The sequence below is a fragment of the Doryrhamphus excisus genome, chromosome 20, assembly GCF_030265055.1.
Source record: "Doryrhamphus excisus isolate RoL2022-K1 chromosome 20, RoL_Dexc_1.0, whole genome shotgun sequence".
NCBI classification, from domain to species: domain Eukaryota; kingdom Metazoa; phylum Chordata; class Actinopteri; order Syngnathiformes; family Syngnathidae; genus Doryrhamphus; species Doryrhamphus excisus.
In genome coordinates this window covers 185,970-330,148 of record NC_080485.1, presented here as the reverse complement: position 1 = coordinate 330,148, position 144,179 = coordinate 185,970, and the positions used below count along the sequence as shown (strand labels likewise).

Sequence of the window (144,179 nt, the reverse complement as noted above, 5' to 3'; positions counted from 1 at the left end):
ACAAACACAACAGGCGACGCTTTTCATCCCTGCCAAAGCTCCTTCCACGATTCTACTCAAAGATCATCTATACGAGAGGAGTGCTGTGTTGGTTTAAAGCGCCACAGTCAGCAGTCGATGAGCAAGTAGTATAGCAAGTAGTATAGCAAGTAGTATAGCGAGTAGTATACGTATACACGGCATATTTCATATGGACGTGACCTTCCTACTCAAGACCGCACGATGCTTTTCATGTCGGGAGGAAGTAGTTCCCCTCCACAGCCTCTTTGTTTCATGCTTTTATTTTGGCGCTCTCCTCAGCAAGTGCTGAAGATCAGAGTAGACAGGATGAAAAAACTCCTATGAAAGAAATGTCCTTCAGGTGAGCCTTACACTTGGAAAGTACGTGAATAAATACACCGTCTTCTCTTGGACGCTTTAACCTTGCACCGCGTGGAACACGCCGTTACTGCACCACACACGTGCACATGGACGACATGCATGCGTTTACTGCATAACACACATGCACATGGACGACATGCATACGTGTACTGCACCACAGATGTGCACATGGACGACATGTATGCGTTTACTGCATGACACACATGCACATGGACGACATGCATGCATTTACTGCACCGCACATGTGCACACTTAACGACATGCATGTGTTTACTGCACCGCACACGTGCACATGGATGACATGCATGCATTTACTGCACAACATACATGCACATGGATGACATGCATGCATTTACTGCACGACATACATGCACATGGATGACATGCATGCGTTTACTGCCCCACACATGTGTACACTTAACGACATGCATGCATTTACTGCACCACACATGTGCACACTTAACGACATGCAGGTGTTTACTGCATAACACACATGCACATGGATGACATGCATGCATTTACTGCACCGCGCACGTGCACATGGATGACATGCATGCATTTACTGCATAACACACATGCACATGGATGACATGCATGCATTTACTGCACCGCGCACGTGCACATGTATAACATGCATGCATTTACTGCACCGCACATGTGCACACTTAACGACATGCAGGTGTTTACTGCACCGCACACGTGCACATGGATGACATGCATGCATTTACTGCACGACATACATGCACATGGACGACATGCATGCATCTACTGCACCGCACACGTGCACATGGACGACATGCATGCATTTACTGCATGACACACATGCACATGGACGACATGCATGCATTTACTGCACCGCACATGTGCACACTTAACGACATGCATGTGTTTACTGCACCGCACACGTGCACATGGATGACATGCATGCATTTACTGCACAACATACATGCACATGGATGACATGCATGCATTTACTGCACGACATACATGCACATGGATGACATGCATGCGTTTACTGCCCCACACATGTGTACACTTAACGACATGCATGCATTTACTGCACCACACATGTGCACACTTAACGACATGCAGGTGTTTACTGCATAACACACATGCACATGGATGACATGCATGCATTTACTGCACCGCGCACGTGCACATGGATGACATGCATGCATTTACTGCATAACACACATGCACATGGATGACATGCATGCATTTACTGCACCGCGCACGTGCACATGTATAACATGCATGCATTTACTGCACCGCACATGTGCACACTTAACGACATGCAGGTGTTTACTGCACCGCACACGTGCACATGGATGACATGCATGCATTTACTGCACGACATACATGCACATGGACGACATGCATGCATCTACTGCACCGCACACGTGCACATGGACGACATGCATGCATTTACTGCACGACATACATGCACATGGACGACATGCATGCATCTACTGCACGACATACATGCACATGGATGACATGCATGCATCTACTGCAGGGCACACATGCACATGAATGACATGCATGCATTTACTGCACCACACACGTGCACATGGACGACATGCATACGTGTACTGCACCACAGATGTGCACATGGACGGCATGCACGCATTTACTGCACATGTCCGACATGCATGACATGCGTGTCCTGCACTAGGCCTCTCTGTATTTGTCCACGCTATGAAGATGGTTAGTCGCCAGCCTCTTCCCTCATTTTATGAAAAGCTTTCCATTTCCTTTGGGATCAATAAATCTATTGATCCATGGAGGACCACCAGGTGGTTCCAGGAATGAAATGTTCCCGATGAGTCAAGCTTCTCTTCTCCTTCCCCTGATGACTTTGGTCCCATGGCTGTGTCGCAGGTTCCAGCCTGCCGAGGAAGACTCTTGTCAGACAGCCAATAAGATCTTCTCATATTTGAAGTTGAGATTTCCTTGGAATTTTAACGATCAGTCCACTCGGTTGGACACAAGAATGAGGAAGTTCACGCGTCTTCCTTTCTCTGAGGGCCTCGGCCAGGCGCCTTTGGGCTGTGGCGTTTTTGTATATTTGTACTTGTGGGTTCCTACCAAGCTGGTTGGGCTTCACTGACCGCATCGTGTCCTCCATCCGCAGATGGTGGCGTCAGACGGCGTCCAGCAGAGTGGCCCCGTCACCGTCAACATCTTGGTCATGGACGCCAACGACAACACGCCCACCTTTGCTCAGGTGTCCTACAACGTGGACTTATTCACCGACATGCGACCCGGGGAGACCGTGCTGCAGGTGACGGATGCTCGGACGACTTCTTCACAGCACACGGAAGATTCCCGACACGGCGCCGCCTTCATCCTGCCCGTCATTCCCAGTCCCGACACGTACCGGCGTGCTCGCTCCACATTTTAGCCGTCAAGCCTGAGCTTTGCATTCATGGTTCATCACGTTGCACCAGGGACACGGATTGAAGAGGCAGACCGGGGTGGGGGGCAAATCCTAAGGAATATAAGCCATCATTCCGGGTAGTCCATTAAAGGTGCTGCGTGGAGAACGCTTGGAGGTTGCAGGCTGGTCATGGTCATCTTTATTCTTCTTCTCTGGTAGTCGCTACTCCGCCCATGCCGGGTGTACGCTAGTCTGCATGGAACCTTTACATCCGAAATGCTGAAGGCCTGGGATTGGAACCATGGAATAATGGGATACATAAATCATACTTTCAAATAATTGGATGGTACCATCGGTACCATGGGTACCATCGGGTAAAGACAGACTCTCCTAATGACTGATTAGTAACTGATTATTGATTATTGGTAGTTCTTCAACGCCAAGTACAAATATCTGTTAAATATCTGAAACACGGAAAAAAACTGAGACCCTCGGGCACATTTTTTTGTCCCGTGTGGTGGCGAGGGCTTCCATCCTCGTTCTTCCCTTCCTGCTTCTGCTCGGCTTCTGTCCTCCCAGCGCTGCCTGGGCAAAGGAAAAAATGGAAAGGTCAAGTTTAATCTGTCTTAAAAACCTCCGTTTGGCCTCCACGAAATGAGGTCAGAGGTCATTGAGTGTTAAATTGATTTTTCCTAAGCGCTTTATAAAAGCCCCCCTTGGCCGGCTGCTTGTTTTGTTCACCCGCGTCTACACCAGCATCACACGGGTGCTGCGTCGCTGCTCTGGTCCACACCAAAATGGAGAATACACCCACACCTGGCGTACCCTCACACTGATATTTGTTGGTCATGTGACTAAACTGCCACACAGGAAGGACTACGATAAAGGGTCGGTGAAATACGTCAGAGGAAACCTCTCTGTGTGGGCCTGTGCTCTTCACAAGTATATTTTACAAGCTTTTGGGAAAGTTAAACTTGTACAAGTAGAAGAATATAAAAATAACCTCCGTGGCGTCACACCGGCTGCTCGGAGCGTGTGCCCGAATACAGCACACCTTGCTGGGCCACAGCAGGTGGCTCCTCCCCCTCTATACTCTGGTTGTCCTGGTAGTATTTTTGTACTCGTAGTAATGTCGTTGTATTCCTGGTAGTACTATGATAGTAATGTCACAATATTCCTGGTAGTACTCTTGTACTAGTAGTAATGTTGTTGTACTCCTGGTAGTACTATGATAGTAATGTCACGATATTCCTGGTAGTACTCTTGCACTAGTAGTAATGTGGTTGTATTCCTGGTAGTACTATGATAGTAATGTCACGATATTCTTGGTAGTACTCTTGCACTAGTAGTAATGTGGTTGTATTCCTGGTAGTACTATGATAGTAATGTCACGATATTCCTGGTAGTACTCTTGTACTAGTAGTAATGTTGTTGTATTCCTGGTAGTACTATAATAGTAGTGTCATGGTATTCCTGGTAGTACTTTGATAGTAACGTCAAGTATCCGAAGTACCAACATATTTCCACTGCAGTATATATTTGGGTCAGGGTACCCCCAAGTCCTTACGTTTGACGGCTGCTGATCTTCTTCTGCGTCTTTGCTTGAAGGTCACGGCGGAGGACGCTGACGAGGGGCTAAACGGGGTGGTGACCTACGAGATCCTGGCTGGAGCTCAGGGACACTTTGTCATCAATAACCGCACGGGGCGCATCACGGTGGCGGCAGGCGTCACGCTCGCTGTCGGAAGATCGTTTGCGCTGACCGTCAAGGCGTCTGACAACGCGCCAGAGTCGCTGAGAAGGTACGCTGGTCCGCTTCCGCCTTGAGGGCCCAGACGCTTGGCTAAATGGCTGCTGGAGTCGTAGCCTCACCTCGCAGTCAACAGCCTGACGTTTTGCTTCCCGCTCGCCAGGAGCTCCATCACCACCGTCTATATCGAAGTGTTGCCGCCCAACAATCAGAGCCCCCCGCGCTTCCCCCTGCTCACCTACAGTCTGGAGGTCAGCGAGGCCACGAGGATCGGCGCTATCCTCCTCAATCTGCAGGTGAGCCTTCAAGCCGACGGGACGTCCTGCTGGGGCCCCCCAACACGTCCACCCAAGATGGCGGATCAGTAGATGGCAGCTAGCTTGTTGCTTAGCCGCCCACCTCCATGGTACTTACCACCTTTCTCTCCCTGCAGGCCACGGACAGAGAAAACGACCCCATCACATACGAGATCCTCAGCGGGGATTCCCACAACGTCTTCAACCTCTCGGAGACGTAAGCATCAATATGCCTTCCGTCCAGGAAGGGGCGTGGCCGTACGCCATCATCGCATTTCCAAGCTTTGCTTTTGTGGAAACATCTTCCATGGAAAAAGGCAACCTGTTGACGGATCCTCTTTTGGAAGGAAAGGAGCCGATGGAATGCTAGGGAGATTTTTAGGAAATGAAGCGCAGCATGACTAGCTCCACCCCCCACCCTACACCCTCCACCCCCCAACAAACACACGAATCCTCAGCTTATTCAAAAACACACGCGTGAATAAATCAGCTTTTGTGGAGGAATATGAGTTAGTCAGTTAGTCCAAAAATAAGAATATCCAAGTACATGTGCTGTATTTTTGCTAATATAAAGTAAAATACTTTCCAAATGCAGTTTTTAACATTATTAGAGCCTGTAGACATGAAATAGCACCCCTACAGTCACCTTTACATTCGTGTTATTCACATTGCTGCAGGGACTCAAGATGGCCGCTAGCTAGCTAAATAAACTCGAGTCCAGTCAAGTAAATAAGCCTTGTCTATGCCGCTGGTAGTGTAGTGGTTCATGTAGCTGGTTCTACGTTGCCTTGGTGACCTGGCAAGGCACCTTTCATGGTGGTCGCGGCGGGAGCGTGCTCAGGAAGGTCTGGAGGTGGAAGCTGAGGATGCATCAACAACCGAGCCGCATTCACAAACGTAGGAGATTCCGACTCTCCTTTATTATCTCCAGGGACGACTAGGAGACAAATAGAAGTTCCCCACCCGCCTTGTTCCCGCGCTCTAAATCAATATTGGCATATTAACATCTCAGACGGCGCCACCGAGGAAACGCCATGAAATATTAACGTGCGTTCTTACCTCCTACAAACCAGGACGTCACTTTGGAGGGTCACCATGCAAGGAGACTCTCAATGCACACGCCCCCCCCCCTCCCCATCCCCCCCATGAATCCTTGCTGTCTCCCCCCCCCGTATTAAACACTCACATGCTGATGGGGCACACGGACGATTAAGGATGATTAGCCCTTCTTTGGTCGACCGGCCAATCAGCTCTCATTCTTCACCCCTCCGCTATACATATACATATACATATACATATACATATACATATACATATACATATACATATACATATATATACAGTAATAAAATGTATACATATAATACAGTATATATACATATATACACTAATAAGATGTATAAATATATACAGTATATATACATATATATACAGTAATAAGATGTACACATATATACAGTATATATACATATATACAGTAATAAGATGTATACATATATACAGTATATATACATATATACACTAATAAGATGTATACATATATACAGTATATATACATATACATATATACATTAATAAGATGTACACATATATACATTATATATACATATATACAGTAATAAGATGTATACATATGTAGAGTATATATACATATACATATATATACAGTAATAAGATGTAATATAAATATATAGAGTATATATACATATACATATATATACAGTAATAAGATGTAATATAAATATATAGAGTATATATACATATACATATATATGCAGTAATAAGATGTAATATAAATATATAGAGTATATATACATATACATATATATACAGTAATAAGATGTAATATAAATATATAGAGTATATATACATATACTTATATATATGCAGTAATAAGATGTAATATAAATATATAGAGTACATATCCAGTTCTCCAATCCGACTTCCTTCTCCTCCACAGGATTGGCCTTCTTATTCTGGAAAAACCTCTGGATAGAGAAAGCACGGACCGCTACCGTCTGGTGGTAACGGCCTCGGATGGCAACCCTGGGGGGGTAAGACATCACGCTCTTTATGATTGTTCATCCTACCTTGATGATTGTTTGCCTGCAGGGAATATGTATTTATATATGTATTTATATGTATTTATATTCATGGCAGCGCATCATTTTGCTGCCTTGCAGGTGGTCATGAAATGGCTACGTGTGTTGTGTAGCAGCGTTAGCATGATGCTAATCCTGTCCTGATGGTGATTGAAGGAACCACAGAAGGTTCCCATTTTATACAACATCCTGCTAAATGGGCCTTCTTATTAGTAATTAGTTATTAGTAAGAAGTTATTAGTAATTAGTTATTAGTAAGAAGTTATTAGTAATTAGTTATTAGTAAGAAGTTATTAGTAATTAGTTATTAGTAAGAAGTTATTAGTAATTAGTTATTAGTAAGAAGTTATTAGTAATTAGTTATTAGTAAGAAGTTATTAGTAATAGCAGTACCATATTCATACCAAAGCATAGTACGTATTCTACTTCTACAGTACATATTCTACTTTATTCACGCCTGGTGATCATTTCATTCACTTGGTTGTTTTTTCCACCAGTGTAGTATTATTATACTATACTACTATTACTGTACTATATTCATGGCTGATATTTGGGGGGCTCATGGGGGCTCAAGCGTTCCAAGCGTCAACAGGCCCCTTTGGAGCCCCCCATTCATACAGAGGGGTGTTATTTGTGGGGGGGGTCAGGTGATCCATCCGATTCCAACATTTGGATTCCCAAGGCTGACCTCTGGAATCCCAACGGCCTTCCAGCCTCACTCGCCAGCCGGAGCTCATTTCCTGCCCCCCCCGGACGGAGGACGTGAGGCCCAACAGACTGATCTTGTCACATAAAAGGCGAAGCGGGGCGGTCGGCCCCCTCCGCTTCCTCTCAGATGTCAGACATGACGGCCCGCCCCGCCGTGGCGTGTCAATAACGATCCCGCCCGCCTCGCCAGGCTTTGATTGACTTGATTTGACTGCACGCTGTCCTGGGGTGGAAGTGCAGCGACTGAACGTTTGCCGCAACAAAGCAAACAACGATGGTGAATTCCCGCTGGACGCCGGATGAAAGGAACAGGAAGTGGATGCTTTCCTCTGGGACGCGCGCCGCCACGCGCCAGGCCAAACTTCAAACGCACGTCTGATGGGAAGTTCCACGTGTCCCCCACCCGTTGTCCCGCCAAGGCAGACGTTTATTCCCAGCTTAGCTCTCAGCTTTCCTTCCGGCCGGGAAGTATTGCGGCCAGACAATCACGGGCACGTTTGTGGGAATGTAGTACTGTTGAGCCATGGTACTTGACCGTGGTACTAACGACTCACGTTGTTGTTTCCTGTCATCAGACGTCCACCACGACAGTCGACGTGGTCGTGACAGACGTCAACGATAACGACCCTGAATTTGACCGCACGGCGCCCATCAACTTGACTGTCCAGGAAGAGGAGGCCAACCTGTTTGTGGGACGAGTCGAGGTAAGCCGGAAATAACGATGTGGGACACGTGGGACCAGTCCACGTGTGTTTTGTGGGCTTGGAGAAGGGATGTGGGCGTGTGCCTCAAAGAATCCAATGAGGAGTCACCCGCTCACTCTGGTCCACGGGTGTCCTCACAAAGCCCCCGATCTCTTTACTCGTGTCCTCGCCTCTCAGCGTACCTTTGCTAGCAGGAGGTTGGCTTCCATGACGCTAAAGTACTTTCCAGCTGTACGCGGCTTTTATGCTGGCTCCTCATCAGGCCACTATTCCACTGATTATCTAGTCCAGGTACCATATATGAAAAAGGCTTTAGAGGTGCCCACATCAGGACACGGTCCATAAGACCACATACCATAAAAGTACTCTTCAAATAAAATGCTGATGTAAAAACCTCAAGGAGAAGCAAGAACATTAAACCAGAACCCTAAAACTTTACAATGCGTCAAGGTGGTCTTTAACTGCTGGGCTTCGTCTTCTAAGGGTTTCTTTATACGACTCACGGCTTTGGACATGAGACCCTAAAACTGGAAGACCAGGACCACGTATTCTTTACCAATGTACACCAATGTACACCAATGTACACCAATGTACACCAATGTACACCAATGTACACCAATGTACACCAATGTACACCAATGTACACACATTATAGATGCATCCTATCCTTTTTAGTACCCATACTGAGGCTGATATCATTCTCATAACTTTTTTCATATCTGCTTTTTTTATTGATCTGCAACCTGGAAGATATGAGGATCTGATAAATACCATGACAGTACTACTACAACATGGGTACTATGGGGAATACCATGTTAGTTCTACTAGTACTTGAGTACTATGGGGGATGTCATCACAGTACTACTAGTACATGAGTACTACCAGTAATATCATGAGAATACTAGCAGTACATGAGTACTACCAGTAATATCATGAGAATACTAGCAGTACATCAGTACTACCAGTAATATCATGAGAGTACTAGCAGTACATGAGTACTAGAAGTACATGAGTACTCCCTATACTCATTATGGCAGCCTTTGTTGCCATTGCTGGGTAATAATGGATAATGCAATCAATCATTCAATCAATCATTCAATCAATCATTCAATCAATCATTCAATCAATCATTCAATCAATCATTCAATCAATCATTCAATCAATCAGTCAGTGAGTCTTAGCAGTAAGAGTGGAATCATATTCTGTATGCAGGAAGTTATCTGTGGAAGGTGGACATCATGGCAGGAATAGAATAGAATGGAATGGAATGGAATAGAATAGAATAGAATAGAATAGAATAGAATAGAATAGAATGGAATGGAATGGGATGGGATGGGATGGGATGGGATGGGATAGAATAGAATTTCAGGTGTGCTGGCGTCATGCAGTCCTTACCTTTGGAGTGAATAGTTGATGCAGACTAAATGAGAAGGTTCAAGGTCATGTGACGTGTGAATGGCTTCCGTCCTTGTGGGAGGGGCTTTATGTTTTGGCGATGATGAGACGACCCCGGGTGAGAATATCCGTGCGTCTCCGAGGGACGTTTGCCTTCCTGTTGGTATTCCCTTAGGTTGCGTCCTCCATCCCTTCGTGATGAAAAGCGGAGTTGGCTCCAGCTAAGGATGCTAACCTTTTCAACCTGAGCCTGACTATTCACGAGCGTGAGCCTCAAATGAAACAAGCGCTTGTCGGAGCTCGGCAGGATTGAGCCTGAAGTGTAAATATGCAAGTGTTGGAATAAGAAGCCGGGCTCTAATGGATCTTGTTCTGGATCACATCAAACACAAAACAGCTGCTGTCAGCCTGGAGGCTAAGACCTTCCGTTTGCTAACGCGCCGCTCCGTCATTCCATGGGGAATATTTATCGGCTGTTGTTCCGTTATTGTTCCGTGGAAATGGCGCTACGCGGCTCCACGCTCTTTGCCGGGAAAATGAGCTTTATTCATGACCTGTTCCCGTCGGTACGCTCCTTGCCCTTCCGGCTCTTCCTTGGCGTCACTGGCAAACTCTGGCTCCGGTCTATTTATTTGGGGGGGGGGCAGGTGTGTGTTTACTGGCCCTCAACACATTCCAAAATATGGATTGAAAGACTCAAACAGACCAGGAAGAGTTCCTGCTGGTCTCTCTCAGCGCCACCGTCCGGGAATGACGTTGCATCACTCACTGGAATTATGCAACGGCTCCGGATCGTACTTCCCGTTCTTGGCAGCATTTATCCCGGCTGTTGAGAATCAAGGCTGCACGTCTCAGATAGCAGATCTTTACCCGGGAGGTCAAGGGTCATGATCACCTTCCATCAAAGCCCCTCCTCTTCCATCTCCGCAGGCCACGGATCCAGACGCAGGGGCCAACGGTCAGGTTCGATACCGCGTGGTGAACCATCCTGACCTGTTCGTCATGGCCGCCAACGGCAGCATCTACACCCGAGTCCCGCTGGACCGCGAGCTCAGGAGCAGCTACGACCTGCTGGTGGAGGCCTCGGACGGGGCGGTGGACCCCCGGCGGACCACCTTGACCCTGACTGTGGAGGTGACGGATATCGACGACAACAGCCCCGTGTTCTCTCAGCCGACCTACGTGGTGAACGTGCCCGAGAACAGCCCCCTGGGAACGCGCATCCTGACGCTCAGCGTAAGTGTGCCCACGCCATCCTGATCCATGCGATTCTCAAATCGTCTGTTCCAGGGTCAAACCTTTGAGCCTTTAAGACTTCTTGCTCTTATTTTGGTTGCACCAGATGCTCTGCCGTGGGGGGTGGGGGTGGGTGAGGGGGAACCATGGAGCACATAAAAAACCTTTTCAGCTACCTGAAAGTGCAAACACTTTGTCAGAAACCTGCATGGTGTCGCACCGGCTGCTCGGAGCATGTACCCGACTACAGTGCACCTCGAGGGCCAAAGCCTTCCTTCGGTCCTTCTTAACTTTAAGATGATACCAGCCTGTAGAACACAGTATAGTTATCAGTCTGGAACATGGATTTGGTCACCTTTGGCCATATTGTACTGAGCAGCCACGACAGACAGCTTCACTACTCCAGTACGATAAGTGGGTAGAAGGTCGTGTAGAAGCAGGTAGAAGGTCGTGTAGAAGCAGGTAGAAGGTCGTGTAGAAGCAGGTAGAAGGTCGTGTAGAAGTGGGTAAAAGGTCGTGTAGAAGCGAGTAGAAGGTCATGTAGAAGCAGGTAGAAGGTCGTGAAGAAGTGGGTAAAAGGTCGTGTGGAAGCGAGTAGAAGGTCATGTAGAAGCAGGTAGAAGGTCGTGTAGAAGCAGGTAGAAGGTCGTGTAGAAGCAGGTAGAAGGTCGTGTAGAAGTGGGTAAAAGGTCGTGTAGAAGCGAGTAGAAGGTCATGTAGAAGCAGGTAGAAGGTCGTGAAGAAGTGGGTAAAAGGTCGTGTGGAAGCGAGTAGAAGGTCATGTAGAAGCAGGTAGAAGGTCGTGTAGAAGCAGGTAGAAGGTTGTGTAGAAGCAGGTAGAAGGTCGTGTAGAAGCGAGTAGAAGGTCGTGTAGAAGCGAGTAGAAGGTCATGTAGAAGCAGGTAGAAGGTCGTGAAGAAGTGGGTAAAAGGTCGTGTGGAAGCGAGTAGAAGGTCATGTAGAAGCAGGTAGAAGGTCGTGTAGAAGCAGGTAGAAGGTTGTGTAGAAGCAGGTAGAAGGTCGTGTAGAAGCGAGTAGAAGGTCGTGTAGAAGCGAGTAGAAGGTCGTGTAGAAGCAGGTAGAAGGTCGTGTAGAAGCGAGTAGAAGGTTGTGTAGAAGCGAGTAGAAGGTCGTGTAGAAGGTCATGTAGAAGGTGGTGTGGAGGCTCAGGGTAGATTAGTGGACGGCAAGCTAGAATGAAGTTTACAGGAAGACGTTGGAAGCTGTTATTGCAAATAATGTATGCCTTCTAAAGTTGGGATTTGGTCCCATGAGCCAATATGCTTTAATATGAGATATGAGCTGTAAGATGGTCTGAGTGTATTAATAATTGAGTAGCACAGCCCCCCCCCCCCCAAGCATCCGTATTCATTTGTAGGGTGTCTGTAATGGAACGCTATGGCTCATATGCATGCAGCTCTTCCTTACACTTCCTGCCCCACAAGGTCCCCCCCCCCCCCCCCCCCTCCCCTGAATGAAGGACAGCTGCTGGCTGGTAGACGTGGTCTCCTAGTCCAAACATGTTGGAATACAAGCGATGTGATCTGGTCGCTAGGTGGCTTGACGGACGCCATCCAGGTCGCTCGTGGGTTCCTCCCGTGCTACATTGTGACGGTCTCCGAGTCCGGCATGTCGTGTCAGGCCACATGCATCCATCTTGTCCGACTGCTGGCAGGCATTTCTGAGTGGGAAGAGAAGCCCGGATCCAATCCCTGGGGGGGGTAGATGTGTCGTTCCGACCGTGACTCAACACTTCCTCTGCAGGAACAAAGTGGACTAGCGAGACGGGACAATCTGGCGCCGCATGACGGCTGCTCTCTCCTCAGGCTGTGGATGCAGACCTCTTCTCCAACGTCACCTACCGGATCAAGTCGGAATCCGCCCGCCAGCTGTTTTCCTTGAACGCCATCACGGGAGACCTGACGGTGCTGCAGACTCTGGACTTCGAGGACCTGGCGGCGATGGGAGTCGGGGGGGCCTCTTACACCTTCCAGGTGGAAGCTGTGGACCAGGGAGGCGTCACGCCGCCGGGACAAGCTACCGTCACGGTCCGCATCACGGTGAGAACTTCCTGACATGCCGGGGGGGGGGGGGGGGGGGGGGTCGATCTGTTTCTGTTTCCTGGGTAACGGTGGCTATGCAGTGACGTATCCAAGTACGCTTGGTGAACATCTCCAGATCATGAAGTAAGAACACCTCCCGGTTTGTCCTGTCCAGCTGCTGAGAAGCTCCATCAGGCCAACCCTGCAGCCCATTGCTAGCATCTTCTCCTCCATCTGGCCTGCCCTCAACCATGTGATGCGATGGCGCCTACGTTTACTTCCTGTCTCCTTATTTGTAGGACATGAACGACTACTCTCCGGTGTTCAGCCAAGTCCTGTACAGAGGCATGGTGGCCCCCAATGCAGAGAAGGGAACGTTCATCACTACTGTGTTTGCAGAGGACCAGGACCCCCCAGTGAGTAACTCCATCTGATGTAACGTCCTTCTATGGATGCTGAATGTGTTACAGTACGTACACGTTACATTACAAACATTAGAGGATGCCAGGTGGGATACGTTCTGCTTGTTTATCTTCCAGACTGTGAGTCGCCTGGCGTGTGTCAGTCAAAACATACATACCATAATTAGGACAGAAATATTGACGTCACACTGGACTATGGAGACAGGTCTCTCTTATGTGGTCTCTGATGATCTCAAAACAGCCAAGAAGATCCTGACCATATTCAGCCTATTTTGCTGCATATGAAGCACATTGTTATTATTATTATTATTCATATCAACTTCAGATTCGTGTCTTCATTGTTACTATTGGTAAGCTGGACTGATATCGTCTCCATGGTGACCCTTAGCTCATGCAGGTGTGGTTCCACCCAAGAACTACCTTACTGGCGTAGTGACACCTCGCCACACCGCGGCGGCTAGCGACTAGCCGGCTAGCGACGAGGCTAGGTGTAGCCTTCCTTTCTATGTTGCTATGTGACATCAATGCACCCAGGAAGGAAGTTCTACTAAAATACTCAAGTATGACATGTTAGCATCAATGTAGCTGTTGCTACATGCTAACAGCAGGGATAGAAAACCTTGCTGGACGTTTTGGAGCTCTTTGAATAGCCGCCTTTCTGGGCCCAATGGGGGCGTGCATTCAGGATGTGCATTCATTGGCTGCCTCTTTTTACCTCTTTTTATATCTTTACAACACACGGAACACATTGGTGATGGTTCCAACAGCCAAACAGGACCTCGTCTGGCCAAAGTAGGGATATTTCCAAATGACCATGGATGTCCCAGCAAGGGCCGATGTCAGCAGTATGGATGTTCACTGTCGACCCCCACACCGCGGATAGAGACCCTGGAGCTTGTTTGCTTTTAGAGGCTGGGCTGGTAATCGAACCATGGATGTTTGCGTGAGTGAAATCCTGAGTCAAAGATTCGGCACGTGTGGGATGTCTTTCCAAGCCCGGGAAAGCAGGCTGTGATTCTACGTCTGCTTTTTAATGAAGGCGGGTTTGAAGGCAAACATCCAGATCACACGGTGACATCTCCTTCCTCGCTCCACGTCCCTCTCTCAACATCAGACGCTTTCATTTGTTCTTGCACGGCATGCTCTCCTAAGTTCTCCAAGCTCCAAGCTTTCATTTGTGTGTGCTCTGCGTGCGCTTTCATTCCACCTCAGCGCCTCTGATTGCAGCGTGTGACTTGTGTGAGTCACCAGCCTTTGGCCTCGTCATCTTCGTCATCCTCGTCATCCTCGTCATCCTCGTCATGCTCATCATCCTCGTCATCCTCGTCATCCTCGTCATGCTCCACCATATTTCACATCAACGTACTTTTATCTCCACTCTGCTGTCCCAGGAGGATCTCGCGGGAGGAGAAGTAATGACTTGCTCTATTTTTCCACTCATTCAAGCAGCAAAGTTAGCAGACGAGAAAATGTCATGTGACGTCAACTCTTCAATGTCCCGCCTTGTTTTCTTCCAATGGCGTTCCTTGTAACTCCCGTCTTTTCACCGCAATATTCTTACCTTCAATATTCTGTACGCCGCACACCTTGGTCTCCCTGCTTGGGGTGGGCATGTTCCTCACCATGGGGGTGGGTGTGTTCCTCACCATGGGGGTGGGTGTGTTCCTCACCATGGGGGTGGGCGTGTTCCTCACCATGGGGGTGGGCGTGTTCCTCGCCGACAGCGAGCGATGGAGGCGGGCTGTCATGGCCTTTGGTTGGCCTGCTGGGCCTTCCCACCAGGTTGGCTTTGCACGTTTGCATCCCGCTCATTCCTCATTTCTCATTCATATGCAAGTGGATCTCTTTCCTACATCCATCCACCTTCCTACGCTTATCCGAGGTCGGGTCACGGGGGCAGCAGGGAAGCCCAGACTTCCTTCTTCCCAGCTTCCTCATCTAGCTCCTCCCAGCAGGCGCTCCGCCATCTTTTAATTGGACAGGAACGGCAACAACGTCTTGAACGCTGTTGAGGGAAACTTCTGGACAGTTCCTTTCAACTTTCATCCAAAATGACAGAACAAGGAACAAGGAACGTCTCCCCACACGCAACACGCAAGGGATGGGGCGCATTAGCATGCCTGGAAGCTAGCCAAGCATCTTCTACACAGCTGCTGCCATCATTCCCGTTGTGGTGTTGAGAACTTCCCCAGATCGTTCCAGACAAAGACAAGCTTCCTCAGCGGAGGTAAACATCGAGCGTCTGGGAGGGCGAGCTTTGACTGACGTCGCTCATCGATTTCCAAACAGGAGTGGACTAACCCGGTCTCTTATTGACCCGAGGCTCGAAGCCTTTTATCGACAGGCGTGTCCGTCAGAGGCGAATGTATCACACCACGTGCTCCACATCTCCATCCCAGCATCTTCTAGTCCTCTCACGCCGCGGAGGAAGAAGAGAATTCCCGCTCAGGACGATGGGGAGATTTCCAAAAGCTCTGCTGTGATTTTGTTGAGTGCTTCATCACGCTGGATGAGGTTACCATGGAGACCAACACTCGCTACTCTCACTGCTCTATTTACGCTCTTTCTTCAGGATGATGTCTTTCTTTACTGCAGTATAACATGCACCCTTGCTATTTGTACTACTACTACTAGTAGTACTACTGCTACATATACTGTGCATCTCTGAAGTATTGTACTGCAAAGCAGAGCCAGGCTATAAAAATCCAAGTGAGGGAAAGTACGGCGGATGAAACGGGAGAGAATAAAAGAACTTAATACAACTTGAAATATTTATGGAAATATGCCATTCATGAAATCAAATTGGAATGAACTTCATAAATGTCTTATTAAATGGGGGCCACAGGGTGTGCTAGTTGGCCCCCCAGTCGGGAAACCTGGCTCTGATCTCAGTGTGAAGTTTGCATGTTCTCCCCATCCGTGTGTAGCTCTTATAGTTATATAGATTATTATTTTATTTATATTTTATTTATTTATTTATTTATATACTTATATAGATAGTCCAATAGTTACCAATATAGCAATAATAATAATAATAAGAAGAAGAAGAATATTTATGACGGCAAACTGATAACATAAAAATAGCTATGATAACCCATCATTTAAAAAACTCTGTGGCTGTGTGGGTGATCGAATCAAACGCTCCTTTTCCTCCCGCCTGTCATAACTTCCCCTGAGCTGGCGTGGAAACAATATTACACAATAATATTTTATACACGTTGTTTTTTGTTCCCATCATCTCTCAATGTTGCCGCCAACATCCATCCGTCGGTCCTGACCTGGACCGTACGGTTCCACCGAGCCAGGCACCCGTCCGCACCCACAGTTTGGCCACACCCCCCAACTGCCCGTGTAGTCAATGATTTGACTCCACGTATTTCATCTGGTATTTTCTGTGTATTTGTCCTGCACGTCCCCTTCGAGAACGACACTGAAGGCGTGAAGACCGATCACGTCCTCAGGCTTCAGTTTTAGCTCCTGGGTGTCCAGCGGTCCCCTTGGCAACACACGCAGCTCACAAGCCGAGCTGACAAAAAAGCAAATGAAAGAGAAATATGAAAATCCCAGGAAGCCAAGGCTGTTTGGGAAGGAGGCGCTGGAAGAGGAGCGATAAAGATGATGGAGGAGGTGGGATTCATCTTAATGAAAGTTCAAGTCCGGCTCCTGCTAAAGTGCTTTATTGTGGAGCCGGGAGGGTCCAATTTCATAAGGGTCTACCCACCCCCCCCCCCCCCCCCCAATAGAAAGCAATAACATAACAACATAAAATGCAACATCATTTGTCAGTTCCAGGGTCAAACCACCACCGTGAAACCACACGCCAACGTTTAAGCAACATCTCGTCATACGTGAGTCAAGGCGAGAAACTGTAGAGATGCATGATATCGTTTGTTCGAACCGATACTATCATATACTACCGATACTTCTCCGGGCCGATATCACACCGATAACCGATATCTATTTTTAAACGTGAAGATGGAAGTGTGGTTTTGCTTTCTTTACCATGTGTCCTTGTGGTGCTTGTTCTCCAGGGCACCCCAGCCAGTTCAGTGGCCTACAGGGTGGACCAGGTCAGATCCCCGTACAGCGGCAGCATATTTGACGTGGAGGAGCAAACAGGAAGAGTCATCACCAAAGTCAACCTGAACGAGGAGCCCAGTCTTACCTTTAAGGTGAGGGAGGTCGTCCTTGTTCTGGCTTATAGTGTGTCACATGTTCCCTTTCTCCCCCCCCCCCCCCCCCCCCCTGCAGTTGTTTGTCATTGCCTTCGACGCGGGCGAGCCCGTGAAGACCAACAGCACCGTGGTGGAGATCACTGTCCTGCAGCCCTCCCGCATCCCCATCTTCACCCAGGAGGAGTACAGGTGACGATTGACTGATGTCTAATTCCGTCTCACTCAGCCTCTCTGGAATCATGAATCGGAGTGCATGAGAAAGTATACTCCGCAACACAGCAGCAAAAGAAGCGATGTTGTCATGAGGTCAAGATCATGCAGACCTTCACCCCAACAGAGTTTGGAAGCGCGTGTAGATCTAACTGACAGAGATAACCGACATCTCGTGGTCGCCAGCACTCGTTTGTGGGCGTGTCGCCCCACCTCGCCAGATCAAGACGTGGCGAGGTGGGCCCGAGTCCTGGGATGATGACCAATTCCTGAATCAGGAGGAACGAAAAGGATGATTTTTACAGCCTCCAGATCTCGCCAGGAGGAGGGATCACTCTGTGCATTGATCCCAGCCCCTTTGGCAGGGTGGGTGGAGGCGGGGCTGTAGCATAGTACACACAGAGTGTGGAGGAGTGTAACGTAGTGGAAATGAAGCAAATATTGCAGATATTCTTCCATTGGTTCTTGTAGAGCCAATCTTGTGTGTCGTCTGGTGACATCCCTTTATCGTCCTGTATCGTCCGGGATTGTCCAGCATCGCCCTGTATCATCTTGTATCGTCCCGTATCAACATTAAGGGCCTCCTGACTGTAAATGGGCTCAACGGCGCCCCCTGCTGCTGCGTCCCGGCTTCCTCGAGGGAACAGAATAGGTCAGCCTGTGGAACTGCAAGGCTGAGATGAGTCATCATCAAGTCAAGTCATTCCCTGCCGGAATGGTTTGTACTTGAAGGGTATTTTGGGGGAACGGTTCCTTTGTGTCCGAGTGCGACGTGTGTTCGTGAAGCAGGATGTGTTTGTCTGATGGATGCTAGGTAGCGCTAGCTATTTGCCAAGCTCCTTTAACGAGATGGTGTTGATTCAAGAAAGCGTCAGAGAGAGGAAGCAATGTCTATATTTCTCAAAGACGCTGACGGCGGCCATGACGGCGGCCATGACGGCGGCCATGACGGCGGCCACAATGGCGGCGTGTGTCCAAGGCAGGGCTGGTTGCAGCGAGTGATGTCTAATGAACACACATGGATTATTAACACTCCAGCTGAGGCGCCTTTGAAGAACTCTCGTTATGAGCCAGTGCTGCTCTAGCTGGGACGCCACCTGAGGCGTCATTCCCATCAGCCCCCGGAGGACTTGATGGCGAAGTTGGCCCGCCCACCAGCACCGAGGTCTCCGGGACGTGACGCTGGTCTAAAGTGGAATGATGATGCTCGCTGTCATCACGGCTCTGCTGGGCTTCGGCTGACTTGATGATTTCTGGCCGGGCTTCCGATGGAATTTGACATTGGATTGGGACCTTTTGGCACAAAGCAGCATGTTGTTTATGTAAACAGCTCCAGGTCTAAACAGGTCCAGCATCTCCTTAGCGCAGTAATTATCAATCATAATCATCACAATAATAGCAGCCTAATCAGCGATGGGCGAGGACGCCGCTGGATCCGCCCACCCATCTCCACCATTATTATCCATAGCTGGACTTGGGATGGGCGGGGCATAAACCACACGTGGGCGTGGTCTAACCAGTAATCAGTCTAGGAAGTGTGAAATGGATTTATGTTTATTGTTTATTATCCTGTGAGGAAGTCATTTTGCTCTCCTTACCTCCGCTCCGCCTTAAGCCATCCGCATGGCGTTCCTTTTGTCTGCCGCTTCCTTTTATTTCCCCGTGCTGTCCAATTGGAGCCCCTCATTTCCTCCCCACCGCTGGAGATCAGGTTCCTTCCTGCACGTACAAGCGTGTCTGCAGGTTCTCGTCTGTGGTTTGGGTGGAAGGGGATCTTATTTGCCCCCACGGTTCACGTTGCACCACGTCCCTGCGTGTCCGTGTCCGTGTCCGTGTCCGTGTTCTTGTCCGTGTCCGTAGTATTCCGCCAGATCCACGTCTCATCACTGATGATGAAAAGAAGGAATAAAACGAGCCTAATGAGGCCTTTTTGGTCTGTTAATCGTCTTCAGTGGAAGTGTTTGAAAGGACCGTCGGCCACGGGTTCCTTGACGAAGCATCCATGTTGGTCCCAGCCTGGGATGGGCCTGGGATGGAATGTTATGACACAAAACCCCAAGTTGCACTTTAGCACTTTAACCAGCAACAGGCAGCATGTATTCATAATGCATTTTACCATGCTAATGCTAATGACATGCTAATTTAACGCTCAATAAACCTGACACAGATACACTCCATGCTGGTAGTACTTATAACACGCCGCTAGGTGGCAGTATTGCGCTACGAAGAATGTCGGGCCAGTACACGCTTGTATGACAGCAGCCATGTTGCTATGCTAACATGCATGTTAGCCAAACATCGCAGTACAGCTACTCCATTTCTCCACACTCCTGGAGTCCTGTTGCTATGGCAACTGTCTGGAAGGAGGTGGTTTACAATAAGGCCAAATACTCCATGTGGCCGTTAGTACCCGCCCACAGCATGGAGGGAAAACCTTGGCGGGGCTTTAGCAGGAGGCTTTAGAGGCAAATTAGCTTTGTCCCATTGTTTGCATCGTTAGCTCCCTCATGCTAACGGCTTTTCTTTGGCACAAAAAGGAGAAAGATGTGTTGATGGGTAGAAATGGAAGGAAAGAAATACAACATGACGCCATGTTGATGATCATCAACTGCTGAGAAACATTCTTGGATATCAATATCTGATATCAATATCTGATATCAATATCTGATATAAATATCTGATATAAATATCTGATATAAATATCTGATATCAATATCTGATATCAATATCTGATATCAATATCTGATATAAATATCCGATATAAATATCTGATATCAATATCTGATGTAAATATCTGCTGTAAATATCTGATATAAATATCTGATATAAATATCAGATATAAATATCTGATATACATATCTGATATAAATATCTGATATAAATATCTGATATAAATATCTGGTGTAAATATCTGATATAAATATCTGATATAAATATCTGATATAAATATCTGATAAAAATATCTGCTATAAATATCTGATATAAATATCTGATATAAATATCTGATATAAATATCTGATATAAATATCTGATAAAAATATCTGCTATAAATATCTGATATAAATATCTGATATAAATATCTGATATAAATATCTGATATAAATATCTGATAAAAATATCTGCTATAAATATCTGATATAAATATCTGATATAAATATCTGATATAAATATCTGATATAAATATCTGATATAAATATCTGGTGTAAATATCTGCTATAAATATCTGCTATAAATATCTGCTATAAATATCTGCTATAAATATCTGGTGTAAATATCTGCTATAAATATCCGATACAAATATCTGCTATAAATATCTGGTGTAAATATCTGCTATAAATATCCGATACAAATATCTGCTATAAATATCTGGTGTAAATATCTGCTATAAATATCTATAAATGCATGTGTGTGATCTGTGTGCTGGTGACGCCTGCTGCAGGACCAGCTCGTTAGACGGGAGAGTAACGTCCCCCCGTGGGCCCGCCCTCCAGGTGTTGGTGGCGAGATGATTTAGTCCGCAGTGAGAGACGCCGGCTGCTCCATTTGTTTAGTGTGATGTCACGCTGGCGGCTCCGTCTCCGCCATGAGCTGGCCGCGTGGCCTCTGCTCGGCGCACGGTAATGATGATGTGATGTCATGTGGGCGCTAACACGCCGCCAGGCTGCACGGTGAATGTGTTCTTCTCTGCTGCCTTGCTCCACCTTGGGGGGTTCTATTCCAGATGCAGTCCTCTTTTCACGCACCTTTGAAAATGTCTTCAGTGATATGGGAATGCCTTTTTCCCCGGACATCGCGACATATAGCACGTATAGCTAGCGCTACCACGCCACACAACGTGACGTGACGTGGGTCACCAGCTTGGTTTGGAATTATCTTTGACAATGTTCCATTGTCCGCACGTGACGTCATCGGGGTCATATCGGGTAAACATGGCGGTGGACGAGACACATAACATATATATATATAAATATATATATACTAGTACATATAAGGTAACATATATCACATAACGTGTATATATAAATATATATATACTAGTACATATAAGGTAACATATATCACATAACGTGTATATATAAATATATATATACTAGTACATATAAGGTAACATATATCACATAACGTGTATATATAAATATATATGTAGTAGTACATATAAGGTAACATATATCACGTAACGTGTATATATAAATATATATGTAGTAGTACATATAAGGTAACATATATCACATAACGTGTATATATAAATATATATATACTAGTACATATAAGGTAACATATATCACGTAACGTGTATATATAAATATATATGTAGTAGTACATATAAGGTAACATATCACGTAACGTGTATATATAAATATATATGTAGTAGTACATATAAGGTAACATATATGACGTAACGTGTATATATAAATATATATATGTATGTAGTAGTACATATAAGGTAACATATATGACGTAACGTGTATATATAAATATATACGTATGTAGTAGTACATATAAGGTAACATATATCACGTAACGTGTGTATATATAAATATATATGTAGTAGTACATATAAGGTAACAAATATCACATAACATATATATATATAAATATATATATATGTAGTAGTACATATAAGGTAACATATATGACGTAACGTGTATATATAAATATATATATGTAGTAGTACATATAAGGTAACATATATGACGTAACGTGTATATATAAATATATATATGTAGTAGTACATATAAGGTAACATATATGACGTAACGTGTATATATAAATATATATGTATGTAGTAGTACATATAAGGTAACAAATATCACATAACATATATATATATATAAATATATATATGTAGTAGTACATATAAGGTAACAAATATCACATAACATATATATATATATATGTAGTAGTACATATAAGGTAACATATATCCCATAGCAAACATGAATATTCCAATGAATAAATAAGATGTTTAAGCTAAGTAGATGAATCCTATCAGGGACCCCAAAGCCACCAAAGACAGTAAAACCTCTGAAGTCAAGCCCAGTTTTATCCTGGTCTTCCATTTGTTTGGATTTGGAGCACCCAAAGCGGCCTGGTCTTTGTTGGTTTGTGTGTCGGTGAAGCCGTTTAACTTCGTTCTCTGACGGCGTTGATGGCGTTCATCTCTTCCAGGCGGGAGCAAACTAAGCTAATAGCGACTAGACGCTGCCTGCTAGCATCGCCATCCTGCCTGCTAATGACTTGAAGGTGCTAGCTAGCATATGTCTGCCGGTTCACCCCACACTTCACAGCCAGCCTCGTTCAACGCCAGGCGCCCAAGCAAAGAGGGGTTGACACGGCAACGCCCCCCCCTCGGCGCACGGCGAGCTTTATACGCCTCCGCCTCGTCTCGTAAGTGTCACACCGCCGTCGGGCCCGAGGCGGCACGCTGACGTGCGTGCCGTTCCTTCTCATGTTGACACCAGGACTCTCCGCTGTAGACGTCCCCCCCCAACCCCCCCACCCCCCACCCCACCCCGCAGCTTTTTATTTGACTCATCTGAATATGAAAGAAATGAAAAGTGACTTTGTGACTGTTGCTGTTAAATCTTATTCACCTTCTCCTGTGGCTCCGCCCACCTGGCGACACGTGGGAGGGCTTCTGATGTGTCACTTTACTGACGTGTCTTGGTTAGCATCATCCTCTTGTTTCTAACCAAAACACTACGTTATTGCATCATCAATTTATTTCTACTCATTACTTTTATTTGGGATTTTCATTTTTGTATTTCTGTTTTGGTACCTACCTACTTATTAACCTACCTACCTACCTACCTACCTACCTACCTATCAACCTACCTACCTACCTACCTACTTATTAACCTACCTACCTACCTACCTACCTACTTATTAATCTACCTACCTACCTACTTATTAACCTACCTACCTAACTACCTACCTACCTACCTACTTATTAACCTACCTACCTACCTACCTACCTACTTATTAACCTACCTACCTACCTACCTACCTACCTACCTACCTACCTACCTACCTACCTACTTATTAACTTACCTACCTACCTATCAACCTACCAACCTACCTACCTAACTACCTACCTACCTACTTATTAACCTACCTACCTAACTACCTACCTACCTACTTATTAACCTACCTACCTACCTACCTACTTATTAACCTACCTACCTACCTACCTACCTACCTACTTATTAACCTACCTACCTACCTACCTACCTACCTACTTATTAACCTACCTACCAACCTACCTACCTACCTACCTACTTATTAACCTACCTACCTACCTACCTACCTACCTACCTACCTACCTACCTACCTACCTACCTACCTACCTACTTATTAACCTACCTACCAACCTACCTACCTACCTACCTACCTACCTACCTACTTATTAACCTACCTACCTACCTACCTACCTACTTATTAACCTACCTACCAACCTACCTACCTACCTACCTACTTATTAACCTACCTACCTACCTACCTACCTACCTACTTATTAACCTACCTACCTACCTACCTACTTATTAACCTACCTACCAACCTACCTACCTACCTACCTACTTATTAACCTACCTACCTACCTACCTATCAACCTACCTACCTACCTACCTACCTACCAACCTACCTATCAACCTACCTATTCATCCTTCCATCCATCCATCCTTCCATCCATCCATCCATCCATCCATCCTTCCTTATCCTGCCAACCAGCTGCTAACCATCCAAACATGTCATTTCCTGTCGTGAAGGCCACATTACTACAAAGCGTTCCCATCACCAAGGTGGCGTAGCCATGACTTCCTGGCCCTGGACGCCATGATGGCGGCAATTATTCAGTCGTGCACGGAGCGGGAAATTGAAGCGAAGTGATTTGTGTTATCCAAACATTATTCACATGCCAATGTCCGACCGCCTCGTCATCCAAATGCTGGGCTTTATCGTCCGCCAACCACTCATCTTTTACACAATTCCTCACGGCCGCGTCCTTGTGGAGTGCTTGGCTCCGGGAAGGATGGATGCTGGAGAACTTTGCTCACCCTTTTCTTCTCAAACTTGGTGAACACGCCTGCCAACCTGAGGGTCAGTCAGTCGTCTAATCGCAGCCAACCAAAACAGTGGCCAACGCGGTACGTTCCCGACTTAAAGCCAAACGTTCGCCAACGAGGTCCAGCGTCATCGGCAGAAGGACCTCATGGCCAATGTAGAATACCACGTTCACGATTAGATGTTTCTTCTGGCTTGAGTGTCCCAAGCGAAGGCGAAAGGCCTCAAAGATAACGCTGCTTGTTGCACTCAGTGGGAGTCAAACCTGCGTGAACTTCCTGCCAAGCCTGGAAAACACCAATCAACCCTGAAGGCAAACTCCAGAAGACGTTCTCTGTTAGCATTCATTCCGTGTCTGCTCAGCTAAGTACGGAAACGCTCGCCTGACGCCACTTACCTCCAGCACGTTGAGAACTCACCTGGGATGGTTGGCCTTTTCAGAAGGAAGTGGCGGAACACAAAAGCGGTTGCAGATCATCACGGCGGCACAAGAAGATGTCAAAGCCAGACGACGTGATGGCGTGAAATCAGCACTCAAGGCGCCGCAGCGAGACGCCGCGGCCCCCCTATTGATGGCAGCTGTAATTTGGGTTGCGAGCGACCACGACCACGCCAGCTGACTTTGATTACACACGCCAGCAGCTGCCTCGCCATTAGCGCCATCGAGGAGGGAAACCGGCTTTTAGCGCTGAAATCCTCCTATTGATTTGGAAGAGGAATGCGGTGATGTTGGTGTTTAGCACAAGTGTTGTCGACAATAAAATGGTAGTTTGAGTACTTCCCCACCCTTGGAAGGAAAAGGCCAACCACCAGGTGGGACATTTGGAGCAAACTCATCATGAAAATCCCAATACTAGCGTAATACGTGATGCCATTGGTACTTCTTCCTCCTACACAGAAAATATCCAGTTACTGACATGCGTTCATGTAAAAGTAATATGCGTTGCACCCCCCCCCCCCCCTCCCTCAATGTTTGAATGTGCTGAGCATCTCAATGTGGTTTCTGTCTCCTCACCAACCCTCCAGGTTTCCTCCCGTCAGTGAGCTGGCGCCGGTGGGCACGCCCCTGGGGAGCATTCTAGCTGCCGCCATCAACCAGACCATCTACTACTCCATCGTGGCAGGAAACGATTTAGGTGACTTTTGATTGATGTGGTGGCTAATACTTCATTCTTTGCTCCCAGGCCCTCCCCGACAAACGCACCTTCACATTATAAACATTACATATTTTATACATTACCTTTTTGTTCTAAATACCCAAGTACCAGCGTCCAACAGCAAACTAGTCATGGCACATTGGTATTATTATTCCTATCAACATTGTTCCACCCAAGAACTACCTTACTGGCGTAGTGACACCTCACACACCACAGCGGCTAGCGACTAGCCAATGGGTGCGTCCCGGGACGTGCATTCATTGGCTGCCTTTTTTTCACCTCATGTCTCACACTAATTGCAAACGACTTCTTTTAAAATGCATTTTCATCCAAGAGAAAAAGTGTACGTGTACCTGTCCAGTGCCCCCGCCCCTCATGCAGAGCCACCACCACCATGCTGAGTACCAGATGGCCCCAACTTAGTGTCAGCACTCAAACGCACCACCAAGCTGAAGTATTCTCCGTCCTTTGCATCTTTGCAAACACAGACGGCTTGGCAAGGTAATTAGTCCCTGAGAGCCCGGCTCCGCCCCCCAGGTGGGACTTTACCTAAACAGGAAGGAGACGTTCAAAGGAATATGACCGTGAAGGCAGCGTTCCACTGTCTTCTCAAAGCAAAACTGGGGCCTCCTTCCGGATCATCAAATACTACATATGGTACAGTACTACACCGTGGAAGTTGGTCTGTACGGCAAACGTGGTTGCTAGCTGTCTTCATGAAGAAGGTGGCCGAGGTGGGCCTTCCTGTGTTGCTGGGAGCTAATGTCAGCACCAGATGTATTCCTTTCCTATCCCTTTCCACTTTTCTTCTTTTTCCAGCCTGTTTTCCGTGCTGTTTTTACCGCCTGCTTTGGTGTTGGTCGCTTTCCATCCACATCACGCTCCGCGCTTCTTTCCTTCCAGGTCATTTTGGTGTGAACAACAGAACAGGCGTCATCTCCACCGCCAAGGCGCTGGACTTTGAAAACGTGACCAGCTACGTCCTGAGGGTCCAGGCCGACTCGCTGCTGCTCGTCATGTCCAACCTGCGTGCGCCTTCCAAAAGTAAGGAACACGCCTGGCTCGCTTCTGTCCAGTGTGGAAGTCCGTCTGATATCAAATCCGGGGATTATGCCCGCTAGCTGCTGGCTGACGTTGGCGTTCCTGGCGATGGAAAATGGCGCTCAGCGTTATCAATACCTTTTCTTATTGATACTCTTGATGGGCTGTTATTTCATTTCAAACATGAAATGCCGATGAAATCTAATCACGATAAAAGTAGTTCTGATGACCAATCATTTAAAGCAACGCTCCAATGAGGCCATATTACCCGTGCCGTGCAGGTCAGCAAATCAAGTGCTCCTTTTTTGCCCTGCCTGCGTCCTTAACAGCCAAAACAATACAATACATCAAAAACATCCAACACACCAAAAACCTTAACAGCCTCCTGAAACTCCAAAAAGTACACAACCTTTACCAGAGACCTCCATGGTGTCACCCTGGCTCCTGGGAGCATGTGCCCCAATACAGGGCACCTTGCTGGGCCACTGCAGGTGACGACCTCCCCTCTATCTTCTGCTTCTCCTGGTAGTACTCATGTTCTAGTAGTAATGTCATGGTATTCCTGGTAGTACTCACGTACTAGTAGTAATATCATGGTATTCCTGGTAGTACTCATGTACTAGTAGTAATGGCATGGTATTCCTGGTAGTACTCACATACTAGTAGTAATGTCATGGTATTCCTGGTAGTACTCATGTACTAGTATTAATGTCATGGTATTCCTGGTAGTACTCATGTACTAGTATTAATGTCATGGTATTCCTGGTAGTACTCATGTACCAGTAGTAATGTCATGGTATTCCTGGTAGTACTCATGTACTAGTAGTAATGTCATAGTCTTCCTGGTAGTACTCATGTACTAGTAGTAATGTCATGGTATTCCAGGTAGTACTCATGTACTAGTAGTAATGGCCTGCTATTCCTGATAGTACTCAAGTACTAGTAGCAATATCCTGCTATTCCTGATAGTACTTGTGTACCAGTAGTAATGTCATGGTATTCCTGGTAGTACTCACGTACTAGTAGTAATGTCATGGTATTCCAGGTAGTACTCATGTACTCGTAGTAATGGCCTGCTATTCCTGATAGTACTCATGTACTAGTAGCAATGTCCTGCTATTCCTGATAGTACTCATGTACTAGTAGCAATGTCCTGCTATTCCTGATAGTACTTGTGTACCAGTAGTAATGTCATGGTATTTCATGAGTACTAATCCACAGGTACACTTGGTCATGAAGTGTGGTTGAACAATCAATGGCGGAGCACGATACGGGAGCAAGATACGATCCAAAGTACAATGGGGATGTTTTTGCTGACTTTGTGTTCTCTGTCAAAAAGTACTTGTACTGGTTTAGCTAGTATTGCAAGGATACCAATCCTGTTGTGGTCGTTCTTTTACAAAACACTTCCTCCCTTTCTTTATGGAAACTAGTGAAACATTTCCACATGCAGGACTTGGTCTCTTTCCCAGAGGAGCCTGAGGGGGCGCTGATCCGGGTGTTCTACAACTAGCCCGGTCAAAGCGGTCCCGTGGGTTTCTGATGGTGGGTTGGGAACATCCCGTACACCCGGCTATATCAACGTAGCGCAAAGTGGCCTTCGCCGGACCCGACGCCCAGAGACCGGACTAACAATGCTGGCCTTTTTTGGGCCTTCAGTTGGACCTCCAAAACCATTCCCCAAATGATGGCCACACCCACTGAGTATTGCGCAACGTGTCTTTGCTCCACTTTGGCATGTGCAATGAACCGTGCCAACATGACAACTAGGTCAACCCTCCAAGTACACACAGTACACACGGTACTGCATATATTTCTACCTCAAACCTTCCACTGACTGTCAGGAAACACGTTGGCGGGTCTGACTAACATTGAAAGCCACTCACGCCCCCCCTGACAGTTCACCGTGCATCCCCCAGGGGGGCCTGCCCCGCTATTTGGGAAGCTGGCTTTGGCTAACATTAGCATCTGTGTGTACTTTCTTCCCATGAAAGTAATATTGCAATATGAAATATTCCAAAGATAAGCAAGCAGTGGTTTCCGCCCCCTTGTGGTTTTACAGTAACACCCGAGTTCAGCCAGTACCAGACATAGTACCTTGCCGTACTTTCTAGTACTTGCTTCTGTCAGGGGAAATGTGTCCGGAGCAGGTAGAGGAGGTACCATGCAGTGATGGAGGAGGACCATCTCATTGGATGGGATTGGATGGAAGTAGATGGAAGTAGATGAGGTCTCCTTCCCCTCCGTCTCCCAGCCTTTCCTAGCTGGAATCGGACGTGCAGTCATGATCCTCCTTTTCCGCATCCAAGGAAATCTCCTGTGCCGGGAATGAAGTGTTGGATGAGTGGTTGTGATGACGTTGGAGACGTTGGATCTAGCATGTCAGACAACTGGCTGGTAGATCTCAAGGTTGACACCCCGCCACCCATGACCCCCCCCCATGTCGTGTGGATGAAATGATGATGATATTTGGTAAATATAATATTTGGTAAAGTACGTGTTGGTGCCGCTTGCTTCTTGCAGCAAACACAGCCAAGGTGTTCCTGGAGGTCAACGACGAGAACGATCATCCTCCCGTCTTCTCCAGGCAGCTCTACATCGGGGGCGTGACCGAGGACACCAAGATCTTCAGCTCCGTGCTAAAGATAGTGGTGAGTAAACATCACGTGTGGACCATAGCTGCTTCTTCTAAACCCTAACTTTTGGCTTCTCCACACCCCAATGGTACCATAACTTTTACTTACTTTAGTTTTACTGAAGACTGGAGGGAGGAAGGACTGGAGAAATTATGGTTAGTCCTCATGGAATACCATGGAATTACTACTAGTACATGAGTACTATGGGAAATACCATGAAATTATTACTAGTACATGAGTACTAGCAGGAATCCCATGGCATTACTACGAGTACACGGGTACTATCAACAATACCATGGCATTACTACTAGTAATTGAGTACTATCAGGAATACCATGACATTACTACTAGTACATGAGTACTATGGGGAAAACCATGACATTACTACTAGTACATGAGTACTATGGAGAATACCATGACATTACTACTAGTACATAAGTACTATGGGGAATACCATGACAATACTACTAGTACATGAGTACTACCAGGAATATCATGGCATTACTACCAGTAAAGAGTACTACTACCACATGAGTACTACCAGGAATACCATGACATTACTACTACCACATGAGTACTACCAGGAGAACCAGAGTATAGAGGGGGAGGATCCACCCACTGTGGCCCAGCAGGGTGCACTGTATTCGGGCACACGCTCCCAGCAGCCGGTGGAAGCCATGGAGCCATGGATGAGCCACTCTCAGCAGGTCCTCTCCAGGAATGCTGCTGGTTCACAAACTTTCTTCATAACTTTTTATCTCTTCCATGAGCGCCTCCCTCGCTTCCCCCCTTCCATCACTACGGAGCCGGGGGGGGGGGTTGCTGCTATTTATCAATGTCACTTGCGACACGGCTGAAAATTGATGCCTGCGTTTGGGCGCAGTCGCCAGTCTGAAGGATTTTCTTGGCTTTCACTTTCCATCCCATTCAGCAGACGGAGCGGCGTAATGGAGTGTAGGCGGGCTAGGAATTCTAAGCTACTTCTCCAGGTGAAGCATTCCTAATCCTGGCTTCACCTTTGTTTGAATGCTCTCATACGCTGCTTAAGTGACGGTTGGCAAGTGCAGGAGGTAAACGTATTCCTGAGGGAAACCAGGTGGAAATACACCCCGCCCCCATCATGTGTGGCGGCTGCGTGGAGGTGGGGGGGGGGTAATTAGCATGATCTCCTCCATCACTCGGAGGCCATGTTGTTTGGCTTTGAAACGGCCTGTGGCGTCGTTGCATGTATTCTCCTAGATGATGATGATGATGTGATGAAGACACGGTGGACAAGTTCTAGCGCCGGCCTGATGGCTTCATAGGTGCTCCTTCAATGAGACCAGCACACATGCAGTCAGGCTTGCTTCCGTTGGATGCTCCTGTTCCCCATAAGAGGGCAAACTTTTTCCCGCCTTGATACATTATTTCAAATGCTGTCTGTGGTGGGAATATTCTCTTTTATTCAAGGAAACGTGTACTTTTTGGAATGTTGGCCACAATCCCGATGAGACATGAACACACGAGGACCACTGCTAGCACGAGGCAGCTAACGATGCATGTCATGGGTTCACCTCCTCGTCCTATAAAGCCTTCTACGAAAACACCCCCAACGTTTGATGACTGGCGATGCGAGTCATCGTACGAGTCACGAGTCATCCCTCGTGTACGCTGGTTCAGGGCCCGACTGCGATAAGGGAATTTCTGCTACGATGCTTTTCCCTTCCCTGACCTGTAAATGTGGTGTTGGATTCGGAATGTTGGATTCGGCTGATGATCCATGCCAAGGTTTCAGATCACGAGGTTCGTGTATTTGGAAGTGAGCCCTGAAAGAAGTTTGGGATGGCTCAAAACGCTCGCTTTGAAAAGGCGTGGTAAAACTGCCCCTTTGTGACATCACAGCTGGCTGTGTGGCCTGCAGTAACCACTCCCCACCGTGCAGCCCTCATTTATTACCTATTCCCAAATCATGGATACGACTATACAAATACCCTTTTTTGTTTGTTTGTTTGGTTGGTTGTGTTTTTTGTGTTTTGGCGGGCAAAAAAATCCAAAATAAATAAAATGGCCGGATGGAGGGATTTTGTAGAGAAACGGTCTTTTTCTCAGCCGACTGGTTGGCAGCCGTAGCCCCCATGACTGCTAATGTGGCATACATAGTCCATGGTGAGCCCCCACCTTAAAGGATCAAATATGATTCCTCGCCTTTAAGGATATTACACCTGTAGCCCAACCCACCAATCCAGGTACTTCCTGTGTATAATTTCCTGTTGCGTACGGAAAGACTGCATGTGAAGTAAAGGGGGTGTTTGTTTGATTTCAGGCTAGTGATGAGGACACCGGCAACTTCAGCGCCATGGCGTACCGCCTCATCATCCCCCCCACAGCAGAGGGCCAGGACAGCTTCGTCATCGAGACCTACACAGGCGTCCTCAAGTCAGCCATCATGTTTCGAAACATGCGCAGGTCCTACTTCAAGTTTGAGGTGATCGCCACCGACGACTACGGGGAGGGTCTGAGCAGCGGCGCTGAAGTGGTGGTGAGTGTCCAACAGGCACGCCGTCCTCCAGGACCATTTGGCTGCAGACGCGGTAGAACCCCCCCCCCCACAATTCCATTGCTGGCCATTCCGGGATGCTGGCTGATGATTGAAATTGAAATGAAACCATGGAATGGATTCAGTATCCATTCCATGGTTCAATCATCACCATCATGAAAGCCCTCAACACCGTTCAAGTGCAAATGGAAAAATACTTCACTAAAGTACTCATGTACGAGTAGTAATGTCATGGTATACTTCACTTTTGGTTTACAGGTGTCGGTGGTGAACGCGTTGGACATGCAAGTTATCGTGTCCACCGTCCCGCCCACCTTGGTTGAGGAGAACAGGGACCAACTGATCAGGTAAGGCAGCATTGATGATGGCGTCGTCCGTGGAGAACAGCAACCTTCCGTGGATTAAAATGTGCGTGGCGGCGTGGCGTTTATGTGATATTACAGCAGGTTAGTGTTTAATAAGGACAGGAAATGGATTTGCCACATCCAACCTTCATCCAATCAGGTTGTTTTCTGGAACATTACGTTGCTCAGCATGTGACTTAGCTTGTTTTCTCCCAAAATGAATCGCACCTCCTCCCACTGCTTTTGCCCACGAGCAGGTGGGAATGTGTTTGGGGGAGGGCAGTTTTCAACTGGGTAAGAAGCTACGAGCGGCATACCCCAGGGGTCAATCCTGGGACCAAAACGGTTTACCCTGGATATAAATAATATTTGTAATGCTACAAAAGACCTGACGTGAGTATTACTGCATTTTGTTCTGGAGAAAACACGATGAGAGCTGATGAATAAAGTCCCAGATTGAATGAAAAAAGATGCTTTGATAGAAACCCGTACGTAACGTAAAACTAAATGAATGGCTTCAAAAATCCATTTCTAGCTGTTAGAATAAAAGATCAAATGAGCTGGAAAAGACACATTGAGAACATAAAATAACCATCAGTCAGATAGTTGGTAGATAGATGAGCAGTTGAGGTTAGAATCCGGTGTCTTTGTTCCCGTCTGAATGACTTCATTCCTTTGCCACCTCTTGGGACACGCAGGTTCGCCTTAGAGGTCATTTGAAGGGCAAATGTTGCTTCTAATGACGTTGCTTTCATGGCAGCATCCTGGAGCGTCACATCCAGGACCAGATCCCGGGCGCCAAAGTGATCGTGGAGGCCATCGGACCACGTCGTCACGGCGACGGCTTCGAGCTGGAAGACTACAGCAAGTCGGACCTGATGGTGTACGCTATCGACCCGCTTACCAACCGGGCCATTTCACGGCAGGAGCTCTTCAAGTAAGCTTCTAACCGATGGCCGCCTCTTACTGCTTCCTGCGTACGTCCTGGCGTTTCCTGTATGTCCCCAGACCACACCTCCTGGAGCGCAGGGTGTCCTTTTCATTCCGCCGTCTCCACGTAATATGACATGCTTTAAAAAGGACCACGTTGACTTGACTTTCAGGACAGACTTTTCAAAATAAAACCCTTTAGAGCTGTAATTTTAATAGCGTGAACGTGGACTACTTTTGTCCAAGGTCATCAACCTAACGTCACAACCTCAGACGGGCCGTGGCTAATGCCTGGAGTTTGGAAAAGAGTCTAGGGAGCCTATAACAGGATCCAGACGCCGCCAGGCGGGCCAGCGTAGGGAGGCTAAAACCGCATAGTTGGTCCTTGGTTTGTAGATGGGACCAGGAAGTGACCAGGAAGTCTTTAACAGGATCCAGATGCCTCCATACGGGCCAGGTAGTGGTTTGTGGAGGCCCCGTAGATGGGACCAGGAAGTGACCAGGAAGTCTTTAAGAGGATCCAGATGCCGCCAGACGGGCCAGGTAGTGGTTTGTGGAGGCCCCGTAGATGGGACCAGGAAGTGACCAGGAAGTCTTTAACAGGATCCAGATGCCGCCAGACGGGCCAGGTAGTGGTTTGTGGAGGCCCCGTAGATGGGACCAGGAAGTGACCAGGAAGTCTTTAACAGGATCCAGATGCCGCCAGACGGGCCAGGTAGTGGTTTGTGGAGGCCCCGTAGATGGGACCAGGAAGCTCTGGGATGTTGAAGGTGAGATGGGGTCGCAGGATGGAGGTGAGCTGAGTGCTTTGTGAGGAAACACAAACACAACCAAGTGGTACTCCACTGGTACTCACACCTCCACGTCCAAATATTGCGTTCGCCGGGTCTGTCTGCCAGAGCGAGATTACGCTTTATTTCGACCACGCTGGCGTTCGCACAGAGCGACACGGGGAAAATGTTTACAAGCCATTTTTCTTGCTATCAGGAGAAAACAGGTCGCTGGTTGGCAGCTGAGGACGGTCTTGAATTGCACTTTTTTACATGTCGGTGCCCCCCCCCCCCCTTGTCAGAATAATCAAGCACAGGTCCTTTAGAATCCTCTTCCATCTGAGCCGCCAGCCACAAGGCAACGTCGCCATAACGCCATGTAAATATGGCCACCCTTTTTCCCGCCCCACCCCCCGCAAACGCCCGCCCCCGCTCTTCGTTTCCTTTCTATCAGAAGTATGGCAGCAAACGCGTCCAAGAGGTGATTCTCCTCTCCTGTTTCATTTGAGATTTCTGGATGGGAACGTTCTGGAAATCAACAAGGAGTTCCAGCCCTACCTGGGCGAAGGTGGCCGGATCCTGGAGATCCGCTCGCCGGACGTGGTGGCGAGCGTGAAGAAGGCCGCCCAGGCTGTGGGCTACACGGAGGGAGCCCTCCTGGCTCTGGCCATCATCATCATCCTCTGCTGCATCCCTGCCATCCTCATCGTCATGGTTACCTACAAGCAGTGAGTACCACGCCGTGTCATCGGCTTTCACGTAAGGCCCTGATTCCCGGGGTTTCATCTGTGGCGCTCTCATTAGACGGGCCGACTGTCAACTGCGCCCCCCCCCCCCCCCCGTCTCACGCTAGCACATGCTGAGGGAAAGCTAATTAATTAACGCTCATTTGTAACAAATACCTACAGTCACTTGTGGTCGCCACGCCGCTTTTTTACGCTGCTTAATCGTGTTTGGCTGCCATGATGGAGAACATCAACACGCTTGTTGGGATCAATAATGATCTGGTGTGTCTGATGATCATTAATACCTGTGGCCGTGTTCCTGCACCGCAATCACTGAATTAGCTAAGGCTAATGTTATTTATGGAGGTATTATGTACATGTATGCAAGTACAGTACAACAATACTTCCCCGCTTAGCACTGGACTCCCAAAAGGGACAACTTGGCGTTCAACCTCAACTTTTGACTTCTGCTGTAAAGTCGATCAATGTCAGTTGATCAATTAGTTGATCAATCTAGAAATATTTTGTATGCTGGGTCGAAACCATTCATAAGTGTTGACACCATTTTCTGTTTGTGCCCCCCCCCCCCCCCCCCTCCTTGGCCTCCTCCTCATCATCGCCACCAGGTTCAAAGAGTAAGTAACGATGCTTATTTATCACACACGAGCAGCACTCATCTTAATTATTCATGAGCAGCTTGAACAGGAAGTAGTGCATGGACTGTGTACAGCACATCTGGGGGGGTGGGGGGGGGGGGGGTAATAGCACACCCAGCCATTCATCGGACGGCTTAGCAGATGAATGTTTCATTATGCCAAAAGAGCTTTTTTATTATGGAGGAAAGCTCATTAGATTTCAGGCAAATTTAAGCAATATCAACTTGGCCTCCAGATTAGCATTAATACGCTCTTGCTAACTTATGGATATTCATATCTAATGTTAGCTTTGATACCAATAACCTTTACTGTGGGAAATGATCATCCTTTTCCACAGACGCCAAGCGGAGTGCGCCAAAACGGCCCGGATTCAGATGGCGCTACCTCCGGGAGGCAAGGCGCCGGGCGGCGGCGCCGCGGGGGCCAACCTGTACGAAGAGCTGGGGGACGGCAGCATGTGAGTCACCCGCCCCCCTTTCACGGCCGTTTTACATCTCCTCTTGCACGTTCTTGGGGGTTTCCTTCAGCCGCCGACTCAACCGAAAGGCCCCACCACAATGAAGTAGTCCAAAGTCCGCCACACTAGGACTCGGCTCAACATCCATTCATTCATTTGCTACCGCTTATCCTCACGAGGGTCACGGGGCGTGCTGGAGCCTATCCCAGGAGCCTCTGTTTGTTTGTTAGCTAGTTGACCTAAGAGCTCTTCCTGCTGGGTTCCTCCTGTAGTAGTTGTCTGGGGGTCCGTGATAGGACACGGTCTGGCCTTGTTGGACCACACAATCTAGAAAACGCTGCTTGGGTCAGCTCCTTAGGAGCTGGCACCTCACGCTGTCACGGCGATGGTGAGCGGAGGGGAGTGATCTTGGCGTGTCACCGCTGACCGCCCCCGTGGGCCTTAGGGCCACATCACCTTTGAGTCACCCCATGCGGAGACCGCCACAGCCAATTCCCGCTCATTGTTCGGAATGACATTCCCACCATCTCCCCCCGGTCGTCTTACCATCTGTCTCGTTTTCTGTCCTTGCCGCCATTTCTTGTCCTCCTCGTCTTTGTGGATTCAGGCTGCAGTAAGTAACCACAAAATGCAACGTACTCCCACTCCCTTAACACTTGGCGGCCTTCGTCCCGCAGCCTGTAGGCATCCTAGGTGACCTTTGCCCTCATCATTCCAGCTGTCCTTGTCCTTGTCCTTTCCTCATAGTTGTCATGTAGGTGACCCTTTGCTTGCTTTTAGCGCTATGCTACAATGAAACCACTAAGCAGATTTTGATGATAAGACTTTGGAGTTGAACTTGGTTTGGACATTCCTTTGGCATTCCTTCAAGGTTGGTACCGTAAAGGAAGAAAACTCTTAAATAGGCTTGGGCATCGTTTGAATTGGAATCATTCTGTTTTTTTAAAGTTTGCATGGTCAGAATGCTAACTAGGGTGCTAACCAGAGTTGTTTTTGGATGAAATAACCCAACTTCTCCATGAGTTGTTTCACGACAAACTTTTTATCATCTTTACTATCAATTTCTTCCAGGGATATTTTCCAGCAGTAAATAAATACTGCATCGCAGCATTCCACTTGAATATAAAACAAGTACACTTTCCCAAAAGATATTTACTTTTGACAAGTAGTATATTTACTTTGATCCTGTCCTTTGTTTACACCAAAGTCAAACATCAGCTAGCATCCTGGTGTAACAACCCTGGCGTACGTTAGCACGACACACACCTCAATTATTCTGGCATCCCCGATTGTGGCTGCTTAGACAACGTCAGACGCATCAGAGACGGTGATTTCAATCATCAACCATGTTGGCGGAGCGTCCTCCTTCGCACGATGTCATCGTGTTGCAAAGGTTTGGCCGAGGCCACCGCTCTTTTTTTAATCACGTTAAGGCAAACATTCTTCTTTGCTGGTGCTCACCGGCTTCATCTTCCGGTCGGCGAAGTGGCCATCGAAACCAGGAATCAAAATAAAACCAGAATCCGAATGTTAGTCCCGGTTGGCATCCATCGGGACCCGATGCCCAAACCCACTCTTAAAGGCTTTCTACATTATTTAGCAACATAAACAACATTAGAGCTGCGTTTGCCTGCTGCTGTTTGCTGTAGTAAAATAAATAGTCCGTAGGAACCAAACCTCCCTCTTCTTTACCCCCCCCCCAGTCTTTTAGCTCCCTTAAATCATCACTTTCACTTTCACTTGATGCCAAGTGTTCTTCTTCTTCCTCACCTCCACCCCACCTGGGACAGGGCTAAAAGGTCGGTCACTGAGGATGCTGATCATCAAAGGATCCTTAGTATCTTTGCCAGTCGCCGTGCCCTCGCCGCCCACGCCAACGGAGCGTTGCATGTCAACTTGCCCAAGTCGGAGAGCAACGTGACCTTCCTCTCCGACCGCAACCCGCTAACCACCCACAACCCGGTCTACAGCGACAACAGTCTTCTCGGCAGCCCCGATGACTACGGCGGCGGGAAAAGCCCTTCTGAAAAACACTTCCACTTTTCTGAGCCTCATTCCGAATGGCCAGGATGCGCCTGGACCATGCCGGCTCGCTTTCCAGCGGGGGGTTACGAGGCACCGAGGAGACGAGCACTCATGGGCCTTGCCGATTGGGAGATGCAGATCCTCCGAGCGACCATGGGAGAATCCAAAAGTTCCGATGTTCTCCCTCTGAGTGGCAGCACCGAGACCAAACTGTCAGTCCGGGAGCAAGCCAGGCACTTTGAGCAGCAGGCCCTTCTGGAGAAGGCCCTCATGCAGAACAACCAAGGCTCGCTTTCTCCCATCCTGGTCAGGAATCAGGACGGCACGGACGTTCTGGAAGTCAGCTCGGACACACTCCTGTCCATCATGGACTACCCTTCGTCTTTTGGCAGGGACGTACCCCCAAACATCATCATCACCCAGGGAGAGGAGTCGTGGCCCGTGTCCAGCCAGAGGTCCACTCCACCTGTCGTCAGGAAGTTCAGCTCCAGCATCTCCAGCTACATGACAGTGCAGCCATGCCAGATCCACGTGGAGATCATACCGGACCCACCAGAGAACCCGCCGCCCCCTCTCCCGGAGCAGCCACCCTCATCGCCATCGCCATCGCCATCGTCCTCCCTGAGCCCTGATCCACCTTCATTTCCACCCTCACCCCCTGACATCCCCAAACTTAACCATCAAACCTCTCCTCCTCCTTCTCCTCCTCCTCCTCCTTCTCCTTCTCCTCCTCCTTCTCCTCCCAATAAACCAGCCTTCCCCCCACCTCCTCCGCCTCTACCCCCCTCACCCTCACCCTCTATCGACCAAATCCGCCCGGTCGTCCAGTTTGTCCCGACCTCTTTGCCACCCGTGTCCTCGCTTCGCCCCATTTCCGAACGCAAGCTCCAGTCTCCTCCCGCCCCTTCCCAACCCAACACCGGGAAGAAGGAACTGAAAGGAATCCTCAAAAACCTCCAGAATCTTGCCGACATCGAGAGGTCTGTCGCCAACCTGTACAGCCAAGTGGACAAGAACTGCAAGGTGCCCAAGTTCAACAAGAAGCCACCAGTGACTGAGGAATCGGACGGCGCTAAGACACCGCGCGACTCTGATGTCAGCATTGAGCAGAGCACGCCAAAGCCCGACACTTCCAGCTCTGCGGTCCAAGTGGTCTCGAGCGTGACGTGTGCTGAACGCTTAGACAGCGAAGGGAACGCGGCGGCCCGGGTCCCCGACTCAAACGCTGCTGAGCTCAGCCAGCCGCCCTCGTCTCAAACCACAATCTTCTGACTTCCGCTCCGTCTACGCTTTCTCTGTTTGCATTTTTCATCTCAATTCTTTGTTTTCCTTCTTTGTGTTTTTGCACCGTTGGTAGTTTTGCAACAACGTGCTTTGGTTTCGATCGTCTAGCAGGATTTGGTTTTTTTACTTTGTTGTGTTGAAAGCCGCCATCTGCCAAAACGTGTACTCAGCTTCGCCACATTGATTGTATGATGTACTTTTAGGCCTGCTTGCAGTATAAAAGTTTGTCATTTCAAAGTGGGGGGGCACTTTTAGCTGTCTTTGCGTTGTTTCAAATGTCTTACGGTGCCGGGGAACATCAGGTCTCAGGTTCCCTACTGCAACTGAAATATGTAGCAGCTTCTAGAACCTGACCTGGCTGAAGCAGACTTGCTGGACTGGAGAGCCAAGCAGAATACCGCCTGTCCAGCTGGAGCTCCTACAGTATCTGCTGTCTGCAAGTGGTGACAGGTGGATACGGGTGGATACGAGTAGATACGGGTGGATACGGGTGGATGCGGGTGGATACGGGTGGATACGGGTGGATACGGGTGGATACGGGTGGATACAGGTGTAGGCATCTGGGGAATCAATAAACTGGTTGAAATGTTGCACCTTCAAACCAAAAGGCTGTTACTAAACAAAGCGTGTCTTCTGTAGCATTCCCCAAAGGTCTGCACGTTCTTGGCTCCTTTTGGAGTATTGAGGAGATACTGATGGTCTCGTCTATTTGGAGTCTAGTTCTCATAGTTTTTGTGGTCGCCGGCATTGCAGTTGACATAACACGTACACTACTTACGGATATTAGAGATGGAGCTTTTCCAAGTCAACTTGTCTCCGTGTCTGCGTTCCAACCTGTTGGTGACACGCTAAGCTCAGGAGCCACTTCCCTCTGACAACATCCTGTTTGAAGGCTTTCCACGCAAGGTACTGCTGATCACACTGAGAGCCATTTGAGTAATCTAAATGTGTATCCAAATACACATACATATATACATATATATAATATACATATATACATATACGTATATATATTCTTCAGAGAAACGGCAAGCTGTCGTTTTCAGATTTTCCTTCTCTAGAAGCTTTTTTTAAGAAATCAGGGCACCCAGAACGCCCTTTCTATGTGGATGAAACCATGGAATACTTCCACTTTTGACCTGAACACATTTCCTCGTGCAGGGCCCCTGGGCGTGCAGGGCCCCTGGGCGTGCAGGGTCCCTGGGCGTGCAGGGAGGGGTGAGAAGCCTCCACAAACGTTCACTCTTTGTGTGAGTAGAAGGCCAATCCAGTGTGATGGTGTCCTATTATTGAGTTTGATTCCATGCTATCTTATCCTCTACCAAGACGGGCGCCGATACAATGGTGGGCCGGGTTCCCCGCGTGGGGCGACCTCTGGAGGCTCTGTCAATTGGCATGTACTGCAGACATCCTGCCGGCGTGATAAAGTAGTCCCTCTGATGTTTGCTGCACACTTGAAAAGGCTCATTACAGAACCAATCAATCCCTGAAACGGGAGTGGGCGCCACTGCCTGTGGGACTGTCAAGTACAGTTACCCCCCCCCCCCCCCCTTTTCCCTCCCACTCTATGGGTCCCATTCATCTGCTTCCCTCTCTCATCTCCTTCCCACACAGACCCCTCCGATCCGTGGCCCCTTCTTGTTCATCTCATCATGATCTCTTCACGCTTCCACTTGCAGGTCCACCTCAGGGTTTCACTCCCAGCGGCCTCGTGCAGAAGTCCAAGTCCACAGGCCGGGTTTTGTTTGCCGCACTGTTGACACTTTTATCTTTCATCTTTACCCCGGACGGTCTCATGCAGTGGTTGGGTACCCGTACCAGACACCATGTGGAGGTGTACTTTGTTTCCACGGGGTCACCGTGTACCCTCATCCAATTTTCAATACTTAATGACATCAATTATATTTTTGACTAAAACTAAAATTAGACTCAAACATTTTTAGTTTTAAGTAAAACGTTATATTTAATTATAATAATTATAAAAAATATTTAAAAAAAGACCAACAAACCAACAGTGGTTGGCCAGGCCATGGTGGTCTACAGCAGCGTGAAGGTCATGTAAGGTCAAGGTAACATTACTGACACCTAGTGACCAGAATATCACGCCCCCCCCCAGCCTGCAGGCGGAGCATCGATGAAGCTCTACAGGGATTTCCATCCTTTAGCTTCCATCAGAGCCAGCAGGTCATCCATCAGAGCCCACTTCCATCTTCCTCTCCACCTGGGGGGGCGTGTCCAGACGAGGCTCAGGGGTTGCGTGGTCATATGTTTACTGACGGGCCGGCGTACCCCGGCGGCCCCGCAGGCCCGGCGGCTCCAGTTCTGATTGCCGTCTGATTGACTCGAGCGAAGGCACTGCAGTGCGGACGTCTTGTCGCTGGCGGGAGCCTCCTGATGGCGGGAAGATTTACAGCCTCCATTTTAGTGGGCGCATGGCCGTGCAAGGATGCAGCACGGCGTGTAGGCCTGATATCCAAGGACACGTTTATGAACTCGGACGTAGAATTCATCCCGCCATCACAACACTTTCAGTATCTGCTAGGAGATCATCTCGGAAGGACTTTTTCCCAAATCTGCGTGCTTTTATTGTTGCATCGGTAAGCTCCCGTTTGGACGAGATAAAGGAGCCCACAACAAATGCGATAGCATAGCACCGCCGGGACGCGGGCGTCCAATTCCCAAATATGGCAAGGTGCTGAAACTGCATCGTCAGTGAAGCTGCAGATTCCTCAGCGGTCAGCAGAACAGAGATGGCGAGCAAACATCTCATTTGTGGCAGATGTTCATGTCGCTCTTTACTCATTCCTTTCTTTTTTCTACTTCCTGCGGCACGCAGCAGGCGAGGCTACGGCAGGCCGGTGAGTATGATTGGATCACGCCGCTCTCAAGGCCGTTTGAATCCCGCTCTTATCTGCACCCTTGGAGGCAAATGTTGGACAAGCACAAGATCCTTGCATGGAATTGGGGAACGCTGTCGGGATTCATCTTCCTTGTCTTTGTTCCTCCTTTCCACGCCATCCGGGTAGCTGCTAACATCCCGAGTCACAACAAACACTTTTAATCATACAAGTGGAAAAAGAAGCGAAATTAGAACTGCTACCGTGAGCATAGAACATCTGCAACCACACACCCGCTTCTAAACAAGCTCCTACGTAGTACACACCTAGTACACTCTAGTCCTAGCTACTACTTCAATGGTAGGACAGCCAGCAGTAAAAACTATGATGCAGTCTGAAGATTCCACTCATCTTCATCCTCAGCTGCTCCACATGACTAGATAGGACAGCCACTAGATAGGACAGCGACTAGATAGGACAGCGACTAGATGGGACAGCGACTAGATAGGACAGCGACTAGATGGGACAGCGACTAGATAGGACAGCGACTAGATGGGACAGCGACTAGATGGGACAGCGACTAGATGGGACAGCGACTAGATGGGACAGCGACTAGATAGGACAGCGACTAGATGGGACAGCGACTAGATAGGACAGCGACTAGATAGGACAGCGACTAGATAGGACAGCTCTTTATGGGAGGCATGGACACACACGGCTTCCTCTTGTACTAGTAGTACTGTCCTGATATTCCTGGTACTACCCATACACTAGTAGTACTGATCTGATATTCCTGTTACTGCTCTTATACTAGTAGTACTGATCTGATATTCCTGTTACTGCTCTTATACTAGTAGTACTGATCTGATATTCCTGGTACTATTCTCATACTAGTAGTACTGATCTGATATTCCTGGTACTACTCCTGTACTAGTAGTACTGTCCTGATATTCCTGGTCCTACTCTTATACTAGCAGTACTGTCCTGATATTCCTGGTAGTACTCTTGTACTAGTAGTACTGATCTGATATTCCTGGTAGTACTCTTGTACTAGTAGTACTGTCCTGATATTCCTGGTAGTACTCTTGTACTAGTAGTACTGATCTGATATTCCTGGTAGTACTCTTGTACTAGTAGTACTGTCCTGATATTCCTGGTAGTACTCTTGTACTAGTAGTAGTACTGATCTGATATTCCTGGTAGTACTCTTGTACTAGTAGTACTGATCTGATATTCCTGGTAGTACTCGTGTACTAGTAGTACTGATCTGATATTCCTGGTAGTACTCGTGTACTAGTAGTAAGGAAGGACCACAGAAGAGAGAGACGTTCCTGTCACATCAGGATTACGGATGATGGGAAACGTTCCTTTCATGGCCATCCCGTTTTTACCAGACATGCCAGCTTAAACCAAGTTGGTGGGTTGGCATTCCTGGAACAGCAACAACACGGCTGGGAGATGCTTTCCCAGTACAGGAAAGACTATTCCGTGCTTTCCCAGTACAGGGAAGACTATTCCGTGCTTTCCCAGTACAGGAAAGACTATTCCGTGCTTTCCCAGTACAGGAAAGACTATTCCGTGCTTTCTCTCTTTGACTTGCTCTTGTGACTTTTCCAACATTTGACCTTGTCATTCCATGCCTGCCGACATCAAGCCATGCTTTCCCGACACATGAGTGACTTTTGCCTCCACTGCAGGAACCATATGTGGTTCCATATGTGCAGGAACCATATGTGGTTCCATATGTGCAGGAACCATATGTGGTTCCATATGTGCAGGAACCATATGTGGTTCCATATGTGCAGGAACCATATGTGGTTCCTGGTCTTCTTGTCTGTGGTGTTTTTATATCAAAGAGTCTTTTCCACGTTTTAACTCCGCTTTGTGTCCTATCTCCTGGTGATCTCTTCCTTCCTTCCTCCCGTCATCATATTCTTCCCCAATCCCCGGCAGCATCAGCAACTGCTGAGACCATCTCTGCTGAGACCTGAGGTAGAAGTGTTGCCCCCCCCCCCCCCCCCCCCCCTTAACGTGCATGGATTCTTGCTTAGTCGGCATCTTGATTGCTGCTACTTTTCCTCCTCCTGAGGAGCAGAGCTCAGGGATCTCTTTGTCTCTCTCTCACTGCAGGAACTCTCCATGGAGTCCGGCATCGAACCCGGACAGGACTACTACACGCAGGACTATTACAACTACGACCAAGGGTGAGCTAGCAAACAACACTTTCTCTGTTACACCATGTCATCTCCACTGGGAATCACCAACGTATAAAGTCTATGAACTTGGTCTATGAAGATCATCCATCAGGGTGCTGCATGACTGACAAGATGCTCCTTGCACAAGGTCACCTTCAAGCACTTGTTGCTGATGCTGAGTCGGCATTTCACGCCGTCTGTGGTGGCTAGCCTTTAGCTCGGCACCAGTGATGCTACATTTGGCCCTCATCCCTGCCATCCCTGCCATTCCTGCCATCCCTGCCATCCCTGCCATCCCTGCCATCCCTGCCATTCCTGCCATCCCTGCCATTCCTGCCATCCCTGCCATCCCTGCCATCCCTGCCATCCCTGTCATTCCTGCCATCCCTGCCATTCCTGCCATCCCTGCCATCCCTGCCATCCCTGCCATCCCTGCCATTCCTGCCATTCCTGCCATTCCATCCCTGCCTTTCAAATCAGATGACTTGTGCTTCCTGGAGTTGAGCTTCCTGAGTATGAGGGTGTTCTTGGAGGCCTTTGGGTTTGGGTTGCTAATTCCAGCTCCCCTGCGGTGGAAGAACACGCAGCCAACAGGAGGAGCAGCTGATGGAGCCCCCAATCATGGCAGCAGAAATCCCTTCAATTTGCACTGGTTAATGGGCGTGGCATCGCCGTGACCGGATTGGCTTTTCTTTACTATTTCATTACTATTAGTATTTCATTACTATTAGTATTTCATTAGTATTAGTATTCCATTAGTATTAGTATTTCATTACTATTAGTATTTCATTACTATTAGTATTTCATTACTATTAGTATTTCATTACTATTAGTATTTCATTACTATTAGTATTTCATTAGTATTAGTATTCCATTAGTATTAGTATTCCATTAGTATTTATTTACACAGCGGGGCCTCAGGCTTTTAATGGTAAAGAAGGCAGGCAGGAGATAAAAGGATCTGTTCTTGGATTTATATGCCAGTATGACATCATATCCCCCTCAGGCGGCCTGCTGATGATAATACGCCCTAATATACACGAGATGTCATTTGTCCAGCACAGATGGGGTCAAAGGTCGTGCTGTGTTTCACATCCAAGTGTGGAATGGACTCTAAGCTGCTGCATGGCATTTATTCCAAACCTGAGCCGTGGAAGAATTATTTATTATTATTATTATTATTATTATTAACTTATTTACCTGAAATGTCTCCTTTTAAAAATGTTGTTGTTTTGTTATTCTTTTTATTCTTTCTTCTTCCCTCCAAAACTAGGCAGAGTAAACATCTCGGTTACCATGAGTGTGTACTCAAGTACACATAGCTAAGATGTACAGCGTACTGTAGCGGTGTGTCATTACTGCCACCTGGTGACCTTAGTGCTACATATCATATCATTTATTCATTCAGTTGTTATGTTGTTATGAAAAACATAATGTAGCTTGTATACATCATGTACTTTTGGGTATTTTCTTGTAAAGATTGTCCTACTTTGTTTGAAGGTATGACATCCCTCAGTACGGCAGCCGGCGGAGGTTGATAGCTCCCGTGTACGACGAATATGGAGAAGTGATTATGGAGGATGACGGTTATTACTACAGTCCACATGGCCCAGAGGTACTACCTTTCTTGAAATGTGTATTTCATACTCTGAAAGGGAAAGTACACTCTTTGGAAGTCATGCACAATCCATCTGGGAGACATCAACACGCGTCCTTCTCTCGTCTGGGCCTTCTAAAGATATACAAAGAGATAAAAGCTAAGAATGCACGTGATGGGACGCACCTATTCCACCTCCTTCATATGAAGCACATTGTTATTATTATTCTTATCAACATTGTTCCACCCAAGAACTACCTTACTGGCGTAGTGACACCTCGCCACACCACAGCGGCTAGCGACTAGCCACTAGCCGGCTAGCGACTAGGCTAGGTGTAGCCTTCCTTTCTATGTTGCTATGTGACATCAATGCACCCAGGAAGGAAGTTCTACTAAAATACTACAGTATGACATGTTAGCATCAATGTAGCCGTTGCTACATGCTAACAGCAGGGATAGAAAACCTTGCTGGATGTTTTGGAGCTCTTTGAATAGCCGCCTTTCTGGGCCCAATGGGGGCGTCCCAGGACGTGCATTCATTGGCTGCCTCTTTTTACCTCTTTTTATATCTTTACAACACACACAACCTCAGAGGAAGACGTGTTGGTGTCTCATGGAAGATGGTGGATGACGGGTGGTCAACAGAAGATGTACTTTTCCTTTCAAGATAATGAAAGTATTACTGCAATACCGCGTGTCTAATTACTGCTAGAGCGAGCAGATGTGACGCTGTGTGGTCTGCAACATTCTAATCTCCATGGTAACCCTCCCAAACAGGATGTTGTCACATTGCATGTATAACTGTCTTAGGGGCGGGGCAGAGGCAGGGGCCGCGGCGCTATGAGGGGCCGGGGTCCACCAAAGAGGGTTGCATTTAGGGACCGAGAGGAAATGGAGCCGGCTGAACCAGAAGGAGACTCAGAACCTTCCAAGGCTGCCAAGAAGCTGAAGTCCGTCATCAAGCTCAGCAAACTCCTGGCGGCCGGGAAGAGAGGAGAGCAGGCGTCCGATGCCGCTGGTCCATCTCCATGGAAGAAGGCCAAAATGTTCAAGATGTTTGGTGTCAGGAAGAAGGATAAGGACTACGCCAAGCTGATGTCCGCCCGCCGCATCGACAGCCAGGAGAGTCTGAGTGATGGGCCGTCACCTGCAGGACCCATCGACAGGAAGTCGGCCTCCCGGAGCCAGCTGGGCAAAGTTTTGAAAAAAATCAAGCTGGGCAGGAAGTTGCAAGCCCGGAGAAAGTCCCAGAGTAGCGTGAGCGCCACGGGCAGCGAGCGAGATGAAGAGGCCTCGCAAGTCACCAGCGAGGATGAAAGGAAATCCAAAGTGTCAATCAGCGTGATGGAAAGTGAGCCGGAAGCGGGTGCAAGTGGGAGCGCCGAGGAGAAAGGCTCAGATGATGAGTCGTCAGAGAAAAGCAGCGTGGATAGAGACTATCTCAAAGTGGACTTAGACCGGGACGATGCCAACGAAAGCACGGTGGACTCAGAAGAAGAGCCAGATGAATCCCCTGGGGGGTCGGATGAGGAGAGCAAGTCCAAGTCGGAAGAGGAAGAAAGTGAGAAGGGATCAGTCAGTGAGAAAGAATCCGATTCAGAGAAGCCGTCGGGGACAGAAAAAGAATCAGAAACTGAGAAGGAATCTGAATCAGAACAAGAGTCAGACCCAGACTCGGAGAAGGAGTCTGGGTCTGTCAGAGCGTCTGATACGGAATCAGGAACAGTCCAGGCAACAGACAAGGACACCAGCACAGAAAAGGCTTCAGGAACAGAGGCGGAATCGGATGAAGAGTCTGAGGAAGACGAGGCGTCAGGAAGCGCTAAAGACAGCGGATCTTCTGCCCGATCATCCATGAGGTCATCAGCTACTGAGGCTAGCGAGGCGAGCGGAGGCCGTGGAAGTCGACGGGACAGCGGGAGTGGAAGCGTTAGCAGGAGCGAGAGCGCTAGTGCTAGCATAAGCGAAAGTGGTAGCGCCGGACGATCAGCCTCGTCATCTGGCTCAAGTGTGAGGTCTTCACAGAGAACTAGAACTTCAAGAAGTGCATTAACATCCGAGAAGTCCAGTGAGGAACTCAGTGAGGCCGAATCAGGAACAGGAACAGTCAGCGAAGCTGGATCAGGGTCAGGAACAGTCAGCGAGGCCGAATCAGGGTCAGGAACAGTTAGCGATGTCGAATCAGGGTCAGGAACAGTTAGCGAGGCCAGATCACGGTCTGGAACAGTTAGCGAGGCCGAGTCAAGGTCAGGAACAGTTAGCGAGGCCAGATCACGGTCTGGAACAGTTAGCGAGGCCGAGTCAAGGTCAGGAACAGTTAGCGAGGCCGAATCAGGATCAAGGTCATCCAGGAGCAGCCAGATGACCGAAGAGAGTTCCTTGAGCAGCAAAGGAAGATCAGCAATCAGCGTCTCCTCCAGCGGCAGCTTGCGTTCCCGGAAGTCCATCCTGACTCAGAGGTCTGAGGACACAATAACGGAGGAAAGCGAAGAAGAAGAATCAGAGGCTGCTGATGAAAGCAAGGAGTCAGCCAGCGACATCAGCGATGACGGCGCATCCAGAAGGTCCAGTGTGGCGTCTGGAGGCCCGGGCCCCTCCCCCCCGTACGTTGGTGTCCCGTATTCATCTGAGATCATGGCTGGAAGCTCCGAGGAGACATACGGGGGGCTGTCCCCGATTACCGAGGTGGACGAAGATGCTGTCTCCTCGGAGAACTCCTCAGCCAGCGGCTCAGTTTCGGAGGCCAGCGGAGCGTCCAAAGAAACCGGAGAATCTGAGATGACGTCAGATTCCGAGGCGGAGGGAACCCTGACAGCCTTCTAGGAAACATTGGGACTGTGACGTAAGAGACCGTCTCTGAACTCTGCATGAGCGTGAACATCCTGAGTGTCTCTGACCTCCACTGAAGCTCCTTCCTCCTGAACGCTCAAACCCTCGCTTTCCTCTTCTCTGTCTACTTGGAGATCTTGTGTCTAACTGATCATTGTGTCAATGCTGCGGGCCAAGATTGCTGCTAGCTGCTAGCGGCTGGCTGCTAGCGGCTAGCGTTGTAACGCCGTCAAAGAACGATGGGTCAATGCTGGTCACGCTGGCCACACCCCAGTGGTGGCGTTCCTCGGCATCTCTCAGCATTCACGCTAGCTTCATGGGGAAATATCTTTTCTACTTTCTGTATGCTCTGCTTCCAAGTGGATGTCCCCCCCCACCCCCCACCCCCCACCCCCCCATGAAACTCATCCATGTTCTTCTCCGTAGCTGGTGAGGAAGGTGCGACTGAAGCTGGGAGTCGATGGGGAAAACGAGACCACCTCCACCGGAGAGGAGAGCGCAGCCGACACCCAGAGGGGCCAACCCCCCGGCGGCCACGGCAACACCAACGGGAACATCTACCTGGCCCACAATGGCACCATTGTTCGAACCAGACGGACGCCCCACCTGAACAACCTGAAGGTGGGCTCCCACTTTAAAAAGCTGGACAAGCTGGGGGTGACCCACGAAGAACCCTCCCCCGTCGGCAGCCTCGACGGCAACGAAAGCAACACGGAAAGCGGGACGGGTACTTCCCTTCCCCCCCATTTGGACATCAACCTGAACACCCGCTCCTCCAGCGGCTCCCTGGGCTCCAGCCTGAACGGCCTGAAAGCTTCTGCGTCCAAAAGCAGCCTGGCCAACACGTCTGTGGGACGACACGGCAGCGGGGAGGGGCGGGACCCTGCGGCGGACAACCACAAGGACGGCAGCGGTCCCGCCGTGTCGGAGGAGGAGGAGCTGTGGATGGGACCCTGGAACAATCTGCACATTCCGATGACCAAACTCTGACTCCCCTGCCTTTCTTCTCATCCATCAACGTGTGCCTCAAGGTCATCCTCCTCCTGCTGGATGTCATGGCAGATCTACCAGCACCACGCTGGAGCTGCATTGGACATCTCACTTGCTGAGATGGAGGGGTGTCACCAGATCTCAGGAGATGAAAACATGACGAGATTCATCATCCCCGAATCGATCAATCACACGATCAATGAGAATGAAGCACATAATCCATAGCATGAAGCACATTCCATATATAATCCATATATAATCCATATATAATCCATATATAATCCATATATTGCCGTGTGTGTGCGTGCCCTCGTCTCGCATCCAAACAGGAAGAGGTTCACTCCGTGCATGGCTTTATGCACCGTGGCTTTATGCATCATGACATCCATAGTATACATAGTATACATAGTATATATACGTAGTATACATACATAGAACAATGGTACGCACTGAGTGAAACCTCTTCTCAGTCTCTTTGTCTTGGTGGGTGGAGGCGGGGCTGCTAGCATACACACAGTAACGCGTATGAACTTAACAGATTGCATACGCCCACCATCCCAGTGGCATACAAGATGGATGGATGGATGGATGGATGGATGGATGGATGGATGGATTGATGGATGGTTGGATGGATGGATGGATGGATGGATGGATGGATGGATGGATGGATGGATGGATTGATGGATGGTTGGATGGATGGTTGGATGGTTGGATGGATGGATTGATGGAGATTTGATGGATGGAGATTTGATGGATGGAGATTGGATGGATGCCATACATTGTCATATTCATTGTGTACTTTTCTTCAAAATGTTAAGGGAATGTTGGAATGTTGTTAATCCGTCATCCACCATCTTCCATGAGACACCAACACGTCTTCCTCTGAGGTTGTGTGTGTTGTAAAGATATCAAAAGAGGTAAAAAGAGGCAGCCAATGAATGCGCGTCCTGGGACGCCCCCATTGGTCCCAGAAAGGCGGCCATTCAAAGAGCTCCAAAACGTCCAGCAAGGTTTTCTATCCCTGCTGTTAGCATGTAGCAACAGCTACATTTATGCTAACATGTCATACTTGAGTATTTTAGTAGAACTTCCTTCCTGGGTGCATTGATGTCACATAGCAACATAGAAAGGAAGGCTACACCTAGCCTAGTCGCTAGCCGCTAGCCGCTGTGGTGTGGCTAGGTGTCACTACGCCAGTAAGGTAGTTCTTGGGTGGAACAATGTGGATAAGAATAATAATAACAATGTGCTTCATATGAAGGAGGTGGAATAGGTGCGTCCCATCACGTGCATTCTTAGCTGCCTCTTTTTCCCGATGAAAAGTGTACCTGCCATCTGGTCATGTGACGTGTCTGGTGACACCCCTGCTGTTTATTCCATCCAACAGGAAGTCAAAGGATGAATCAAAGATGAAAATGTGGCCTATTTTAATCACGTTACTTTCATTCTATTTCATTGACTGAGATTTATAAAAGGATATTTCATGAAAAGATATGAAATTATTTTTGTCTATTTTCTATCTTAAGACGTCTGAAGATGTGATTGCTGTCACGGTGAGGACCATGGTTAGCACCATGACCTCCTTGACCTATCAGGGTTTCCTAAAACTCCAAAATGCTTTTCTGGCTTTGCTGATTGACACATGGTTGAATGTGATTGGATGATTGATCCCCGTGTTGTTTCCTGCTTTCCTGTGTACGATGCACGTGGATACATGATGATGACGTAGTACATTTCACTGGAAAGGCCAAGTTTGGGAAAAGGACAGCAGTCCTTGGAATGATCTTCCACCTCGTTCTCATCCTCACTCGGGAGGGACGCCTCTTGGAAGCCAGCCCTCCTTTGTGGGGATGGCGTGTGTGTGTGTGTGTGTGTGTGTGTGTGTGTGTGTGTGTGTGTGTGTGCGTGTGTGTGTGCGTGCGTGTGTGTGTGCGTGTGGAATGTTAGGGCAGTATTCTAAAAGTGACTTTTTAAATTGCACAAAAGAGCGAAAGTGTAATAAAAAGTCGTCCCTAACTTGGCAGCATTGTGATGAAACGTGTGTGTCCTTTCATACAGAACCCAGGGACGTACGACTGTTCCCGAGTGCACTTTCACACAGATGGTTTCCCGCCTGTTTCAGCTTACATCCACCCTCTAAACGATGGAAATTGCCGTGTCATTTTCCCCTCATTCCATGTGGGTGCCATGTGGACAGAACGGTGACAAATGAGGTTAAAGAAGCCAGGTTTCTGTGTGAAATGGACCGAATGGCTGTAACCTGGTGGTATTGTCATGGAAATGGTATCCATAGTGGGAGCTCTTGACATTTGAGGTGGTCTTTCCACACAGAGATCCTGAAGAATCAAACATTATTTCCTCTTTCTTTTGTACAGAAACGGGTCACATTGCAATGGGGTGCTTTCACACAGCTCGACTGGAGACTACCTTTGCACACAGGCGCTACCCCAGTGGAAGGTGGAAAGGTGGATCGATGAACGTCAAATGGAGTTCTTTGGACATACCGGGGGGGGGTGCATGGCAGATGAGGAGCACAGCATTCCAAGACAAACACTTGCTACCCACAGTAACATTTGGTGGTGGTCCCATCATGCTGGGGCCTGGGGGGGCCAGTGCAGGTACTGGAAATCTTCAAGTTGAAGGTGGCATGGATTCCAGTCAAAATCAGCAGATAGTTGCCAACAGTCTTCAAGAATCAGTGACACAGTTGCAGTTGGGTCGGGGCTGGATACCTCCACCAAGGCAATGATCCTAAACACGGCTCCTATTCCACTAAGGCATCCAGCAGAGGAACAAGCACAACGTTGTGGAATGGCCACGTCAGTCCCCAGACCTAAATATGATTGGGAATCTGTGGTGGGATTTAAAGCGGGATGTCCATGCTGGGAAGCCATCCAACCTGACTCAACTGGAGATGTTTTGGAACGAGGAACGGAATCCAGGCCCTCATTGGAAGCTATAGGAAGCATTTATTTCTGCTAAAGGAGGATCTACTAAATATTGCCGTCATTCCTCTGTCATTCCGTCAAAGGCGGAAAGAAGCCAGCTTGGTGTGCGGGCGCTAATTTGGGATGGCACCAGTAGGACGTCTGGCCCCTTTTCAGCTCCCAGTATCCCAAACAAAGAAGAATGGCACCAATCCTCCAGCGGATCCTCCCGGTTTCTCGGGTGCCGTGAGAGTGACACATCCAACACACGGAGGACGGCGTTCCCCTTCATCGATCCGTCAATCAAACCCAAAGCTCCGTCAATCAGGTTGGCAGAGACGTTTGAAGGCTGAAGTTGACAGAAAGCAGCGGAGCCGAGCGCCACGGAGCGGCGCTTGAAAAGCAGAGCGGGAAATAGGTCGGGGGGGGGACCTTTCCCACCAAGACAGCAAGTCTGCCCCCCTTAAAATAAATCTTCTGTGGGCCGGGACAATGAAGAATTTAGCAGGCCTTCACCGTGACTCGTGCATCCAAGCCAAGATAAGAAGGCATCCAGGAAGCATCCCATGATGCACTTGGCTGCCGCGCTCCTTCCAAGTACTTCCTGTGTTGGCTGCCAAACGACGGCTTGTCTTTTTCTACCGTGAGAATCCAAATTTCTCTCGTTTGTCAGACGTTTGACCACCACAGGCTAAGCCAATCGATGCCAGATTGGTGATCGCTCACAATCTGGGCGCCTTTTCTGGCATCTTTGTTGACACATTTTGCCGACTTGGGCCTCACATTGACCGCTAGCTAACGTGCTAGAGTTAGCTGCCGACCACCGTCATATCTTGAAGTCCGACAACGATGAGCTTTCGTCCCGAGCTGGTTGGCCGAGCTGCAGACGGCTCCGAGCATCGCTTCTGTTCAGTAGCATCCGCCCTCTTCTCCTCGGGACGGCACCAGGGGTGGGATGCAGGATGCTGGAGCAAAGGGTTGAATCACATCAAATGACCTTGTGACGTCATATGTGTGATTACTATTCTGAAGGTTTATGTAAGAAAGTGTTGATATGGTAACGACTGGATGACGTAGACTTGTAATCTACCAAGAAATAATAACAATAACAGACTTTATCTGGCCTGGAAGTCACGTTTTTAATACTTTTTTATTTTCTAAATATAGTTTTAAAGTGTTTTTGTCGGATTGAATGCATTTATTCAGTTTTTGACATCATATGGTGTAAATGCTGCCTGGTGAAAGCAGTAAGAGGAGACTATCGGCTGTAGTACCGTGTCTTCCCCATCATGGCCGCTAGATGGCGCCAAATACTCAGCTGTGATGATGTCACGTCAGGCGGCAGGAATGAGAGCAGTCATGCGAACAGCTTATTTATTTATAAAACGTCTCGTAAAGAAGAAATAAAAAGCCGTCTGGGCTGCGAGGGTGAAAAGAATATTTGCTTGTGGCATATTTCCTAATGCGGCTTCATGAAACCACTAAACGGGGACATGCTGTAAGCCCTGATGCCGGTAATGCTGTTGGCCGGAGAAGGACACTAAATCACGTTGACTATCCTCCTTACGCTTTTCAGGACGGCCATGTTGTGTGTGGGGAAGCCGACGGGATGCTGCTGGCGGTCATAAAACGTGTCCGTGTGACAGGATGATCCTGGCATCCTGTCTTGCTGTCCCATTTTGGGGAGGGTGCCTTAAGCAGAGGCTAGGTTGGACTCCATCATCATCTCCTCATTTCCTGCTGCTGTTTAAGAGCAGGCCTCACCAAAATAGGCACCGCCGTCCGCAGACGTCGCTATTTTAGGGCTAATTCAGGGATATTAAACATGGTCAGAGATGATGTTTTGGCTAACTGTACATTTTAGTATTTGCGGTGGTTGGGGTGCCACACGTTATTTGGATCACACCACTCTTCTTCCCCCCCGCCCGAAGCTCTTTGGCTGCTCTGGCTCGCCCAAGGAAGACCTTCCCCACTGCTGGTCCACCTGCCCATGGCGGCCTGTCTCCTTGCGGTGTGGGGACACGGTGGGGACATGATGGGTGGGGACACAATGGGGACATGATGAGGACACCGTGGGGGACACGACAGGGACATAATGGGGGCACGGTGGGGGACTGTGTTATCACAGACCAACACGACAAGCCAGCTAGCCGGCTAGTTGCTAGCGGGCTAGCGACTAGGCTAGGTGTAGCCTTCCTTTCTATGTTGCTATGTGACATCAATGCACCCAGGAAGGAAGTTCTCCTAAAATACTCAAGTATGACATGTTAGCATCAATGTAGCCGTTGCTACATGCTAACAGCAGGGATAGAAAACCTTGCTGGATGTTTTGGAGCTCTTTGAATGGCCGCCTTTCTGGGCCCAATGGGGGCGTGCAGGACGTGCATTCATTGGCTGCCTCTTTTTACCTCTTTTTATATCTTTACAACACACAGAAGCTCAGAGGAAGACATGTTGGTGTCTCATGGAAGATGGTGGATGACGGGTCAAATTGATAAAAAGTACTTTTTGTTCTGCAGCCTCCTGGCTCCTTGCTGAGTTTTACAAGGGTGCATTATGGGAGTTTTTCACAGACTTCATCCAGCGTTGACGGCGCTAACGTAGAATGTCAGCACAGCAGGCAACCTTGTTAAAAAGCAATTAAGCTTAAAGGATTCCAACTGGTGGGTTTTGGCCACAGGCGAGCTCCGAGGTGTCTTGTTGGGTCCAAATGAGAATTTCACACACAAAAAGCAGCGTTGTAGCTAGCAGGACCGCTAAGGCCGCTCTCCGCCATTCCGGACTGGACCAGGGCAAGACACACTTGGGAGGTCCTCACACAGCATAGAGGACTTGTTGGCTTGATGGACCTGAAGTAGACAAAATATAAAACATGCTTAGGGTTACAGTTAGCAGGGTTAGCACGGTTAGCAGGGTTAGCACGGTTAGCAGGGTTAGCACGGTTAGCACGGTTAGCACGGTTAGCAGGGTTAGCAGGGTTAGCATGGTTAGCAGGGTTAGCACGGTTAGCAGGGTTAGCACGGTTAGCAGGGTTAGCAGGGTTGGCACGGTTAGCAGGGTTAGCACGGTTAGCAGGGTTAGCACAGTTAGCACGGTTAGCACGGTTAGCACGGTTAGCAGGGTTAGCACGGTTAGCAGGGTTAGCACGGTTAGCGCGGTTAGCAGGGTTAGCACGGTTAGCAGGGTTACAGTTAGCAAGTTTAAGGTTGCCATGTGTGGGGGTGTGCACGTGTGTATGTGTGTGTATGGGTGTGTGTGTGCACGTGTGTATGTGTGTGTATGGGGGTGTGTGTGCACGTGTGTATGTGTGTGTATGGGGGTGTGCATGTGTGTATGTGTGTGTGGGGGTGTGCACGTGTGTATGTGTGTGTGGGGGTGTGTGCACGTGTGTATGTGTGTGTATGGGGGTGTGCACGTGCGTGTGCGTGTGAAAGTGTTGGTACCAGCCAGACTGCTTGGATGTGGTTTGGAACATCTGTGTGGTCCCCGCTCCAGAAGAAGACAGACAGGGCAGAGACAGCAGCTGGGGGGGCGGGGGGCAGGGAGGGGCAGCGCCGGAGCTGGGACCCCAGGACGGCTTTAAGAGAGACACCCTCAGTTTTTCCACGGGTGCCGTCACGGCGGTGTTGCCGAGCAGAGCCAGGGAAGAGTGAGAGTGTGAGGAGGCGCGAGCGGGAGTACACGTATTGGAATGTTGAGGAGCAGGGACGGAGGGACGGGGGGACGGGGGCTGGGGAGGGCGGCGGGAGCCGTCAGTCTGCTTGATGACTTATGAAGTCGAAGCGTCGGGTCTGGCTCTCGGCGGAGAAGAAGGGGCGTCGCGAGCGGCCCCCATCCAAACCGCAGGCCCGGCCCCCCGAGAGCATGCGTGTGGTGTTTATTTACGAGGCTGTTTAACCGCGTCGCGGTCCCTGCGGTGGACTGACACGAGATGACAGCAGCCCAAATGCCTTGCCCTTTAAATCTGCCTAATGCTCGCTTAGCGCTGCGGAGACAGGCACTGGGACCGGCGCCTCGGCCGTGGGCCCTCTGAGTAGCACATCGGCTAACCAATGGGAACGTCTTTTTCATATCCGTGTCTGTGGCGTCCGGGACGCTTTGGATTGCCACCGGATGGCTCGCACTGTTGTGTCACAGACCTGGGGGGGGCGCTACGACTGGGCTGAATCAGAGCTCTCTCTGTGGCAGCAAGACTGTTTCCATGCGGGTGGGTTCCCACTCGGGTGGGAATGGTTGCAGTAAAGATATCAACGATCTCTATCTGCTTGTCAGCAGGGATTGCGTCCTCGTTTACACGACATTCCTCCAGAACAGCCTGACTTGCCTTTTACGGGGGACCAAATCCCCCTCAAGTTGCAGCAGCTGACAATGCAGCTTTCATACAGAAGTACTGCAATATTGATGCTGTGGCACTTTTATTTGCCTGTGCCTTTCCCACAGCAGCCAGCAGCACATTTAAGTAGACTGGGTGGGACATTAAATGCCAGCCCAACAGCAACAATTATTGTAATTGTTGTTCCCTTTCACACAGGCGCTGTCCCGCCTCTGTTACGCCTCTAGCCTCTTGCACAGAAATACCACAAAATAAGAAAACGATGCGAGGTTCATTGATGGGTGTTTGTCATACAGAACCCAGCAACTCTCTGCCCTTTCACGCAGCAACACGGCCTCCTGTGGTGGATGTTTGCTGTGTGCCGGCGTCTATGGGAAGCTCGCTCCTCGTCGCTGGGGAGCAGAAAGGCTTGATGGGCGGAGCGTCTGCGGTGACTTAATGGCACATGTGACTGTTATTGGGCAAATGATATGCAATATGAGAGCAAACATACTCTGACATTTAAGACCAAATAGCAGCGTAAACAAGCACGGCTTTCTGTGTGGGCTTGCCTGCCGCCGCAATTAGACGGAGAAAAGCCTGCCCGCCTCCTCCTCGCCTCCTCCTCGCCTCCTCCTCGCCTCCTCTTTCAACTGCGCACACCTGAGCACACCTCAGGGATCTACAGGAGGAACCCCACCACCCCCCGTCCCCGCCTCGCCTCCAAAGTCACCTGTCACTGCCTCGGCCCGCTCGGCAGATTGCGACATAAAAGCAACCAACACAGCAGAACATTTTGACCGGGTCGTGTCGCCGGCACTCAGCAGCCTGTTTGGACTGCAATTTCCTCCCTGCTCTTATCCGTGTTTTGTCCACTGTCATTCCTGCGGGATTACGGGATGCTTTCATCATGCGGGACGGCGACTGGCGAGGAGGAGGGGCAGGGATGCTCCTCTCATCACACACGGTGTTATCATCACATGCCATAATGAGCGCCACTTATCCGTGCAGCTAATTATTATTTTCCAGCTTCCCTGCAGTCTTCCAGCCTCATTTGTTGTTGGTGTCACGTGACTCATGGCATCATCCTGCTGTTCAGACGTAACGCCGGCACCAGCATCCACACCCTTCCTTTTCACCCAAGCAGCCTACCAGGTACGAACATGATGAATTACTGTCATCGTTTGCAACCACAAAGGTTATTATCTTGTAATGCACAGTTGGATGCTGGAACCTATCCCAGCTAGAAAACCAAGCATGTTTGCCCTTTTAGAAATACACTCATTCAACCTTTGACATCATGAAGCTCTTTTGGTGAAGGTCCTACCAGACATTCAATGAATGCTTCAACATATGCTTTATTATTAGTAGTAGTAGTAGTAGTAGTAGTAGTAGTAGTATTTTATCATTAGGCATGTCATATCACACATTGTGTTTATGAGAGCAACATTGCTTTTAAGAAAAGTCAAATAAAAATATTCATAATATATACTGCAGTATTCATACAAATATATAACAATATCTTTAGTTTACTAAAATATTGTCTACTGCGTTACACTCATCTGCACTCACTGTGTGTATGTGAGCGGCCCCGCCTCCACCCACCAAGGAAAGGAAACCGTATGACTGAGACATGGGCTCACTCCGCTCATGCCGTTGTTCTATGGGACAGACGTGCCAAGCAATGCAGAGCGTGAGGACAGGTTGCGGGGGGAAGGCTTTGAGCGTGACACGTTCCGGAAGGTGAGGTGAAGGTTAACTTTTGCTGCTTAGTTTTCTGCATGTCAGAGTGCAGATGATCAGGTTTATGTTTATTCTATGTTTCTATATTTATATGTTTCTATATTTAGGGTTCATATTTGTGGCCGCCTGCAGCAGATGAGTTGGATTGTGGTGATTTCCTGGTTTGGTTTTCGTATGTTTGGGTTTTTGGGTAGGGGTTTTGGGAATGGGTGGATGATAAAAAGTACGTCATAACGGGAGAGAGCAGCATATGCATGGGAAGAGCATGTTGGTCCATCTGCAAGTTCTTAGGATGAGCGTCAGGAGAAGATGAGAAGATGAGAAGATGAAGGCTCAGTCTAGACATAATCTGCGGTTCGTTGTGTTTTCTCTTGCTATTATTTGAGGCTTTAGGGGAGGCCACCATTATCCTTACTCACTTCTTGGAGGCCATGCCACTTGGAGGGGGGGGGGGGGGGGGGTCGGAGTCTTTTGAAGGTGGAGCCCCCCCTCTGCCAGTGATGAGTCATTAACAATTAAAGTGAGTGGTTCCAATTAAAAGGCAGATTAAGGGAGGAGAGATGATGTGCTCTGGTTTGTTGGTGCACACCCTCTCCTAAAACGCTCCGAAGGACAAAGGCTCCTTTTTCCTTGTCTTCTTCCGCCTGGGACCTCAAGAGCAAACGACAACAGTCCAGAGGAGACGGCCAGAGCTCCGACTTGACTTCTTAAGGGCCCTGGAGACGGCGAGGATTAGGATTATGTGGGCGGTTCCCTCCAGGATGACTGGCAGTACAAAGTGAGCTCAGGCAGGCGGGCAGAGGAGTCTGTGTGGCGCACCCGCGCCTCCTCAGCCTTCAATCAGACACGTGAAAATTGGCACTCCTGTCAGAGTGGAGGTGTTGACTGAAGGGAGGACACGGCGGGAGAAGGAATGGAGCGGCACCGGTTGCTCCAAGGGAGCGTTACACAACCCGGAAACACGATTTCAGTCATCACGCTAACCCCGCCGCAGCATCGGACCCACAACCCGAGATCCCACTTTTCTACGCCTTCACCTTCCATACAAATCCCAGCATTCCAGAAAATTCTCACACTGCATCCCACATCCGACGGGCAGCAGCCTTTCACTCGACGAGGCGGGATGGCGTGACCTTTCACACCGCATCCCACAATCACATCGCTCCGAATACTTCCGTACATGTAATACCTCCATACGTGTAATACCTCCATATGCAGAATACCTCCATACGTGGAATACTTCCTATACATAGAATACCTTCCTACACAGAATACTTCCACACATGCAATACCTACATACGCGGAATACTTCCATACGTAGAATACCTTCCTACACAGAATACCTCCATGTGTGGAATACCTCCATATGTGGAATACCTCCATATGTGGAATACCTCCATACATGGAATACCTCCATATGTGGAATACCTCCATACATGGAATACCTCCATACGTGGAATACCTCCATGCGTGGAATACCTCCATATGTGGAATACCTCCATACGTGGAATACCTCCATATGTGGAATACCTCCATATGTGGAATACCTCCATACGTGGAATACCTCCATGCGTGGAATACCTCCATACGTGGAATACCTCCATGCGTGGAATACCTCCATACGTGGAATACCTCCATACGTGGAATACCTCCATACGTGGAATACCTCCATATGTGGAATACCTCCATACGTGGAATACCTCCATATTGTGCATCAGGTTACAATTGAGTGCATCTGTAACCCAGATAGAAAACAAAGTTTTATTATCATGGTTGTTGTTATATATAATTATAATTATATTATAGTAATATATAATTCATTATAATTCATAATAGAATCAATTATAGAACAATTATAGAAATATTAATTACCCGTGCGTGCAATGTCTCGGCGGTGCTACGTCACTAAGTCACGTGACGGTGTTTGTGTGCGTGTGTCACCAAGTCACGTGACGGTGCGCCACCAATCAGTGAGGTGTATAACCCGGAAGAGATTCCCCACCGGTAGCCGTGAGGGACACGCGTGGAAAGACGCTACAGGAATGTTAAAGTTGTGTCGTTTCACAATCTAAAAGTCTAAACCTAATGTATGCGTGGTCGGGGTGGGGGGGTAGTGGGGGTGTGGATGGACGCCGCATTGAAAGGAGCATTCCTTTGATGGAACTACGGAATTGGTGAGTTTGTTAGCATCTCCTTGCTAACTGCATTAGCAGCTTTGGCTAGCAGCCTGTTGTCTCTAATGTCCATGGAGTTATGAATATTTTATTCATTATGAATATATTATTATTATTATTGTGGTCCTAGGCTTTGGAAAGACATCTTTTGTGCAACAATTTTACTGATGTACTCCGTGTACTTTAATTATTGTTGGCCGCTAAACTTTGTCTGTTATTGGTTGCAAGATTAACCGACTACTTTTTATTATCATTAATAATATCATATGACAATTATTTATTCTAACTGATAGCATATATTGTACAATACTGAGGTTATGATACGACTTGTAATATATATATATTATATATATTATAGTGATTAGAATGTTTTGTGTGTGCACATTGCTGAATTTCCACTGCTCCTATTTCAGATAGGCCAGTCTAGATGGCGAACTAGGAACCATGCACTAAGGCCCCCACCTAAAGCTGGAAGCCCGGATTCCAGCATCCTGGTGATGTTTAAGCCAGTTTCCTGCTTCCATCCTGAGTCCTCCTCCAACATTGGAATATTATGAGGAACAATATAATGAGGAAATGTATAGGAGGAAAGTTGAAAAACCAAAAAAATAAAAAATGAGCTTTTTCAGCGGAAGTGAGATGCAGGTTTTTTGTACATATAGAACGGTCTTAGCATATGTACTTATGTTGCATCCTTTCAATGCGTGACATTAGCAGGGGTGAGCTTATTTTTACACTTGTATGACTTCTACAATTGTCCCATTCTTTCTTGACGTAGTAGAGAGTAAGGGTTTGACCCTGGAACAGACTATTGCTGGGGCCAGAGGGACAAGTGGAGGGTCAGCCATCATGCTTTCTCCTGCACGCTTCATGATCCGCCCCTTCCTGTGCAGGAATGGAGCGCGTACGCCAAAACCTGGTCCGGTTTCAGACCACAAGGCAACCAAAGCTGGCCTGCTAGCTGGTGGGCAAAGACCACGGCTGTCAACGTGTGAAATATGCCGGTGACATCAGCGCTTTATCATTGTCTGGCGTTCGTGTGCAACCAGAACGCCCATCAAGCCCAAATTGGAACCTGGTGTCGGCGGGGTTAGCACGGTGGTCTCGCTGTGATTGACGATGACGTTGGTCCTTGCTGCCACCGTGCGTGTCGTATCTGTGCACGTTTTAGCCATCAGTGATGCACGTCTACTTGCAAGCGTGCCGATGCCAAACTCTGATGGTCGCGTCTTATTTGCAGTCTGACTTTGGACTCATGTAGTGTTATGGCCACTAGGTGGCACCAATGACTAGTTGCAAACAGTTACAGTGTAGACTGCATGAAGTCAGCCATGGCGTGAAAACAAGTTCTCCTCCCGTTCCGTGGGGAAGTGGTATTTCAGACTGTCCTTACTTTTGTCTTTTTGGAGTTTCTTCATCCATCCATTTTCAGTAGGGTGTGCTGGAGCCTATCCCAGTTGTCGGGAAGCGCACACAGACTCCACACAGATGTTCCAACCCACCCCCTCCTGGCTGTGAGGCCAACATGCTAACCACTAGGCCGCCGTGCGGCCTTTTCTTTTGTACTTTCTACAAACTACAAAAGCTTCCAGCTGGGCGGCACATGTTTGGTACCCTCAAACCTCCAACGTGGATGTCAGGCCTCAGCCCGTCTTCGTTTTCGTCTTAGACGCCCGTGTTCCTCTCATGCTGCCATTCAAATCCCGTTGTGGTCCCTCCGGGCCGGGAAGATGGCTCCAAGCCGGCTTCAGATGATCCATCATTTCCATGAAGGCCACTGGCCATAACATTAGGTACACCTGGATGACGTCACCATCAATAGTCATTCATGTTGACCTTTGCTGCTGATGTCACAGGAAGTTGTCCGATATCAGCCCGTGACCACGCCCACCGACGGTCACTGTCACTTCCTGTGTGAGCAATGGTCACATGACTTGTCCATGTAGCGCGACGTCGCGTGGTTGGAACTGAAAAACGTGCCCCCATCTGATGCTTTGACACGTGTTGAAACAAGCTAGTGATTAGCTGTGGTGCCCCCCCCCCCCCCCAGCCATGGAGGCCACATGACATGAAGGGGTCAGAGGAGTCAGTGTGTGATCTTTTCCTGTAACCCCCACCCCCGCCCCTTCTTTGTATTTCAAAAGAGCCCCCCCACTCTCACTGACTGGGGCGGACACTTTCTTGGATCGTAAAACATCAAATAATGGAGACAACCTGCGACCTTTTTGTCTTGGCGTGCGCCCTGCGACGCCCTGCGATGCCCTGCGACGCCCTGCGATGCCCTGCGACGCCCTGCGACGCTGGCGTCCTGCATGGCGGGGAGGAAGACGGAGGCAGGATGGTGGAGGTGAAATATGATCCGGTGCCTGCCTCGCATCCGCCTTCACGGGTGCCATGGATTAGGACTGGGTTTAGGGTTGAGCTCAGGGTTAGGATTAGGGCTTGGGGTTAGGATGAGTGGTTAGGGCTCAGGTTTAGTGTTAGGATTAGGGGTTATGGGTTATGGTTAGGGGTTATGGTTTAGGGGTTATGGGTTGTGGTTTAGGGGTTAGGGTTTAGGATTAGGGGTTATGGTTTAGGGATTATGGGTTAGGATTAGTGGTTATGGTTTAGGGGTTATGGGTTAGGATTAGGGGTTATGGTTTAGGATTAGGGGTTATGGGTTAGGATTAGGGGTTGTGGTTTAGGGGTTATGGGTTAGGATTAGGGGTTATGGTTTAGGATTAGGGGTTATGGGTTAGGATTAGGGGTTGTGGTTTAGGGGTTATGGGTTAGGATTAGGGATTATGGGTTAGGATTAGGGGTTACGGGTTAGGATTAGGGGTTATGGTTTAGGGGTTATGGATTACGGGTTACGGGTTAGGATTAGGGCTGAACGAGTGTTCGGCACAGCAGGTGAATTGTGAACCAATTTTAAAGGGTAGAAGTTGTTTTCCACTTCCTGCTCCTCACTACCGTATTAGCCTAGCTGCTAGCTCATTCGCATTAGCAGTAAGTTTAGCAGACAGGAATATAAACAAACATTGATTCCACTGTTGAAAGTGTTGTTGCTGTACAGTATTTTTTATCGGAAGTAATGATGGTAATTGTTTTACTGTAATTGTAATTGCATAGCCGACGTGACAGCGGGAGGAAGGTTGTTGCTGTTTTAAGATGGCAGAAGAAGAAGAATGACGAGATGGTGCATCGTAACAAAGACAAACAGCACCTAGTCCAATTGACTGCCAAGAGCCTAGAAGGAACAAAGCCAAATCCTTTTTGTAGGACCATACGGAATTCCACTTTTTCCCTAATTTGCATCATATCGTATCGGATGGCATCGATTAGAACTAAACGATTATGGTATGGCCAGATAATTGCATGTATGGTTAAAGCACGGTATCGCTGGCGGTGCATGGTGATGTATGGAATGGTCCTCGGTGCTGAGATTGACACTCGGCCTCTCGGCTTGTCATCCTGGTCACGGTCAAGCCGGCGCTCCGTCTGTGTCATGCCGTCTCCCTCCTGCTCTGTAATTTCCTCCTTTTCCCCTCCCGGTGTCTTTCCCGGAAAGAATGCGTCTCCTGTCGCTGCAGCAACAACAGCGTCAGGGCTTAGACGGCCTCTTTTGGCGTCTGGCTCACTTATGGAGTCCCAAAGCATTCCTAGAATTCCTACCCACTTTGTTTGCCGGCACCCACACGAGTGAGTGACGCCACCTGAGGGAATGCCGCGGATACGCTTCCTGTACACGCTGAAGGGATTCAGCTGTCGTGAGATGAAAGGCCCGCGTGGGGAATAAAGACGCAACGCAGAGGATGAAGAGCAGCGCGGGACTAATGACTAGGTCTGCCCAGGACAGACCAGGCGACAGTTGGAGGGGGGTTGCGAGGGGAGCGTCTCCGATCCTTGTGGCTCCTCTTTGGCGTCTGTGATCCTCGGACCCTTCATGCAGGCTCCCTTATTACAAGGCATCCCTGCTCCACGCGGGACCCACTACAAAACTGGAGCAATTACATTTAATTAGGCTGCAGAGGCTCGGCCCCGGCCCAGGAAAAACCTCACAAGACTTCAGGTAACGCCGCGCTCGGGAGGGAACTTCAAAGCGCTGGCAAAGGACGGCGCCATTAGCCCAGGCAGAAGCCAAGCACGCAGTACTCCTCCAAAAATACTTTGTTTACTTTACTTTGCTGTACTTGTATCTCCCAGACAGACAGTACTCCTCCAAAAATACTCTTTGTTTACTTTACTTTGCTGTACTTCTATCTCCCGGACAGACAGTACTCCTCCAAAAATACTCTTTGTTTACTTTACTTTGCTGTACTTCTATCTCCCGGACAGACAGTACTCCTCCAAAAATACTCTTTGTTTACTTTACTTTGCTGTACTTCTATCTCCCAGACAGACAGTACTCCTCCAAAAATACTTTGTTTACTTTACTTTGCTGTACTTGTATCTCCCAGACAGACAGTACTCCTCCAAATACTCTTTGTCTACTTTACTTTGCTGTACTTCTATCTCCCAGACAGACAGTACTCCTCCAAAAATACTCTTTGTTTACTTTACTTTGCTGTACTTCTATCTCCCAGACAGACAGTACTCCTCCAAAAATACTCTTTGTCTACTTTACTTTGCTGTACTTCTATCTCCCAGACAGACAGTACTCCTCCAAAAATACTCTTTGTTTACTTTACTTTGCTGTACTTCTATCTCCCAGACAGACAGTACTCCTCCAAAAATACTCTTTGTTTACTTTACTTTGCTGTACTTCTATCTCCCAGACAGACAGTACTCCTCCAAATACTATTTGTCTACTTTACTTTGCTGTACTTCTATCTCCCAGACAGACAGTACTCCTCCAAAAATACTCTTTGTTTACTTTACTTTGCTGTACTTCTATCTCCCAGACAGACAGTACTCCTCCAAATACTCTTTGTCTACTTTACTTTGCTGTACTTCTATCTCCCAGACAGACAGTACTCCTCCAAAAATACTCTTTGTTTACTTTACTTTGCTGTACTTCTATCTCCCAGACAGACAGTACTTCTCCAAATACTTTGTCTACTTGACTTTGCTGTACTTGTATCTTCCAGCTTTGTGTTGACGCTGACTCACCCCAGACCAGAGTGGAAGGTTCTCCCTTTGAAGGCGTTGGGTGAGACACAATGACTCCATGCAGGTGATCATCATGGAAAACACAAGCCGGGATGGGCGGAACGCTGCATCAGTCCTTCCTAAAACCTCCAAATATACACAAGCTACTGCTGCCATGCCCGTGTCTACTAAGGTCTTCTTTCATTACTAATACATAAGTAATAGTAATAAGTAGCTGACTGATACTGATGACCAATAACTTCTTCATAGCAAGTTTTACTAAGATGGGAGTAGAGTATGTACACACCTGGAGGTAAAAGTCAAATTGATTAGTGCTAATGAATATCATAGTATTAGAAATACCGTGACATTACTACTAGTACACTAGTACTATCAGGAATACCATGACATTACTTCTAGTACATGAGTACTACCAGGAATACCATGAAATTACTACTAGTACATGAGTACTACCAGGAGAACCAGACTAGACAGGGGGAGGAGCCACCCGCTGTGGCCCAGCAAGGTGCACTGTACTGGGGCACACGCTCCCAGCAGCCAGGGTGCTGCCATGGAGGTCTGGGGCCAACAATGCGTTCCCAAGTGAGCAGAGGAAGTCGCTGCAGGCCGTTGAGGTTCCAGGCCTAAGAAGAAGGGAATGCTTGATTTGCTCACCCGCACGGTACAGGTAATGTCGCCTCACTGGAGAATTTTTTTGAGCCATTTTGAATGTTGTGATTTGTCTGTATGACATCATCGATGCCCCTCCTGTGATCATCAACACGATGACAGGAAGCTGTGATATATTCTTCTTGTGTGGAGCAGCTCCACTCACACAGTGGCTCCATCCAGCACAGCCCCCCCCCCCCCCCCCCCCCCCCCCCCAATTGGTGTCACGCTGCGTCATGGTGTACTTCTCCGTTATGGTAATCACAACCAGATCCGTGCTCACCGTCCACCGACTCCGCTGGAAACTTTGACAGACGAGCTGAGCTGATTAGCGACAGGTTGCATGGGCTGCCTTTTCCTGCGGTTAGCGCCACTTAGTGCGACATGACTTGTTCAATCAGGCCAAATGAGAGCATCAGCGTTGGCCAACATGCGGCACACTTGCCACATGATGCCAACGTTGGACTCTTCTAGAGTACATCTAAGGCAGGGATCTTCATCCAAACTTTCTCACCAAGGCTAAAATGGAAAAATCAGGAATTCTGGAGCCACTTATATAATATGCTTTAATTATACATTTCAAAAATGAATTTCATGCTAAAAGCAAAGTAGAGATATGCGAAACAATTTATTATCCTGAAAGAAAACAACATTGTGTACTGGGAACAAAGTCAATACCTCTCTGTTTTCATGGGAAATGAAAGGCGTTTGTTTTACGGAGTTGCCCTGGTTAGCATTCATCCCTTCCAGAAAGTCTGACTTAAACCAAAATACTAGTCTCTAACCAAGGCAAATGTTCCTATAGAAATTCCTTCATTCATTCACTCATTCATCCTTTCCAGAACTCCCCAAAGGGTAACACCAAATCCATTTCATAACCAAGCATGATAGTAGTACATGCAGTACATGCAGTACAGCCAAGTAGTGGCAAGCCAAGCTTTAACATCAATGTAGCTGCAGTCGGATGCTTGAAGGTCCGTACCTTCTTTAACCGGTACTGCTAACTTGTTGGGATTTTTGTGGACGTGTTCTGCACTTGTCTGCCACTGTGGAATGGTCACGTGTGACGTGGAAAACCATCACCGTTGATGTCTAAGATGATCCAGTCCAGATGGAGCCATTATTTTTATTTACGCTCAGTCTGATCCTTAATATGCTTAATATCCATAATATCCATAATATGCTTAATATCCTTAATATTTTCATTTCAGTCTGCTTGCAATTAAAGCGCTCAGTCGGCGATCAGCAGGCGCAGAATCCAACCAGCAGAAGCCACCCCCGGTTTGGACGGCCACCCCCGGTTTGGACGGCCACCCCCGGTTTGGACGCTAGCCAGCAGAAGGTGCGTTGTGGGAAAGTGTTTCATGGCTTGTAGTTCAATCCCGTTAATTGTTGGAGGAACAAGAGCTGGGCGTGGCCAGAAGAAGGCCTGTTGTCCTTCCTGCTTATTGGGGCCCGTGTCAAGCCTGGGGGGCCACATTCACACCGACATATCATTGTATTACATACAATACATTCATGTTACTTTTTGAAATATTTCTAGACATTTTTGATTGTATACAGTTAAAATACATTTATAATCATATTTTTCTAGGATTTTACGAAAAAGTAATATTGTGACAATAGGCATACATTTATTTATTATTCTTTAAAGCTATTAATATTATATAAAGTGAAAAATCAAACCAAATATATTTCAAGTCAAAAGACACTTCCTGTTAACGTCTTGTTAAATATATCAGTTTTGACAGAAAGTCAAATCCAATCTCGACTTCTTCTGTATTGTTTATAAACGATAGCGATGAGCGATGATAGCAATGAAGAGGCGATGGCGATAAGAAGTAAGTTGATGGCTGCAGGCGGTCATGTGACCCACGGCGAAAGCCACTTTGACACGCCCGACCTCCTCTGCCATTAAAATGTCCTTTGGTTGCACCTGAGCTTCAAACGCCGCGTCGACGCTCATTCATCATTTTCCATCAATCATGTTTCCCGTGAAGATGGAAGCGTGGGATCCTATTTTAGGACGCTGTTGTTTCATTTCTTGCTGTGGGAATGAAAATTGGGAAAAGGCCAAGCGGGACTATTATGGACACAAGGACTTCAAAGTGCTGTCAAATAAAAAAAATCGATAAATAAAAGGCGTGCGGGCCTCTCTCATTAGCGTACAGTAGTGGGGACTTCCTGGCTTAATAACTGGGATGGAGTTTGCGTCTCAAGCGGCAGGAGAGGAACACAAGCCTTTAATAGAGCAGCTTCAATGGCACCACATCAGGAAAACGATGTCCCCTTAGATCCCATTAACAAAAATAATACTAGTGTGTGTGTGTGTGTGTGTGTGTGTGTGTGTGTGTGTGTGTGTGTGTGTGTGTGTGTGTGTGTTTTGGCTGTTGCTGGGGTTATATTTGGTTCCAGCGCCACTCCAGACGTGCAGCCATTTGTCAAAGTGGACTTAAGAGAGCCCGGAAGAGCCCGGAAGGGCCCGGAAGAGCCCGGAAGACTGATGTCTTTCAAACAGCCCAGCGCCAACATCTGTCCAGTTGTGACCGCGGTTGATAGTCATCGGCACAACGACCGGCTTATCGAGGGCCAATGAGGAAGTTCTTAAACGCCCCGGGCCGCCCGTTCCCAGTCCTCCGCCCAAACGTCGGGGGCAAGCCTCACACGCTGGAGGAAGCCATCCGGCCAAAGTTGCTTGATATCCGGTCAGATGAGACCTCGACTCCCCTCCCAAACTCTAACATCTCCACATCCTACCCGTGTTGGTTGATCAAGATGGCCGTCATGTCACGTTCCTCCCAGCACGCTGGCATCTCCAAGGAAGTGGGCTTCGCTGCCTCAGCCATTCGGTGTGTTCAGGGACTCGGAAGATTCAACTACAAAGGTCTCACTTTTCAATCAGATACCCAAACTACAGTTCTTATTGTGTACCTGATTGATAAGGGATGCAGTACTCGTATTACATATAATCAATGCTAGTATCAATCATATTGCATATTGATTTAATACGTTGTTATTGTATTGATTAGATTGATTAGCGATGAAGCGTCCATTCGTCTTCACGGGGAGTGGATGGGCAGCACTCTCCATGTGAATGTTCTCATCTCCTGTTTCCACGCCATTCAGCCATCAGGCCAGTTGACTCCACGGCGCCTCTGCTGGTTGCAGCCAAGTAAGGCAGCCATTTTGCCTCAACTGCTTCCAGATGCCGCCGGTGATCAATTGATGGATGATTGTGGCCGTGCCTAATTTGTTGGGTGCTACAGCGGCCGCTAAAAGCAGGATATAAATAATAACGTGAAGAAGAAGCGCTTGTCTCTCCGCACTGACAGCTCCATATTTACCATACGCAGTCAATGTTCGCCTCTAAGGGAGAACCGCGGGACTTGGAGCATAAATCTCTCCAGTGGATCTTGGGTCTGGGCCGTATAAATACTAATAAACGTAAACGTAAATAGCGTGGTCCCGGCCCAGATTGACAGCACCTGTCATCTAACTGCCGCCCCCAAAACACATTCATTTGCTAATTGTGGGGGTGTCTGCGTGGGGAAGAAGGCGCCAGGGGCCAAGTTCCAAAACAAGCTGGGCGCTGACGGTAAGAACATGCGCGGCGCTCCAAGAAAGTGATGCATGCTTGTGTGATTGCACGACGGGAGCATGTTTGCTAAGTCCACCAGTGCGACCGTAAATTACACACACGGCACAACAACAAGCCCAGAGGAGACGCGGGGAAAAAGGGGCAGCGTTCCTCCCTTGTGGCAACGCTTGGACGTCTACTAGCGAAAATAATAAAAAGCAGGCTGCGTCGTCAGCCTCCACCGTCGGCAGCCAGCTGAGCCGCCGCCCGCTACACAGGCGTTAATTGCCCGTAAAGTTTGGGAAGGCTTGTTTTGTAAACAGGCAGGGATTGTAAACACCTGTGCTGGGAAACATGGGCCCACTCGGGCCCACTCGGGCCCACTCGGGCCGATGAGGCGTATCCCGATGGAGGGCTACGGCAGCAGCATACCATGCCTGCTCCTGTAGGAGGACATGCTGCTGTCATGCACGCCAGCATTTGGCGACCCATGATGGGAGGAGCCAAATCGGCGCTAACGGCATATCATGCATTGTCGTGACTTTGGTGCTCAGTCCCAAAGTGTACTATGTACCGGGAACATGTACTATATATATATACTGTGTACCGGGAACATGTACTATATATATACTGTGTACCAGGAACATGTACTATATATATACTATGTGTATATATATATATATATATATACTACTACTACTACTGACTACTGCAGGACCATCCAAGTGCTCAGTTCCACAAGTGACACTTTCACGTGTTGACCAATCGGCTGACACCAGGAAATGTCTCCGCCGCATCGATCGTGAAGGGATAGCGGCATATCGTTCCCGGTGGTGTCATCGTGCGCAGGCCTGGATTGTGAGGGACGGATCAGGGAAAAACGGCGTGCATGCTGGGAGTCAGCACGAAGGGCATACCATGCGCTGTGGTGACTATTCCAGCATCGTCCCAGGAATGAAAGCAGAAGAAAGGAAGAGAGAAAGACAAACGGCAACGTTCTTCTTCAGGCTCTGGGGATGAAGTATGAAGTATTTGGGTAAAATGCGGCATGTTTAGGAGGACCGTGGCTTTTCTGGTCATTTCTCCTTTCCACCAGCATCTGGAAAATGTCTCCAGATGCTCATGACTCTTTATCTTCGAGTGTGCCCAGTGCAAGAAAAAAGGAAAAAGAGGCTCCCTCGTGATTTGTTCCATCCCTGCTCAAGTAAACCACAGCGCTGCTCATTAGATTCACAATCCATAACATTTTACCGCCGCCTTGAATTTATTTCCATTTTATTTGCACATTTTGAATTTGTCAACATGCTCTATTTTCACGTGGCGGCTCCGCTGACTGTGCAGAAAAAGAGCGGCTGCAGTATAGAAACCCAGCGTTGCATGGGAGCGCGTTACCCACGTTGGCTCCTATCAAAATGGCTGAGATGTTTGTGGCTTCGTGATGAGGCTGCTGCAAAACCGCACGGCCCCTGGAGACCAAAGCCAACCTTTAAATCCGGCAGCCTGGGCAACAACACGGCCATATTAGCAATCATCCCAAGACAAAATGTCCATCATTTGGGGGCTTCTCGGCACGTGGAATCCCATCTTGGAGGCTCCAGTGGCTTCTAGTCGCCATCCGTGTGGAGACCCTGGATTGGCTGCAGGAATGAACGGGACCTCAGGAGACGACGTCAGCAGGAAGGAAAACGTTGGCTGTCCGTTACTTTCATTTTGGGGCAAAACTTGAAATCATATTCTGACAATCTAAAACAGCTAAAACAGCTAAAACAAACAAAAATGACAAAGGATCATGAAATTAAAGTTAGGATGGCTAACGCAAACTTGAGATTAAAGCAACAGTAAGGAAAAATTGGAGCTTTATTTTGCTGTACTTTGCTGTAGTGCTGGGTGTCCAGGCTGGTCCACCAATATCACCCACGGCCACTGTGCCATGTTTGTGAAGGGAAAATGCTTCCATATTGTTACTTTATGGCAATGATGCTGATTGTGTTTTGCTAGCAAGCGTCTGCGTGTGACCAGCCAGGTTTTGTCCCGAGGCGAAGAAGGCAAATGTTTCCATCTGGATCCACGGAGCATGGCTGCATTCTTGTGGAAATGAAAGCTTTGATCTGGGAGACATAATCAATAAATGATAAGGCCTGCACGTCCAGGAGGCGCAGCGCTGGCTGGAAGATAACTTAAGCTCAAGATTAGTGAGGCGAGCGTACGCCGGGCGCGGCGCGGCGTGATGCACGGAGCAGCGAGGTCTGCTTTGCTAATCGCCGCTTCCCATCTCCGCTTTAGATGGCTTCCTGGCGGCTTCCTGACGGCTTAGCGGGCTGCTTTTATCTGCCAGGAACGCTAATCAGCGTCACCAACATGGCGGACTCGCTCTGCTCAACTTCACCCGCATCTTTCACGAGCTCCACCGCGTCATATAGATGATCTTTGACCCGCCTTTTTGCACGACGGCCGTAAAACCGTGATCATTTTTCATGTGACAGAAAACCGCCCAATGCTACTGTCGTATAAAGGATCTTTGACTGACATTCTCAAAAACAGCACAATGGTCCTGTCATATAAAGGATCTTTGACTGACATTCTCAAAAACAGCACAATGGTCCTGTCGTATAAATGATCTTTGGCTGACATTCTCAAAAACAGCACAATGGTCCTGTCGTATAAATGATCTTTGACTGACATTCTCAAAAACAGCACAATGGTCCTGTCATATAAAGGATCTTTGACTGACAAAAAATGTAGAAAAGTGCAATTCCCTGGCATTACGCCATTGTCAGAGTCATTCAAGACCAATTTCCTGTTTTTGATTTGGCCGAGTATGAGTGGAGGATTGACGTTTCCATGACGACTGCCACCTCTACGATGGCAGGAAGAACATGGCTTCCCTTTCGAATTGGGCCGATGTTCCACGGTCATCACGAAACAGAGGCCCTTTAGTGCTGTTCAGGTCTTTTTACCACATAGAACCACGGAAGACAGACAAGAGCAACCCCCCCCCCCCAGTTTGTTGATTAGCATTAGCATTCCTTAGTGGGCCCATTTAGGCTGCTTGGATGTCGGCGTGAACAAATCAACATTTAGATAGCGTACTAATGTCCCCTCTGAAGATAAAGCACCTTTGATATGACCCCCCGCGACTCGCACCGTCCCCGGCTTAGCCCCACCGGCGGGGGCGAGACAATGCTGGCCATTTGCCCCCAAGGGAGATCAAAGATGGGGGCCACCTCCTCGTCATTCTCCTAGCAAAGACTCCACCTTTGCAAATGAGATTGGGCATGAGCCATTTTCTTTGCTGGGCTAAAGTGTTTTGGAAAGGAGGGACAACAAGTGGGACATTAAAGACTTGGGCTGGTGCAGGACACTGGGGGGGGGGGGTGATAACAATGCTTCAAGTACTTCCCCCATCCCCCGCCCCCCAGTACACATCATTTGAAGAAGCTGGGAGATATTTGCTCCTGTCTGGTAGAACGCCAGACTCGTCTGCTGTGTTGGATTCTTTAGAAAATCATCCTGGGCCTTATTTCCTGACCCCCCCATTACTGCCCCCCATTACTGCCCCCATTCCTGCCCCCCAAGCTGTCTGCTGCTAGCACACAAAATGGTGGAATCTTATGGATGGATGGATTCGAACCCGGGGCGTTTGCTCCAAAGTTCAGAATGATATGAGTGTGACGCCCCAATGGGCCCACCTTGGGGGTTACTGATGATTTGGGGTCTGATTTGGGGTCTTAGCGTGTGGAGGGCCAAAGGCCAGCCAATCATAAGTGAGCAGCGTTTGGTCACATGGTTAGCAGACGCCCGTCGTGATGACGGGTCAACTCCATCTTGGCCGAGGATGCGTCACATGATCACGGGAGGATGGAACCCACGACGCTCAGGTTGGGAGACGCCCACGCTGCCACCCCCCCCCAGGAGCAGTGAAGTGTCCCCATGGCTTGCTGTTCCTAGCGACGGTGACTTCATGAGGTCTCTGCTCCTCCTAACCACAGAAGAAGAAGGTCTGTGTGCGTTGCTGTGAAGTCGCCACTCAGTCGTGTTCAGCGTTTATTTTCTTCTTCAACTTGGTCAATAATCACTAAATTATACGTGTGAAGCTGCCTTGCTCAATGTGGTTGTGGCTTGAGGCAGACTTTACACAGCAGACGGGAGCCCAGCCAGCTCTGGCCGCGGTCCGAGCCCCCGCAGGCCGCCAGCAGCTCCCAGACCCGCCATAATGGGGGGGGGGGGGGGGGGGGGGGGGGGGGGGGGGGGGGTATGATGGCGTCCACTGTGGCTGTCGTGTTATGGTGGGCGTGAGTGGCACCTGGGGGTTGCAGGTGTCCAGAAGCCGAATAAATAACAGCCCCCCCCCCCCCCCCCACGACAGCCTCCACCTCACATTACAGTCAGGCGTGCTGGTTTGAATGCTGACAGACGAGCGGCTACTGTTGACTTTTGAACACAAAGTTCCCGCCATATGAATATGAATATGAATATGAATATGAATATGAATATGAATATGAATATGAATATGAATATGAATATGAATATTATATACAGTATAGCTATGATGGGCAGGGGCTCCACAGGACAGCCTTTTATTTTGCATTGAATTCATTGGCTGGGCACGCCAGCACTGGTGGGGGGGGGGGGGGGGGGCGGCTGGTCACCAACATTTGCGACTACGAGTCGTCCTGTGCTGATACGCCCCCCCCCCCACCCCCACGCTGTCACTGGTTGAACGAATGATTGCTGATTGGTGGTTGAATACGACCCATCTTTAGCTTCATAAACGCCATATTGAAGCCTTTGTACTTAGTACTGGCCTACACTACTACACTACTACACTACTACACTACTACGCTACTACACTACTACGCTACTACACTACTACACTACTACACTACTACGCTACTACACTACTACGCTACTACACTACTACACTACTACGCTACTACGCTACTACGCTAAAAAAATGCGGAATAAGCATTGTCATTGTGAATGGAGTACTGCAGTATTCTACATTGGCCACTAGATGTCAGTCCTGCTTTGATGAGACAGGCACTGGAGTCTCCAAGGTTCCCCGGGAACGCATCTGCTCCAGTAAGAGTTTCGATGTTCAAATGGCGTATTTGCTGTCATCTCAGGTACTGCCTTGGCTCGCTGGGGGGTACAGCCCTTTCGAAATCGAACTGTCCTGACGATTAAAGCAGCACAAGAAGGGCTGCTGTTGGTGGCTCCTCAAGGACGTGACCCACACAGCAGGGAGCCTTCTGGCTGGGCAACGCCAGGGTGATAGGGTCCCATCTTTAATGTCGGCCCCCATGGGCCCGCATGACCTCATGACCCATGGCCCAGTATTGTACCATATGACGGCCAAAACTCCCAACCTGTCCCGCTTCCGTCCTCCAAGAGGCGTGTCCCGTTTGTCAGGAAAGGAAAGGAAAGGAAAGGTTTGCCAAGCAGCGGATCAACGTGATGGGAAGTTATGGCTGATAAAGCAACACTTGAACGTGTGCTGCAGGATGGCGATGAGTCATGCCTGCGGTATGACACCTTGTCTTGGGGGGGGGGGCTGCTGTCCCCCCTGACGTCCCCCTGACGTCCCCCTGGCTAGCCTGGTAGAAAACATGTCATCACAGAGGTCGTGTTGTTGTCGACTCTCTGTGGCGCTATCTCACACGCACACACGCTGTTTTTGTTGGCGTTTGGCTCCGTGCTTGTGGTTTGGTCTGAGGTTTGTGTAACGATGACACACCCCCCCACACACGCGGATTCCAGGACCCCCCCAAACATGGACTATTGTAGTGCTGACAATGCTCCCGGTCCTCCTAATCACTCAGCACGAAGCGGCGTGTCTGCATGTCGCTCACACGCCAGCCGACTTCCTCCAGGAGGAAATACTGCACACTTGCAGTACCAGAAGGTACTTCAATGTCTTCTTCTTCAGCAGAGCGCCATCATTAACTCGTAATCCAAGCCGCTGTAATTACAGGCGACGAGGTGTTTGGGTGCAGAGCCTTCACATCAGAGCACACGTCCACTGCGAGGCGGGCAGACTGCCGGGAAGCCAAAGACGCCAAATCACGTTTTGACGCCAAATGCATGCGGAGGTGAGGGAGTCATTACCAAGTACCCGACACCAACACGATACTTTATGAGTATCTGATATGTCATCGCTCGCTGGAGTACCATCCTTCATGCGCCAGGATGGGGCGCTCCGCTGATGCCTCATTAAGCGTTGCTGGCGTGTGTGTGTGTGTGTGTGTGCGTGCATGTGTGTGTGTGTGTGTGTGTGCGTGTGTGTGCGTGTGTGTGTGTGTGCATGCATGTGTGTGTGTGTCATTTGTGGGTAATGAGTTAGTGCGGCATGCATGGCCAAAATATTCCAAGCATCCTGGAAGCGCTGATTTGGGAGAAATGGCGCGCCGTGTTAAACAACAACGCCAGTAATTGTCCAAACGGCTGCGGCTTTGCTGAAAGGAGCGCTTATTTAGCGCTGAGCAGCGCCTAATTACCAGCGCTGCAGGCCTCGTAAAAGCAGGGTGAGGAAAAAGTCAGCTTATGAGTAGAGGAGCGTTTAATAAAAGAAATATATTCACATTTTCTCCATAGAACATTTTCTTATGAAACACATTTACACGGCATGCAGCACCATGTTTTATATTCCTGGTGTCGACACAAGCCCCCCCTCCGCCCCCCCCCCCCAGTCCTATTTACAGTACAGTAATTTACTGCAATAACTCCAGTTCCATGAAAACAGAAACAAAAACATGTCTGCCATCGCCGCCGTTCCAAGACGGATCCGTGCGGCCGCTTCCTCCCATCCCGATGAGTCCATCTGCGGGGCATCGCTTTCCCCGGGAGGCGCGCTTCCTTGCGCCGGCGGGCTCGACAGCGGCACGGGCAGGACAGGAAGTCTTGGGTGTCAGTGTCTGTGACCCTTCGTGTCGCCGCCGCGAGTCGGTCAGCGTCTCTGACAGGTGTGTAGGTTCCGGGACGACGTCCTGCCGACGCCGTGGTCTCGCTCGCCTCTCTCGGGCCTGCAGGCCAGGCCGTCGCCGCAGTCGCAGCGCTGGAAGAGCTCCAAGCCGTGGGTGCCCTTCCTGCGGTGGCGCGTGCACACCTGGCCCTCCGTCAGCACCGGCTTGCAGATGCGCGACCAGAAGTGCCTGGCGCAGCACAGACCCTCGGCGCAGTCGGCCGAGCGCAGACACGTATCTCCTTCCTGACCTTTGGTGCCAACAGAGAAGACGTTAGAGCAAAGCTTCCCGATCCGAAAGGCGGCGGGGATGGAAGTCACCTTTGACAGGGTGGGTGTCCTGGGCCACCAGTGGTCTTTTGGCGTGGTGCTCCATGCTGTTGTTGTGTGTGTGCCAGCCCGCCTCGCCGTCAAGGTCGTTCGTCTGACAAACACCTGGGGTGGGGGGTTGGGGGGGGGGGGGGTTACGAGGTGGTGTCAGCACACGCAAAGCAACAAAGATAAAAAGGTTCGAGGATGCTTTTTCTCACCGTTGCTGCAGCGACTTCCCGCGCAACACATGGAATCCCGTGCGCACCGCTTCCGGTTCCTGCGGCAGGGCAGACAAATGCTCCGGACGTCGTTGCAGAATTCATCCCCTCCGCAGTCGTCATCGTCCGCGCAAACTCCCGCCTGCTAGAGACGCCAGAAGAGCCGCTCGTTGAAGCCAAGCGGTCGTTGCGCGCGGACTTTTGCGCACAGATGCAAAGGAGAAAAGGAGCGTACCTGCAAAGTGTCCACGGGCGCTTTGTGTCCCACGCTGCCGGGGGGAGACGTGCGTGGACTCGGGCTGACCGCGTCGAAGCCTTTACCTCCCGGGAGGTTCTTAATGGCGTTGGAGTTGAGCAAAATCGGCCCCGCGTAAACGTCCAACACGGATCCGAGCAGCGGGAGCCACAGAGGCAGGAAGCCGTGCGTAACACACACGAGCCGCATGATCGCTCGCAGGTCCTTCCGCCTTCTTCGCGGCCCGACACAAAAGTCCGAGTGGAATTCCAAAAGGTTCCCGGCAGAGCGCGTGGAGGCGGGAAGCTCGGGGTGTCGGAGGCGTCCTGCCGCCCCGCAGTGGCGGGATGATGGCTTTATACGCGGGACCTGTTTGTCATCCCGCCCCCTCAAACAGCACAACAAAGGAGCAAAGGAGGGCTGGCATTTCAAAGTGGAGAAAATGCTCATCGCTTCTTCGTGTTTGTGGAATGATAACAACCTGTAAAGCCTGGCTGATGGGGGGGGGGGGCATCTTTTCAAACATCTACCTCTTCTTCCCAAAGTCCAACACTGGCCTCAAAGATCATCTATTGAATATCAGAGAGGTACTGTGTAGATATACATCATGTAGATGGACATGACATAGAAACATAGAATTATCTTCCATGACGTAGAGCTACTAAGTACAATGAACGCTGAAAGATGATATGCTCATTGGTTGGTTGGTATCCATAAATAGAAATATGTACATGCATACATGTATAAATACTTACATACATGCATACATATATATTCACATACATACACACACACAGAGTATACGTATATACAGACATACACACATACATATAGACATTCATATATACATACATACATACATACATACATATATACTAACAAACATACTTACATACATGCATGCACACATAGGGTATACATACAGAAATACACACATACATATGCATTTATGCATACATACATATATACTTACATACATAGATACATGCATACATATAAACTCACATATACTTACATACATAAATAAATACATACACACATAGAGTATATATACAAACATACACACATACATATGCATACATACATACATGCATGCATACATACATACATGCATACATATAAACTCATATTTACTTACATACATGAATAAATACATACGTACATACACATACAGTATACATACAAACATACAGTATATATAAAATACATACATGCATACATATATACTCACATATATTCTTACATGCATACATATATACTCACATACATGCATACATTTATACTCATACTTACATTCATAAATAAATACATACATACACACATACAGTATATATAAAATACATACATGCATACATATATACTCATATATACTTACATACACAGATAGATACATACATATATACTCACATATATTCTTACATGCATAGATATATACTCACACGCATACACACAGAGTATATATACATGCACACATACATATGCATTTATGCATACATACATACATAGATGCATACATACAGTATATACATACATACACAAATACAGTATATATACATACATATATACAATATGTATGTATATTGTATTTACATATAAAATACATGCATACATATATACTTACATATATACATAGATAAATACAAATATATATATCCACATATATTTTACGTATATATGTATGTATATATATATATATATATATATATATATATATATATATATATATATATATATATATATATATATATATATATATATATATATATATATATATATATATATATATATATATATATATATATATATATATATATACACACACACATACATACATATATATATACATATATATATATATATATATATATACACACACATACATACATATATATATACACATACATACATATATATATATACTCACATACATACATATATATGTAAAATATATGTGGATATATATATTTGTATTTATCTATGTATATATGTAAGTATATATGTATGCATGTATTTTATATGTAAATGCAATATATTGTAAATACAATATACATACATATTGTATACATATTGTATATATGTATGTATATATACTGTTTATATATATATACATATATATACATATATATATATATATATATATATATATATATATATATATATATATATATATATATATATATATATACTCACATACATGCATGCATACATACTCACATACATACTTACATGCATACACACATAGAGTATATATACAGACAAACACACATACATATGCATTTATGCATACATACATACATACGTACATGCATGCATACATACATGCATACATATAAACTCATATACACTTACATAAATAAATACATACATACACACATACAGTATATATACATACATACATACACACATACAGTATATATACATACATACGCACATACAGTATATATAAAATACATGCATACATATATACTCATATATACTTACATACATACATAGATACATACATATATACTCACATATATTCTTACATGCATACATATATACTCACATACATACTCACATACATACATACTTACATACATACATGCATACATATACATATGCATTCATGCATACATACCTACATACATATATACATACATACTCACATACATAAATACATACATACATGCATACATATATACTCATATATACTTACATATATACATACATACATACACACATACAGTATATATACATACATACGCACATACAGTATATATAAAATACATGCATACATATATACTCATATATACATACATACATACATAGATACATACATATATACTAACATATATTCTTACATGCATACATATATACTCACATACATACTCACATACATACATACTTACATACATACATGCATACATATACATATGCATTCATGCATACATACATGCATACATACCTACATACATATATACATACATACTCACATACATACATACTCACATACATAAATACATACATACATGCATACATATATACTCATATATACTTACATATATACATACATACATACACACATACAGTATATATACATACATACGCACATACAGTATTTATAAAATACATGCATACATGCATACATATATACTCATATATACTTACATACATACATAGATACATACATATATACTCACATATATTCTTACATGCATACATATATACTCACATACATACATACTTACATACATGCATACATACTCACATACATACATATATACATACTCACATACATACATACTTACATACATACATGCATACATATACATATACATTCATGCATACATACATGCATACATACCTACATACATATATACATACATACTCACATACATACATACTCACATACATAAATACATACATACATACATGCATACATATATACTCATATATACTTACATATATACATCGATAAATACCTATATACTCACATATTCTTACATGCGTACATATATACTCACATACATACTTACAAACATGCATACATACTCACATACATACTGCATGTATGTATGCATGTATGTCTGTATGTATGTATGTATGTATATTTGTGTGTGTATATATGTATGCATGCATGTATTTATGTATGTATGCATGTGTGTTTGCGTATGTTTGTGTTTGTATGTATGTCTGTTTGTATGTATGTATGTATGTATGTATGTATGTATGTATGTATGTATGTATGTATGTATGTATGTATGTATGTATGTATGTATGTATGTATGTATGTATGTATGTATGTATGTATGTATGTATGTATGTATATTTGTGTGTATATATGTATGCATGCATGTATACATATGCATGTGTGTTTGTGTATGTTTGTGTTTATATGTACGTATGTATGTAAGTAATTTGAGTATATATGTATGTATGTATGTATGCATAAATTCATATGTGTGTGTATATATGTATGCATGTATGCATGCATGTATTTATGTATGTATGCATGTGTGTTTGTGTATGTTTGTGTTTGTATGTATGTAAGTATATTTGAGTATATATGTATGTATATATGCATAAATTCATATGTGTGTATGTATATATACTGTATGTATGTATGTATGTATGTATGTATGTATGTATGTATGTATGTATGTATGTATGTATGTATGTATGTATGTATGTATGTATGTATGTATGTATGTATGTATGTATGTATGTATGTATGTATGTATGTATGTATGTATGTATGTATGTATGTATGTATGTATGTATGTATGTATGTATGTATGTATGTATGTATGTATGTATGTATGTATGTATGTATATTTGTGTGTATATATGCATGCATGTATTTATGTATGTATGCATGTGTGTTTGTGTATGTTTGTGTTTGTATGTATGTATGTAAGTATTTTTGAGTATACATGTGTGTTTGTATGTATGTGAGTATGTGAGTATATGTATGTATGTATGTATGTATGTATGTATGTATGTATGTATGTATGTATGTATGTATGTATGTATGTATGTATATTTGTGTGTATATATGCATGCATGTATTTATGTATGTATGCATGTGTGTTTGTGTATGTTTGTGTTTGTATGTATGTATGTAAGTATTTTTGAGTATACATGTGTGTTTGTATGTATGTGAGTATGTGAGTATATGTATGTATGTATGTATGTATGTATGTATGTATGTATGTATGTATGTATGTATGTATGTATGTATGTATGTATGTATGTATGTATGTATGTATGTATGTATGTATGTATGTATGTATGTATGTATGTATGTATGTATGTGAGTATATATGTATGTATGTATGTATGTATATTTGTGTGTATATATGTATGCATGTATGCATGCATGTATGTATGTATGTATGTATGTATGTATGTATGTATGTATGTATGTATGTATGTATGTATGTATGTATGTATGTATGTATGTATGTATGTATGTATGTATGTATGTATGTATGTATGTATGTATGTATGTATGTATGTATGTATGTATGTATGTATGTATGTATGTATGTATGTATGTATGTATGTATGTATATTTGTGTGTATATATGTATCTATGTATGCATGCATGTATTTATGTATGTATGCATGTGTGTTTGTGTATGTTTGTGTTTGTATGTATGTATGTATGTATGTATGTATGTATGTATGTATGTATGTATGTATGTATGTATGTATGTATGTATGTATGTATGTATGTATGTATGTATGTATGTATGTATGTATGTATGTTTGCATATTTGTATGTATATTTGTGTGTATATATGTATGCATGTATGCATGCATGTATTTATGTATGTATGCATGTGTGTTTGTGTATGTTTGTGTTTGTATGTATGTATGTAAGTATATTTGAGTATATATGTATGTATGTATGTATGTATGTATGCATAAATTCATGTGTGTGTATGTATATATACTGTATGTATGTATGTATGTATGTGAGTATATATGTATGTATGTATGTATGTATGTATATTTGTGTGTATATATGTATGCATGTATGCATGCATGTATGTATGTATGTATGTATGTATGTATGTATGTATGTATGTATGTATGTATGTATGTATGTATGTATGTATGTATGTATGTATGTATGTATGTATGTATGTATGTATGTATGTATGTATGTATGTATGTATGTATGTATGTATGTATGTATATTTGAGTATATATGTATGTATGTATGTATGTATGTATGCATAAATTCATGTGTGTGTATGTATATGTACTGTATGTATGTATGTATGTGAGTATATATGTATGTATGTATATTTGTGTGTATATATGTATGCATGTATGCATGTATGTATGTATGTATGTATGTATGTATGTATGTATGTATGTATGTATGTATGTATGTATGTATGTATGTATGTATGTATGTATGTATGTATGTATGTATGTATGTATGTATGTATGTATGTATGTATGTATGTATGTATGTATGTATGTATGTATATTTGTGTGTATATATGTATGCATGCATGTATTTATGTATGTATGCATGTGTGTTTGTATGTATGTATGTAAGTATATTTGAGTATATATGTATGTATGTATGTATGTATGTATGTATGTATGTATGTATGTATGTATGTATGTATGTATGTATGTATGTATGTATGTATGTATGTATGTATGTATGTATGTATGTATGTATGCATAAATTCATATGTGTGTGTATGTATATATACTGTATGTATGTATGTATGTATGTATGTATGTATGTATGTATGTATGTATGTATGTATGTATGTATGTATGTATGTATATATGTATGCATAAATTCATATGTGTGTGTATGTATATATACTGTATGTATGTATGTATATTTGTGTGTATATATGTATGCATGTATTTATGTATGTATGCATGTGTGTTTGTGTATGTTTGTGTTTGTATGTATGTATGTAAGTATATTTGAGTATATATGTATGTATGTATGTATAAATTCATGTGTGTGTATGTATATATACTGTATGTATGTATGTATGTGAGTATATATGTATGTATGTATGTATATTTGTGTGTATGTATGTATGTATGTATGTATGTATGTATGTATGTATGTATGTATGTATGTATGTATGTATGCATGCATGCATGCATGCATGCATGTATGTATGTATGTATGTATGTATGTATGTATGTATGTATGTATGTATGCATGTGTGTTTGTATGTATGTATGTAAGTATATTTGAGTATATATGTATGTATGTATTCAAAAATGATGCACTCATTGCACTTTCAGTTTGATTCTTTGATTCTCTTCTCAGACTCCTCTTTTGAGAAGACCTTGTTTTGCGGCTCCAGGCTATTTTCCGTCGATGGCAAGGGGGTAAATTGGCTCTTTTCATCGTAAAGGCTGCCGACCCCTGGTCGAGACCAATCCAGGAAACCAGGAAGCCAAACCATCTACCATAAAGCTATACCAAAGTATGCTCCTGGGTGCTGGGCAGGCCTGGGGAGGGAAGGTCATCAGACATCCCTGATCAATGTTGTTCCCCACAGCCTTGGTAGAAGTCAACGTAAAGACTGACAGATGAAAGCAACAAAGCGTGGCTGAGGCATATTTCTATGTAACATTTTTGGAACATTATCTTACCATTGTACTTTTCTTAAAAGTAATGTTAAAATATTGATGTCAAACAAGAAGCTCCACTAGAAGATGCCAAGTATCATAGTAGCATGGAACAACAATGGAGGCGTCATTAGAGATGCTAATGTTTGCCCTGCGGGGTGATGGAAGTGACTTGCGTCCATTAACGCTTCATTTGATCTCTCTGTTTGCGAAAGGGGGGGCAATTATCTCCTCCCCCAAAGACGAAGGGTGTGTTTGCAAACACCAAGGGCGGACATCAATGTGTAGGATATGCAAAAAGACCATTAGGGGCTGTGAAAAGTTTACCGAATTAATAGACTTCCGCGGTGAAGCCACTGAGGCTTGACTGGCACTTTAGAGATGAAAGAGTCCTCCTCCGAGGGGGGGGGGGCAGCCCTCAAAGCCACCCCCGTATAGTGTGTATTTGACAGGACATTTGCCGGCAAGGATGTTTACCCAGTGAGCCCCAACCCGAGGAAGACGCTTATCGCCATGAAAAGGCTGCTGTTCTTTCTGTGTGGGCCAACTGGAAGGCGGAGATGACGCCATTTCGGCTCTTGGGCGACATCTGCCGGTCGTCTTCGGAACGGGCTCCAATTCAATATGGCTTTGAAGGAGACGTACGCTACTTTTGAGGGTTAAAGAGCCGAGTAGCTTTTGAAATGGAGTTTAAAAACATCTACAGGCCACAGGGAAGCCCTTTGAGGCGCCATGTTGTTGCCCTTTGGGCTAAATAACAGGTCACTTCGTCAAATAAAACATATCTTTTATACAAAGGCCACATTCAAAAGAGAATATGAATAATACGAATGATGCAGACCTGCCGTTAAGTGAAGTTAATGATAAATGCAGTGAATGTTAAAGCTGGGTTAGTCGAGTGTAAAAAGGAGCCTGCTGTTAGCCGCTTGTTGGTTTGTATTAGCTTCACCTGCAGCGCCCTCATGTGGCCACTGGCGGAACTACACACCACTTCAGGATTCCCACCAGCTTCAGCCGAAAAAGTTACACGGGAAAAAAAACAAGGCATGCCATTCCTCACATTAGAATATATCATGAATCATTTTCTAAGTATCACAATGTCAAATAACTCCAAACACGTTATGGTTTTTTGTTTCATTTTTACTGGATAATCCCAAAAAACAAACATGTGGCACTCGGCAAAAGTGGAATACAGCAAGAAAAGCAACACAACACCCGGCAACAAGAAGTGTAGAACTAAGAAAGCCGGTTTGGTCAAGCAGCATCAACAAAACAACAACCTGGCTTGTGACGACTTAAAACCAGCACTAATAAACCAAACTAGCTTTGCTGTGAAGACAGATGACCTTGACAATAACCTTGGCTGTTGGACTGAAAACACAGCTTGCCTTCACAAAGCTCATGCCAATATTAATCATAATAATCATAATAACCATAATAACCCTACAGATGTCCTCTATTTCTTCACCAACCGATGGGAAGGGATGGGAAGGGTTGGGATGGAATGGGAAGGGATGGGATGGGATGGGAAGAGAAGGGATGACCTCAAATGTTGAAATGAAAAGAAGGATGCCGACACCCGCAAATCATTCCCGCCTTGCTTTGGATGTGACAAAGCAGGTCATTGCAGTGGACGGCCGCCAGGGGTGCTGTGGAGTCGTGGTCAGGATGCAGCCATCTGAGAGTGTGTGTGTGTGTGTGTGTGTGTGTGTGTGTGTGTGTGTGTGTGTGTGTGTGTGTTCATGCAGCATCAAAAAGGCCCGGTGCCAATCATCTTCCTTTCTTCTATGCCGTTGACTTAAGGCACTTCCTTAGCTTGTGATTGGTGGTCATGAAGATGAGGGATGGGGGCGCCCGTCTGCGCTCCAAAAGTCTTTTCCACGCATCCAAGCTTTCACGTCAGCACTGAGTAGTCCAAAAATACAAATACTAAATATGAATGTTTATTCATATCCACGAGGAACAAAGCAGAAATGGGCGTCTGTCGCGTGAGGAGCGAATAAGAGCACCATCGACGATGATGATGGTGATGATGACGATGGACGGCGAGGAAGAGGCATCCGCGTGATGTGTTGAAGGCCTTCTGATGTGGCGTTATCGATACCGGGCTGCGTTCACGCTTCTGATTGGATAGTAGGCGTGCTTTGTCATGTGACCAACACGAGGCAACTCCACCTTCCAAAGCTTCGTCCACCTTCTCCTTCCTTCTGAGCATCTTCCAAAAGCTTCTCAAAGAACTTTTAGAGACACGATGGGACCGCAGAAGGAAGAAGCGTGGAGTGAAACAGGCTGTTAGTAAAAGTAGAAGATGGCAGCCTTTAAAAGGTCACATGTTGCTGAAGATCTGGACTCAATGTGGTTTAGTCTCAGGTGTTCACACGGTCATCATCTCCTGACGGCAAAGGCAAAAAGCTTTCTCTCTTTGAGAGAGATTGGTAAGCGAGGCCCTTTGTTAGGGCTTAGGGGTTAGGCTTGGGGTTGGGGTTAGGTTAAGTTAGGTTTAGGTTTGGGATTAGGTCAAGTTAGGTTGAGGTTAAGTCAGGTTAAGTCAAGTTAGGTTGAGGGTTGAGGTCAGGTTAGGTTAAGTTAGGGTTAAGTTGGGGTTAGGTTAAGTTAGGGTTAAGTTGGGGTTGGGTTAAGTTAGGTTTAGGTTTGGGATTAGGTCAAGTTAGGTTGAGGTTAAGTCAGGTTAGGTCAAGTTAGGTTGAGGGTTGAGGTCAGGTTAGGTCAAGTTAGGTTGAGGGTTGAGGTCAGGTTAGGTTAAGTTAAGTTAGGGTCAGTGTGAACGCAGGCTTCTCTTCAAGAGTAAGAGTAATAGAAATGCTATGAACGCTAATAATGCTAATAACGCTAATAACGCTAATAACGATGACGCTAAGTACGAGCGCGGGTGCATCACGTTAATACGCACGTGTGGTCAAACAGGGCACTTAGTTTGTGCTTTTATTGTGAAATGTAGGAGGCGACATTCGGGTTAGTCGAGAGCACTTAGTAGAAAGCCAGCAGATGAAAAGGACGCCGACGTTCACGTTTTTACTCCCAAACATAAAAAAGACCGGAAGAAGAAGACGTAACACGAAACATTCCCGTGGGGAGTTTGGCTCTGTCATCACTCATCTTTTTCACTGTGTGTGTGTGTGTGTGCGTATGTGTGTGTGTGTGTGTGTGCGTGTGTGTGTGCGTGTGCGCGTGTGTGTATCCCTGCACGTTCTCCGCCTTTGAGCCGAGTGTAAGACGACACTTGAACATGTGCTACAGCTGTCCCGCTAGAAATGCTTGATCCAGGGGTGGGGGGAGGAGCCACAGTGAAATAAAGGCATCTATCGGTGAGCCGCGTCAGGGCGTTCCATCCGTCCTCCTTCTAAACCTTCTAAACCTTCTAGACCTTGTAAACCTTCTAAACGTCCGTCTCCGCTTCCCACAAGCAAGAGTTCCTTTTGCTCCCGCGGGGACTTCAGAAGTCTACGTCCCAACCGGAGTTGTCATCGGGGGGCGGGTCCTCGTTGTCCTCTGGGAAGCTGTCAAAGTTACTGGTGTCGACGGCCGATGTCACCTGGCGAGCAGAAACAGGAGGATGACCTGCTGAACGTCAGCAGAGGACGGACACGGGGGTGCGGGTGTCTTACGTTGGGGACGATGGGAGGCGTCAACGTCCCCTTCTTCAAGCCCTCCCAGTTAAAGCCCTCAAACCACCTGCAGGGACCAAACACCACAAGCGTCTCATTTGACCTCCAAGTGACCTCCATTCCATCTCCTTCCTTGCCTGCTTCTCCCTTGTCTTTCTTTATGCTTCATGGATGACATGTTATCTTGTATGGACAGCTGGGATAGGCTCCAGCGTCCCCCCACCCGAGTGAGGACAAATGTTTTCCTTTTCCTTTACGTTCTTATGATTTTCCGACTATGAACTTGAACTTCCAAAATGTATTTCTTCAAACTGTGTGTACATTTTTTGTCCCCCCCCCCCACCCCCGGCCCTTCTTACAATTATTTTTATTTCAATTATTTATTTTGACTAAATGACATTATTGTATTATTTGAACTAAAGTATTTAGTTTATTTAATGTTGCATTTCTTTCAGGTACAAAAAGGAAGTATTTTATACTCTTTTTCCTTGTCAATGCAGTACTACAACGTTTTTCATCAAATGTTTGTAGTTGTAAGTATTTTTGGACCAATGGTGACCAATGTATTTGTATGATCCTGATCCTGATCCTGATCCTGATCCTGATCCTGATCCTGATCCTGATCCCGATCCTGATCCCGATCCTGATCCCGATGATTGATTGTGATGCTTACTTGTGCTTTTGGATGTCCTTGACACCATTTTTCAAGTTTCCCAGTCGTTCGGAAGGATTATCCCTGCAAAGACCAAGCAGGAGTCCAGTGAGTTTGAGTGAGTTAGTTTGAGTGAGTTAGTTTGAGTGAGTTAGTTAGAGTCAGCGGTGAGTTAGATGAAGGAAATCACCTGCATAGCTTTTTGATGAGGTTGGCGGCGTTTTTGGTAATTTTCTTTGGGAATTCGATCATGTCGATGCCCCTCAGGATGATGTTGTAGGTTTTCATGGGATCGGGGCCAGAGAAGGGGGGGCTGAGGGACAATGGGAGAAGTCAGCTTAGGGGGGGGCAGGCAGACTTCCGCGTGGCACCGGGACAAGGACGGCGTGGGTACCTGCCAGTGAGGAGCTCAAACATGAGGATTCCCAGCGACCAGTAGTCGGCGGAGATGTCGTGGCCTTTGTTCAGGATGATCTCCGGGGCAACGTACTCGGGCGTGCCGCAGAAAGTCCACGTTTTCTTGCCGAAGCCGATCTTCTTGGCAAAACCAAAGTCCACCTGATGGAAATGATAGATGTGTGACAGATAGTCTAGTCTCATCTCACCTCATCTCGTCATCTCATCATCATCTCGTCATCTCATCATCTCATCATCTCGTCATCTCATCATCTCATCATCATCTCATCATCTCATCATCATCTCATCATCGCATCATCTCGTCATCATCTCATCATCATCTCGTCATCTCATCATCTCATCATCATCTCATCATCATCTCATCATCATCTCATCATCATCTCATCATCTCATCATCTCATCATCATCTCATCATCATCTCGTCATCTCATCATCTCATCATCTCATCATCTCATCATCATCTCGTCATCTCATCATCATCTCATCATCTCATCATCATCTCGTCATCTCATCATCTCATCATCTCATCATCTCATCATCTCATCATCTCATCATCTCATCATCTCATCATCATCTCATCATCCACAGGCTCCGACCAGCGAAGGCGCGGGTTGGGGCTAAGCTAAGTGAGCTAAGCTAGGTGAAAGGACATCCGACCAGGAGAACCTGGGACTCGTGACCAAGAAGACGAGCGTGTGTCGTTCTTCCCGTGCTCTTCACATTGAGCTGTGGTGGTCAAAGCTTATCATGAAGATCGAAAGATAACGGACCAGCAGCGACAAAACGTTCCGAAACGAAGAGACGCTCCTGGCTAGCGACGGGCCGATCCGTACTGGAACATCCACACTTGCGATACCAGCTCTTCACGCGCTGATATCAATCCTCTAACGAAAACATGGACACCCGTATGAGCTTGGCTGTATTGTACCTGGATGTACTTCAAGTTTACAGTAAATGAATACATTGTTCACTTCGTTGTGAAGTATTGACATATTTCATGTTTCTCATGTGTTTTGAAGGAACAACTACATGAAATGTTGCTGATACCAGCCTGGACTGGACTGGTATCAGATGGAAAAGGAAATCAGTGGTATCACTACCTCAGACCGAAAGGAAAAGAATACTTTTCCTAGTTTTACTATGACAATAGTTAGTTTTTTGTATTTATCCAAGCCCTAAGTACTTTATTGTACCTTTGTCAACTTTCCCAAAGTTATCCAAATGTTTTTCCTTTCTCAGAAACGGAACACAAATCTTCTATCTCGCCTTCCGGCTTGGTGCTCGTGGTGGAGGACAGATGGGGTCTCACCAGCTTGGCGTAGCCCCGGTGGTCCAGGATCAAGTTCTCTGGTTTGAGGTCTCTGTAGATGATGCCTTTGGAGTGCAGGTAGGCGAAGGCCTCCACCACGCATCCTGTATAAAACCTGGTGGTGGAGTCCTCAAAAGAACCTCTGCCAGCAGGTTTAGTTAGCACGCCACTGTTAGCCAGGCAGTAATTGTACTACCGACAGGAGTACATTTAGTAGTATTACGGCTTACCTGTCTCGAAGAATGGTCCACAGTTCTCCTCCAAGACAAGCTTCCATCAGCATGTAGAGGTACTTGCTGTCCTTGAACGTCCGATAGAGTCTGGAACGATAACACAAAGGTCACATGACCTGTGGATGACCGTGACTTCAGAAGATGGCAGAACTTCTTAGATCTTTTCTTGCTGAACTTCTACACTCACAAGACCACAAGTGCAGGAAAAAACCTTCCATCCACCTTCCACCTCCCATCCATCCATCATCCATCCATCCATCCATCCACTCATCCATTCATCCATCCATCATCCACCCATCCATCCATCATCCACCCATCCATCCATCCATCCACTCATCCATTCATCCATCCATCATCCACCCATCCATCCATCCATCATCCACCCATCATCCATCCACTCATCCATTCATCCATCCATCATCCACCCATCCATCCATCCATCATCCACCCATCCATCCATCCATCATCCACCCATCCATCCATCCATCCATCCATCCACTCATCCATTCATCCATCCATCCATCCACTCATCCATTCATCTATCCACTCATCCATTCATCCATCCATCATCCATCCACTCATCCATCCATCCATCCACTCATCCATCCATCTATCCATCCAACCATCCACTCATCCATCCATCATCCACCCATCCATCCATCCATCCATCCATCCACCTTCCACCTCCCATCCATCCATCATCCATTCATCCATCCATCATCCACCCATCCATCCATCCATCCATCCATCCATCCACTCATCTATCCATCCACTCATCCATCCATCCATCCATCCATCATCCACCCATCCATCCATCCATCCACTCATCCACTCATCCATTCATCATCCATCCATCCATCTATCCACTCATCCATCCATCCACTCATCCATCCATCATCCATCCACTCATCCATCCATCCATCCACTCATCCATCCATCCATCCACTCATCCATCCATCCATCCATCCATCCATCATCCATCCACCCATCCATCCATCCATCCATCCATCATCAGCAAACTCTCTGCCAAGCACAGTGAGGACTCATGTCATGTTCACAGACAGTTGGAAATCCCATAACTGTGTGATTCTATACAGAAGTGCCAGGTTGCTGATCCTATGAAGAGACGTAATTAAGAAGGAAAGGTTTCTTGTCTTGGCAGTCTTTGATGTCCTTCACGTGTCCTTGAGTAGGAGCGCCTAGGAGTTAGTGGGGGCGTGACTACCAGTCTACAGGAAGGGAGCAGGTAGAGAACCTGAGGAGCACCTGAACACCTGAGTGCGCTGGCTGATACCTGACAATGAAGTCCGAGTGGGCCTCCTGCATGATGAGCTTTTCCGAGCGGATGTGCTCCTGCTGCCTGGTGTCCACAATGTGCCGCTTCTTCAGGATCTTCATGGCGAAGGTCTTTTCCTCCTCACTCTTGAGCTGGACCTGAAGATGGGATCATTAGCACGCACGATCAGCACCGTTCATACGTGGCGAGGGCGGGGTCCCTACCAGCTCCACGCGTCCAAAGCCGCCCACCCCCAGGGTGTCGATGATGTTGAAGTCGGCCAGGTTGAGATTGAAGAAAAAGGCGTTCTCGGCTTCATACCTAACCAGGACCAGCAGGAAGCAGGATGTTGGATTATCTTCTCCTAATCTGGAAGAAGGTCCTCAAGGATGCCAGAAACACTCAACCTGCCTTGCTAGTGTCCTCGGCGCCCCCATTAGGGACAGCACGGGACAAGGGACATCTGGCGTGCCACGCTCTTAAAGACCGTGTTCTACCCCTGACCCCCTTATTCTTTGATCCGGATCCGGTTTCATCAGGTCAGGATCTGGATCAGCGGGCTTGGTCTACTTTGTTGTTAGGTTTAACAGAGACGAGGACAATACTTGGGTGTCCTCATGTACCAAATTATAAAACCCCCCACAGCACCTTCTAAAAACCAGCAGGGTGCTCCTGTCATGTTGACAACCTTTGACTAACATTTTTTGGGGTTGGTCCTCAAGAACCACAGAATGCTCCCCTCATATAGAGGATCTTTAGTGTCCTCAAAAACGGCAGAATGCTCCTGCCAAATAGATGATCTTTGGCAGAAGGGGGTGTTGTGGTCATATGAAGCCCAGGTTGTTTTTTTTATGACTAAATCATCTCTGCTCAGGTAAACATGAGCCGTATGACAGAACCTCCACCATGAAACCAAGATGGCTGGTACAGGAGGGAGGAACAGGAAGTACTCCATGTGGCCAGCAGATGGCAGCGTTGCTCCGTTAGAAAGCCCACAGGAAGCTGAAGCCGACATAGTTCTCTACTACCCCCCCCACAGCAACAGAGCAACACCTACCAGCTGATAGCGTCTGAGGGCCCTCAGCTGCATGGAGAACCTGGCTGGTGAGAGCAAAGACTATGATGCAGGATGACAGACGGGCGAGAGCATCACATCTGGATCACGTAGATCTAGCATGCGACCTTGAAATGGAGCTACAACCATCCTAGACTGGCCTTGAAGATCAGACCAGCCGCACTTCTGCCCCAATATGACTGAAGGAGTCGCCATGGTAACGGCTTCCTAGAGATGTGTTGGTAGCCCCCTGCTGTGTTCAATTGCACCTTCAGGTCATCTTCTTTTTTGGTTCCAGAACCGACCGCCATAAGTGAATTTCCGTCAAGTAGGATTCAATATTCCAAATCAGAAGAGTTTCATCGTTGTAGCGTTTAAAAAAAACATTTTCTTGTATGATATTCAAAATATGCTTTTTGGATGATTAGAGTCCTCCAGACACAAAACAACATCCCTACAGTCACCTTTACATTTGTATTACCCGATATAGTAGGTAGAAGCAGAAAAATAAGATGCCACCTCATTGGCTCCTCTCGTAGATGCCACCTCATTGGCTCCTCTCATACTAGATGCCACCTCATTGGCTCCTCTCGTAGATGCCACCTCATTGGCTCCTCTCGTAGATGCCACCTCATTGGCTCCTCTCATAGATGCCACCTCATTGGCTCCTCTCATAGATGCCACCTCATTGGCTCCTCTCATAGATGCCACCTCATTGGCTCCTCTCATAGATGCCACCTCATTGGCTCCTCTCATAGATGCCACCTCATTGGCTCCTCTCATTGTGGAGGAGCAGCGCTTCTACTCCTGGTTCCTCACTCGGGAACGAGACCACGAGTGATGGCTGATGTCGGAGTGATGGCAAGAGCGAGGGGGGGTTGGGGGGGGGGATGCAGCAGGTTGTAAGATAAGCTGCATGGTTAGGTGTTGTTACAGTACAAGAGTGACGGCGTTTCCACGGCCGTGGATGCCGAGTCAGGCTTCTACCCAGCGACCGTGGGCTCCACCGGGCGAGGAGATAAAAGACGAGCGGCGGAGGGAAGCTACTTCCCCACCAGCTATAAATAGCACGGACGGGAGTATAGACCGATTAGTACATTGACAATACTCGGTGTATTGTGGTCATTGCACGTTCAGGTACCTAATGAAGCGACTCCCGAGTCGTCTGTACCAACAACTCATGGCTGAGGTTGTCTTATGCCTTCTGCTATTCTCTTGTTTCCATGGCGACCAAAACAAAGAGTGGGAGGTCATTGCTTCACCGCCTTTGCTACCATCTGTTGTTCTGATGCTGCAGACCTAGAGCTGCCCTTCTCCACTAAAACCGACGAGGAGGACACTTGTTCTCCTCCAACTGGCCACGGTGAACGCTCACCCTGCTGCTTTCTGCTCACTTCTTCTTTTTGGTCCACTCCAAAACCCCACAGAAGACACAACGTCACAGCAGATGTCGGAGCAGCTGAATGCTAATCCAGTCATAAAAATAACTGTCTTACTTGGCTTTGGCTTCAACGTCCTCGTGGCCTTTGCTGGACACGTCCTCCAAGCCTCCAATCAGGTGCTTGAATGAGCTGCAGGAGAAGAAGAGCTCGTGTTTAGGTCTTAGTTTAAAATGCCTGCAGTAAAAATGAAGCCAGCACACAGGAACTACAACACGTGATAAACAAATAGGTCAGAACTTTGGATCTCCTCGAGATCCCTAACCTGGGATGTCTGAGTACCTGAGGGACATTATGGATATGGGACCCGTTAAGTGGGCACATGATTCAGACTCTGTCCAAACCATGTGGGACCTGCAGGAGACATGGACAGTTTCACTTGCAACTTGTCAAAGACAAATCCTAACCAACGTCAAACCTGAGACTGATTCAGGCTGACTTGGTACTTTGACCAAAAGGTTTGAGTCTTGGACTCCAAACCCTTGAGACCGGTTTGAGATCCTGTCCTGCACCAAAAGATTTGAGACTTTAACCCAAGGACTTGCAATTTCTTTGAGACTCTTTTCCAGTTTAGCTGAGACTCTGTCAGGACTGTCCAAAAGACTTTGGACCTGCATGGATCAGGACTTGGGAGTTACCATGTCCCAACCAACGATTTGAGACTAGCTTGACGATTTGATACAATTATTTGAGACTTGGATCCAAAGATTTAGATTCTGCCCAGCATGAGACTTGGAGTGATGCAATTGACTTGTTTGAGACCGACATCTAAGAGACTTGCTAGAGACTTCCAACAAAAGACCTTGGACCGGTTGCAGGTTCAATCCAATGAGACATTGACCAAAAGATTTGAGACGGTAGCCAAAGGACGTGGGATTTGCTTCAGACTCTTTTCCAATTTAGCTGAGATTTTCTTGAGACTGTCCACAAGACTTTGGACCTGAAGCAGGACTGAGTACTTTTGACCAATGAATTGAGGCTTTGAGACCTGCCATCTTGACACCTGGTTATTAGCCAACGACCAATGACTCTGGAGCGGCTTGACCGCAGGGCTTAAAGAGCACTGTCGTAGGGCTGCTAAGTCTAGTCTTCATAGGGAACCTTGTCCAAGTCCAACTATTCAGTACAACCCAGCCCCCTTCTTGTTGCGTCAGTAATAAAAACATCAGAGTCTCCTCAATGTTTAAGACCAACGTGTTCTCGGAACCTCTGGAATAATATCCTCCCGGCTTTGGAAAAGAATTCTCTTCATTTCTTTCAAACAACGTAAACAACTTCCACTCAGGCCTGCTGGAGATGTCACACCTCAAATGTAATCCATCTGTTGGAGCAGCCTGCTCTGACGTCGGGATGGGATGGTTCCTCCTCACCAGGCCATCAATCACTGCTGCCTGTTTTTCATGCACTCCTTTGTTTAGACGGAAAGGGGGGGGCTTTTGGAGTTAAAGGTTAAAGGTTGAGGGCTAGGGTAAGGGTAAGGGTTAGGGTAAAGGGTTAAAGGTAAAGGGCTAAGGGTAAGGGTAAGGGTAAAGGGCTAAGGGTAAGGTTAGGGTAAAGGGTAAGGTTAGGGTAAAGGGCTAAGGGTAAGGTTAGGGTAAAGGGCTAAGGGTAAAGATTAGGGTAAAGGGCTAAGGGTGAAGGTTAGGGTAAAGGGCTAAGGGTAAGGTTAGGGTAAAGGGCTAAGGGTGAAGGCTAGGGTAAAGGGCTAAGGGTAAGGTTAGGGTAAACGTAAAGGGCTAAGGGTAAGGTTAGGGTAAAGGTAAAGAGGTATGGATAAGGTTAGGGTAAAGGTAAAGAGCTATGGATAAGGTTAGGGTAAAGAGCTATGGATAAGGTTAGGGTAAAGGTAAAGGGCTAAGGGTAAGATTAGGGTAAAGGTAAAGGTAAAGGGCTAAGGGTAAGGTTAGGGTAAAGGTAAAGGTAAAGGGCTAAGGGTAAGGTTAGGGTAAAGGTAAAGGTAAAGGGCTAAGGGTAAGGTTAGGGTAAAGGTAAAGGGCTAAGGGTAAGGTTAGGGTAAAGGTAAAGGGCTAAGGGTAAGGTTAGGGTATGTCCATGTGTTCCAATAAGAGGCGGATGGAGATGTACTGTACTGTACTGTACTGTACTGTACTGTACTGTACTGTACTGTACTGTACTGTACTGTACTGTACTGTACTGTACTGTACTGTACTAACCCTAACTGTCATTCATCCAAGGCGTGGTCATCTACAAGGGTTGAATCAAGGTTTGTTTGTTGTTTCAACGTTAGGTCAAAATACTTCTTCACTTCTGGTAGGTCAGTATGGGGTCTGCCTGTTTAGGTTTCTGGTCTTACCTGGGGGCCCCTGTGGGGCTGCTGAGTGACAGTCTTGCATAACAATCAGTGGTCTGTCAGCGGACACCCGCCCAGAGACATCAATAGGAAGACTCCATCCTTTAATGGACAAGTGAGGAAGCTTTTTGGATCCAAGATGAAGCATCTTGGATCCCATTTTCCTCCATTCAACCTTTGCCGAGAAACTGGACGATAAAACAACCCGCCTCGGACCTTCCCGCATCTCTAAATTCCTGCCTGATCCGAAGCAACGCCTCGTGGCGTGGCTCCTCAATATACGTTAGACATTTGACAAGTTATGTAAGTCTGTCTTTCTTTTTCTTGAGCTTTTTGGGATGCCTCCACGCCAGGGTGCCAGGGTGCCAGGGTGCCAGGGTGCCAGGGTGCCAGGGTGCCAGTGCTGGCAAAGACGGGAGACAAAACGATGAGCTACTGCGGTGCAGGTCTCTGTCCAGGCTGCTCAGTACAATGTGGCCAATCAAGAGGAAGTCAGGAAGAAGGATGAAGGAAGCCGACCCCGTTCCCTCTCCTTTTCTCTTCCTTCCTATCATCCGTTTATTCATCTTCCGTTTGTCCCGGCCCATCCGTGATGAGGGAACGTGATGAGGGAACGTGATGAGGGAACGTCTGTGACTAACATTCAACACTAATAAATGTATGAAGTGTAAAAATGCTGCTGGTTTGATACTCACTCTCGATCGATGACCAGGCAGGTGACCGCCTCGGCTGCGATGACGTTGGCTGTCCGGATGTCCTCCCTGCGGAGAGACGGACATTTAGAGAAAGTCCTCGGCGACGCGACGCGGCGGTCCATCAGCTAAGGTGGCTTTTATTACACGTGATTATATTTGACGTCAGGTTCCTCGTCTGACACCGAGTCTTCATCCGAGGAGTTGCTCCAGTCGCATGAATCCTCTGAGTCGCTCTTCCAAGAATCCATCCTTCAGGTATGAAACCCAGCAAACCCTCGGCGAGGCCGACTTCCCGTAAGCAGATTTCCGTGGAATAAATGAACGCTGCAAACGGCTCAGCAGCGCTCCAGCGCAAACACTCCATCACTCACTGCTCAGCTTATGACAGCCTGTTTCACTCACGTGGGGGGACAATTACCCCCCCCCAACTTCCCTCCTCTTGGCACGCTCATGCACAGCCCCCCCCCCCCAGCACACACTATGAATAAAGGTCGCAGCTGGTGAGGTCTGAAAGGTGAGCACTGCTGGGGAGAGCCGAGTCGCGGAAGGAGCCGTTTGGAGGCATTAACAGTTGATGGGGGGGGGGGGGGGGGGGCACAGCTGTGTTTCCCCGACTTTCGGACACCTTGAGTTGCATTTTCTGGATCAGGATGTTCAATTCTACTTACATCTTAGCACCAAACCACAGCAAGAACACCAAGAGGAGCACACCTCTGTTCCATGAAAGGGACCAGAACCAACACTTGGTGGCTTTTTGCTTCAAACAATGCATGATGATACGCATGATATGCATGACACGCAACCACCATGACATATATGATATGTACTTACATGTACTCATATGTACTCACATGTACTCATATGGACTCACATGTACTCATATGTACTCATATGTACTCACATGTACTCCTATGCACTCCTATGTACTCCTATGTACTCCTATGTACTCCTATGTACTCCTATGTACTCCTATGTATGCTGTGCAGCAGAACCACACATGCTAACCAGCAAGCTAACAAGTCCAAAGGCAGTCTGGATCCAATGTGATCCAAGAGGAGACTGAGGGCAGCAAGAAAAGGAAGTACTGAGTGGAGTAGTTAGTTAGTTAGTTAGTTAGTTTGGTAAGTTAAACCTTCATCGGCTAAAAAGCAAAATGTTATTTGTCAAATACAAAGAAGGAGTTTCTATTTTGGGCCCACGGTGACCTCAAATCATCCTGGCCTCTGATAGGAGGATCGTGGAGGAAACACCAACTGTGTGGTTGAACAAATCAATCCTTTTTTCTCCCGCCTGTGATGTTCATGGAATGTTGCAACTTCCCGAGCTCACTTGTCAACACACATTCACAGAGGAAAACATTTAGCATGCTAATCGTACCAAATGCTACGTGATGAGGGGTAAAACATGGAGCACCAAAAAGCATTAGTAGCCACCTGAAACACTTTGAAAAGGTTTGCCATGGCGGCACAGCAGCTGCTCGGAGCGTGTACCCGAATACAGTGCACCTTACTGGGCCACAGCAGGTGGCTCCTCCCCCTCTATACTCTGGTTCTCCGGGTAGTACTTACAGTATGTACTAGTAGTACTGTCATGACATTCCTGATAGTACTCATGGACTTGTAGTAATGTCATGATATTCCTGCTAGTACTCATGTACTAGTAGTACTGGATGTCCGAGTACTGTCTTCGAAAAGTGAACGTTGGTTTTCCGAGCCAAAGTTCCGACAGGCCATGAACGTCCCAGGCGCTCATTGCTCAGTTTGCTGGTTATTAAAGTTATGGTATTATGAATATGAAGTCATAATAATGCACCCCATAGAAGAAATGTGTACAAGAGGAACATCATGAGCCGTTTCCAATGTATTTGTGTATGTTAGGTAGTATGCCACACGCATGTACTACATAGAGTACATGAGTGTACTGTGCTGACGAGCGACAGCTAATGACATCCACTTCAGGATGTCGTCCATGAGCTAATGAGTTCCAAACAAGGAAGTGAAGTGTTTGTATCGTGCCGTCGCCGCGGCAACACAACACAAACAACGGGGGGCTGTATTTACCTAAATAATGGTTACATAAGCATGAATCCCGTCTGAGTGACCTCAAGGGTTTGATGTGTTGGAGAGGGTCGGGACGCCTGGCCGTCAAAACCAGTTAGCGCGCCACGGCGCTGAAAAGGCGCCGCAACCGGATGGCTCATTTGCACACTTAGGGGGATCAAGTTGCTGGCCGAGCCCAAAACGGACGTGGGCAACACGGGTGGGGTCCGGCTCGGGGGTGAGCTCAGACACTCAAAGGAGACCCGCGCCGGGACAACAATGTCCTGGGTGGATACGCGGGAGTTTGATTAGCAACTGGCAGAAATGAACAAGCTAATTTGACGGCCATCTGCCACCCTGGGAAGGGTGACATAAAAATAATACAGTCGACTGTCACCAAACGCCAACACTAACATGCTAACATGCTAACATGTCAAGTCCTCTTCATCGCAGAAAAAGTCACAGTGAAAAGACAACATTCTAGTCATTGAAATTAAACTAGACTAGAGCTGTCCTATCCAGTCATTGAAATGAACTAGACTAGAGCTGTCCTATCTAGTCATTGAAATGAACTAGACTAGGGCTGTCCTATCCAGTCATTGAAATGAACTAGACTAGAGCTGTCCTATCTAGTCATTGAAATGAACTAGACTAGAGCTGTCCTATCCAGTCATTGAAATGAACTAGACTAGAGCTGTCCTATCCAGTCATTGAAATGAACTAGACTAGAGCTGTCCTATCCAGTCATTGAAATGAACTAGACTAGAGCTGTCCTATCCAGTCATTGAAATGAACTAGACTAGAGCTGTCCTATCCAGTCATTGAAATGAATTAGACTAGAGCTGTCCTATCTAGTCATTGAGCATGAAGTTATGAAGGCAGCTGGGATGAGAGGCCAAAGGTCCTGGAAGCCAACCTGAAGAGTCCATTCAGGGTCCTGACCTCCACGGATGAGAATATTCCCGGAATATTCCCAGCCATACTTGCCATCAGACGCGGGACATGCAGTTGACAGCTCAGGCCAGCAGATGCTCATGAAGATGTTGCTTATGTTGAGAATTTGGCGCTAAAGCCGCAGCTGACTCTGGCGGAGTTAGCTGCTAACACCCCCCCCCCCCCCCCCCTCTTCACTTGCATCCTTACATCCTTCACCCTGATCCATTCCCTAAATATCATCCGGGGGCCCTTGGGAAACATTGTTCCTGTTCACGCTGGTCTTAGCGTGCTTGATATGTTTCCAAAATAAAAGCGCCAACGTGGGATTATCGCTGGAAACGTCCTGGGAGCAAAGCTTGAAGGAAGGAACGCAAACACACCGCAACCTCTCAAGTGGAACACTCGGAACACCAGGAAAATAAACAATAGTCCGTTCCAGGGTTAAACTGTCACCACCTGACAGTCTTTCCATGTAAGATTTGAACATTCTTCACGGTCTTACAGACTCAGAATGTAAGGCGGCCATCTGCCTCAAACATGTGGCACAACCTCTCAAGTCAAACCAGGGATCGTTCATCGGTTGGGATTTGTTCCCCGTGAAAAATAATAGCATCCTACAAAAGAGGCAGCCAATGAATGCACGTCCTGGGACACGCCCACTGGGTCGAGAAAGGCGGCTATTCAACCATCTCCAAAACGTCCACCAAGGTGGAGATGGATTTGCACATCATCTCGCACTTCAGGACCTCACATATAGATGGCGTCCGTGGCACCTTCATCGTTCTATGGCAGGTACACACACACACACACGCACGCACACGCACACACACGCACACACACACACACACACACACACACACTCGGCCATTTGTAAACATGTTCTCCTCAAAGATGAAAGATGAGCTTCCCTTTGAGGGTTAAGTTTGTCATTAATGCAGAAGAGAACGTTGTGATCAAAAAGCCTCCAAGATGGCTGCCGGCCGTCCTCATTTACATTTTGGTGAGACGTGACCATCAAAGCGGCCAATGAAAAGACGCGGGAAACAATAAAGCTCATGATAATAATAATAACCATAATAGCAGCCTGGGGGGGTTGAATAAATCACGTCAGTGACCACCATCTTCAGGAGAGCTTTGCAAAGGCTCTGCTTGAAATGTGTCACGACGTCTCCTGTCACAAGATCTCCTCTCAGAGGTCTCCTGTCACAAGATCTCCTGTCAGAAGGTCCACTGTCAGAAGATCTCCTGTCAGAAGGTCCACTGTCAGAAGGTCCACTGTCAGAAGATCTCCTGTCAGAAGGTCCACTGTCAGAAGATCTCCTGTCAGAAGGTCCACTGTCAGAAGATCTCCAGTCACAAGATCACGGTTATTAGAGGGTGCAGTTGAGCAGGTAACCTTTGCAATAAAGTCGACCACAAGGCAAAGCCGTCTTCAGGATGAACTCACGGAGCTGGATCCGCCGACCAGGGGCGTCTTTGTGTCGTCATGATTCTTCATTCCAGAGGCTAAACCAGCAGTAGATGCCATGGTCTTCACGTGTTCTCTGATTGGCTACAAAGTTCAAGTCCTAACAAAGAAGAGAGGGATGGACGTCGCCGCCAAAGCAAGCTGAGCTCTCGTCCTCGGCGCCGGACATCACAACCAGGAACGTGGCTGAGGTCCACACCCTGTTCATCCAAACTGACCATTCTTCATCATCCATGGAGGTCATCATGGCAGCTCCGGTACGGGATCAGGTACGCAGTCTAGGTAAAGGTCCTTGCTTGGAGTTCTAGGAGCAACCACCAGATGGCGACATCTCCTTCTTTCCCATCAGCTCCTTTCTATCCGACTCCTTTGTCAAGCATGCTCCTGTCCCTCCCCCCTCCTCCCACTCCTCCTCTCCTGCCCTCCCTCAGTTTAAGACCCAGCCTGACCATAAAAATAGCTTCCAGGGCACCAGCCGCCTGTCAGACGCCACAGAAAAGATTTGGATTCTACTAAAGTCTTCTTCAGGACAAACGTCTTCGTGGTAAAACTCTTTTGGTGACCGAATCACGTCAACACGTCTGCCTGCTGTGTGTGGAAAGGAGCACATAGACTATATAATACATATATATATATATACGTATATACATATTTATATACATATTTATATACATATTTATATCTTATAGACCTTAGATTCACATCCACTAATCATCAAGATGCCAAAGCAGCTGAAAAAGGTCAAGAATGTCCACTTAGCACAGTTGGAGCTTCAGGAGGTTCTACGTGGAACTTGGAAAGGAGTGCTGGCCACCAGTCCAGGGTGGACCCCGCCTCTCCCCAAGACAGCCGGGATAGGCTCCAGCCCCCCCATCCCCCCAATGAGGATAAGCGGTAGAAAATGAAAGACTAAATGGTTGGACAAAGCATTCCAGCTTTTCCCGGTCGGGATCGCCACAGTGACTCCGGAGCATGAACCAGTTTTTAGGCTCTGCGCCCTTGCGTAACACTGGCAGGGAATCGAACCCACGCCCTCTGCCATGAATGTAGCTAATGATAGCGGCAATCTTAGTAAACGTAGCACTAATAATGTTGGATATCCTCCTGGCTTCCCAGCATGCCTTGCGGCACATGCTGCCCTTGTGTGTAGTCGTTCCTCGTAGCAACCTTCATCCTCCGAGCTTGGCTGTGTGAAGTCATCCTCACTTGCCGCCGTGCTGGCGTTCTCCAGCTGCCATTCCTGACGCCATGATGTTGCCATCGCCAACCGCACTTGGAATTACGTTTTGGCCCACAAATTCCTCCAAGAAATAAAAGTAAAAGCGTGGTTCCGATGGGAAAAGGAGGAAATGAGGGCGGGATGAGAGGAAGTCCGAGGGGAGAGCGGCCGGCTGCTGGGAAGCGGAGGATGGGAATGGGAAGAGACAGCGTGGGTAGGATGGAACGTACCCTTGCAGGGCCTTCTCTCCGAACCAGTCTCCTTTCCCGAGGCTGCGCAGGTAGACGGGCTCGCCGTTGGGGGGGTCCTCCCTGGTCACGTCCACCTGGCCAGACAGCGACACGGCAGAGTGAGACACATGACACACACGTGTAAATAGCGTGCGCTCCAGCGGCTGTGGATCACATGACTAGCGGGTGGCGTGTGTCTAGCGCATGAAGCCTCCTGTCGTCCTCCGTTAGTGTGGCAGCGAACGCAGCACCATGTGGTGTGTTCAAGTGTGCTGTTAGTTGGAAGCGTGCAGGAGGAGCTGATGTGACCTATGACCTGAGCGCAGCACTCTCACTTCCTGTCCACCATGCCCCCTCCCCCTTGCATCAAGCTAGCAGGAGGGTTTGCTAGTTTGGATTGATTGGTGCCCCCCCCCCCTCGGCCATCTCTGTGTGGCTTTTCTTCAACCTTCAAACCTTGTTGTTGCCTCCATCTTGGCTTCCGCCACACCAGACAGAGCATGGCTGCTGGTCCAGGAACATGACCCCCACCCCGACCCCCCGCAGGCCCTACTCGACATAAAATAGCAACAGATGTCTTCAAGTGTGTAGCAGGAAGTACTAAGATAGAATCCTCCACCGTACAAACTTCATCTTACCTTCTCTGTTGGAGGGAACATGAGGGAAAGACTTATGAAAAGGTTGTGTGTGTGTGTGTGTGTGTGTATGTGTGTGTGTATGTGTGTGTGTGTGTGTGTGTGTGTGTAGGTGTGTGTGTGTGTGTGTGTGTGTGTGTGGAGTGGAGTGGCTGAAGGAAACACAACATTTTCATCTTTGTCACTGTCACACTCCAACATATCATTTAGCACTTTGTTGGTTTGCCTGTGTGAGTGTTCTTCTAACTAGAACACAATGGTGAGGATGAGGGGAAGATGAGGATGAAGAGGATGAGGTTGAGAATGGGGGTGAGGGTGAGGCTGAGGGTGAGAATGAGGGTGAGGCTGAGGGTGAGGGTGAGGGTGAGGGTGAGAATGAGGGTGAGGGTGAGGGTGAGAATGAGGGTGAGGGTGAGAATGAGGGTGAGGGTGAGAATGAGGCTGAGGGTGAGGATGGGTGAGGATGAGAGGAGGTGGAGGTAAATAATCCATCCCAGACGTCCTTCCTCACCTTTCCTTTACTGATGATGAAGAAGGTGTCTCCTCTGGCCCCCTGTCGGATGATGTACTCGCCGTCCTCGTAGTGGGTCTGATGGACGAGAAGATGCTCAGGAAGGGTTGGGAGATACCATCATGTCAGCTCATCCTTTTGTGGCAGGTATGAAATGCTTTTCTTTTTCTATGGGGGGGGGGTGAGTTCATTTTCATGACACAGAGGGACTTGAACGTCAATCTTAGCATTCTTCATCACATTGTGGACTATATGCACATCACCATCATGAAGGTCCATCCTGTCCACGGACACACAAACACCTCATCAGCCTTGAACGTGCAAAAGCTGGGCCAGAACCTCCATGGCATCACAGCAGCTGCTCGGAGCAGGTGCCCGAATACAGCGCACCTTGCTGGGCCACAGGAGGTGGCTCCTGCCCCTCTGTACTCTGCTTCTCCTGGTAGTACTCGCGTGCTAGTAGTAATGTCATAGTATTTCATGGAGACTCATCAACAAATCCTCATATGTTCCAGTCCTTCTGAAGTCCAAATATACACAAAGTATACGTCCATCTACATTTTCCAACGTTCTTAGTTCTGGGCACCATAAGGGTCTTCAGAAGCAGGAAGTCATATGGTGTATCTCTAATGTATGTAGTAAGTATGACGTATATGAAGGGCATCTTCCCCTTCCTTTCAGTGTGGTATGAATATACATATATGTGCGTATGAATATACTCGTATTGTATACATTTGTTTGGTGTATAAGCGTGTACATGCAGTACACTGTGCGTGTACAGTGTACTGCATGCATGGTGTCTACTGAGGAGTCCTCACCTCCTCAAGGACGTCGGCCAGCTTGCTGAGGATGTCCTCCTGCAGGCTGTGGAAGGTGGGGACGCTGCAGGAACAGGAAGTGGAAGAAGATGTTTGTGTGGTGGATGAGAGGATTCAGGAGGCGGCATGCAGGAAGGGATGCTGCAGGTCGAGGCCTGCATGCTTATGATGTTATTATGTATGCTGCAGCGTGTTTACAAAGATGGATGCAGGTTTGGTTAGCGGCCATCATGTGACAAGATTGAACAAATGGCGGGAAAAGGCTGTCATTGCAGCCACGCTTGCTTTGCCGCAGCCCCCTTGAACATCACACGGCCAAATGAAAGCCCCCAATGTTTATCAGAGGGAAATAATCCGCATGGGTGAACAAAGAGCTTATCTTGGCATGTGGCCCTGCTCCTGCTTTGACGCCATCACCCCCCCCCCCCCCCCCCCCCTTCTATTTTCCATGATTTACTCTCCTGATCTCAATCATCTCATGGTTGCTGATCTCCATGGCGGAGCTGGAGCAACCACAACGTAGAGACCAGCATGGAAGCCAGCATTGGTTTCATCTAAGCGGTAACACTCCATGGGGCCACCAGTCCAAGTAGGAACCTGTTCACCTAGCCTAGTCGCTAGTCGCTAGCTGGCTAGTCGCTAGCCGGCTAGTCGCTAGTCACTGTGGTGTGTGAGGTGTCACTACGCCAGTAAGGTAGTTCTTGGGTGGAACCATGTGGATAAGAATAATAAGAACAATGTGCTTCATATGAAGGAGGTGGAATAGGTGCGTCCCATCACGTGCATTCTTAGCTGCCTCCTTTTAGCTCTTTTTAAAATGTCTCCCATTAGGATTGTGGATGGTAGACAACATTCCAACCAAGGTACACTTTTCCTTTATCCTTTAAAGATCCTGCACTTGGACATTTACTCCCATTTTGGTTCTTTAAAATCTAGTGAAAATTCCCCAAATATTTGATATGCATATTTCAGGCTGACGTTGTATATATAATATACTATATATATATCTATAAAATGAACTAGTGACATGGTAACACCTTGGTAGACCAAAGGACAAGATGGCGGGTACAAGTTGCTAAAATGAGTTCTCTCATGTCATGCAGGAGAAACTCAAGAGGAGAAGGGCTGCTCCTCCACATGGAGAGGAGCCAGAAGGACCCTGATCCTGGGCATCAGGTCAGGATGCCTCCCGGACATCTCCTGGAGAGGTGTTCAGGAAACCAAGACCCAGGACACGTCAGACATGCCGCCTAGCTTAGCATGGCTGAAGACCAGGATGGACGCATCAGCAGTGCTAGCATTAGCAGCACGCTTGCTAGTCAAGCTATTGCCATCTACTGCATGTTATTTCTGACGGACGTGTCAAGTAAGACAGGAAGAACGTGAAAGGGAAGCGGAGCCCCGCCCAGCTTGGATGCTCTCCGACTGAGGAACGCCGCCTCGGCGGTGCAGATGTCAGATGTTCTTCCTGGAGTGCAGGAGAGATGGAAGATGGTTGGGTTGTTGTGTCTTTACCTTTTTAAGAACTCCATGTACTCCGTGTGCTTGATGAGGCCCGTCCTCATCATGATGGTCTGGAAGCATTGGCGGTCGATGGCCCACAGCTTCACGTTTGTCAGCGCTGGAAAAAGAAGGATGCATGTTTGATTCCCGTGCAAAGTCAATAAAATACCGTGGCAGCTTGAAATGCACATCAGGAACCCCAGGAACCCCAGGAACCCCAGGAACCCCAGGAACCCCAGGAACCCAAGTGAATTAGAATTTCCTGTTCAGGCCTGCAGAGATGGACCAGCGTGCAGACGTGGTGGTCCAGGTTATTGGCAGCTACTTCTGGAATTCCACACATGCCTAACTCGCTTGAACTCACCCAACCTAATGAAGGTCATGTAGGAAGGTCATCTTCTTAACTTTCCCTCTCTTGCTGCCCAAATATCAAAACTAAAAGCTCTTATTGTTTCTCACAATACGTCTTGCAAGAGTTTGGAGCTCATTTGTGCTCACCTGACGCCCCCCCTATATCCCCCCCCCCATATATGCATGTCTTGTATGTTATATATATATATATATATATATATATATATATATATATATATATATATATATATATATATATATATATATATATATATATATATATATATATATGTCTTATGTTATATATGTATGTTTTATATCTTATATGTATATGCACGTCTTATATGCTATAAACACACGTGTTATATTTATGCATGTTGTACATGTATGCCTTATGTGTTATATATGGATGTCTTATATGTTGTTGTAAGTTCTAACATATGTCCATATACATACGTACGTATATATTTCTGTATACTACTTGTAAGCTTTGTTTTCTGATGCAACCACTGAGTATCATGAAGTATCATGAAGAGAGGTTTCTATGACAAACAAAGCATCAATGAGGGATTCCCAGCGTTGGGGGGGGGGGGTGCAGCTATGTAGCAGGGGTCCCATAAAGGTATGTTTAGTGTTGTGTTTATTATAGGGCCATATGCTAGCTAGCTTGGTAGCTGGGTGGAGTGAATAGTGATGGAGCATTTAGAATAGAATCTCCGGTCTACTTGAAAACCAGACTATTGTCCTTCTGCTGCTGCAGGAACGCCAGGAAGGACCGCACGGCGGAGTTGTGCATGTGGATGTTTTATGCGTGGAGGGCAGGCCGGGTTGCTGCTGCGCCATTAAAGCTAGCTTCCATGGTCCTCCGCGGGGCCCAAACGCTCATCTCATGTTGCTGTGGCTGAGTCAGTTCATGGCGTTATTTGCTTCATTATTCCCCGTTAGCTTGGGTGTCGTTACCGTGCTAACACGGCCTCATTATCGGGCTTCCGTGTTCGGGGGCGCTGCAAAACACGGAAGGAGGATAACAGGAAATGAGAACACCTTGTTGTGTTTGGCTTGTTTCTGGGGCTTTTTGTAGCGTTTCATGTGTAAGTGGACGCCGCCGCACATTTAGTAGAGACACGTCACCTGGGACTCTCAATGCAAATTAGCTTCAAGCTAGCACCGCTCAGACCGGCCCTTGAGCAAGGTGAGGCCCACCTACGGTTCTAGCAGCTGTGGAACAAGCCAGGAGCCTCAGCTCAGGTGGACTATTTCACATTCAAGGAAAAGCGCTTTTTTAATGTCGCCATCATTCCCGTCGCCATCATTCCCAATCCTTACGTGACATGAAGGCTCCAGGAAGGAAGTTCTGCTGAAATACCAAAGTATGACATGTTAGCATCAAGAGAAGAAGAACAATGAAAAGGACCAAGATGTTTCATGGATATCTTAAACAAGCCATCCTTGGCAGACACATTCCATAAATAAAAAGTCACTTTGCCTCCAAAAGCGGCCATCTTATAAATAATTTAGGCTTCAGCGACATACAAAATAAATGAAGGCCCTCGTATATTGAAAGACTTTATAAATGTATTTAGACACTTTCTAAATAGCAGCAAGCCCAGGGGAGATGTTTGAAGATGTTTGGACGGCTCTCGGCTGTCTCCGTGAGTATTCCAGGGACAAGAGAAAGTAAATACTACATAAATATACTTCACAGCAGGTACGCAGTGTAGATCGACGGTCCCGTGAGCGCCACGTTGCCGACCACCAAAGCTGCGCCGAGCGTGTGGTGGCACCTCTTGTGCAGGTCTGCACACGCGTCCGACATGGAGACTTCACCGCCACGTCAATCTCCATCACGAAGTCGCAAATGGAGGCCAAAAAGTGGGCGGGACTCATTCCACTCCATCACATCTGCTCATGCTGGCAAGAAATGAGATTTGTAGAACAGAGCAGCAGAGGAACGATTGGATTCTAATTTGGCAGCGAGTGAGTGCTCGTGCTTGATCCCAATGCCCCCGCCCTCGCCAAGGACAGCGGTTCCTCACGTCGTGGTGAGTCCGATGGATGGACGGATGAACAAAATGGACCTTTTGGGAAAGGAAGTGCTGCCCAAAGAATAAAGCTTGGGAATATGGGAATGAAGTCATAATCAGCAGGGAAAGATTTACAAGACGAAAAAGAGTGAGCAAACAACTTGAGCCAAAAAACATGCTGTTGTGGTGCAGCACACATCAGCCAATCAGAAGCCAGAAGAAAGCCTTTCAGGAAAAGGCCTAACGAGCAGAAAGGAAGGATGGATTTGGCGGAGACCGGGACTGAGCAGAATGTTCCGTCATGAAAGAGAGAGAGGTGGTGCTGTTAGCACTTTGGGATGATTACAAAGCTGGATCTCCACAGCTAATGAGCGCCCACATGAAGAGGTCTCACTCTGGTGTATTATTATAATCAGCCGTGGAATTTCAATTGTTGTTTTTGCCTCATCAAAGGAGACCTGTGCAGCTTCCTCCGCAGGAGGACTGGAGCGGAGGAGTTGTGCTTGTTCTTGCAAAGTGCAGAGGCTGTCATGGCCGCCAGCTGGAGGAGTGCGGCTCCATTTCCCTAAAGTCATTAAACGCAGCAGCGAGGAGGTCAGATTGCATTTCCACAAAACCACAGCGTGAGAAAGTAGGCCAGGTCACAGACGCCACTTCCTGTCACTTACGTCCTGTCCCGCATCACGGATTGCGCTCTCTCCCACTGTATTTCCTGCTCTGCTTTTATTTTGTCACATCTATTTCCTGTTTGGCGCTAAGTGCATTACCTTTCCTCTTGTTAGAGGGAGCTGGCGCACAGCCGCTGTTGCTTAGCAACTTTGTTAGCGTTGAGCTCTGCTGGCTTCCTTTCCGTTCCCGAGACTTTCCACCCAACGTCCTGTCGCTTCTTCCTGCGGCCAAGCTGATTCACGGTAAAACGCCATCGTTGTCCGGCCGATATCGGGGCATCATGACATCGTGTTAACATTCAAAACAGCTCCCATAACTGAGAATTTTCAAGAAACGCTCGGATGAGGCCGTGACGCTAAGGCCTGTGGTCCTTTTCCGAGCTCGCTTGGAAACACGTGAAGACGCTAGCTGGAGAGGATGGCGTGGCGCCGGGTTGATGGCTCAGGCTTCTGAATGGGCGACTAAAAATGTGGCATAGGAAGCAACCATTCAAAGTTGCTATCTAAGTCATTTGCATATTCAAACTTCTTCTCTTTGAGTTTGAACACTTTTGCCGTGTCCAGCGTTCCCTCCATTTGCTTCACTTTTTCCAGTGCCTTTTAAGAACACGTTCTCAGCCTAAAAATGCAGTCTGGCCCTTTAAGAAGAATTGTGTCCTGATTGACGGTAAACGAAGATAAATTAATCAAGTTGGCGACTTCACTGATTTCACTTAACGCAGGCTATTTTGGGAATTCCCTACAATAAACGAGGGAATCTAAAACAGAGTGAGACCTCTGCCAGCCAACGCCACTCGTTCATGTGGAACGCCGTCGTTGGCGTTCCATTGAGCTGGAACAACGGTCATGACACGCCTGGTAGCAAAGGTGTTGTTTTTTGGAGTCTTTTCAGGGGGGATGAAAGGACAGCCTTGTGGGGGGGGGGGGTCACACACCTCCCCCTCTGTTCTTTCAACCGTTGTGATGCATTCAATGGCCTGAGAGCACAATGAATGGGATGTGGAAGAAGAGCTTCCCATTCCTCAAGTCCCAAGCAGCCCCCCCCCCCCGATCGATGAACAAGTTAAACCAGACAGATCACATGACCAGGCTCCGTGACGCTACCTTTCCTGATGAGCAGTGAGAGGTATCACTCGGAAGTGGAACTAATGATGCACACGAAGAAGAAGAAGAAGAAGAAGAAGAAAGCTGGCTGGTTTTGGAGGCTGTGGCACACATAGCCCCCTTTGGCCCCCATTTATGGCCCCCATTTATGGCCCCCATTTATGGCCCCCATTGGCCATAAATACATAGCCATTGTTGGTTGGCCCCTCATTAAGGCCAATCAAGCGGGAGGAAATGTGTTTGAATAACCTGATCAGCCTCTGATCTCTCAGCCTAATGGAAGGAAATGACGTTTGCACGTTCATTTATCAGCCAGGGCTTTATTTTTAGCTGCCGGTTGAGCTGCTTTCCCTCCAAGCCGTCCCGCTTCTCATTGGACGCCGCCCATCAGTAACATCCCATAATAGTAGACGCATGCCAGCTGCTTGCCAGACATGCGGCGGGCATGCGGGATGGCTTTGGAAGGCTTGGGAAGGATGAAGCCTTGCCAAGCCAGCCGTGCGCTTGCACGCTATCGGCCTCCTGGAAGATACCAGATATCAGATACCTGATATCAGATACCAGATATCAGATACCTGATATCAGATACCTGATATCAGATACCAGATATCAGATACCTGATATCAGATACCAGATATCAGATACCTGATATCAGATACCTGATATCAGATACCTGATATCAGATACCTGATATCAGATACCAGATACCAGATATCAGATACCTGATATCAGATACCAGATATCAGATACCAGATATCAGATACCTGATATCAGATACCAGATATCAGATACCAGATATCAGATACCTGATATCAGATACCTGATATCAGATACCAGATATCAGATACCAGATATCAGATACCAGATACCAGATATCAGATACCTGATATCAGATACCAGATATCAGATACCAGATATCAGATACCAGATATCAGATACCTGATATCAGATACCTGATATCAGATACCAGATATCAGATACCAGATATCAGATACCTGATATCAGATACCAGATATCAGATACCTGATATCAGATACCTGATATCAGATACCTGATATCAGATACCTGATATCAGATACCAGATATCAGATACCAGATATCAGATACCTGATATCAGATACCAGATATCAGATACCAGATATCAGATACCTGATATCAGATACCAGATATCAGATACCAGATATCAGATACCTGATATCAGATACCTGATATCAGATACCAGATATCAGATACCAGATATCAGATACCAGATACCAGATACCAGATACCAGATATCAGATACCTGATATCAGATACCAGATATCAGATACCAGATATCAGATACCAGATATCAGATACCTGATATCAGATACCTGATATCAGATACCTGATATCAGATACATCCGTCAGCCATCGATCCTCACATGAACCATGGTGGAGACATGCAGCGCAGTCCGGCAAGTTTGAAGTGCCTTTAAATTATAACCCTAATCCTAATCCTAATCCTAACCCTAACCCTAACCCTAACCCGACGTTCCAAATATTCCCATCGATTTGATGCTAGCACCTCATTGAAAGCACATGCTGATTAAGGCTAATCATTGTCGTGACTGTGAAAGCAACACAAACGTGTCCTTATTTGCCCTGCAACTCCTGCATCTGAACACAAAGTGAACACAAACAAACACACGCCTCATTTGCATAGAAACGCTCTGGAAGAACATCCTCATCTCATGTCACACCTGGAAGACGCTGAAGGACTGCTCACCTTTGGAGGCACCCTGCACCACGGGTATGGGTATAGATAGAGATAGAGATATAGGTATGGGTATGGGTATAGATAGAGATAGAGATATAGGTATGGGTATGGGTATAGATAGAGATAGAGATAGAGGTAGAGATATAGATATAGGTATGGGTATAGATAGAGATAGAGATATAGGTATGGGTATGGGTATAGATAGAGATAGAGATAGAGGTAGAGATATAGGTATGGGTATGGGTATAGATAGAGATAGAGGTAGAGATATAGGTATGGGTATGGGTATAGATAGAGATAGAGATATAGGTATGGGTATAGATAGAGATAGAGATATAGGTATGGGTATAGATAGAGATAGAGATAGAGATAGAGATAGAGATAGAGATAGAGATAGAGGTATGGGTATGGGTATAGATATAGGTATGGGTATGGGTATAGATAGAGATAGAGATAGAGATAGAGATAGAGATAGAGGTATGGGTATGGGTATAGATATAGGTATGGGTATGGGTATAGATAGAGATAGAGATAGAGATAGAGATAGAGATAGAGATAGAGATAAAGATAGAGATAGAGGTATGGGTACGGGTATAGATATAGGTATGGGTATGGGTATAGATATAGGTATCGGTATTATCGGTAGTATCGGTAGTATCGGTAGTATCGGTAGTATCGGTAGTATCGGTATAGGTATGGTTATAGATATCAGTATAGGTATAGATATCAGCATCTGTATCGGTATAGGTATGGATATCAGTATAGGTATGGGTATGGATATCAGTATCAGTATAGGTATAGCTATCAGTATCTGTATCGGTATGGATATCAGTATAGGTATAGATATCAGTATGGGTATAGGTATAGATATCAGTATGGATATCAGTATGGGTATAGGTATAGATATCAGTATGGATATCAGTATGGGTATAGGTATAGATATCAGTATGGATATCAGTATGGGTATAGGTATAGATATCAGTATGGATATCAGTATGGGTATAGGTATAGATATCAGTATAGATATCAGTATGGGTATAGGTATAGATATCAGTATGGATATCAGTATGGGTATAGGTATAGATATCAGTATAGATATCAGTATGGGTATAGGTATAGATATCAGTATGGATATCAGTATGGGTATAGGTATAGATATCAGTATAGATATCAGTATGGGTATAGGTATAGATATCAGTATGGATATCAGTATGGGTATAGGTATAGATATCAGTATGGATATCAGTATGGGTATAGGTATAGATATCAGTATGGATATCAGTATGGGTATAGGTATAGATATCAGTATGGATATCAGTATGGATATCAGTATGGGTATAGGTATAGATATCAGTATGGATATCAGTATGGGTATAGGTATAGATATCAGTATGGATATCAGTATGGGTATAGGTATAGATATCAGTATGGATATCAGTATGGGTATAGGTATAGATATCAGTATGGGTATAGGTATAGATATCAGTATGGATATCAGTATGGGTATAGGTATAGATATCAGTATGGGTATAGGTATAGATATCAGTATGGATATCAGTATGGGTATGGGTATAGATATCAGTATGGATATCAGAATGGGTATGGGTATCAGCACGGCTATGTCTCTGCATGTCCATGTGAAAGATGGGACGTAGGGATGTAGAAAGCAGCGTCCCACACAAACACAAGCAAGGTGACTAGAGACGGTGGTGGTGACAAGACGCGTGTTCCAGCATCACATTCTTCCAGCTGTCTGCTAGCCGTGTTGTCATGGCAACCGGGAGAAACACAACATTCTTTCCTTTTCCTCTTCTTTCCAAGTCCTCCTGACAGTCTTGTGCTTTGGTTGGTGCTGGTCTTTTGCGGAGCTGCTGAAATGCCATTCCACGTGGCTTGATGGCCAAACCCCCCTCCCCCACCTGCTGATGATGGAGTCCCCCCCCCCCCCCCCCCCCCCCCCCAATTGGACGGCAGGTCATTAGCTTTATTTGTCAACAATCATTAGAAAGTGCTGGGTGTACAAATGTGACATTTTCTCTCCTTTTTATTGCTCATTTGTCTTTTCTATGCCCCCCCCCAACCATCCTTACACTGCATCTGTAATTAAGGGGGGGGGGGCTCATTAGGAGTGCAATCACAAGCTTTGCTTCCTTCCTCACCAGCCATCTAAACAGAGAGGACATTTCTGGAGGAATTGTGTGAATGCCGAAGCTGGATGGAAAATATGGAACTGGGACAAAAGTGGGAATTTTTGGAACGTGGACAGTTGGAATCCTACCTGCTGGAACACAAACCGGGCGTTAGCAAAACGCTACAACGCTGAGCTGACCCCAGATGCCCCAGGAAAAAGTCCATGTCCTTCCTCAAAGAAGCAAAGAAGGAGAAGAAGGAGTAGCAGACGTACGACTTTGTCATCTCCGACGTCTCAGGTCCATCTCAGACTAACACAACATTCCAGCACCGACATCACAGCTGTCCTATCTAGTCATACTGCTGCGGGTCCCACCTGGTCCTTGAGCATGTACTAGACTAGAGCTGTCCTATCTAGTCATACTGCTGCGGGTCCCACCTGGTCCTTGAGCACGTACTAGACTAGAGCTGTCCTATCTGGTCATACTGCTGCAGGTCCCACCTGGTCCTTGAACATGTACTAGACTAGAGCTGTCCTATCTGGTCATACTGCTGCGGGTCCCACCTGGTCCTTGAGCATGTACTAGACTAGAGCTGTCCTATCTGGTCATACTGCTGCGGGTCCCACCTGGTCCTTGAGCATGTACTAGACTAGAGCTGTCCTATCTAGTCATACTGCTGTGGGTCCCACCTGGTCCTTGAGCATGCTGTCCTATCTAGTCATACTGCTGTGGGTCCTAGACTGTCTAGGCCGTCTAGGAGGCTGTATGATGTTTCAGCTTTCAAAGACGGGATGCCATTCCTAGGAAAAGCAGCATTTCTAAATGAGGAATTGTATTTCTGGTCACTTGATGGAGCTAATGAAGCGTCCTAAACGAGGGACGACCGTCCTCGCCGCAGATGACCTGACTGGCTGCTGGGGAAGACAGATTGCAGCGTGATGGAACCCTCGGGTCAAATACGGAATAAATGAACAGTAGGATTTCTGATGAAAGAAAGACATATTTCATATATATATATATATATTTCATATTTCATATATTCATGGCAGAACACGGCAGGGAGGCTCTACACCAGCAGACGGGATGACGTTCCCGTTGGAGAAGGAAGGCTTCCTAAACACGTGAAGCCCCCACATGCCCCCTGTGTGTTTGAGCGCATTTCATAAAAAAATATAAAACATATTTCATAAAGAAAGATTGTCTATTGAGCAGCCTGCATGGAGGTGTCACACGGCCTCCTGAAGTCTTCATCCTAAAGCACGGCTTCCATAGTTCCCATCTGGGGTTATTTTATTATATTATATATATATATATGTATGTATATACGTATATACATGTAGTATATATCTATTCCTATATTAGCCAGCTGAGTAGGGATGGGAATTGGTGGCTGGGAGGGAGGGAGGGAGGGAGGGAGGGAGGGAGGGAGGGAGGGAGGGAGGGAATGTATGAACGGATGAAGATGCATGCCAGCCATGAACATCATCTTTGTGACATGGAGGCCTTCTCCTGCATCACCACGCGTCCGTAGTCATCAGATGTTCCTTCAATAACACTTTGGTCTGAACATCCAAAACCAGCCACCATGATGATCTTCATCATGTCCTCACATGGACTCATCAGGCTTTTTCCTTCAACGTCCTGGAGATAGAGACGTGGCCAATAGGCCTTCATGTCTTTTTAAAGATGGAATAATGTCTCGTTATTCCTGCTAACGAGCCAAACTACCAGCTTTTATTCCATCATGGTGACTTGAACATCAGGACGGGAATACACGGCTGGGTTGGCATCGAGGGTGCATTCACACGCCCGCTGTCTGCGTGGTGACCCCAGCCCTGGTGTGCCAGCGATGGGCGCCACGGGGGGGTCATGTCCAGGGGTCCGGCCAGGCCACACGCTGAAGTCCTGCGTGGGAAGGTTTGTGCTCCTGCTCCGTCCTAGAAAGTTGAAAGAGCTTCAACTCATCATGGCCGTCGCCCGGACGAGAACCAATCAGCAAGAGTTTCAGTGATGGACCAATGAGAGGACAGGATGCTAACTGCTACGCTGCACTGGCCCCGTCCGACTTCCCGGAGGGATTTGACCTTTCTGAAAAGTCCTTCCCACAAATGAACTGTCAACTGGGATGTTGGGAATCTACAACTGAGCTCCGATGGATTCCTCCGACGTTAGCGGCAGGATGTTAGCCACCAGGATCTGCTTTTCCAAGGCAGGAGACTCAGACGAGCAGCACACGCTTGCCAGTGCTGATGATGGGAGTTCCGAGCGTCCCTGAATGCACCCCGTGATGGTGAGCTGGAGAATGAGGAAGTGTTAGCAGTTGAAGAGTTGACTTCCTGTACCTGCAAGGGTGGGGGGGGATACGCTAAACAGGAGGGGACTATTTGATCTCGTAGGAGTCGGCTCCTCTAACATGGGTACCTGTTGCCATAGCAACAGGACGAGGGAGGAGCGCTGCGAGGTCGATGCGGTGGCTTGTGGGATATGAAAGGGGTCAGCAGGGGGCTTGCGACCTCAAAGCGACGCCATTACATCTCCGCTAGACCCTCTTTGGCCTCCGAGGCCCCGAGCACTCATGCATTCATTCATAGCTGCTGTGGGTGGGGGGGGGGGGGGGGGGGGGGGGGGGGGGGGGGCACAAGGTTTTATGTGAGATCGGCCGATATTCCCACGTGGAAACGCAACGCTCCTGGCGACAAAGGCTGAGAAGATCATGCTAGGCTAAGCTAGCCACCCACGCTTTGGCCGCTGGTCTCGTGTTTGTAACGGGATTGGGCTGGCAACCCCCCCATCCCCCACCCCAGCCCCCACCCCCCACCAAGGTTCCTTCCTCAGGCTGCGTCTCTAACAGGAAATAGCGTTTTCATTGGACAGTTCTGATTGCGTGAAGACGCCCCCCCCCCCCCAGGCTGGCCTTTCCCGGCCCAGTAGGCGTGTCCCCTTCATTAGCTGCCTCTTTGTACCTGTTTGACTATCTTTAGAAGGCACAGAGGGGGACGGTGTTCCTGTCTCACACCAGGAAGGACAACATTCCAACATTGCCTTTAAGTGTCGGAATGTTGCGTCCGAGGAAGCTTCTACTTCCAAAAGAACTGAAGCACAACCAGAACGTTGATGGGTTCTGGTTTTTGGGGAGGGAGGAATGCAGTGAAAAAGCCCTAACATGCTTTCCTCCAGACCATGCTGACACCAGGCATGTTGGAGTGGGAAGTCTGCCTAGCAACAGGTGGCCAATGGAATGATTGCGTATGGAAAGAATGGTATTGGCTATGTTTTCTACGGAATCATGCCGTCACGGAAAGAGAAAGGGGAATAAGCGTGAGGGGGAAAGTGGACTGGCGTACAGGAGCGGTTGCGCCCCGCCCCGCCCCGCCCCGCCCCCCATGGCAAAGTGAGACTTACTTTTGACAGTAGCGGTCCTGGTACAGTTGTAGAGGATGGCCAGCTCTCCAAAGACCTTCCCGGGGCCCATGGTGCACAGCTTCAGGCTCTCCTTGGTCACCTCCACCTTCCCGTCTGCAGACACGCATGGAGACAAGCAGGCGGGGGCGTCAAGCACGTTGCTACTTTACACTGCACACTTCAGAACCCGCAGCGTGTACTGTGTGTACCGTGTGTACTGTGTGTACCGTGTGTACTGTGTGTGTGTGGGAGCTTGTACTTTGAGGGCACCCAGCCAGAATACTCGTGGCTCAGTGAGCTAGAAAAGGATGATTTTGTGATGTGGGACTTCCAGTGGGGGCTGCCGGCTCCCAGCAAGTGAAAAACCAACGAGAGCGACTCGTCGTGGAAATGTTCCAGCTTTGGAGCTGGCATCAGTGTGTACATGAACACTTGCTAAGTAAGTAAGTAAGTAGGTAGGTAGGTAAGTTAAGTAGGTAAGTAAGTAAGTTAAGTAGGTAAGTAAGTTAAGTAGGTAAGTAAGTAAGTTAAGTAGGTAAGTATGTAAGTAAGTTAAGTAGGTAAGTAAGTAAGGTAAGTAGGTAAGTTAAGTAGGTAAGTATGTAAGTAAGTTAAGTAGGTAAGTAAGTTAAGTAGGTAGGTAAGTAGGTTAAGTAGGTAAGTAGGTAAGTATGTAAGTAAGTTAAGTAGGTAAGTAAGTAAGTTAAGTAGGTAAGTATGTAAGTAAGTTAAGTAGGTAAGTAAGTAAGTTAAGTAGGTAAGTAAGTAAGTTAAGTAGGTAAGTAGGTTAAGTAGGTAAGTAGGTAAGTATGTAAGTAAGTTAAGTAGGTAAGTAAGTAAGTTAAGTAGGTAAGTATGTAAGTAAGTTAAGTGGGTAAGTATGTAAGTAAGTTAAGTAGGTAAGTAAGTAAGTTGAGTAGGTAAGTAAGTAAGTTGAGTAGGTAAGTAAGTAAGTTAAGTAGGTAAGTATGTAAGTAAGTTAAGTAGGTAAGTATGTAAGTAAGTTAAGTAGGTAAGTAAGTAAGTTAAGTAGGTAAGTAAGTAAGTTGAGTAGGTAAGTAAGTAAGTTGAGTAGGTAAGTAAGTAAGTTAAGTAGGTAAGTATGTAAGTAAGTTAAGTAGGTAAGTATGTAAGTAAGTTAAGTAGGTAAGTATGTAAGTAAGTTAAGTAGGTAAGTATGTAAGTAAGTTAAGTAGGTAAGTATGTAAGTAAGTTAAGTAGTATGTAAGTAAGTATGTAAGTAAGCCAGGATGAGTACCCATCAATAAGACACGGTCATCGCACGGCAGATCTCTTATCACCATATCATATCATATCATATCATATCTCTTATCACCAGTTGAACTTCCATCTTCTAGTGCATCTCCTGAGGCCGATGGAGGATTTTAGTCGAGCGAGTGCTGATGAAAATAATATCGTCCAGTAATAATATCGACTGTGGCGCCTCCACCTCGTTAGAAAAACACTTGATCCACACGTTGCCTTCAAGGAGGCTCGTGCAGGAGGAAATGCTTTTCAGGAAACTAAAGCACTCTCCTTCACACCGCCGGGCATTGTCACGGCAACACCATCACACAAACGTCCACAGTGGAAGGTCGTCATGGCGTTTACTGACACAAAACACAACTGCTGTTTCTTTCAAGTCTTTGTACTATACTCTATTGTACTACGCTCTATTCTACTCTATTCTATTCTACTCTATTCTACTATAGTATAGAAAGAATATGTGCTTTAGTATGGAATATGTGCTTTGGTATGGAATATGTGCTTTGGAATGGAATATGTGCTTTAGTATGGAATATGTGCTTTAGTATGGAATATGTGCTTTAGTATGGACTATGTGCTTTGGTATGGAATATGTGCTTTGGTATGGAATATGTGCTTTGGTATGGAATATGTGCTTTGGTATGGAATATGTGCTTTGGTATGGAATATGTGCTTTGGTATGGAATATGTGCTTTGGTATGGAATATGTGCTTTGGTATGGAATATGTGCTTTGGTATGGAATATGTGCTTTGGTATGGAATATGTGCTTTGGTATGGAATATGTGCTTTGGTATGGAATATGTGCTTTGGTATGGAATATGTGCTTTGGTATGGAATATGTGCTTTGGTATGGAATATGTGCTTTAGTATGGAATATGTGCTTTGGTATGGAATATGTGCTTTGGTATGGAATATGTGCTTTGGTATGGAATATGTGCTTTGGTATGGAATATGTGCTTTGGTATGGAATATGTGCCTGAGGATAGTGCGGCATGGTGCAACATTAGCGCTAGAAATCAGCAAATGGCAGCAGAGAAGGTAGCAGCCACACTGGAGGATGAAGGTCTAGCTAGCTGCATGTCCAGCTGTGGATGTGTGGTAAATATGTGAATATCTGCATGCATAATCAATGCCATTAGATCTTTCTCTGTCACAGCACCAATGTTGCTCTTCTGATGCTAAGCGTAATAGCCCCCCCCCCCACCCCCCCGAGGGAGGCAGATTCTGGAGGCCTTCCAGAGATCTGCTCTTCTGACTTTATCTCCCAGCGGTGCTAAAAATAAGCAGCATGAGCAGGGGAGCTCCTCCTGATCCCAATCCTGTCTTTGGTCCTGCAGGAAGTCAGTGAGGTACCACGCATGATGGATGACATGCTCTTCTCCAAACATACAGTATGTTGGATATACAAGTATAGTACGGTATGTTGGATATACAAGTATAGTACAGTATGTTGGATATACAAGTATAGTACGGTATGTTGGATATACAAGTATAGTACAGTATGTTGGATATACAAGTATAGTACGGTATGTTGGATATACAAGTATAGTACAGTATGTTGGATATACAAGTATAGTACGGTATGTTGGATATACAAGTATAGTACGGTATGTTGGATATACAAGTATAGTACGGTATGTTGGATATACAAGTATAGTACGGTATGTTGGATATACAAGTATAGTACGGTATGTTGGATATACAAGTATAGTAGTACGGTATGTTGGATATACAAGTATAGTACGGTATGTTGGATATACAAGTATAGTACAGTATGTTGGATATACAAGTATAGTACAGTATGTTGGATATACAAGTATAGTACGGTATGTTGGATATACAAGTATAGTAGTACGGTATGTTGGATATACAAGTATAGTACAGTATGTTGGATATACAAGTATAGTACAGTATGTTGGATATACAAGTATAGTACGGTATGTTGGATATACAAGTATAGTACGGTATGTTGGATATACAAGTATAGTACGGTATGTTGGATATACAAGTATAGTACAGTATGTTGGATATACAAGTATACGTAGTACGGTATGTTGGATATACAAGTATAGTACAGTATGTTGGATATACAAGTATAGTACAGTATGTTGGATATACAAGTATAGTAGTACAGTATGTTGGATATACAAGTATAGTACAGTATGTTGGATATACAAGTATAGTAGTACAGTATGTTGGATATACAAGTATAGTACAGTATGTTGGATATACAAGTATAGTAGTACAGTATGTTGGATATACAAGTATAGTACAGTATGTTGGATATACAAGTATACGTAGTACGGTATGTTGGATATACAAGTATAGTATATACTGTACATCCAGGCCGCCCCCACGCTGAGAGCTCCTCGGTGAAGGAACATTATCTAGTATGATCTGCTGGTGGACGCTTATGATGACATAACATCATATCTTCCATCATAATACAGCTATACAGTCACATTAAACATGACAACATGGTGTTGTAACTCAAATATATATCTCATTTTCATATTAGGAACTAATTATATCACTCAAATAACAGAGTATTTGACCATTTGCAGTATTGTTCATGTCATGACAGTGAAATACGTGTATTCTTGGCTGAGATACTATTTCCTGTACATGCTTTATTCATACACCAAGTGCATGACTAGACTCGTTCATCCAAGGAGGCAGAAGAAGGTTCCTCTTTGGAGATCACGCTCTCCAGCGCTGGCATTTCCACTGCTTTTGTAAACTGTCCTTGAGACTCGTTTCACAGCTGCTAGGGTGAAGGAACGCGGAGGGGCTGGTCCCCAACATGGCGACTACCAAAGATGGCCGTTGCGTTCCAGCCCAGTCTTTGACCAGCGTAGATACGCGGTCCACCAAGCAGACGGCCAATCAGACAAATGGTTGTCTTGGCGATGAGCGCTTTGTGCTGATTGGTTGGGAGACCGGAGAGGCTTCCGGTCTCAGTGCCTCCGTTTTCCAACCCTGGCGGCCATGACGCTATCGTTCCCTTTGGGGTGGAATGATCAACTTGATGGTGGGAAAAGGGAGTCGTTCACGCTGAGGCCGTAGCGTTCAAGTGCCAGAATCTTCCCCTCTGCTTTTTCCCTGGCGCTCCTCAACATCCCAAAACAGGATGCTGGGGAGTTGAAATCCCATGGAGGACACATGCTAACACGCTAACAGGCTAACACGCCACCCCGCTGTGCCGTCCACGCTGAGATGAGTCAATCAGCTCGCCATTCTGGCGGAGTCGGTGACAGCATTCCATGCAGAACATTGTTGTGTCCGTGTCCTCCTGGCGGGAAACGGGCCGTCACCGCCGCTCACGTTTAGCTGCTACCGGGCGCTAGCTGCAAAGAGATCTTAAATGGCCGTCTTTGTGACACTTGGAAGGCTTAGCTGGAAGACAAGCGGCGACATCTCTTGGGGTCAGACTGAGATTATTCAGCAGAGGCTGAATGGGCTTCAGAGGAATCAGCATCTGCTGTCTTTCATGCAGCAAAGATCACACAAATGGATGTTGATTCACAGCTGAAGAAGCAGCTGGAAGAACGCCATCCTTTTATTCATCCAATCACTCCATTGATTGCTTCACCTGAAGTTTCTAGAGCTTAAAAGCGGCGCTCCGAGGCATGACTGGTCGACGACTTCCTGGTCAGCAGCCGCGCCCCCGCAGCGCTCCCGCACCGTTCAGCCCCCCCGCTGACCAGTCGAGCAAATTCATTTCTAAATGTTAGATAGAAATAATAATACTAAAAAAATAATACTAATATTACTACTACTACGACTAATAATAATAATAATAATATGATAATATAATGATGCTTGTGTTTACGTTTACGTTGGACCATCACCTGCTTGCACAATTCAACACGTCCAAAAAGGAGTAGGAAGATTTCCTCCTCGTCCTCAGGCGTCTGGGCCGTTTCTTATCCTTAATCTTCTTCAAGATATGCAAGGAAATAATTGCTACGGCAATAATTGCTCTCCCTAGCCGTTGTAACAACACAACTTTCCAGCCCAGATGCTGGCGCTAACACACTCAGCTACGTGGAAATGGGCAATCATTGGGGTTGCTATGGCAACAACATTCTTTTTTTGAAAGCTGCAACAGATATGATGATATGGAAAAACAATCAATAGCGCGGGAAAGCATTCCAAGTAAACCACCTCGTTTCAAGCAAGGATCCCAAAGTCTCGTCCAAGAAATGTTCCTTGCCGATCCGACAGCTTCTGGACGGACGTGTGAGGAGCAACGGGAGGACATGAATAAATGAAGAAGGCACAGGAGACGGGAATGGATGATGGAGGGGAATGATATCAGAGGAACGGCGTGAGGCGTCTACATGGCCGCCGTGAAATTAGCAATACCGTGACTGGACGTGACCTGCTAGCTCGCCATCACGCTATACGCTACGTAGCTCGGCTTTAACATCTTCACTTCCTGTCGCCTCCTGAAACGTGCTTGGCTGTTGGCTTTGTCAAGGTTTTGACCCCAAAGTTCAAGCAAGTCCTTTCATTGATCAGCTGATTGATCGCCTGATCCCGATGCCATGAAAAATGCTCCCGATCCCACGTTCTCCTGATCCCACGTTCTCCTGATCCCACGTTCTCCTGATCCCACGTTCCCACATTCCATGTTCACCCGATCCCACGTTCCCATGTTCCTCTATTACCACATGCCACATTGAATGTCACATGCTGTGGATTGGGAGCAGACTACTTCCTGGAAGAGGAAATGCTTTTTTACAAGCATGAGGTAACAAACAGGAAGTCATGAGTTTGCTTTGGCAAGACAAGGAGCGTATTTCTATGGACCCCTTCATCTCCAGCTCATGGGGGTCCGTAGTTAGTGTCTGATGATGCCCTCATGATGCCCTCATGATGCCCTCATGATGCCCTCATGATGCCTGATTCATGATTCATGATGATCCCAGCTGATGCCCCCCCCCCTGCCTTTATTGGCAAATAAGGAACCAGGATGGATGGAGGATGGAGTGAGGAAGGTAGCAAGGAGGTGAGGTGAGCTGGCCAGACAGGTGACGACGAGTGAGGGGAGGACGTGAGTGACGGGAGGACAGATTGAGGTCAATGTTGGAGGAGGAGGAGGAGGAGGAGGAGGAAATATGTCAAGTAGAAGACGAAATTGCTAGTAAACAAAAGTGTACCACATCTGAGAGTGTAATGTATTGCAATATCCCCCCCCCCCCCCCGCCCCCCTTGCAGTCGTGACACACACCAAGCTAAAAGTCCACTTCCTGTCCGCACCACCACCACAACACACTAGGTGGCCGGATTAAACACTAAACGGCCGCAACGACAAACCCTTCTGGACTTCCTTTGGACACCATGCGCCATGCGCCATGCGCCATGCGCCATGCGCCATATGCCATGCTCACGTGCTAGCAGCGGCTAAGACGGACGTGCAGCCAGAAGTCCCAGGATGCAATCATAAATGTCCTCATTTCGTGTCCACTAGCTCTGGTTGTTCAGCAGCGGGGGGGGGGGGGGGGGGGGGGGGGGGGAGTGGGGGCGGCCTCGTTTTCACACAAGAGTGAGAAAAGCAGGTCACCCCCCCCCCCCCCATAAAACCATCATCACCTTAAAGGGGGTGCTGCTACGCCATTTCCTGTTGGGTGGGCTGGTGTGTGGCACGTGACGCCAGGACGCTGACCAGCAAAGACATCCTTCCTTTCCTGGGTTCTGCTTCGCCGGCGTTGCCAGGCAACCGCGGCCGTGCCATGGCTTTCTTCTGCACTTCCCTGCAATCCCTTTTTATTTGCTATCCTCATTCTGCTCGTGTGTGAAATTCCGAGGCATCAGCACGCGGGTGGAGTGAGTCTAATAGCAGGGTGTCGCTAATTAGCTTAACAAATCCTGTCCTTTCCTTTCCGCACACGTGACCCGCTAGGAGACCGGGATGGCTGCCTGGAGGAAGGTCCGCCCCAGTCAGCTGAGAATTCCTGCATACATCCTGGGAAGCGGAATATCTTTTCCTGGCATCAAGCATTAAACGTCCCGTAACTCACATGACTCACGCAGGAGTTGACTCCGCAGCATGTCATGCACCGTCCCATCGTTTGACCTGGCGTGGCGGCAGGACGCATGTCATGCACCGTCCCATCGTTTGACCTGGCGTGGCGGCAGGACGCATGTCATGCACCGTCCCATCTCATCATCCTTCCACATGCGACGCATGTCATGCATCGGGACTCTCTCCTCGCCGGGGGGGGGGGGCAGGCTTGCTGTCGGGGTCACCGTAAGCCCAGCACGTGCGCCTGGGTTCCTTGCTGGAGGAGGGATGTTGGGGTTGGGCGCGTGCGTTGGGGGCGGGGGAGGGGCGGCCAGGCCCGTGAGGGGGTGATGTGCTTCGTCTGAAATAAACCAAAGGCATCACTGAGAGCCCCCCCGGGGCGGAAGTCTACCACACAGCGGGTTTCCAGGCCCAGTTGAAGGATGACATGATGATATGACGCCAACACCATCGCCCAGGGGCCACGTCTCCGTGCAGGTGAAGCACGGAGCGTGGAGGCGTTCCGATGAAGCGGATGTAGGATGGATGTAGGATGGATGTAGGATGGATGTAGGATGGATGTAGGATGGATGTCCGAGGTGAGAGGCGATGAGGGGCAGGAAGTGAAAGCAAGGGAATGAAGAGCCAGCAGACTCCTGGGATGTCGTCGGTTGTCTTTGGATACGCCATGACATCCAGCAGCTGCTCAAGCGCCGCAGCATAAAGAGCCTTGACACGCCGCTCTTACTCAAGTGGTGGCCCCCGCCGGGGAAACCGCTCCTCATTGTTATTCTCAGGTGCAGCCAAGAAGAAACACATACGTCATCGGCCTGGAACCTCTTGGTCTCCAGTCCAGCATCACGTAGAAATCCATTTTCAAACGCCGCTGCCAGAACGTTACGCTTGCAGTTTGGCAAACCAATGATCGGCCGATGCGTGGAGGAAACACGGAACACCTGGAGCTGAAGAAGAAGGAGCTCAGGGCATCATTGAATATGCCAGGCCCACAAGGACCCTCAGAGTACCCCCCCCCCCTCGCCTCTCTGCCTACACACGTACTCCTGCTAATAACATGCAGCAAAAGGCCAGCAGCTCCCTCAAAGACAACGTTCCTCCTTCAGCCTCAGCTACCAGGAGCATCCCGTCAGGATGCTTCTTCCGCCCTTACGGACACACGGACAAATCCCAAACATCGTAGAAGCCTTTGGCTGGCTTTTTCTTCTTCCGGAAAGGTCACGGTCACTACAGCTGACCTACACCTCCTCCTGGCCTCATTTCAGCACCAAAGTGCAGCAGACATGTCCACCTCCTTCATTTGGTCTGACGACTACCATTTGGACCCCCACCACCTCCTTCCTGGTCCTGGACTTCAGTACCAATCCCAACACCCGATGGGGCAGCTACACAACCACTCAAATATTACACCGCAAATGGCCGTCTGCTGGCTGGAATACTTGAATCCTTACATACACCCATCCAATATCCATCCATACATACATTCACCCATCCATCCATCCATCCATACATACATTCACCCATCCATCCATCCATCCATACATCCATACATCCATTCACCCATCCATCCATACATCCATACATCCATACATCCATTCACCCATCCATCCATACATCCATACATCCATACAACCTATATCCATCCATCCATTCACCCATCCATCCATACATCCATACATCCATTCACCCATCCATCCATACATCCATACATCCATTCACCCATCCATCCATACATCCATACATCCATTCACCCATCCATCCATACATCCATTCACCCATCCATCCATACAACCTATATCCATCCATCCATCCATACATCCATTCACCCATCCATCCATACAACCTATATCCATCCATCCATCCATACATCCATTCACCCATCCATCCATACATCCATACATCCATACATCCATTCACCCATCCATCCATACATCCATTCACCCATCCATCCATACAACCTATATCCATCCATCCATCCATACATCCATTCACCCATCCATCCATCCATCCATACATCCATTCACCCATCCATCCATCCATACATCCATTCACCCATCCATCCATACAACCTATATCCATCCATACATCCATCCATACAACCTATATCCATCCATCCATCCATCCATACATCCATCCATACAACCAATATCCATCCATCCATCCATACATCCATTCACCCATCCATCCACCCATCCAATATCCATCCGTCCATCCATCCATCCGTCCCTCCCTCCCTCCCTCCCTCCCTCCCTCCATCCATCCCTCCATCCATCCATCCCTCCATCTATCCCTCCATCCATCCATCCATTCCATCCCGTGGTTGCCTCTTTTTATCTGTTGTTATATCTTTAGAATGCCCAGAAGCGAGATAGACGTGTTCACGTGTGTTCACGTGTATCCACGTGTGTTCACGTGTGGTCACGTGTGTTCACGTGTGTTCACGTGTGTTCACGCGTGTTCACGTGTGTTCACGCGTCCTTTAAATGATCCTTTCATCCAAACGTTGCCAGCAGCTGCAAATGAAGCTGCAGCCGTGGCGTGCACGTCCCTCATTGTTGGCCCGGGTCCCGTCCTTCAGTATTTATGCCAACCCAGCAAAGCCCTACATCTCCTTCCCCAGCTGGTGGATCGTGGTGGAGATGACGCCTGGAAGCCGAGGGCAGGTGCCTCCATTACTGGCGCCCGGGAGGAAGCACCAGCCCGGCAGCTTTGATTGGTGATACAATAGCATTAGCATAGCATACATTAGCCACCCGTCCCACCTGTTTGAGGCTCCGGTTGCCATGGAAACCTCTTTGTCAGAGTTGCAGTGTGTATCATAAAGAGGATGAAATCATGTAAAGAAGTAGATTGATTAAAGGCGGCGGCCACGCTGCTGCTCTCGTCCGCACCATCATGCCAATCATCTCAGCATCTTCTTTCTTTTGACTGCTTTATTTAAATGGAGCTTTTTTTACAAAGAAAACATTTGAGTTATGACTTGAATTGCAGGATTAGCCACAGTAGCTAACATCATAACAAATAAAGTCAACACGACTCCTTCCTACTTTGCAAACATCTTCTGCTAGAAAGTGTTTCCTTCAATGCCATGGTCTGCACTTGCCAACGTGCTGAGCGACCATGCCAAACATGAACCAGGAGAAAGGACGCTGAGCTGGCATGTACGTAAGCGGTCGGCGTGGGTGATAAAGTCCCACTTCCCCCACTCTGGGCCACCTGAGGACCTTCGGCCAGCCCGACACTTTTATTCCACCATGTTGTTATTATGCAAATGGGGCCGAGCGCCGGCGGCGTGCAGGCAAATGCGAGGTGAGCCGGCCAAACAAAAGAAGAGTTTAGAGGGACGTAAATGTTAAGCTCACCCGGAGGAACCCAAATGTTGCGGCTGAAGACACATTTCCAATTGAGAGGAAGTCACTGAGGCCCTCGACAATGACTCATCTTCCAGATGCGAAGCTTTTATTGTCACCGCACACGCCGCCGTTCATCACGCCGCCCTGACATGATTGGCTCATAGGAGACCCACAAATGACGAGACAACCGGCCTCCGTTGTTACCGACTCCCTCAGCAGCAAACGACAAAGGAATCCAAGACGCAACACGGACAAGCCTACGCTTTCCTTTCCGCATCATAAGCGCCATGACGCCATATGCTACCAAAAATGATCCAACATCATCCCTAATTTGCTCATCTGCATTTTATCTCCACCTGCTTCACGTCCCCATCTGGGTGGTCTACCTTGCAACACTCCACTACAAGGATCAACGTTGCCGCCAGCGCCGGTTTGGCTAGCCTAACGGCCGCTATCAGTCTGTTCTCACTCCCATCCCAAAGATCCATACTTCCATAACATTGCCTCACTCCCATCCCAAAGATCCATACTTCCGTAACATCTCCTCACTCCCATCCCAAAGATCCATACTTCCATAACATCTCCTCACTCCCATCCCAAAGATCCATACTTCCATAACATCTCCTCACTCCCATTCCAAAGATCCATACTTCCATAGCATCTCCTCACTCCCATCCCAAAGATCCATACTTCCATAACATCTCCTCACTCCCATTCCAAAGATCCATACTTCCATAACATCTCCTCACTCCCATCCCAAAGATCCATACTTCCATAACATCTCCTCACTCCCATCCCAAAGATCCATACTTCCATAAGACCATGGTTAATTGGAACAGTTGAAGTAGCTATATGTACGTTTAAAAAGGTATATACTGTAGGGTACATACTGTAGGGTACATACTGTAGGGTATATGTGTATTTGGAAGGGTTGAAGTAGTTGGTACGGTACATGTTTAAAAAGGTATATAGTAGGTATAGGTACATACTGTGTACATAATGTGTAATTGGAAGGGTTGAAGTAGCTACATGTGTTGCTATGGTACATGTTTAAAAAGGTATATAGTTATAGGTTATCACATGGTTTGTCTGGTATCAGGCCAGGTATCATGCCCCCAAGTGTCAGTATCAGACAAACCATGTGATGATCTTATTATCACATACTATTTAATCATGAGCTTATTATCACGTACTAATTAATCAAGAGACCATTTTGTTTCCAGAAAGTGTTCAGTTTATTACATGTATTATATCTAAACCGTGTAAACACAACAATTAATAATAATAATGAACAATAATAATGAATAATATTTTATCAACAGTCTTATCTTATCAATGTCTGACAATGAAAGTTCCATGAATCAAGTTTGGGTTTTTGGTGACTGGAGAAGTACCAGGCACTAAGCACTGTGTGCTGTTCTCTGATTGGTTGTTTCACGGCCACGATACCAGAGCAGCGATCTGAGTGGACAGCTACGGGAGCTGATACTGGACATGGTTAAACTCCAGATTTGATCAGTATCACTGCCCTGGGCTTTGACACGGTATCATTACGGTCTTTTCCCGTATCATTCATGGGCGCTTTCTAGGGTACAGGGCCAACGAATACTGTAGTATGTGATAATGTAGGGTACATACTGTGTACATACGTGGTGTGTAGGAAGGGTGGAAGCGGGTGCATCTGCTCCCATGTTTGCCATCAAAAGTACGTCAGGAGAAGGTGAGCCTCCAGGAACGTGGCTGAGATGAAGAGATGGATATCGGCATTCTCCAAAGCATGTCCTTGACCTTTGCGTGTAATATCGGTAATATCTGTAATATCTGGAATATCTGGAATATCTGGAATATCTGGAATATCTGTCATATCTGTCATATCTGTCATATCTGTAATATCTGGAATATCTGGAATATCTGGAATATCTGTCATATCTGGAATATCTGTAATATCTGTAATATCTGTAATATGTGTAATATCTGTAATATCTGTAATATCTGTAATATCTGTAATATCTGTAATATCTGTAATATCTGTCATATCTGTAATATCTGTCATATCTGTAATATCTGTAATATCTGTAATATGTGTAATATCTGGAATATCTGTAATATCTGTAATATCTGTCATATCTGTAATATCTGTAATATCTGTAATATCTGTAATATCTGTCATATCTGTAATATCTGTAATATCTGGAATATGGTTCTCCAATTATTGCTTCTTGTTGCGGGCACACGTTGTTCAGGTGGCGTGGAAAGAATGTCCACACGTATGGTCCTACACCAAACCTACAGCAAGTCCAAGCATCTTACCCAAGACTAGGCCACACGGTCCAGGAGGACCTCAGGTTGGGGGACCATGGACGCTCTACCAGCTGAGCGAGCTTAGCACATCAGCTGAGCTTAGCACATCACTTAGCATGTGCTAAGTGCTAATCTATGCTAATCAAGGCTAATCAAGGCTTGCTCATCATCACATGCTATCCATGCCACAAAGATGCACGTCACCACGATAAGAAGATGCTCTTACCTTCCATGACGTAGACCAGCGAGCCCACATCGCCCTCCTTGATGATGCAACTGTCCTTCCCGTACTCCACCGGATACATGCAGTCCACGATCTCTTGGATCTGCGACAGCTCCAGGTTCTTCATGAAGTCATTGTCTAGGATGGCCTCTTTGATCAGATCTTTGGACCTTCGGATGAAGGGAACAGATGTTAGCCATCATGTTAGCCATGATGTTAGCCATGATGTTAGCCATGATGTTAGCCATTATAGCCATGATGTTAGCCACATGCAAATGCCAACCACTAGACTAGAAGACACGGATGCCAACCAAGACCACGTCCTGACTAGAGGACACGGATGCCAACCAAGACCACGTCCTGACTAGAAGACACGGATGCCAACCAAGACCACATCCTGACTAGAAGACATGGATGCCAACCAAGACCACGTCCTGACTAGAAGACACGGATGCCAACCAAGACCACGTCCTGACTAGAGGACACGGATGCCAACCAAGACCACGTCCTGACTAGAAGACACGGATGCCAACCAAGACCACGTCCTGACTAGAAGACACGGATGCCAACCAAGACCACGTCCTGACTAGAAGACACGGATGCCAACCAAGACCACGTCCTGACTAGAGGACACGGATGCCAACCAAGACCACGTCCTGACTAGAGGACACGGATGCCAACCAAGACCACGTCCTGACTAGAAGACACGGATGCCAACCAAGACCACGTCCTGACTAGAGGACACGGATGCCAACCAAGACCACGTCCTGACTAGAGGACACGGATGCCAACCAAGTTTTTTATGATCATCTGGTCCCCCCTCATCTGAAGCGTGTATCTCATCTGACTCACCGTATGTCAGCTGGTGAGCTGGGATGAGATCATGAGACCAGACGAGATGGAAGCCCATCAAATGAGATGAGAAGACAGGCGGGGCTGAGATAAGCTAGCTTCACTATGAGCTAGCGATCTCCGGTGGTCATGTGACATCTCTGGCTGCAATGCCAGCATCGCCCGGCCTCATCAGGCTCCTGAGAATGCAGCATGACACTGAAACTGCGTGTTGGGGGTTGGGGGGGGGGGGGGGAGGGGGGTGGCGCCCGCCGTCTTGTTACAGCCGCGGGGCTCGGGGGCTGACTTTACCGTGACAGCTCCCTCGTGAAAGACGTGATGTTTTGCTGAGGTTAGCGGGTCAGACGCTGGCTTTCAAGCTCACACTGGAAACCCCCCCGAGATGTCATCGCTGGGCCTGGGGGGGCCACAGTGAGCCGCACACCCCAATAAAGAGCAAGGATGATGTATCTGACCGCCTCCACTCGCCCAGCCTTTCCTTAAAAGGACAAAATATGCTGCTGGGGGGCAAGAAAGGGGCGTGGCCTAAGAATAAGGCTCGTGGGGAATAGGAGCAGCTGGGGGAGACCATGGACGTGTGAGGAGCACCAGCGGGCCTTGGAGGCAAGACGGGAACGCCACGACACCATCATCATCATCATCATCATCATCATCACCACGAGCCAATGAGCAAACATACTTCAGCAAACATGATATCACCAAGAAATACTCGGAGTATAAATACTACTACTCCGTGAAAAAGGCCTTCATGATGTTTCCACCCCAGCAGAAACTATTATTCACGGAGACAGAAAATGCCTGGCCTGCCCCCCCACCCCCACCCCCACCCCCCCGGGAGCAGAAGCACATTTACGACTACTTTCAACAATCCTTCCAGAACTTTCCCGGAGGAAATGAACGCACTTGGAACTTTGGGCTTCAAAGTCCAGAGGTGACTTTCTTTCCGCTCCTTAGGAGCCAGCCCATGGTTCCATCCAGGAAGTGATGACTGTTTGTGTCCTATCGTCGTATTCCCGGGATGGCGGAATGTTCAATCTGGGTGACATGACCAGGAATGACGACTCTGATGAGACGAGACCTGACGACCTGCCACGCCATTGGCTGGATGAAATGCTTCAACATGAGAAAAGTACAAGGAAAATACGTACAGTACGACCGTATACTGCAATGTACTCCTTTCTACTACGTCACCCTGTATTGCTCCTCACCAGGCTACACCCTTCTGCACTGTGTGTATGCTCCGCCCCCTCCCACCACACCGTACGACTGACAAGAGGCTCACTCTGTGCATGCCGTTGTTCTATGCAACCAAGGTGATGACAGCAATGAACCCTCTTCCTGAATTCTTTCACGTTTTAATCTTGCCAGATGTTGCGCCCCCCTCCCCCATAAAATATACATCTGTAAGCAATGTGAGTGCGTGTTAAAGGGGGCGTGTCCGGCGTGCTCTTGCATTTATTGATGGAAGCGCAGCAAGGACCGCCCCCATCAAGTCAGCGTTGTGTCATCATGACGACCTTCCGAGCTGGGAATGAATGTCTTCTCTTTCTTTGTCTCCCCAGCACCGACGGTTCTATCTCAGCCATCTCGTTGGCGGCATCATGTGCTCCTGCCCCCCCCCCCCCCCCCCCCAAGAAGACAGCACTCTATTTGGGGAATGAGAGTAGATATTGTTTTCACTTCTTTAAAATACATATTGCATAAAGCTGTACAGGGATCTGTCTCTTAGCAACTGCTGTGCTAGCAAATGCATTAGCTGCCTTAAAAATAGACACAAACCTAAGCGCTTCTACCTCTTACTTACCTTCCCTTTCCTGCTTAGCAACACAAACTTTACCTTCTAACTCAACCCACTGCTGGTTTCACTCCGTGGACCCCCGGGGAAACGGCATGTATCTTATAACTCTCGTATAAGTCATACACGTAACTCTCGTATAAGTCCTACACGTAACTCTCCTATAAGTCCTACACGTAACTCTCGTATAAGTCCTACACGTAACTCTCGTATAAGTCCTACACGTAACGCTCGTATAAGTCCTACACGTAACGCTCCTATAAGTCCTACACGTAACTCTCCTATAAGTCCTACACGTAACGCTCCTATAAGTCCTACACGTAACTCTCCTATAAGTCCTACACGTAACGCTCCTATAAGTCCTACACGTAACTCTCCTATAAGTCCTACACGTAACGCTCGTATAAGTCCTACACGTAACGCTCCTATAAGTCCTACACGTAACTCTCCTATAAGTCCTACACGTAACGCTCCTATAAGTCCTACACGTAACTCTCCTATAAGTCCTACACGTAACTCTCCTATAAGTCCTACACGTAACTCTCCTATAAGTCCTACACGTAACTCTCCTATAAGTCCTACACGTAACTCTCCTATAAGTCCTACACGTAACTCTCCTATAAGTCCTACACGTAACTCTCCTATAAGTCCTACACGTAACTCTCCTATAAGTCCTACACGTAACGCTCGTATAAGTCCTACACGTAACGCTCGTATAAGTCCTACACGTAACGCTCGTATAAGTCCTACACGTAACTCTCGTATAAGTCCTACACGTAACTCTCGTATAAGTCCTACACGTAACGCTCGTATAAGTCCTACACGTAACTCTCGTATAAGTCCTACACGTAACGCTCCTATAAGTCCTACACGTAACGCTCCTATAAGTCCTACACGTAACTCTCGTATAAGTCCTACACGTAACTTAGTGCTCCTGAAGACCCGTGTGGCACCATGACTATCACTTCCTAATATCTACTGCTCTTCTCACAGGGACTTCTAGTGTCTGCACCCCTGGAGTAGCATGGGCAAATATTACTACCAGTACAGGAATACTACTAACCCTACTACCAGTAATACCATGACATGGCTACTCGTCCAGGAGTACTTCCAGTAATACCATGACATGACTACTAGTCCAGGAGTACTACCAGGAATACCATGACATGACTACTAGTCCATGAGTACTACCAGGAATACCATGACATGACTACTAGTCCATGAGTACTACCAGGAATACCATGACATGACTACTAGTCCATGAGTACTACCAGGAATACCATGACATGACTACTAGTCCAGGAGTACTACCAGGAATACCATGACATGACTACTAGTCCAGGAGTACTACCAGGAATACCATGACATGACTACTAGTCCAGGAGTACTACCAGGAATACCATGACATGGCTACTAGTCCAGGAGTACTACCAGGAATACCATGACATGACTACTAGTCCATGAGTACTACCAGGAATACCATGACATGACTACTAGTCCATGAGTACTACCAGGAGGGGGAGTAGCCACCTGCTGCGGCCCAGCAAGGTGCACTGTGGTCGGGCAGAGGCTCCAGCAGCTGCTGTGATGCCATGGAGGTCTGGCCAAGCGTTTGCATGTTCAAAGGTTTCAGGTGGCTCCATGGTTTCCCATCAATGGAAGCGTTGAGGAATGTGAAATGTTTTCCTAAAAAAGTGAATGTTTGTGTCCAAGTGAGCTGAGGGGAAAAAAGGACAGGCAGGAGGAAAAAAAAAGGAGCGCTTGCTTTGCTCACCTGTACAGTACAGGTCATCTGACCTCATTGGAGTATTTAAAGATGAGCAACTTGTAATGTTATTGTATTGATGAATATGATGACATCATCCCTAACATCAGCCCAGGGATGATGGTGAGATGGAGATATTTCATTTCTTTGATGCAGAGAGAGAGGTGGTGTCCACCATGCGGTCCCTTCGGCTGAGCAGATCATAGATGCAAGATGGTGACGTGCAGAGAACAAGCTGATGCAAGAAGCCAAAGTGAGCATGAAAGTGGTACATCTTAAAAGTAGAGAGAGAGCGAGAGAGAGAGAGAGAGAGAAAGAGAAAGAGAGGGGGGGGGGCTCCAAGCCAAATGTGAAGGTAAACATAGACGGAGGGCCTGCTAAGACTCCCTGTCAGCCAATGGCAGCTTGTTTAAACACGCTTTGGCACTCCAGCCTTTCAAACACGTTCATCTGAATCTGCCAGCTTGTGGAAAATTCTCCCTGCACGGCATCAAACCCGCACGCTCTTCCTGGAAGACCCTGCACGGGACTTGAGCACCGAGTGACATGTCACCCGCCAGCAGAAGACAGCAGTGTGGTCGGTCATGTGACCCCTTGAAAGTAGCACCTCATTGTCCACTGCTCCACCGTCCCAGCCCATCAACCAACCAACACACCCAGGGCTGTCACAATACACCCACTTCACCAGACCAACCAACCAACCAACCAGCTAGCTACTACGTGCCTCTACCTATGGGTGCTCCCATCCTACGGGTGCTCCCATCCTCCTATCCTACAGGTGCTCCTGCAGGTCCTACAGGTGGTCCTATTCCACATGCGGTCCTACAGGCGGTCCTATTCCACATGCGGTCCTACAGGCGGTCCTATTCCACATGCGGTCCTACAGGCGGTCCTATTCCACATGCGGTCCTACAGGCGGTCCTATTCCACATGCGGTCCTACAGGTGGTCCTATTCCACATGCGGTCCAGCTGCTGCGCCTCCAGCAGGATTACGCACCATGAAGAAAAGAGCAACGATCGGCGAGTAAGAAAGCAAAGCGCCGGCAGGCAGCGGGGGCACCTACTGGGTACTTTTGGGGTAGAAAGGCAGCGTGACGTGGCTGAGATCGTGGATGTCGAAGGCGGTGGGCTCTGCCGAGATGGCCTGCCTCTTGGTGCGCTGCTGCTCCGAGTGCAGCTCGCTCTGCTTGTGGACCTGCTGCGTTGCGGGTTTGATGACCGAGCGGTACTTGTCCAGCTCGTTCTGCAGCCTCTGGATCAGCTCGTCCTTCTGGTCCAGCTCCAGCTCCAGCTCGTCGATGAGCGCGTCCCGCTGGCGCAGCTCCTCGATCTTCTCCTGGAGCGCGTACTGCAGGTCGCGCAGGGTGCCCATGGTTCGGGGACAACTTGTCACGCTCGGGTGTCTGTCCTCGCTCCTCTGCCACGTCGCCGACAAACTTTATCCGGCATCGACAGCCCCGGTGCCCTCCCCCCCGTACCGCCGCCGCCACCCCTTCTGCGTCACGGCACTCGCTGGCGGATGTCGGCCGTTTACGCGGAGCTATGCGCGCTCAATCCCGCCGCCGACATGCCGGGCTCCGTCCCGACCGCGCAAACTTTCTCTCTCCGTCTCCCTCCCTCCGCTTCTCTCCTTCCGGCGGGGAGTGCATGGAGAGAAGGGCGCCTACAGGAATCCGAGGCGCGGTGCAGCCGGAACCAACTATCGTGCACACGACACCCCCCCCCCCCATTTCCTGCAAAAACTCACCCATTCTACACCTTCAGTCACTGTGGGCTAAATAATGCACGGCCACGAATAACTTGTATACATACAGTAGATGCAGTACTTATACAGCATCATATATACATCATATATATGTAGGCAGTAGCTAAAACGTACATATACTACAGTATCATATATATGATATGATATATATGACATGTATCATATATACATCATATATATGTAGGCAGTAGCTAAAACGTACATATACTACAGTATCATATATATGATATGATATATATGACCTGTATCATATATGATATGTAGGCAGTAGCTAAAACATACATATACTACAGTATCATATATATGATATGATATATATGACATGTATCATATATGATATGTAGGCTGTAGCCATGTTAGCTGATATGATTCTGATATGATCTGAATGGGAAGCTGATACCAAGACTGGATGAGACATGAGGTGAGCTGCTGGAAATGATGGAGTTACACTAAATTGCTCCTAAAGAGTGGTTAGCGTGCAGGCCTCGCAGCTAGGAGACCCGAGTTCAATTCCACCCTCAGCCATCTCTGTGTGGAGTTTGCATGTTCTCCCCGTGCATGCGTGGCTTTTCTCTGGGTACTCCGGTTTCCTCCCCCCATTCTAAATCCATGTTAGCCCCCCCCCCCCCCCCCCCCCCCAATTGTCCATAGGTATGAATGTGAGTGTGAATGGTTGTTTGTCTATATGTGCCCTGGGATTGGCTGGCCACCAGTCCAGGGTGGACCCCGCCTCTCCCCAAGACAGCTGGGATAGGCTCCAGCACCCCCGCCACCCTCGTGAGGATAAGCCATAGAAAATGAATGAATGAATGAAAGAATGGATGGATGGATGGATGGATGGATGGATGGATGGATGGATGCTCCAGAACAATCCCATGCTCCGCCACTAGATGGCCCTCTATCCGCCCGTTGCCATTGATTAGCGGGGTTCCGTGACACGCCGGGCCCAGTAAAGGGAGGCAGCCACTGCTTTGGATGTTCTTGTCTTTTCTGAGGGTTACAGACACATCCTTCTCCCACCAAGGCCTTCTTCATTCATTCTCGTGGTGGGACAAAGCATCCACGCCGGCGCCACAAAGCGTCCCAACATTTGTCCTCTGGTCTTGTTTGTCCGCACACATCCCTGAAGTCATCTGCCGGCAATCAGCTGAGCACAAATAAGGTGTCAAGGCCGATCAGATGGGACGGAGAGTTAGTGGGCGTCCGAATAAAATGAGACAAGGAGAGAAGAAGCAGGGAACCATGTGACCACACAGGAAGAAGACGGAAGAGCGCAGCTGCCCTCTAGCGGTGAAGTAAAGGACCAGCAGCAAGAGGGTGGCGGCCAGGCGTCACGTGGTTACAAGCGAGGAGGGCAGAGGAGGACGAGGGGCTTCCCATCTGTGTCTGCTACTTCACGACCTTCGTGTGCTTCTGCCGTGGCCCTCAGTGCCGTGGGCCCGCCTCCTCTGGTGGCCTAAGACCTCACGCCAAATGTCCCCAGGACCACAGGCCTCAGTTCACCTGGGCCGGCTTCGTAGAGGAGGGGGCATCCACCCCCATCCTCATGCCACCCTAAAAAGGGCACACCTAGCGGGCCACACGGGAGACCCCAGTGGCCACGCCCTCCCCTGCGAGTCCCGATCCGTCCATCAAATCGCTCCCATGCCTGCTCTCCTCCTGGTCCATGCCAAAGCCGGTCACAGACTGGCCTTCAAGTCGCCCACGGCTCACGCTGGCACACCAGCCGCCTCCGCTCGCTTCAGGCCGGGCGGAGGAGGAGGAGGAGGAGGAGGAGCCACACAGACAGCCACTGGCAGCGACCTGATGTGCAACACACACCCCTGACACCCCCCCCCCGTGCCAACCACCCAGGCCACCCATGACAGCCACCCAGCCATGACACCCACCCAAGGGCACACAGCCACCCATGACATCCACCACCCAGCTATGACAATGCCAACTGCATATATGAAGATATATGTGGAGTGTGTCGCTGAGGGGTGATGGAGGTCCTGCAGCCCAAGCAGGTGAGAAGCAGGTGAGAAGCAGGTGAGAAGCAGGTGAGAAGCAGGTGAGAAGCAGGTGAGAAGCAGGTGAGAAGCAGGTGAGAAGCAGGTGAGAAGCAGGTGAGAAGCAGGTGAGAAGCAGGTGAGAAGCAGGTGAGCTCCAGGCGGCGTTGGTGTACAAATGACCTATAGAGTCAAGAGGCGGGGCCAAAGAAAAGTTGATCTCAGCAGGCGCCCCCGGCATCAAACATCCTGTCACGATGAAAAAAGCCCACTCGCCGTCCTTCAAAGCACCTCTGGGCTTTCAATTTCACCTCCCTAACATCCCAGCTCAGCCTTTTTCCGATGCCGATCAATAGAAACAGGATCCGTTGCTCCATGTTGCCGTAATCCGATGAGCGGAGCCCGCCGCCGCCGGCTGGTGCCAGCAGCTATTGGGGGGGGGGGGGGGGGTAACATGGCATGTATGCATATGCACGACACGTGGAGGAAGCACGCCATCCCAGCCACAAGTCAAAACGAGATTGGAATGTGAAAAAGTCATGGAATGGTGAGGACTCGGATAAATAGATCATCCTTCCACTGCGCCCTGACAGAGCAGGGGGTCCCCAACATGGGCACTTTGACACATTTGCATTTTTGGGTGTATTTTCAGGTGGGTGGAGTTTGGCCAAAAAGAGGCTCCTAATGAATGCACATAACGAGACGCCCCAATTTGGCTTGAATATTGCAAGTTAGGACACTTGAGGGGAAATAGGAATTTTATTTATAAACCATATCATATGTAACAGGTGCTTGATATTTGGCCTATCTGTGTGCTAGGGGGCGTTACAAAGGTAATATTTGGCCTATCTGTGTGTTAGATGGCGTTACAAAGGTAATATTTGGCCTATCTGTGTGTTAGATGGCGTTACAAAGGTAATATTTGGTGTATTTGTGTGTTAGACGGCGTTACAAAAGTAATATTTGACGTATCTGTATGTTAGATGGCGTTACAAAGGTGATATTTGGTGTATTTGTGTGTTAGATGGCGTTACAAAGGTGATATTTGACGTATCTGTGTGTTAGATGGCGTTACAAAGGTGATATTTGGTGTATTTGTGTGTTAGATGGCGTTACAAAGATGATATTTGGAGTATTTGTGTGTTAGATGGCGTTACAAAGGTGATATTTGGTGTATTTGTGTGTTAGATGGCGTTACAAAGGTGATATTTGGTGTATTTGTGTGTTAGGCGGCCTTACAAAGGTGATATTTGGTGTATTTGTGTGTTAGATGGCGTTACAAAGGAGATATTTGGCATTTGTGTGTATTAGACGGCATTACAAGCGTGATATTTGGTGAATTTTGTTTGGATGCCGTTAGAAACGTGATATTGGGTGCATTTGTGTGTTGGATGGTGTTACAAACGTGATATTTGGGGCATTTGTGTGTTAGACGCCGTTACAACTGTGATATTTGGCGTGTTTGTGAGTTGCATGGCGTTACAAAGGAGATATTTGGCATATTTGTGTGTTAGACGGTGTTACAAAGGTGATATTGGGTGCATTTGTGTGTTGGATGGCGTTACAAACGTGATATTTGGGGCATTTGTGTGTTAGACGCCGTTACAACTGTGATATTTGGCGTGTTTGTGAGTTGCAGGGCGTTACAAATGAGATATTTGGCATATTTGTGTGTTAGACGGTGTTACAAAGGTGATATTGGGTGCATTTGTGTGTTGGATGGCGTTACAAACGTGATATTTGGGGCATTTGTGTGTTAGACGCCATTACAACTGTGATATTTGGCGTGTTTGTGAGTTGCATGGCGTCACAAAGGAGATATTTGGCATATTTGTGTGTTAGACGGCGTTACAAAGGTGATATTGTGCGTATTTGTGTGTTAGACGGCGTTACAAAGGTGATATTGTGCGTATTTGTGTGTTAGACGGCGTTACAAAGGTGATATTTCTTCGGAAGACATCAGGACGTTTGGCGGCGGCCAGGTCACGTGACCAGACGTAGGTGGAAAAGGCAGGAAGCATCTGGTCCAACACGGTGCAAGTCTTCTAATGGAGTATTAAATATCCTCAGACATGCACTCGGGCTACTAAAAGCCAATAATGCATCACACTTCCTCCGGCCTGGGCCCCCGGGGGCCCCCGGTGATGGATCGGATCAATTAGGAGCTCTTGGACGAGCTGCGTCATCGGCGAGGAGAATGGAAGCTCCGCTCCATTCATCCCAAACCAAACGTAAAGCCAGAGAAGAAAGTTGCGACCCACGGCGGCATCGGGGTGCACGTTGCCACGCCGGGGGGGGTGTGTGTGGGGGGGGGGGGGGGGGGGGGGACTTACCGGTCTGACTTGGCATATTTCCGGAAGGTCTGTCTCGACAGGTCCTGGTGGGTCTGCGGTTCGGCCGAGATGCCCTGAGCCCGCCGGGTCCTCGGCCCGATAAGTTGTGCGCTGGGAAGAACCGACTGACATTTGTGAAGCTTCCTCTTCAGCTCCTGGATCTCCTCCTCCCGGTCCGACAGGCGCCGCTCCAAGTCCCGGATCCTCTCCTCTTTGAGCAGCAGGACCTTGGCGAAGTCCTCCTCCAGCTCACCCATGCTGGCTTCTTCACAACTTTTTCCTCGGCTTTGTTTGCCCCTCCTCCCAGAAGGCTCCACACGGACGGACGCCGACACGAACGCGCAGGCGGGGTGGCGATGCTCCGCGTGGAAAATCCCCCCAAGGCTCCCGTCCTTCACTCCTCCTCTGGCCGCCTCCACTCGGTAGGATCGGCCCGGCGAGCTGCTCCTCAACCGATCAGCGACCGCCGGAACCTGGCAGCCGAGCGGGGTGGGAGGGGGTGGGGTGGGGCTGGTCGGGGTGGGGTGGGTGGGGAGGGGGGTGGGTGGGGGGGTGTAGCGATGATGTCTCATTGAGAAAACCAATGACAGCAGCTCTTCCTCCTCCTCCTCCTCCTCCTCCTCCCTGCAAGGAGACGAAAACACTTGTTTATAGAGCGCGTGCACAGACTTAGTGCACGTCACGTACTGTGCCTTTCATAGTTGGCTGCTTGTTCTAGTACACACATACTGTAGTATCCATACACGGAGCATGTACTACACTGTAGTATCTGATACACAGAGCATGCAGTACACTGTAGTATCCGTTACACAGAGCATGCAGTACACAGAAGTATCCCATAGACAGAACATGCAATACACTGTGATATCCAATACACAGAGTATGTTTGTGCAGTATGGTGATACCTGTGCAGTATGATGATGGGCAGTATAAAGACATTTGTGCAGTATGGTGATGTTTGTGCAGTATGATGATACCTGTGCAGTATGATGATGTTTGTGCAGTATGATGATAGGCAGTATGAAAACATTTGTGCAGTATGATGATGTTTGTGCAGTATGATGATGTTTGTGCAGTATGATGATGGGCAGTATAAAGACATTTGTGCAGTATGATGATGTTTGTGCAGTATGATGATACCTGTGCAGTATGATGATGTTTGTGCAGTATGATGATACCTGTGCAGTATGATGATGGGCAGTATAAAGACATTTGTGCAGTATGGTGATGTTTGTGCAGTATGATGATACCTGTGCAGTATGATGATGTTTGTGCAGTATGATGATAGGCAGTATGAAAACATTTGTGCAGTATGATGATGTTTGTGCAGTATGATGATGTTTGTGCAGTATGATGATGGGCAGTATAAAGACATTTGTGCAGTATGATGATGTTTGTGCAGTATGATGATACCTGTGCAGTATGATGATGTTTGTGCAGTATGATGATGTTTGTGCAGTATGATGATACCTGTGCAGTGATGTGATGATGGCCGTACACATTGATGCTTCGGCCAATGAAGCAAGATGGAAGAGTTT

General features: G+C 47.4%; 3 protein-coding genes across 6 annotated transcripts in view; 1 reads left to right on the top strand and 2 right to left on the bottom strand.

Moving 5' to 3' along the window:
* pcdh15a (protocadherin-related 15a) overlaps positions 1 to 51,869 on the top strand; it is a 111,857-nt gene extending 59,988 nt beyond the window's left edge. The window contains exons 14-38 of the mRNA XM_058058288.1: positions 2,516 to 2,665; positions 4,370 to 4,563; positions 4,675 to 4,807; positions 4,945 to 5,024; positions 6,768 to 6,861; positions 8,193 to 8,321; positions 10,647 to 10,952; positions 12,779 to 13,012; positions 13,294 to 13,410; positions 17,448 to 17,588; positions 17,668 to 17,780; positions 25,890 to 25,999; positions 26,924 to 27,064; positions 29,585 to 29,712; positions 32,000 to 32,215; positions 32,492 to 32,580; positions 33,338 to 33,514; positions 34,787 to 35,005; positions 35,629 to 35,637; positions 35,996 to 36,115; positions 42,261 to 42,282; positions 44,215 to 44,253; positions 44,392 to 44,465; positions 45,957 to 46,071; positions 49,309 to 51,869. Of these exons, the coding sequence (XP_057914271.1) occupies positions 2,516 to 2,665; positions 4,370 to 4,563; positions 4,675 to 4,807; positions 4,945 to 5,024; positions 6,768 to 6,861; positions 8,193 to 8,321; positions 10,647 to 10,952; positions 12,779 to 13,012; positions 13,294 to 13,410; positions 17,448 to 17,588; positions 17,668 to 17,780; positions 25,890 to 25,999; positions 26,924 to 27,064; positions 29,585 to 29,712; positions 32,000 to 32,215; positions 32,492 to 32,580; positions 33,338 to 33,514; positions 34,787 to 35,005; positions 35,629 to 35,637; positions 35,996 to 36,115; positions 42,261 to 42,282; positions 44,215 to 44,253; positions 44,392 to 44,465; positions 45,957 to 46,071; positions 49,309 to 49,872 (3,714 nt within the window). The 3' untranslated portion in view covers positions 49,873 to 51,869. The remainder of the gene's footprint in view (positions 1 to 2,515; positions 2,666 to 4,369; positions 4,564 to 4,674; positions 4,808 to 4,944; positions 5,025 to 6,767; positions 6,862 to 8,192; positions 8,322 to 10,646; positions 10,953 to 12,778; positions 13,013 to 13,293; positions 13,411 to 17,447; positions 17,589 to 17,667; positions 17,781 to 25,889; positions 26,000 to 26,923; positions 27,065 to 29,584; positions 29,713 to 31,999; positions 32,216 to 32,491; positions 32,581 to 33,337; positions 33,515 to 34,786; positions 35,006 to 35,628; positions 35,638 to 35,995; positions 36,116 to 42,260; positions 42,283 to 44,214; positions 44,254 to 44,391; positions 44,466 to 45,956; positions 46,072 to 49,308) is intronic.
* Positions 51,870 to 77,086: 25,217 nt separating this feature from the next.
* LOC131108062 (dickkopf-related protein 1-like) lies at positions 77,087 to 78,379 on the bottom strand. The gene is made up of 4 exons (XM_058058812.1): positions 78,074 to 78,379; positions 77,839 to 77,983; positions 77,630 to 77,743; positions 77,087 to 77,559 (listed from the first exon to the last, which is right to left on the bottom strand). The coding sequence occupies exons 1-4, from the start codon at positions 78,281 to 78,283 to the stop codon at positions 77,294 to 77,296; spliced, it is 735 nt and encodes a 244-aa protein (XP_057914795.1). The 5' UTR covers positions 78,284 to 78,379; the 3' UTR covers positions 77,087 to 77,293.
* Positions 78,380 to 86,313: 7,934 nt separating this feature from the next.
* Positions 86,314 to 143,112, bottom strand: LOC131108124 (cGMP-dependent protein kinase 1). Of its 4 annotated transcripts, none has more exons than XM_058058921.1 (18): positions 142,642 to 143,112; positions 132,143 to 132,309; positions 118,971 to 119,084; positions 107,564 to 107,669; positions 106,049 to 106,112; positions 105,231 to 105,308; positions 104,085 to 104,179; positions 98,193 to 98,258; positions 95,244 to 95,318; positions 92,918 to 93,014; positions 92,712 to 92,851; positions 91,415 to 91,504; positions 91,185 to 91,326; positions 89,853 to 90,016; positions 89,649 to 89,771; positions 89,480 to 89,542; positions 88,807 to 88,873; positions 86,314 to 88,733 (listed from the first exon to the last, which is right to left on the bottom strand). In XM_058058921.1, exons 1-18 carry the CDS (start codon positions 142,896 to 142,898, stop codon positions 88,635 to 88,637), a joined length of 2,007 nt encoding a protein of 668 aa, XP_057914904.1. In that variant the 5' UTR covers positions 142,899 to 143,112; the 3' UTR covers positions 86,314 to 88,634. The 4 variants fall into 4 exon arrangements, with proteins under 4 accessions (XP_057914904.1, XP_057914903.1, XP_057914906.1 ...); XM_058058920.1 differs by lacking the exon at positions 142,642 to 143,112 and adding an exon at positions 137,617 to 137,993; XM_058058923.1 differs by lacking the exons at positions 104,085 to 104,179; positions 105,231 to 105,308; positions 106,049 to 106,112; ... (2 more) ...; positions 132,143 to 132,309; positions 142,642 to 143,112 and adding an exon at positions 99,094 to 99,318.
* Between the last annotated feature and the right edge of the window lie 1,067 nt (positions 143,113 to 144,179).

Excerpts from the sequence above, each read along its gene's own strand:
- LOC131108062 (XM_058058812.1), bottom strand. The coding sequence starts at position 78,283 with ATGCGGCTCGTGTGTGTTACGCACGGCTTCCTGCCTCTGTGGCTCCCG. Across the intron at positions 77,744-77,838 it reads GGGAAGTCGCTGCAGCAACG|GTGTTTGTCAGACGAACGAC; the intron begins GTGAGAAAAAGC and ends CCCCCACCCCAG. Across the intron at positions 77,560-77,629 it reads GGACACCCACCCTGTCAAAG|GTCAGGAAGGAGATACGTGT; the intron begins GTGACTTCCATC and ends TTGGCACCAAAG.
- LOC131108124 (XM_058058920.1), bottom strand. The coding sequence starts at position 137,924 with ATGGGCACCCTGCGCGACCTGCAGTACGCGCTCCAGGAGAAGATCGAG. Across the intron at positions 95,319-98,192 it reads TGCCTGGTCATCGATCGAGA|CTCATTCAAGCACCTGATTG; the intron begins GTGAGTATCAAA and ends CTTCTCCTGCAG. Across the intron at positions 91,505-92,711 it reads CACTCGGACTTCATTGTCAG|ACTCTATCGGACGTTCAAGG; the intron begins GTATCAGCCAGC and ends TTATCGTTCCAG.